A 144,179-nucleotide genomic window follows, 5' to 3' on the forward strand; every position below is an offset into this window, starting at 1 on the left:
TGCCCCTTTAGTCTTGACTTGTTCAATCTTAACCCCTTCAGCTCCGGAACTGTCAGGAGCCAGGGAGCGTCTCCGCTCGCCGGGCTCCGGTGCGCATGCGCACGGGACGAGCGCTTCGCCGCACACCCGTCCGCGGCCTGATGGTGCGGCGCGCACGGGTGCACGGCGGTCCCCGTGTGCGCGCCGTAGCCCGTGCGGGTGCCCGGTAGCGCGTCACACTGACGCGCTCGCCGGGCAGGGGGGCTATATCTGACGGCTCCAGCACCCAGTCGGGTTGCTGGTTTGTCGTCAGCTCTCCCTGTTCTCTGAGCCTGTGTTACCTTGTACTTCTGCCTGATCTGTGTACCGAACCTCTGCTGGCCTGTTAACCACTACTCTCCCGGATTGTCCCTTGTACCTTTGCCTGATCTGTGTACCGAACCTCTGCTGGCCTGTTTAACCACTACTCTCCCGGATTGTCCCTTGTACTTTTGCCTGATCTGTGTACCGAACCTCTGCTGGACTGTTAACCACTACTCTCCCGGATTGTCCCTTGTACTTCTGCCTGATCTGTGTACTGAACCCTGGCCTGTTTAACCACTGCTCTGCTGGACAATCCTATCTATAACCTGCCTGATCTGTGTACCAAACCCCTGGCCTGTTTAACTACTACTCTGCTGGACTATCTTGATTATACCTGTCAGATCTGTGCACTGAATCCTGGCCTGCTTAACCACCGCGCTGCTGGATCTTGTGATACCCTGATTATTACCTGCCTGTTCCCTAACCTCTGCTTGTGTTTTCAGCCCGGCTCCCTGCGGATCCCAGGACACCCGCTTCCAGCTTCTGAACCTTCTATCCTTCTGGAAGCCCGTGCCTCCGCATGCCCTCAGCCTCCTGTACCCATTTCGGGGGTCTGGGTGCGCGTGGTCGTAAGGGCGAGCCGCTCTCGGCATCTCGGCCTCGGTGAGTATTTGTCCGTGACAGTACAAACCAGCCAGATGTCTGAGGCCGACAGAGCGCGCTCTCCTCTGGAGATCCTGTGCCAACAAGTATCTACCCTCGCGGACTCCGTACAGAAGTTACAAGAAGGTTATACACAAATTGATAACCGTCTGCAGCAGATCACCGGGTTACTACCCTCCGCAGCCGCAGCTCCTGCACCCAGCAGTGGGGGTCCACTTCCCCAAGCTCCGGCCAACCCCACTGTGGTCATGGCTCTTCCTGAGCCCAGGGTCCCTACACCTGAACGGTTCTCGGGAGACCGCAAGAAGTTTAGGGCTTTTAAAAACGCATGTTCCCTCTACTTCGCCCTACAGCCGAGAACCTTCTCCTCAGAAATCGTCAAGGTGGGGTTTGTGATCTCCCTGCTATCCGAAGAACCCCAGGCTTGGACCCATAGCCTGATGGAACAGAGCAGTCCTGCCCTGAACACTATCGAGGCCTTCTTTGAGAGCATGACCCAGCTCTACGATGATCCGCAACGCATGGCCACGGCCGAAACTATCTTGCACCATTTGTCCCAAGGAAGAAGACCTATTGAGGACTATACAGTGGAGTTCTGTAAGTGGGCGGCCGATACCAACTGGAATGAGCCGGCCCTGCGTTATCAATACCGTCAAGGCTTGTCTGAATTACTCAAAGATGAGTTAGCTAGGATGGAGACCCCTGCTTCCCTAGAGGAACTCATTCAAGCAGCTACAAAGCTCGATCGGCGTCTTCGGGAGCGGCGCTCAGAACGGTTTCAGCTGCCTCGCCCTGCCTGGGCCTCGCCAAGACCTCACTCTACGGTACCCTCAACTTCATCCTCACCCGCCGGAGCGGGTATCTTTTTCGTTGGGAAGAAAGATGGTACCCTAAGACCCTGCGTAGACTATCGACAACTTAACAACATCACAATTAAGAACCGGTACCCGTTGCCGCTCATTCCTGAGTTATTCCAGAGTTTCCGATCAGCCAAGGTGTTCTCTAAACTCGACCTCCGAGGGGCCTACAATCTCGTCAGGATCAGGGCTGGAGACGAATGGAAGACGGCCTTTAGATCCAGATTCGGTCACTTCGAGTATTTAGTGATGCCATTCGGTCTCTGCAACGCTCCAGCTACCTTCCAACATCTAGTGAATGACATATTTCGACAATATCTAGATGACTTCCTTGTGGTATATCTGGACGATATCCTTATCTTCTCTCCTACGCTAGAGATGCACAGGAGGCACGTTAAAACGGTTCTTGCTATTCTTCTACAACACAAGCTATACCTGAAAGCCGAAAAGTGTGAGTTTGAGAGATCAACCATACAATTCTTGGGATTCATACTCTCTACCAATGGGGTTGCAATGGATCCCCAGAAGATTCAGGCAATTCAGGAGTGGCCAGCTCCATCTAATAAAAAAGGAGTACAGAGGTTTATAGGATTCGCCAATTTCTATCGGAAATTTATCGTGGGATTCTCAGCCATTGTGGCACCTATTACCCAATTAACTCGGCAGCATCATTCTTTCCAGTGGTCCGCAGCTGCTCAAGAGGCCTTCCTTAAGTTAAAAGAACTATTCAGTTCCGCTCCAATCCTCTGCCATCCTGACCCGACTCAACCCTTCGTACTGGAGGTAGACGCATCGGAAATCGCAACCGGAGCAATTCTTTCCCAGAGACAGGGACCAAAGGCCATTCTACATCCAGTAGCTTTCGCTTCTCGGAAACTCAGCCCACCGGAACTCAATTACGACGTGGGTGACAGAGAGCTCTTGGCTATAAAGTTTGCTTTGGAGGAATGGAGGTATCTGCTGGAGGGGGCAGTTCATCCGGTGATGATCTTTACGGATCACAAAAATCTCGAGTACCTCAGAACAGCAAGACGGTTAAAACCCCGCCAAGCCCGTTGGGCCCTTTTCTTCTCTCGCTTTAACTTCCATATAGCATACAGACCTGGGGCAAAGAACGGGAAGGCTGATGCCCTTTCACGGATGTTTTCCGCAGATTCCCAAATACCAACACCCAGCACGATCCTCTCTCCTCAAAATTTCCTCGGACTAACTCAAGCAGACTTAATATCCTCCATCAAATCGTCATCAGGCGCATGTACGGAACCAGCTGTGCATTCCCTGAAAAGATACGAAGATCTTTTCTGGATTAAAGGAAAAATATTTGTACCACAAGTGACTCGGCCCTTAGCCCTTCAGATGTGTCATGATCACAAGATGGCAGGACATTTTGGGAATAAGAAGACGGCTGAACTCCTTTCTCGTTCTTTTTGGTGGCCAGGATGGAGAAGGGATTGTAAGGAATATGTGGCGTCCTGTTCCCTGTGCCAGAGAAACAAGGGCCAAAACACCAAATCCTGGGGTCTGCTCAGACCTTTGCCCATTCCGGAACGACCATGGGCTGATGTGTCCATGGACTTCATCGTTGACCTACCCAGCTCAGAGAGTTTCTCCACCATCCTTGTTGTTGTCGACCGCCTTTCCAAAATGGCCCACTTTCTGCCCATGAGGGGTACTCCCTCTGCCGTAGACACGGCCAACATCTTTCTAAAGGAGGTTGTTAGGCTCCATGGGATACCAAGGAGCATCGTGTCGGACAGAGGCGTCCAGTTCACGTCCAAATTCTGGAGGGAACTATGCAAGGCTTTGGGTATCAACATTTGTCTTTCTTCAGCTTATCATCCCCAAAGCAATGGCCAGACAGAGAGGACCAATCAGACGCTAGAGCAATACCTCCGCTGCTTCTGCTCGGGTTCTCAGGATGATTGGGCGAGCCTCCTCTCCTACGCTGAATTTGCGTACAATAACTCTATCCATGCCTCCACCAACCAGACTCCTTTCTGGACCAATTGCGGGTTCCATCCCACATCCTTCGCTAACAACATTCCCGAAACGGCAGTTCCTGCAGTCCAGGATAGGATAATTTCGTTACAATCCAACTTTCAAAAAATTCAAGACACACTACGCAAAACCCAGGAGGACTACAAGAAACAGTACGACCGGGGCAGAAAGGCAAACCCAAAATTTGATGTAGGAGATGAGGTCTGGCTGTCCACCGTTAATCTGAGATTACCGCTGCCATCTCGAAAGCTCGGGCCTAAATTCATTGGGCCTTTTCAAGTCAGGAGGATTATCAACCCTGTGGCTGTGGAGTTGACACTTCCCAAGACATATCGGATTCACCCCGTTTTCCATGTGTCACTATTGAAGCCTGTGGTGCCCAGCCCTTTTCCAGGAAGAAGAGAACCTCCTCCTCCGCCAGTCAGAATCGATGGCAAGAATGAATTCGAAGTGGAATCCATTCTTGGTTGCAGGAAGAGGGGCAGACAGTTACAGTACCTGATTCAATGGAAGGGGTACCCCCCCGAAGATAATTCCTGGGAGCCCGCCAGGAATCTGCACGCTCCACAGTTAATTCGAGCGTTTCATCAAGATCGTCCGGAACTAATGGCCAGCCTTGGCGTCCAGTGTCCGCCCTTAGGAGGGGGGCACTGTCAGGAGCCAGGGAGCGTCTCCGCTCGCCGGGCTCCGGTGCGCATGCGCACGGGACGAGCGCTTCGCCGCACACCCGTCCACGGCCTGATGGTGCGGCGCGCGCGGGTGCACGGCGGTCCCCGTGTGCGCGCCGTAGCCCGTGCGGGTGCCCGGTAGCGCGTCACACTGACGCGCTCACCGGGCAGGGGGGCTATATCTGACGGCTCCAGCACCCAGTCGGGTTGCTGGTTTGTCGTCAGCTCTCCCTGTTCTCTGAGCCTGTGTTACCTTGTACTTCTGCCTGATCTGTGTACCGAACCTCTGCTGGCCTGTTTAACCACTACTCTCCCGGATTGTCCCTTGTACCTTTGCCTGATCTGTGTACCGAACCTCTGCTGGCCTGTTTAACCACTACTCTCCCGGATTGTCCCTTGTACTTTTGCCTGATCTGTGTACCGAACCTCTGCTGGACTGTTAACCACTACTCTTCCGGATTGTCCCTTGTACTTCTGCCTGATCTGTGTACTGAACCCTGGCCTGTATAACCACTGCTCTGCTGGACAATCCTATCTATAACCTGCCTGATCTGTGTACCAAACCCCTGGCCTGTTTAACTACTACTCTGCTGGACTATCTTGATTATACCTGTCAGATCTGTGCACCGAATCCTGGCCTGCTTAACCACCGCGCTGCTGGATCTTGTGATACCCTGATTATTACCTGCCTGTTCCCTAACCTCTGCTTGTGTTTTCAGCCCGGCTCCCTGCGGATCCCAGGACACCCGCTTCCAGCTTCTGAACCTTCTATCCTTCTGGAAGCCCGTGCCTCCGCGTGCCCTCAGCCTCCTGTACCCATTTCAGGGGTCTGGGTGCGCGTGGTCGTAAGGGCGAGCCGCTCTCGGCATCTCGGCCTCGGTGAGTATTTGTCCGTGACAGGAACCTTTTACCCCCCCTTATGACCAGGCCATTTTTTGCGATACTGCGCTGCATTGCTTTAACTGACTGACAATTGCGCGGTCGTGCGACATTGTAACCCAAGTAAAATTGACGTCCCTTTTTTCCCACTCACGTACTACACACACACACACAATTTATCTTGCACTTTGTTCAATGAGCTATTTTGCTATATTCTTGCAATTGATTTGTTATGATTGCAACCTTACAAGGTATTTGTTTGTTTTTCAATATGTTTTCCAGGTAAATAAGTGTTTTATTCTCATTCTGACCAAGACATTTGTGCATTGCAATAAACACATGATCACTTTGAACTTTTTTAATCATTATTTATTTATTGGAAAAAAGTTTTTCAAGCTTCAATCAGTGATCATATAAATAGATTATTACGTTTTTTTAACATGTAACACTGTCTACGGTACCAATCAACATTTTGTTCTATTTAAAGTAATGTATAGAAGGTAGGGCCCGAAAGTGACTCAAGCCCAGGGACCCCCACCACCCTAAGTCCTGCCCTGCCCCCTAGCATTTCTGGCCGTGGCCATCTTGCAAAAGGGTAGATGATTCATGTAGTATATATTTCCTGGAATCCATCTGTATAACGCATATAGTGAGGAGCCTGTGCTTAGCTAAGAAAACTCCTCCTCCTTCCTGAAGACTCCTGGGATGTATGACATCATTTGCATAGGTTTGGAAACCAGAACCATAAAAGTAACTAAAGAACCATCAAAAAAAAGTTTAAAAACAAGTAAATATAATATATGGTCCTATCTATTTAGTAGCAAAAGGATTAAAAATAATCAATGTTGATTGAGAGAGTGAAGTTCGGCTTTAAAGTTTTTCTGTGACTTCGTCATATAGGGCAAAACATGTCCACTTAGGCCCCTTTCACACTGGGGCGGTTTGCCGGTGCTATTGCACTAAAAATAGCGCCTGCAAACTGACCCGAAGCAGCCGCTGCTGTCTCTCCAGGGCTTTCACACTGGAGCAGTGCGCTAGCAGGACGGGAAGAAAAGTCCTGCTAGCAGCATCTTCGGAGCGGTGTACAGTTCACAGAACAAACCCATACATAAAATCCTCCAGCATACTTAACAGATAGCCAGCAAAATAAGAAAAAAGTCTAAACTGCCGCACTGCCACGTCAAGGCTCCTCTGCAAAGTGCGGTCCCTAACTCTACTCTAACATTGTTTCTAAATTGTAACATAGCAAGAAATAAACTGAAAGTCAAAACTATTTTTTAAAATTTGTTAAAAAACAGAGGTTTTGGTTGCATATATTTGCAATCACATGTAAAGCCACACAGAGCTCCCAACTTGGAACAATATTTCAGCCAGTGTTTTTTTTGCTGGTTCAACACACATCTAGTGCCAGATAGCAAAAAGAAGAATAAAATTGGCCTCCAACCTCTCCTTACGGCCAGTCCAACACACACCTAAAAAAGAGTACCAGCCTCCAACCACCCCTCATAGCCGGTCCAGCGCACACCTGCAGTAAAAAAGGTCTACCGGCCTCCAACCTCCCCTCATAGCCGGTCCAACACATGCCTGCGGGAAAAAAGGACTACCAGCCTCCAACCTCCCCTTATAGCTGGTCCAACACATACCTACGGTAAAAAAGGTCTACCGGCCTCCAACCTCCCCTCATAGCTGGTCCAACACACGCCTGCGGCAAAAAAGGTCTACCGGCCTCCAACCTCCCCTAATAGCCGGTCCAACACAAGCCTGCGGGAAAAAAAGGTCTTCCGACCTCCAACCTCCCCTCATAGCCGGTCCTACACACGCCTGTGGCAAAAAAGGACTACCAGCCTCCAACCTCCCCTTATAGCTGGCCCAACACACACCTATGGTAAAAAAGGACTACCGGCCTCCAACCTCCCCTCATAGCCGGTCAAGCGCACAGCTGCGGTAAAAAAGGACTACTGGCCTCCAACCTCCCCTTATAGCCGGTCCAACACACACCTGCAGTAAAAAAGGTCTACCAGCCTCCAACCTCCCCTCATAGCCGGTCCAACACATGCCTGAGGCAAAAAAGGGCTACCAGCCTCCAACCTTCCCTCATAGCTGGTCCAACACACACCTGCGGTAAAAAAAGGTCTACCGGCCTCCAACCTCCCCTCATAGCCGGTCCAACACACGCCTGCGGGAAAAAAGGACTACCAGCCTCCAACCTCCCCTTATAGCTGGTCCAACATGCACCTACGGTAAAAAAGGTCTACCGGCCTCCAACCTCCCCTCATAGCCGGTCAAACACACGCCTGCGGCAAAAAAGGTCTACCGGCCTCCAACCTCCCCTTATAGCTGGCCCAACACACACCTATGGTAAAAAAGGACTACCGGCCTCCAACCTCCCCTCATAGCCGGTCAAGCGCACAGCTGCGGTAAAAAAGGACTACCGGCCTCCAACCTCCCCTTATAGCCGGTCCAACACACATCTGCAGTAAAAAAGGTCTACCGGCCTCCAACCTCCCTTCATAGCTGGTCCAACACACGCCTGTGGGAAAAAAAGGTCTACCGGCCTCCAACCTCCCCTCATAGCCGGTCCAACACACGCCTGCGGCAAAAAAGGGCTACCAGCCTCCAACCTTTCCTCATAGCTGGTCCAACACACACCTGCGGCAAAAAAGGTCTACCGGCCTCCAACCTCCCCTCATAGCCGGTCCAGCGCACGCCTGCGGAAAAAAAAACTGTGGCAATCCTGTTAGAAGAGCACTGGTGGCATTGCTCTCTTGGAGACAGGTGCTGATGAGACTCCTTCAGTAAAGTGAAGATGTAGAAGATGCTCCAGTGATGATTTGATTTTGAGATCCTCTGATGCAGATCTGTTAAAGAGAAGAGGCAAAGGTAGAGATGTTTACAAATCCGGCCATTTAGAAATCTATGTGGGTGTTGAAAAACTCTAACATTATATTACGGTAATCTGGTACACTGTTTCCAAAATCTGGTTCTATGAAGAGATAAAAGTCGGCTCCTAGAGACATATTATCCTACTGCACTATGGGAACAGATGAAGGTGCAGATTCTTCTAGAAACATATGTATATGAATCAGGTGTACAAAATTCAGTCCTAAATCAGTAAGCTAAAAACCTACCTCAATTGTCTTTTGATTGTTGGCTTTTGATGATCGGGAGTTCTTCTGCAGGGGGAGCTGATGACATTGGTCTTTGTACTTCTCCCCACTTGCTGTTGGTGAAAGAGAACCCGCAATAAAGCTCCTGGTCATCTTCTGTAAATTCAGTCTCCCATCGATCTTCGGGAGGAGGTATGATTTCATCTAATTTGATCTCTGTCGTCAGGTCAATTGGTGGGCACTGTAAAGAGAAGAAACATTACTATTGGAATATGTACAATGATGGCCTTTCTATTTGAAATGGTTATGCACACTCTTTCTGGGAGAAAATAGAATGCAGAACATTGGACAATGCACTGCCAAGGACCCATGTGTGGTTCCTATACTTAGCGTCTTCATAGTAAATGGCGGGCTTACTTCTCCAGCCTCCATTTCCTTTCAGTCTACGCCCATAAAGAATGGGTGGCTTCGCAGATTTTCACAAAGCATCGCTCTCATATCTTGCCATTCGCATAGGAGCTGTAACAACAGACAAAAAAAATAGGTTATCAATGGTAATAGGCAATAACTCTGCAATTCTACTTTTCAAATATTAATAGAATAGCCATTTTTATACTGGCTACAGATGGTGTTTACTTACTATGTCACCTATGAGGTTCTTGAGATCCATATTGAAATCCTCTGGGAAATGTGGACGTTCGTTGAGGATGGAGCATGCAAGCACATTAGAGTCTAAGCCCATGAGTGGGTAATTTCCAGTTGCCATTGTATAGACTATAACTCCCAGTTAGAAATAGTCAGCGGCATATCCATATGGCAGCTCCAAATAGATCTGTGGAAATATCAAAAAGATTAGAGTGGTCGGTAATGAGCATTTTACTGACAAGAAGACAGAAAAAACAAAATGATCCAATACTTACCTCTGGTGCCCTGTACAATGGAGTGCCGACCGAGTCATCCAGGGACTTGTCAGAATCTACACCTATTGCTGATAAGCCAAAGTCGGCGATTCTTACATGTCCAACGCTGTCCAGCAGAATGTTGTCTGGTTTGACATCCCGGTGTACAATCCCCTGGTTATGAAGGAACTGCAGGCCGCAAAGGATCTCTGCGGTGAGGAATCTGATGGAGACACAGAAAAGATTGATGGTATGCATTATGTATGGTAATCTAAGCCAAAAAATAACAAAAAATTTATCCTAATGCTAAAATTATCAGGTATAGTCGTGCATGCTTGCTATAACTAAATCATGTTAAAATATTTTATATATATATATATATATATATATATATATATATATATATATATATATATATACAGTGGGGACGGAAAAAATTAAGACCCCCTTAAATTTTTCACTCTTTGTTATATTGCAGCCATTTGCTAAAATCATTTAAGTTCATTTTCTTTCCTCATTAATGTACACACAGCACCCCATATTGACAGAAAAACACAGAATTGTTGACATTTTTGCAGATTTATTAAAAAAGAAAAACTGAAATATCACATGTTCCTAAGTATTCAGACCCTTTGCAGTGACAGTCATATATTTAACTCAGGTGCTGTCCGTTTCTTCTGATCATCCTTGAGATGGTTCTACGCCTTCATTTGAGTCCAGCTGTGTTTGATTTTACTAATTGGACTTGATTAGGAAAGCCACACACCTGTCTATATAAGACCTTACAGCTCACAGTGCATGTCAGGGCAAATGAGAATCATGAGGTCAAAGGAACTGCCTGAAGAGCTCAGAGACAGAATTGTGGCAAGGCACAGATCTGGCCAAGGTTACAAAAAAATTTCTGCTGCACTTAAGGTTCCTAAGAGCACAGTGGCCTCGATAATCTTTAAATGGAAGACGTTTGGGATGACCAGAACCCTTCCTAGAGCTGTCAGGGGAGAAGAGCCTTGGTGAGAGAGGTAAAGAAGAACCCAAAGATCACTATGGCTGAGCTCCAGACATGCAATCGGGAGATGGGAGAAAGTTGTATAAAGTCAACCATCACTGCAGCCCTCCACCAGTAGTGGCTTTACGGCAGAGTGGCCCGACGGAAGCCTCTCCTCGGTGCAAGACACATGAAAGCCTGCACGGAGTTTGCTAAAAAAACACCTGAAGGACTCCATGATGGTGAGAAATAAGATTCTCTGGTCTGATGAGACCAAGATAGAACTTCTTGGCCTTAATTCTAAGTGGTATGTGTGGAGAAAACCAGGCACTGCTCATCACCTATCCAATACAGTCCCAACAGTGAAGCATGGGGGTGACAGCATCATGCTGTGGAGGTGTTTTTCAGCTTCAGGGACAGGACGACTGGTTGCAATCGAGGGAAAGATGAATGCGGCCAAGTACAGGGATATCCTGGACAAAAACCTTCTCCAGAGTGCTCAGGACCTCAGACTGGGCCGAAGTTTTACCTTCGAACAAGACAATGACCTTAGGCACACAGCTAAAATAACGAAGGAGTGGTTTCACAACAACTCCGTGACTGTTCTTGAATGGCCCAGCCAGAGCCCTGACTTAAACCCAATCGAGCATCTCTGGAGAGACCTAAAAATGGCTGTCCACCAACATTTACCATCCAACCTGACAGAACTGGAGAGGATCTGCAAGGAGGAATGGCAGAGGATCCCCAAATCCAGGTGTGAAAAACTTGTTGCATCTTTCCCAAAAAGACTCATGGCTGTATTAGATCAAAAGGGTGCTTCTACTAAATACTGAGCAAAGGGTCTGAATACTTAGGACCATGTGATATTTCAGTTTTTCTTTTTTAATAAATCTGCAAAAATGTCAACAATTCTGTGTTTTTCTGTCAATATGGGGTGCTGTGTGTACATTAATGAGGAAAAAAATGAACTTAAATTATTTTAGCAAATGGCTGCAATATAACAAAGAGTGAAAAATTTAAGGGGGTCTGAATACTTTCTGTCTCCACTATATATATATATATATATATATATATATATATATATATATATATATATATATTTTATCAGTAACGGTAGAATTTAGCACAGTACGCAGAAGTGTTTTATATGGATATTTGAAATTGCTGATGAATTTGTAGCACATGCACTTTACAAATTCTCACAAATTCTTTTTTTGTGATAGTAAAATGTCCAAATATGATTGAATGTGATTGTACAGCCAGACATACATCAAGCAATTTTGCAGGAAAGGGAATTGCTCAATTCCCCCATAAACACAGTCAATGTTGATGAACCCCTCCTTCGGAGCTTTTGTATTTTGACAGTGGGAGGTTTCCTAGCAATCAGAATACAATGATCACTGCTGGCGACTTTAGCAAGAAATAAAAAATGACAGGCTGGTTGTACAGAAGTCAGTTAACTTTGGTACAACCAGCATGCCTAAAAATGGATCGAAATATACCTGGTCCCTGCAGAACCGACTGAATTTTGATCCATCTATGGCTGGCTTATGTAAGGCCAAAACAGGAAGCAATAAAAAAAGCTTTCCTGCTCCATCCAAAACTACAAAAAATGTTTAACATTTAAACTAACTTTAGCAAAAATGATGTTATAAAAGGACCTGTTAGGTAGAAATCAAATACATGTTTTGGTTGCCCCCCCCCCCCCCATACAATATAATTGCTTGTAAATATGAAAGGATATAAGTTAAAGATTGCCCAATCAGATGGAAGGTTGAAGGCTTCCATTGGATGAACTGGCCAATAACGGTTAGAGTGGAATGTAGTAGTATGTATATGGACACACTGCGAAATCTGTAGACACACCGTGGCAGATCATTCTCAGGGTAAAATAGATTGTCCAAAATGAGTCTCAGTAGAGGTTTGCTAAGATATGTCCGGTGCCTGGGATGTCTGCTCAATGTGTGATTGTACATATATAGGGAGAGCTTTGGTAGGACACATTTACTGAAAGTCCGACCTTCCCATAGCAATCGCATATCTTGGACAATCTTACACTTTGATGTAATCTATGTACAGTACTATGTTCTACCCCCATCCCTATTACCATGGTACCCTGTTGTCTTACCTTTTTCATATCTAGGACAAGCCTACACTTTAATGTGATCTTTCCATAGTACTATGTTCTACCTCCATCCCTGTTATTATGGTACCCAATTATCTTACCCATTTCATATCTAGGAAAAGACTACACTTTTATGTGATCTTACCAGAGTACTATGTTCTACCTTCATCCCTGTTATTATGGTACCCTGTTGTCTTACCCATTTCATATCTAAGACAAGCCAACACTTTAATGTGATCTTACTAGAGTACTATGTTCTACCTCTATGCCTGTTATTATGGTAGCCAATTGTCTTACCTTATTGTCTCAATATCTAGTGGTGCTCTTTCTTTTAAGAAGTCCATCAGGTCTCCACCACTCAGGTATTCCATGACGAAGATTAATTTGTCCTGTACAGAGGAAAGAAAGATCAAGGTTATGGAAATGATTCGCTATGTGAAGTCCTATGCAATCTTGGGTAGGTTGTGAGAAAGGTAGGTGTCCCTTATAGCAGTATTTTGAAAGGATAACCATTTAACTCCAACCTCACCCACAAAATAAGTAAAAGGTATAGTCACTTACCTCTGTCTTGAAGGCACCATATGCATGGGTGCAGAATGGGCTGATACGAACTTCCTGAAGTATTCGGCTCTCGTTGAGGATCTCATTGACGTAATGGTTGTCCTTGGTTATGATTTTGAGAGCCAGCAGTTCATCAGTGGAAGTGTGTGATGCCAAAACCACCTGGAGGGGACAAAAGGACAGAGAATTATAGCTGACAATTACAGAAGTTCATTCACATTAATACTTCATTTATGGGCGCAGAGTAATGTCTGGAATCAACATAATAGCTCCTGGTTGCAGCCTCACTCATCCTGGTGCACTGAGATATGTCAATGAAAAATCCACCATAAAAGGTGAGACCCCCCCATTCCACTACAACTCATCCCTTTATGAAGAAGTTGTTATGCTAAGTTTCAACACCCTGATTCCTTCTCTGTTTTATATAGTTAGAAGCTCAGTTGAACTCTCAGTTGATATCATGAATGCATTGCAGATGCATGAAAGCAAAATATGTGCAATATAAATTTAACAATTTATTATCATTAAAAAGCAGCCACAACCCGAATTAAAAAGCCCATCCCCTGCCAGCATGCTTCAGAATGGAATTTTTTGCTCTCTTTAGGGAAGTAGTGGGCTCTCTACCAAGGTTCAGCACACCCCTTTCTGGATCAGAGCCCAGAGCTCCCCAGTAGCATGTAACTGAGCAAATACCCCACTCTGCAGCATGTTAGCAGGGGACAGGCTTCTCTACTTTGTCTTTAACTGCTTTATAAAAAAGTAACTGTAAAGCCTTTAATTTTGATGCACCTGGAATGCATTTAGATGAGTTAAACAGAGAGATAAATTGGGCTTTAAAGTTATTTCCCCCTCTACAACAGTCACATACACAGAAATAAAAAAGTCTTCTTTAGTAGAGTAGGGGGAGGAGATTTCTGTCTGTGCGCTTGTTGCAGATTTTCCACTACTTCCTAACTGGTGAAAACATCATCAGCAGGACAGAAAGTGAGGGGAAATCTTTCTAACGGAGCCCCAGACAGTGATAAAACCCTAAAGTGGTTCTAATAACACCCCCCGCCACACACACACACACTATCTGAACATTTTTAATAAAGGAAAAGATCTGGCCACTTACATTTCCGAAACTTCTGGCTCAGAGGAAACGATGGAATCTGAAGTTATCCAATGTGACTGGGACAATATCACTAGTACTGGAGAATTTCTCAATGTCACATTTGGATGGTGTCCCAATGTGAACCTCACTTTTTGGTGGAGTCTCAATCTCAATGTCAGTTTTTGGTGGAGTCTCAATCTCAATGTCACTTATTGGTTGTGATTCAATGTGAACATCACAGTTTGTTGGCGTCTCAATGCGGAGTTCACATTCGGTCTCGCTCACTGGGGCAAGCCTGCCGTGTGAGCTGCATCTGCGGTAAATACCGTGCACATCTGCAATAAAAAAAGAAAAATTGGATTTAGCACCTTCACCTACATTTGAACTATTTTTCTTTATACAACATCAAATTATAGAGAGAAAAGCAAAAAGCTCCATTGCCAGAGCCAAGAAATAAAGTTGACATGACAGGGACAGAGGGAAGACTATTGTTGGCCCCTGATATAAAAATATTAGTTGCCTGGCACTTATCCTGACCCACTGGCTGTGATACTTCCTCAAAGTCAGTGAGTCAAGAAGCCAGCAACAAGTATTTTCAGTGGTGTGATGACCTTTTATAGTTAAATGAGGGGGCTGGTCACAAAGAAATTGTGAAGCTGCAACAGGAAGTAGTGGTGTCACCTCCCTGGCTGTGCATTGTGGAAGAGGTTTGTGAATCATGTCTTGCTACCATAAACTATGTGATTTACACTGCTTTTTACAATGCATGTCTATCCAGGACCATGTGTGCTCTGGGGGTTCTTGATCCCACCCCCTGACAGTCACTATCCCTTGTACATAGACATACTTATACATACTGTATTTACATATGGAAATTTGACTTGTCATATAGGGGAACAATGTTTAAAATTAAAGTCTTTCAGCCTCCGTGTATCTATCAATGTCCTAGTTGCCAACATTTCAAAAACATTTCCAGGGGCACCTCTTTTTTTGCTATCCATTGTAGGTGGAGAATATACTTTAATTGGGGGTGGGCCATTAATTTAAAATGGGCGTGGTTTTACAAGAGGCATATTGTTAACCTAGGTGTACCTAGCATAGTTGACACTGGGGTAGATTATTTTTGAACACATCCCCCATACTCCTCTATAAGTCATGGTGGTAATCACAAACTTAAATGGGTTCTAGCAATGGGCAGAACAAAACTAGATGCAGAGAAGATTCCCTTTAGCTGACTAGTGTGCCCATTGTAGAGCCGGTGTTCTATTGATTTGTGCCCTCCGTCAAAATGTGCCCACGCATGTGCAGAACAGAAGGGCACTCCAGCTGATTTGCCAATCAGCTGGAGTGACATCACCATAACGCATGCGCACATCGTAGGAGGGTTTTTTTCAACGGGAGAAACTATTTCATGGGCACAATTTAAAGCTATGCAAAAAGCAGCGGCGCAACAGCGAGGCACAATATGACAAATACGGTGTCCCTCCGCTGTAGTAGTATGTACAGGTGAGGGGCATGACAGTGGGCTGTATGTACAGGTGAGGGGTATGAAATGGGCAGTATGTACAGGTGAGTGGTATGACAGTGGGCTGTATGTACAGGTGAGGGGTATTGTAATGGGCAGTATGTACAGGTGAGTGGTATGACTGTGGGCTGTATGTACAGGTGAGGGGTATGACAGTGGGCTGTATGTACAAATGAAGGGTATGACTGTGGGCTGTATGTACAGGTGAGGGGTATGAAAGTGGGTAGTATGTACAGGTGAGGGGTATGACAGTGGGCAGTATGTACAGGTGAGGGGTATGACAGTGGGCAGTATGTACAGGTGAGGGGTATGACAGTGGGCAGTATGTACAGGTGAGGGGCATGACAGTGGGCAGTATGTACAGGTGAGGGGCATGACTGTGGGCAGTATGTACAGGTGAGGGGTATGACAGTGGGCTGTATGTACAGGTGATGGGTATGACAGTGGGTTGTATGTACAGGTGAGGGGTATGACAGTGGGCTGTATGTACAGGTGAGGGGTAAGTCGGTGGGCTGTATGTACAAATGAAGGGTATGACTGTGGGCTGTATGTACAGGTGAGGGGTATGAAAGTTGGTAGTATGTACAGGTGAGGGGTATGACAGTGGGCAGTATGTACAGGTGAGGGGCATGACTGTGGGCAGTATGTACAGGTGAGGGGTATGACAGTGGGCTGTATGTACAGGTGATGGGTATGACAGTGGGTTGTATGTACAGGTGAGGGTATGACAGTGGGCTGTATGTACAGGTGAGGGGTAAGTCGGTGGGCAGTATGTACAGGTGAGGGGTATGACAGTGGGTTGAATGTACAGGTGAGGGGTATGACAGTGGCAGTATGTACAGGTGAGGGATACGACAGTGGCAGTATGTACAGGTGAGGGGTATGACAGTGGGCTGTATGTACAGGTGAGGGGTATGATAGTGGGCTGTATGTACAGGTGAGGACTATGACAGTGGCAGTATGTACAGGTGAGTGGTATAACAGTGGGCAGTATGTACACGTGAGGGGTATGACAGTGGCAGTATGTACAGGTGAGGGATATGACAGGGGCAGTATGTACAGCTGAGTGGTATGACAGTGGGCTGTATGTACAGGTGAGGGGTATGACAGTGGGCTGTATGTACAAATGAAGGGTATGACTGTGGGCTGTATGTACAGGTGAGGGGTATGAAAGTGGGTAGTATGTACAGGTGAGGGGTATGACAGTGGGCAGTATGTACAGGTGAGGGGTATGACAGTGGGCAGTATGTACAGGTGAGGGGTATGACAGTGGGCAGTATGTACAGGTGAGGGGCATGACTGTGGGCAGTATGTACAGGTGAGGGGTATGACAGTGGGCTGTATGTACAGGTGATGGGTATGACAGTGGGTTGTATGTACAGGTGAGGGGTATGACAGTGGGCTGTATGTACAGGTGAGGGGTAAGTCGGTGGGCTGTATGTACAAATGAAGGGTATGACTGTGGGCTGTATGTACAGGTGAGGGGTATGAAAGTGGGTAGTATGTACAGGTGAGGGGTATGACAGTGGGCAGTATGTACAGGTGAGGGGCATGACTGTGGGCAGTATGTACAGGTGAGGGGTATGACAGTGGGCTGTATGTACTGGTGAGGGGTATGACAGTGGGTTGTATGTACAGGTGAGGCGTATGAGAGAGGGCAGTATGTACAGGTGAGGGGTATGAGAGTGGGCTGTATGTACAGGTGAGGGGTATGACAGTGGGTTGTATGTACAGGTGAGGGGTATGACAGTGGGCTGTATGTACAGGTGAGGGGTAAGATCGTGGGCAGAATGTACAGGTGAGGGGTACGACAGTGGGTTGTATGTACAGGTGAGGGGTATGACAGTGGGTTGTATGTACAGGTGAGGGGTATGACAGTGGCAGTATGTACAGGTGAGGTGTATGACCAGGGCAGTATGTACAGGTGAGGGGTATGACAGTGGCAGTATGTACAGGTGAGGGGTATGACAGTGGGTTGTATGTACATGTGAGGGGTATGACAGTGGACTGTATGTACAGGTGAGTGGTATGACAGTGGGCAGTATGTACAGGTGAGGGGTATGATAGTGGTAATATGTACAGGTGAGGGCTATGACAGGGGCAGTATGTACAGGTGAGGGGTACGACAGTGGGTTGAATGTTTAGGTGAGGGGTATGACAGTGGCAGTATGTATAGGTGAGGGATATGACAGTGGCAGTGTGTACAGGTGAGGGGTATGACAGTGGACTGTATGTACAGGTGAGGGGTATGATAGTGGGCTATATGTACAGGTGAGTGGTATGACAGTGGGCAGTATGTACAGGTGAGGGGTATGACAGTGGCAGTATGTACAGGTGAGGGCTATGACAGGGGCAGTATGTACAGGTGAGTGGTATGACAGTGGGCTGTAACTACAAATGAAGGGTATGACAGTGGGCTGTATATACAGGTGAGGTGTATGACAGTGGGCAGTATGTACAGATGAGTGGTATGACAGTGGGCAGTATGTACAGGTGAGTGGTATGACAGTGGGCAGTATGTACAGGTGAGGGGTATGACAGTGGGCAGTATGTACTGGTGAGGGGTATGACAGTGGGTTGTATGTACAGGTGAGGGGTATGACAGTGGGCAGTATGTACAGGTGAGGGGTATGAGAGTGGGCTATATGTACAGGTGAGGGGTATGACAGTGGGTTGTATGTACAGGTGAGGGGTATGACAGTGGGCTGTATGTACAGGTGAGGTGTATGACAGTGGGCAGTATGTACAGGTGAGGGGTATGACAGTGGGCAGTATGTACTGGTGAGGGGTATGACAGTGGGTTGCATGTACAGGTGAGGGGTATGACAGTGGGCAGTATGTACAGGTGAGGGGTATGAGAGTGGGCTATATGTACAGGTGAGGGGTATGACAGTGGGTTGTATGTACAGGTGAGGGGTATGACAGTGGGCTGTATGTACAGGTGAGGGGTAAGACCGTGGGCAGAATGTACAGGTGAGGGGTACGACAGTGGGTTGTATGTACAGGTGAGGGGTTTGACAGAGGCAGTATGTACAGGTGAGGGGTATGACAGTGGCAGTATGTACAGGTGAGGGGTATGACAGTGGCAGTATGTACAGATGAGTGGTATGCCAGTGGGCCGTATGTACAGGTGAGTGCTATGACAGTGAGCAGTATGTACAGGTCAGGGGTATGACAGTGGTAGTATGTACAGGTGAGGGCTATGACAGGGGCAGTATGTACAGGTGAGTGGTATGACAGTGGGCTGTATGTACAGGTGAGGGGTATGACAGTGGGCTGTAACTACAAATGAAGGGTATGACAGTGGGCTGTATGTACAGGTGAGGGGTATGACAGTGGGCTGTATGTACAGGTGAGTGGTATGACAGTGGGCAGTATGTACAGGTGAGGGGTATGACAGTGGTAGTATGTACAGGTGAGGGCTATGACAGGGGCAGTATGTACAGGTGAGGTGTATGACAGTGGGCAGTATGTACAGGTGAGGTGTATGACAGTGGGCAGTATGTACAGGTGAGTGGTATGACAGTGGGCAGTATGTACAGGTGAGGAGTATGACAGTGGGCAGTATGTACTGGTGAGGGGTATGACAGTGGGTTGTATGTACAGGTGAGGGGTATGAGAGTGGGCTATATGTACAGGTGAGGGGTATGACAGTGGGCAGTATGTACAGGTGAGGGGTATGACAGTGGGCTATATGTACAGGTGAGGGGTATGAAAATGGGTTGTATGTACAGGTGAGGGGTATGACAGTGGGCAGTATATATAGGTGAGGCGTATGACAGTGGGCTGTATGTACATGTAAGGGGCATGACAGTGGGCAGTATATATAGGAGAGGGGTATAACAGTGGGCTGTATGTACCGGTGAGGGGTATGAGGGGTATGTACAGGTGAGGGGTTTGACAGTGGGCTGTATGTACAGATGAGTGGTAAGACCGTGGGCAGAATGTACAGGTGAGGGGTACGACAGTGGGTTGTATGTACAGGTGAGGGGTATGACAGTGGCAGTATGTACAGATGAGGGGTATGACAGTGGCAGTATGTACAGGTGAGGGGTATGACCGAGGGCAGTATGTACAGGTGAGGGGTACGACAGTGGGTTGAATGTGGGCTGTATGTACAGGTGAAGGGTATGACAGTGGGCTGTATGTACAGGTGAGTGGTATAACAGTGGGCAGTATGTACAGGTGAGGTGTATGACAGTGGGCTGTAACTACAAATGAAGGGTATGACAGTGGGCTGTATGTACAGGTGAGGTGTATGACAGTGGGCTGTAACTACAAATGAAGGGTATGACAGTGGGCTGTATGTACAGGTGAGTGGTATGACAGTGGGCAGTATGTACAGGTGAGTGGTATAACAGTGGGCAGTATGTACAGGTGAGGGGTAAAACAGTGGGTAGTGGGTAAAGAAGAGGATTTAGTGGGGTATGGTAGTGGGCAGCATGTGCAGGAGAGGTATGTGGAGGGTATGACATTGAGCAGTAGGTAAATGAGAGCAATGCTTAGGGTATGATGCTGAGCAGTATGTATTAGAGAGGAGTGAGGAGGGTATAATAGTGGGCAGTAGATGCAGGAAAGGAATGCAGAGTGTATGACGGGCGGTGGAGGGGGAGGGGTAGTATGGGTAAGAGAGGAGAGTGGAAAATATGACAGCAGAAAGTACATGCGGGAGTTAAAAACCACAACTGCGATTGGATTGTTAGGATTTAGGTGGGTAGCCAGTGTGCGGTAAAACCACAGCTTAGCCACCCCCCTGGACACTCAAGTGAAAGAGCCCTAAGAGGTGGAGGATGGAGTATAGAAATGGCTGGGCAGAGATATCTGTCATCTGGAGGGAGAGGTGTATATACTGGCCCTGGAGTACAAGCCAGGGCTGTGTTTTGGCCTAGGCCGACAAGGCCTAGGCCTAGGGCGGCACTTTGCGGGGGGGCGGCAAAATAGGCCGCCCCCCCGCATGAGAGAAAGCCCCCCCACCCGTCTGACTGATTCCCGGCTCCCGCTGCCGCCTCCCGCACACTTGCAGCCCACGGCGGCCGGCTTTCTGTAGCGGCGCCGCTGTGTATGGGCGTGCTTGGCAGGGGGTGAGATACACGCCCCCTACTCTCTGACAAGCACGCCCATACACCGCGGAGCCGCTACAGAAAGCCGGCCGCCGTGGGCTGCAAGTGTGCGGGAGGCGGCAGCGGGAGCCGGGAATCAGTCAGACGGGTGGGGGGGCTTTCTCTCATGCGGGGGGGCGGGGGGGCGGCGTGTGTCACTCGTGCCCCCCATATGCAACAGGTGACAGGTGGAGCCTTAAGCTCCACCTACCCTCCCCTGCACTGCTTTCCTGCAGTGAATCTTCTCCTCGGCCCTGGGGCTGTGACGTCAGGAGGAGAGAGAGGAGCAGGAGGGAAACCCCCAGGACAGCAGGTACAGTGATTTAATAAAGTATATCAGTATTATGGGCACTGGCAGAATTTGATGGGCACAGTGGCAGCATTCGATGGGCACAGTGGCTGCGTTTGAGGGCACAGTGGCAGCGTTCGATGGGCACAGTGGCTGCGTTTGATGGGCACAGTGGCTGCGTTTGATGGCACAGTGGCTACATTTGATGGCACAGTGGCTACGTTTGATGGGCACAGTGGCTGCGCTTGATGGGCACAGTGGCTGCGTTTGATGGCACAGTGGCTACGTTTGATGGCACAGTGGCTGCATTTGATGGGGCACAATGGCTGCATTTGATGGGGCACAGTGGCTGCATTTGATGGGGCACAGTGGCTGCATTTGATGGCACAGTGGCTGCGTTTGATGGGCACAGTGACTGCATTTGATGGGCACAGTGACTGCGTTTGATGGGGCACAGTGAGACCCCCCCCCCCCCCCATGATAGCATTAAAACTCAGCAGCTAAAAATACTGTAGCTGCTGACTTTTAATATTAGGACACTTACCTGTCCAGGGATTCAGCGATGTCGACACCTCAGCCGATTTTCAGATTGGCTCTCGGGTTTTGCCACTATCATTCATGGTAAGGGAAACCGACCGGTTCCCTACTGCACATGTGCGAAGCGCATTGCACTTTCTGAATGGCCCAGCGGAGGAAGGAGGAGGGGGGCAAACTTCAGAGGGGACAGCACAGTCTCCCGGAAGTGGGGAAGGGTACCTGTCAGAAACAGGTACCCGTTCCCCCCTGAAAGGTGCCAAATGAGCCTAAAGAGGAAGGGGTGTTGTTTACAGATGATAGGGTGGGTCTTAAACAGGAAGGGGTGTGGCCTCGGCAGGATGGGGTGGGTCGTATTTAAATTAGGGGGGTGCATGTGTTTAGTCAGGCCTAGGGCAGCACAAAACCTAAATACACCACTGGTACAAGCAATGCAGCAGCATACACAGAGGGAACACCTGAAGCCGGCCTCTGCAGCTGCACACCATCATTCTGTTAGTGTGATAAATATGGTGCCAACAATAAGGAATAAAGGGGTTTATTTAATAAAGGCAGACAGTGCACTTTGCTCAGAGCAGCACGAGCAGTGTAATAGGTTGTAGGTCGGGTTTCCATAGCAACAGCAGTGTCAGAGGAAGTTTTCGCCCCTTAGCTACGGAAACCTCTCCTCCCCCTCCAGGAACCAGGAAGTTTATCTACATTTACAAATACTATAAATCTAGTTATATAAAAATCTCCTGCAAAAGGTAATTACTTTTTAAAAGATGCTAATTGTAAATGATATCTCTTATTTCTGTGCAGATTATATATATATAAAATCTCTTGTAATGTATATATATATATATATATATATATATATATATATACACTAGGAGAATTTTTTTAAAATTATTATTAAAGTGACATTTTTTTATTACGACAATATACGGAATCAGGGCCGTTGTCTTGCCGAATAAGTTCCCTCTTCGGATAAGTTCCCCCCCTGTACTGCGCAGATGCAGCGCCGGCGCAGTACGAACTATTAACAGCTGCCGGAGATAGCCGAAGCTCAAGATCGACAATCAGCTGTACACGGCGCCTGCGCCCTGGGTCCAGGTTCCTTCCCTACTATCCAAGTGGACCTAGAGGGGGAATCGAAGCGAGGCCGTGCCCGAAGCGTGGCGAGCGAAGCGAGCCCACGAGGGGCCCTCTTACAGGCGCCGTGTACAGCTGATTTTCAGCTATTCCGCTTCGGCTATTTCCGCCGGATCCTACTGCGCAGGCGGGGGGGAACTTATCAGCCGAGCGGAACTTTCTCGGCAGAACACCGTATAAATTCCCATGACAGGAACTAGTGACAGGTTAGTGCAGTGAGGAGTACAGACTGTCATTTGTTTCTCCAATTTTCCAGGAACTGATCGCAATTAAAAAGAGAAAACAAATCCACCGCCGGACATTGTGCACGTTTTCTTTTATTTATAAATATCAGCTGGTGTCTTTTTTTATTTTTTCCATAAATCACACAGCACGGAAAGGGATTGCAATTTTTTCTTTCCATCACTAAATATGGCCGACGCCGCTTAGGCTGTATATCCAATAGTTTTGCACAACAGGAAGTGAACGGAGGAGTGGCGGAAAAGGAGACCAATGGGAGCTTTCGCTTCAGAAAGCAGCCTGCCAATGGTGTGTGAGGCCGCAGAACGGTGTGCGGGTTGTTGCGATGAGAGGAGGAGACATGTCCGGGGACTCTGACACCGCGGATGAGGCTGTGAGGGGCACCTGTGATGACGCCTCTATATGTAAGAGGTGAGGAGGGACCCCAAGAGGAGATCACATGAGGGGGACACCTGTACGGGATTGGACACTTGTGCCCAGGGCCTCGGGAGGTACGAGGGGGGAGGAACATACAAACCCCGCACTGTGTATATACATATCCCCCCCCCCCCCCGGACCCCGCACTGTGTATATACATATCCCCCCCCGAACCCCGCACTGTGTATATACATATCCCCCCCCGAACCCCGCACTGTGTATATACATATCCCCCCCCGAACCCCGCACTGTGTATATACATATCCCCCCCCTGAACCCCGCACTGTGTATATACATATCCCCCCCCTGAACCCCGCACTGTGTATATACATATCCCCCCCCTGAACCCCGCACTGTGTATATACATATCCCCCCCCCTGAACCCCGCACTGTGTATATACATATCCCCCCCCTGAACCCCGCACTGTGTATATACATATCCCCCCCCGAACCCCGCACTGTGTATATACATATCCCCCCCCGAACCCCGCACTGTGTATATACATATCCCCCCCCTGAACCCCGCACTGTGTATATACATATCCCCCCCCTGAACCCCGCACTGTGTATATACATATCCCCCCCCTGAACCCCGCACTGTGTATATACATATCCCCCCCCTGAACCCCGCACTGTGTATATACATATCCCCCCCCTGAACCCCGCACTGTGTATATACATATCCCCCCCCTGAACCCCGCACTGTGTATATACATATCCCCCCCCGAACCCCGCACTGTGTATATACATATCCCCCCCCTGAACCCCGCACTGTGTATATACATATCCCCCCCCCTGAACCCCGCACTGTGTATATACATATCCCCCCCTGAACCCCGCACTGTGTATATACATATCCCCCCCCTGAACCCCGCACTGTGTGTATACATATCCCCCCCCTGAACCCCGCACTGTGTATATACATATCCCCCCCCCGAACCCCGCACTGTGTATATACATATCCCCCCCCCGAACCCCGCACTGTGTGTATACATATCCCCCCCCCGAACCCCGCACTGTGTGTATACATATCCCCCCCCCGAACCCCGCACTGTGTATATACATATCCCCCCCCCCCCCGAACCCCGCACTGTGTGTATACATATCCCCCCTAGGGTTGCCACCTTTTCTTCGAGCCAAACCCGAACACTTCAGCAGGGCTGGGCATTTTTTTGTAGCATACGTTATGAGTTTGTAAAATACCCGGGACACCTCTGTGTGCCCTAGGGGGGTAGTAATGCGGCACGCGCAGCAGTGAACAGTGGGTGTAGACAATTGCATATAGTGCAGGCATGCGTAATGTACAATATAATGTATATGTAGTGTGTAATGTTTGGTGGGAAGCCTCCCAGTGTAATATTGGGGGGTGGTCTCCTGGTGTGTGTGTGTGTGTATGGTAGATAGATAGATAGATAGATATGGTGGGGAGGGGGAGTGGTAAGGACTGTATGTATGGGGGAACTCTGATGTAAGGGGGGCTCTGGTGACGAGATCACCTTATATCAGAGTTCCCGTTTATGTAATTGTCCACAGAGTCCCAACTTGCATTTAAAATGAAACTCTAATGTGGGGGGGGGGGACGGGACTCTGGTCACCATAGAGCACCTTCCACAGAGTGAATGCACTAAGGTAAGGTGGGGGGGTTACTGATATAAGGGGTAACCTTTATATCAGTGCCCCTTTACCTGACTGCATTCACTGCCCCCTACATTAGTGATCCCCCCTCAGACTGGCCTTGCTACGCTGTCACTGACCACCACTCAGGTGCACTGTGCAGGGCTCAGTCAGATGGTCCTCTCTGGGCTCCAGCTTGGTGGCTCTCGTTTCAGCCTATATTACACTACGAGACTGTGCGGCCATAATACAAGAGATGATTAGAGGCTACAGACATGATACAAAGGATGGTCAGAGACTGCAAACATACTACAGGAGATGGTCAGAGACTGCAGACAAAGTACAGGAGATGTTAAGAAACTGCATACATGATACAGGAGATGGTCAGAGAGTGTGCAGACATCGTACAAAAGATGGCCAGAGACTGCAGATATAGTACAGGAGATGGTCAGAGACTGCAGACATAGTACAGGAGATGGTCAGAGACTGCAGACATAGTACAGGAGATGATCAGAGACTGCAGACATGGTACAGGAGATGGTCAGAAACTGCGTACATGATACAGGAGATGGTCAGAGACTGCAGACATAGTACAGGAGATGGTCAGAGACTGCAGACATAGTACAGGAGATGGTCAGAGACTGCAGACATAGTACAGGAGATGGTCAGAGACTGCAGACATAGTACAGGAGACGGTCAGAGACTGCAGACATAGTACAGGAGACGGTCAGAGACTGCAGACATGATACAGGAGATGGTCAGAGACTGAAGACATAGTACAGGAGATGGTCAGAGACTGAAGACATAGTACAGGAGATGGTCAGAGACTGAAGACATAGTACAGGAGATGGTCAGAGACTGAAGACATAGTACAGGAGATGATCAGAGACTGCAGACATAATACAGGAGATGGTCAGAGATGGCAGACATAGTACAGGAGATGATCAGAGACTGCAGACATAGTACAGGAGATGATCAGAGACTGCAGACATAGTACAGGAGATGATCAGAGACTGCAGACATAGTACAGGAGATGATCAGAGACTGCAGACATAGTACAGGAGATGATCAGAGACTGCAGACATAGTACAGGAGATGATCAGAGACTGCAGACATAGTACAGGAGATGATCAGAGACTGCAGACATAGTACAGGAGATGATCAGAGACTGCAGACATAGTACAGGAGATGATCAGAGACTGCAGACATAGTACAGGAGATGATCAGAGACTGCAGACATAGTACAGGAGATGATCAGAGACTGCAGACATAGTACAGGAGATGATCAGAGACTGCAGACATAGTACAGGAGATGATCAGAGACTGCAGACATAGTACAGGAGATGATCAGAGACTGCAGACATAGTACAGGAGATGATCAGAGACTGCAGACATAGTACAGGAGATGATCAGAGACTGCAGACATAGTACAGGAGATGATCAGAGACTGCAGACATAGTACAGGAGATGATCAGAGACTGCAGACATAGTACAGGAGATGATCAGAGACTGCAGACATAGTACAGGAGATGATCAGAGACTGCAGACATAGTACAGGAGATGATCAGAGACTGCAGACATAGTACAGGAGATGATCAGAGACTGCAGACATAGTACAGGAGATGATCAGAGACTGCAGACATAGTACAGGAGATGATCAGAGACTGCAGACATAGTACAGGAGATGATCAGAGACTGCAGACATAGTACAGGAGATGATCAGAGACTGCAGACATAGTACAGGAGATGATCAGAGACTGCAGACATAGTACAGGAGATGATCAGAGACTGCAGACATAGTACAGGAGATGATCAGAGACTGCAGACATAGTACAGGAGATGATCAGAGACTGCAGACATAGTACAGGAGATGATCAGAGACTGCAGACATAGTACAGGAGATGGTCAGAGACTGCAGACATAGTACAGGAGATGGTCAGAGACTGCAGACATAGTACAGGAGATGGTCAGAGAGTGTGTGGACATGATACAGGAGATGGTCAGAGACTGCAGACATGATACAGGAGATGATCAGAGACTGCAGACATGATACAGGAGATGATCAGAGACTGCAGACATGATACAGGAGATGGTCAGAGACTGAAGACATGATACATGAGATGGTCATAGAGTGTGCGGACATAGTACAGGAGATGGTCAGAGACTGCAGACATAGTACAGGAGATGATCAGAGACTGCAGACATAGTACAGGAGATGATCAGAGACTGCAGACATAGTACAGGAGATGATCAGAGACTGCAGACATAATTGGGCTGAAATTGCACCCAGGTCACATATGAATCGCACAGAATGCACAGCGCGTTCCTGTGTTTTCATAGTGTGAACCTGCCCTGTGACCTGGAACCCACATTTTGCTCCACTAACTTGCTTGGAAGGGGGGCACTAGTATGGGCACCTGGAGCAATTTTCCACATCTCTTGTGGGGTGCCAAGGGCCACCCCCTCTGTGGCAGACATCATCTCTTTAATATTGGGGGGAGAGGATATGTGCTAAGGGGCCTGGATTTCATATCCAAGCCCCCTTATAGCACAGGTACTAAAGTGCCCCCTAGAAGATATCCCCCCCTCCCCAAATTACTCATAGTGAACTGTAGGCTAGTTCCCCCCTCACCCACTTGTTCATGCCCCCCATCCTCTGGAAGACTCACTGTGGATTAGTTGATAGATGATCTCTGTCCAGCAGCGTTGTCGGCAGCATGGAGAGCTTTCCCCTCCCCTCCTCCTCCTCTGTGTACACAGGAAAACAACACAGCAGGAGGAGGAGGGGCGGGTTCACTCCACAGCATTCTCTCTGCACTGTGTCTGTGTCCTGCAGCTGGGGACAGCGGGGAGAGATGTCGGGTCTGCGCTGTCATAAAAAGTGGATCTCACAGGCGGTGTGCCATGCTGGCACAAAGATACCCCGCACAAGCTGCGGGAATTCCATTACTATGATTCGCCGGGGAAGTTAATTAGAGGGCCGCCTGTGTTGGCAAGGCGCGCCGCACAGGGAGCCACAGATGGGTCTGAATAATGTGCCCGGGTCTCAGGCGGCCAGAGACCCGGACACATGTTTCAAAACCCATACTGTCCGGGTGAATCCCGGACAGGTGGCAACCCTAATCCCCCCCCGAACTGTGTGTATACATATCCCCCCCGAACCCCGCACTGTGTGTATACATATCCCCCCCGAACCCCGCACTGTGTGTATACATATCCCCCCCGAACCCCGCACTGTGTGTATACATATCCCCACCGAACCCCGCACTGCGTGTATACATATCCCCACCGAACCCCGCACTGCGTGTATACATATCCCCACCGAACCCCGCACTGCGTGTATACATATCCCCACCGAACCCCGCACTGCGTGTATACATATCCCCCCCGAACCCCGCACTGCGTGTATACATATCCCCCCCGAACCCCGCACTGCGTGTATACATATCCCCCCCGAACCCCGCACTGCGTGTATACATATCCCCCCCGAACCCCGCACTGCGTGTATACATATCCCCCCCGAACCCCGCACTGCGTGTATACATATCCCCCCCGAACCCCGCACTGCGTGTATACATATCCCCCCCGAACCCCGCACTGCGTGTATACATATCCCCCCCGAACCCCGCACTGCGTGTATACATATCCCCCCCGAACCCCGCACTGCGTGTATACATATCCCCCCCGAACCCCGCACTGCGTGTATACATATCCCCCCCGAACCCCGCACTGCGTGTATACATATCCCCCCCGAACCCCGCACTGTGTGTATACATATCCCCCCCGAACCCCGCACTGTGTGTATACATATCCCCCCCGAACCCCGCACTGTGTGTATACATATCCCCCCCGAACCCCGCACTGTGTGTATACATATCCCCCCCGAACTGTGTGTATACATATCCCCCCCGAACCCCGCACTGTGTATATACCTATCCCCCCGCACTGTGTATATACATATCCCCCCCCGAACCCCCGCACTGTGTATATACATATCCCCCCCGAACCCCCGCACTGTGTATATACATATCCCCCCTGAACCCCGCGCTCTGTGTATACATCCCCCCCTGAACCCCGCGCTCTGTATATACATCCCCCCAATAAAGTGTTTCGGTTCGGCTTGAAGAAAAGGTGGCAACCTGGACACACCTCATATAAATATATACATTTTTAAAAATTTTAATTGCCCCAACTTTATTGATAAGCAAGGCTTTATACACACAGGCCCCACAAAGGGTGCACTTTTACATATAAATTTGAATTGATTAAACCTGATTGGTTTTCAGGCCACCACCTGACACATCCATAGACATACTGCCATTTAGTGGGCACCACTTTTCTCTGGGCCGTTCATTTCAATGGCAGGAAGGGACAGCAGTGTGGGACAACGAAGGATGAAATAACTATGGTGCCGGTGGAAAAAAGACTTTGCAGATGCTGATTGGGATCTATTGAAGGTTTAATTCCTGAAGAGCCACGTAGATGAACGAACCCTTTACGTTTGCTTTATTTCATCCATGCAGGTTTGCGGTGAGCGTTGGTTATTGGAAAGATCCCTACATTCAGTATTTCGTCAGGCAGGCCAAAGAGCGCAAGGCGCCTGAGATCAACAGAGGCAAGTCAATGGGAACAGAATAAAAAGAAGCCGATTTTGTGTTTGATGTTGTATCTGGTTTATCATGTACAGGGGGAGGTTTACTAAAACTGGCGTACACAGAATCTGATGCAGCTCTGCATAGTAACCAATCAGCCTTTAGTTTATTTTGTTAAACTTCAATTAACCACTTGCCTACCAGGCACTTGCACCCCCTTCCTGCCCAGTCCATTTTTCAGCTTTCAGCGCTGTTACATTTTGAATGACACGAATGTCATGCTACACTGTACTCAAAACATTTTTATCATTTTCTTCACACAAATAGAGCTTTCTTTTGGTGGTATTTAATCACTGCTGGGATTTTTATTTGTTTAACAAAAAAAAAAGACCCAAAATTTTGAAAAAAAAAAAAAAAGTTTTTTTACTTTTTTTCTGTCAATAAATTTTGTAGCTAAGTAATTTTTCGCCTTCACTGATGTGCGCTGATAGGCTGAACTGGTGGGCATTGATGAGGTGGCACTGAAGAGGCACTAATATGCCGCATTTATGGGCACTGATATGTGGCACTTATGGGCACTGATATACTGCATTGATGGGTGGCACTGATGGGCATTGACAGCAGTGATGGGCATTGATAGGCAGCGCTGATAGGCGGCGCTGATTGCCAGCACTGACTGGCATCGCTAATGGGCACTGATTAGTGGCAGTTGTGGGCACTGATTGCTGCCACTGGTGGGCACTGATAGCTGGCATTGGTGGGCACTAATTTGTGACACTGTATTACAATATTGTAATCAGGGCACTGATGATCAGTGCCCTGATTACATTCCTAACTGTGTGCCCTGTGAGGAGATGCCGCTGATCGGCTCTCCTCTCCTCACACTCTGTCAGTGTGAGGCGAGGAGCGCTGATTACCATCACTTCCTTGTTTACATGTGACCGGCTGTGATTGGACACAGCCGATCACATGGTTAAAGAGCCGCAGACAGAGATTGGGGTTGCGCCGCGTCCTAGCAAAACGGCGCAGCCGAGCGGCCGTTCTGGGACGCCGTCATATGATGGCGTCCCAGAACAAGAGCCGCACCGCCCCGCCATCATGTGACGGGGCGGGATGCAAGCAGTTAAAGAAGTTAGAATCTGATTGGCTATCAAGCTTAGCTTCACCAGATTCTGTGTGCACCATTTTTAGTACATCCACCCCCCCACCCCCCCTTGTCTTGAAGCTGAACTCCAGCTTTTAGTGAAGTTTTGTTTGGACTAAGCTGGTCCACAGGAACTAATACCTTTGCTAACCAAGTCAGTGTCTATGAATATTGTATGAATACTCACAGGGAGCTCTGTGTTTTCTGAATGAATACAAAGCTTCCCCTGGCTGTGGCAGAGAGGTAGGCAGATGATGTCTCAATCTCCAACTCAGCCAATCAGAATACAAAGCTGCTTTTAAATGGCTTAGCAGCCTTCAGCCTGACTCAGTTTTGTTCTGAAAGTGGGGCATGAAGTTCTCATCCCACTGCTGGAGCACAGCACTATATACTGTATATAGATGAAGCCACATGCAGTTTATACAGTGCACACAGCCACTGCATCTGTTAGTGAAGTGAATCGTTTGTTTGGACAAGTTTAGTCCAAATGAGCTATTTAAATGTCATCAGAAGCTGGAGATCAAACACGTTTTTGCTATTTTTGTCCCCCTGGACGAAGTAGATGTAGTATTGTGTTGCTAGGTGCTTCCTAAGTGTAGCCAGCCCCATTCCCTGTGCCTGGTCTGATAATATAGCTTGTACTGACTCTAAAGACTTTTGGGAGAGGAAGGTAGAGGGACTTATGACTGGCAAACACTGCAGCTGTGCTGAAGTTAGCAATGTCACTTATTTACCTTCATCTCCATTCTCTGTATGCACGATGTCCAGAAGGCCAAGACCACCTCACTAAGTTGCTAGCCTGTACTGCACAGATTCCTCTCTTGCAACATTCTGTATGACCAATCCCATTAAGGCTTTCATATCGGGCTTTAATCTGAATGGTAGTTATTAGTTCTTATGTTTCTCTTACGTAAGGCACAGCAAGGAGAATGTTTTGGGTTTGTTTTGGAATATTTCTCCTGCAGGGATACCCATGTCTCCGGATTATTGTCAAAATGACTACGGTGACCTGATGTGCTACAGCTGTGGCTGGATGGAAAATTCACCACTTACAGCCCAAGGACATCATATGACATCTTTGACTTTGAGTGGGGATATCTGAATGAAGCTTCGGGCATCTGCAGGCATCATTCAGATATCATCTTTTACAGCCAGGGATTCTGTGCACCGTAAGAACAACTTAAGCGGTAGTTCAGCCACTTAATCGTTCTTGTAGGCGGTGGGAGGCGGCTTCTCCCTGCTCGCCGTGCGATCGGCGAGCCGGGGAAGGAATCCGCTGCCGGACGTTGATCATAGAAATTTCCGGTGACCAGATGTTTCCCAGTCATCTCTATGACCTTCGGAGGCCCGAGCGCGATGTTATGAGGTCATGTCCGGCCTGCGGAAATAAACAACGAAGAGGGCTCGGCTGGAAAGAAAGATTGTTCATTTTATTTTTTTTTAATTTTTTTTGTTCTCTGTCTTTCCAGCCTGGAGGAGAGATCTGGGGTCTTGTAGACCCCAGATCTCTCTATAAAGAGGACCTGTCGCACACCATTCCTATTACAAGGGATGTTTACATTCCTTGTAATAGGAATAAAAGTGATCAGAATTGTTTGTTTTTACACTTTCTTTTTAAAAAAAAAAATTGAAAATGTAAGTAAAAAATAAACAATAATAAAGAAAAAAAAATGAAACCGTCCCTGTCACCGCTTGTGCACAGAAGCGAACGCATACGTAAGTCGCGCCCATATATGTAAACTGCGTTCAAATCACACATGAGGTATCGCCACGTGCGTTAGAGTGAGAGCAACAATTCTAGCACTAGACCTCTGTAACGCTAAACAGGTAACCTGTAAATTTTTAAGTACCAAAGTTTGGCGCCATTCCACAAGTGTACGCCATTTTAAAGCGGGACGTGTTATGTATCTATTTACTCGGCGTAACATCATCTTCCACATTATCCAAAAAAATTGGGCTAACTTTACTGTTTTGTTATTTTTTAATTCATGAAACAGTTTTTTTTTTTTTTTTTTAAAAAAAAGCATTTGAAAAATTGTTGCGCAAACACCGCGTGACAGTTTCAACGACTGCCATTTTATTCCCTATTGTCTCTGCTAAAGAAAACATATTATGTTTGGGGGTTTTGAGTAATTTTCTAGCAAAAATACTAATTTAAACTTGTAAACAAGTTCCAGAAAAGGCCCGGTATGGAAGTGGTTGAAGGACTGAGCAGGGAGAGAATCCATGGAAAAAGAAAGAACTGGTCAGTGCTCCCTGTACCCATCTCTGGGTTTAACCTTCCATTTTTACTTTTGTTTATCCTAATCAAGAGAAGTATATCGTAGTAACAGGTAGTACTGCAGGTTTTCACATAAATACCCAGATTTATCACTAGATGGCACTGCAGTTCCTGTTTTGTAGTTCTCAGAATGTTTGTGAAGGTGAACTGTGTAAGTGTCTGAATGAATCTTTATTGATTTAATTTCTGTTGCTTTTTTTTTTAGGATACTATGCCCGAGTACAGGGGGTCTTTCAACTACTCGCTGCCTTTCTGGGGAGGACCGAATGCAATTGCCAAGTCATTAACCTTGGGGCCGGGCTGGACACAACGTTCTGGAGGTTAAAGGTAAGTTCTCACATGTATCCGACCTATAAAAGACTAGCTGCACCAATCAGAGATCATCCAATGCTTCACTAGAGTCTGACGAATTAAAAGTCTTTCTAAAGTTTCCCAATTTTGCCAAGTCAAAGTAAAACCAGGGCTGCTAATCTGCATACTTATTGCAGGTCACTGACGAAGAAAGTACTTAAAGTGGTTGTAAACCCTTTACAACCACTTTATACTACAGGCAAGCCTATAATAAGGCTTACATGTAGCTACACTGGATATCTCCTAAACCTGCACAGTTTAGGAGATATCCCCTGTATTTGCCAACATCATCAGCACATGCGCACTTAAGCAAACCGAAGTAACGGCACGTCGGTGCCGTTACCGGTGGATCCCGCGCGCATGCACGGGAGTGACATCATTGCGGCTCCGGCCGATCACAGCGCCGGAGCCACGTTACCTGGAAGTTACCCCCCCCGGTGAGGACCGCTGTGGGGGCTTCGATCTCAGGTAAGTAATTCACAATGAGCTAGTATGCTCTGCATACTAGCTCATTATGCTTTTGTCTTGCAGGTTTGTTTTTTGGGGGTTTTTTTTTTTTTTTTTTTTACAGGGTTTACAACCTCTTTAAGGCTGGGTTCACACTGATGGGAATTTGATGCGGGTTTCCACCGCATTCAATTCGCATGGCAGGAGGGTGTGACAATGGAGTCGGTTCACACACCTCTGGGGTGGCCACTGTCAAGGTTGCAGAAGGGTCCTGTGCGTCTTCTGGTCCATTTCAATTGCAAATTCAGCCAAAAATTCAGACATGAAACAGTGAACAGTTGGGACTTTTTGTGACACTATTTCACATTGCACTTATCATTTTAGTTGTTATTACATTGTTGATTTGATTTGTATTGGGTACCGTATTTATCGGCGTATAACACGCACTTTTTTTCCCCTTAAAATCAGGGGAAAATCGCTGGTGCGTGTTATACGCCGATCCCCTGCGATCCTGAGCTGACAGATCCAAAAAATCGCCGACCGCGATTTGAAAATGGCGCCGCCGGCGCCGAAATACACAGTGCCGGTCCTCGGCTCTTCTTGGCCACTTTCGGCTTCACTCGAGCGCCGCCCGAACCTAGCCCGAGTGTACTCGGCTAGGTTCGGATAGCTCCGCTCACAGTCACGCCCATCCCGGGCGGGACTACGAGTGGAGCCGAAAGTAAACGAGAGCCGCCGAGAAGAGCCGGGGACCGGCTCTGTGTATTTCGGCGCCGGCGGCGCCATTTTCAAATCGCGGTCGGCGATTTTGAAGCTCGGCAGGCTGCTGGGGCAAGGCTGCACTGGGATAAGGCTGCAATGGACACTGGGGAAGGCTGCACTGAGAAGACTGCAATGATGGGCATTTAAATGTAAGTTTTTTTTTTTTCCCTTCAACTTCCCTCCTAAAAGTTTTTTTTTTTTTCCTTAAAATTCCCTCCTAAATTGGGGTACGTGTTATACGCCGATAAATACGGTATTTATTTTTTCAAATATAAGTTTTATTAAAGCACCGGGAGGGCAAAGCCCAAAAATAACATTGGTACCATACAGACATGAGCATTTCCATATCACGGACATGTGAGATATCTAACAGGAGAAGTGACTAAGGTGTAAGGAGTTCACATGGATAAAAAATAACTGACATTTCTAATACGCTTTGTCTGCTGAAACAGGAAACTGGTGACTATATATAATACTGTCATGATTATACAGTAGGCTGCCCAAACCCGCAGCTATTTTTCTCTAGTCATCTTCCAGGATGGCACACCTGAGAGATGACTGGTCCACCTGACAGGAAACACAATCAACAGGTTAAAAGGCCCCTCCCTTCCCCCTGCACCTCAGTTCTTGATTGTGTTTCCCGGCAGCGAAACGTTTATTTTTGTAAGACCTGAAGCTGGTAGCGGACGGTCCCCCCTCCCGGGAGCTGGACGCCAAAGCCGGGGAGGGCTGCGGGTCCAGCCAGGGTTCAGTCCCTTCTCATGGGGGACCTCCAATGACCGGTGGTACTCCCCGGTAAAGAGCTTCCCGGTCACAGACGCGTATCCTGGAACTCTTGTGGGTACATGCCTCCTCCCTTACCTTCCAGCCAATCCGGGTATTTGGGGGTGAAGGAACCAGAGGGTCAGCGAGGGTCCAGGCCGCTGGAGGGGGGTGTCGCTTTTCCGGCAGTGCAGCGCCATTGAGAACGTCGGAAACACTCCTAGGCAGGAGTGAGTGTTCTGGACGGGTGGAGCAAGATGGCGCCGTCACCATTTCCGTTTCTGATCGGCATCACTTCTGATTCCGGTCCACGCCAAAATGGCGGATCCGGAGAGGCCAAGAGGCACTACGTCCGGCGGCGGGACTTCAGCAAGATGGCGCCGAGCGGCGTCATGGCCTTTAAAGTCCGGTGGAGCAAGGCGGAGGTCCCACAGGCCACTCTCACCTCCTGGATCCTCATAGCGGAGCTCCTTGGAAGACGGAACCAGCTGGGATCAGGATGGAAGGTGAGGAGGACACAGCGGTGGCTGCAACCCAGGAGGGGACCACGAGTGGTGAGTCTTCCCGTATTTGGCAAGGGGTGGGTAAAGTGTGGGGTCTTGCCCACACCCCTTGGGAGAGGGTGGGGACAGGAGGAAGAGTACAGCCTGCTAAAGTATGAGTACTGCCTTGTCTTTTGTCTCCTTAGAACCCAGTGGATCTGCTCAAGGGGCCCACAAAGCCAAAGGCAAAAATCCCCCTCCCCCTAGAGCAAAAAGGTGTGGGAATTGTAATGAAAGGCTCCCACTGGATCACGCAAAACCTTTTTGTTACAGGTGCATAGTTAAATTGTGGGGTAAGGAAACCTCACAGGTTATAAGGGACTTCCTTGCAGTTCAGACAGATGCTGACTACACTACAATCCCTGAAGACAGTTATTGCATCTAAAGACAAGCCTAGCACTAGTGGCAGTGAAGCTCTGTCTTCCAGGGAAGGTACTTCATCTCTAGGAGACATGTCTGACAGAGGTCAGATATCTCTGCAGAGGCCTTCCTATTCTATCACTTCGGGAGTAGATGAGTTTGAGGACCCGGAAGAATCAGAGGAAAACTCTTTAGAGGAAGGGGAAAACTCAGACTCTGAAAGCCAGGACAGTGACAGTCCTAGACTTGGACATCTCTTTCCTCTAAAGGACCTGGGACAGTTACTCAGGGCAATCTATACGTCCGAGGATATCCCGGAGCCTCCCGTACAGGTATGGGCCCGGGATAAAATGTATAAGGGATTAGGGCAACCTCAGTCCAGGGTATTCCCAGTATATCAGACCCTTAAGGAAGTAATTCTGATGGAGTCGAAGGAGCCGGAGAGGAAGTTCCTTAAACTTAAAACCTGGAAGAGAAGGTTTCCATTTCGGGAGGCAGAAGAAAAGTTTTTCAAGACCTCCAAGTTAGATGCAGCCCTTTCCCAGGTCTCTAAAAAATCAGATCTGTCCTTTGAGGATTCGGGTAGTATTAAAGACCAAATGGACAGAAGGGCCAAGACGTTTCTGTGCAGAACATGCGATGCCAATGCGGCAGCCATGGCACCTGCTTTGGCGTCTACTTGCGTAGCTAGAAATGGTAACACATGGCTAGGCAGGATCTCTGGCCATGTCTCTAGAGGAAATAATTCCAAGGAAGTTATAGACTTTGTAGAAGTAATAAACAGGGTTGTAGCATATTTAGTTGATGCGGCAGTGGAAGTGGTTAGGACCACGGCTAAGTCAGCAGCCCTCCTGAACTCCGCTAGGAGGGCTATCTGGGTCAAATCATGGCAGGTGGACCATATGTCTAGGTCACGACTCTGCGGGTTACCTTTTGAAGGCTCCCAGCTTTTTGGTCCCGGACTGGATCAGGTCCTGTCGCGATCTGCAGAAAAAGGGAAGAAGTTCCCGGTTAAAGCCAAACAGAAAGGCAGAACGTTTTTTCGTGCCCCTCCTAACCAGGGCCAATTTAGTGCCAAGAAGGACACAAAGGGTGGGGGAAGGGAAAGAGCGGACAGAAGGGGGGCCTGCTCTTTTCTGGATCCAAGGACACCAACAAACAGTCAAAGTGACGCCAGCGTCAGGGTAGGGGGGAGACTTTCTCGATTTGTCCCTCAGTGGAGAAAGATCTCTGAAAGCCACTATCCTACAGATTCTGACAGAGGGATATCGTCTGGAACTTCTTTCCCCTCCCTCTCAAAATTTTACCCTAACACATCTCCCCAAAGATCCACTGAGAGCAGCAGGGTTGTTAGACAACTTGCAGGGATTGGCGGACCAGGAGGTGATTGTCCCCGTTCCACCGGACAAGCTCTACCAGGGGTTTTACTCCCATGTATTTGCGGTCCAGAAACCTTCAGGAAAATTTCGCCTGATATTAAATCTCAGAAAGCTGAACAGGTTTCTGCGACAGTAGAACTTTCAGATGGAGAGCATTTATACTGTCTAAAAACATCTATTGAAGGATACCTTTATGGCCACAGTAGATCTGAGGGACGCGTATCTCCACGTGCCGATTGCCCGGGAGCACCAATCCCTGCTGAGGTTCGTAGTCCTTACAAGCAAGGGGATACAACACTGGCAATACCGGGCACTCCCTTTTGGGTTATCTGCTAGTCAAAGAGTGTCCACAAAAATCTTGGCAGAGGTTGTAGCTTACCTCCTGCATTTACAGGGGGTATCTCTGATACCCTACCTAGATGACCTCCTGATCTATGGACAGTCTTCAGAGCAAGTGAGAGCAGACATAGACAAAGTAATCTGCACTTTAGAGAGCTTGGGCTGGATAGTGAACAGGAAAAAATCATCCCTAGTACTATCCCAAATAAAGACTTTCCTAGGATACTTGGTGAACGCAGGGGCTAAGAAACTTTTTCTCCCAGAAGAAAAAAGGTCAAAGGAAGTAACAGCGGTTTCCTCCCTAATGGAACCCAGGGACTGCTCTGGCAGACAGGTCATGAGGGTCCTAGGCCTAATGACCTCCTGTATTCCGGCGGTTCCCTGAGCTCAGCTCCATTCCAGGGAGCTGCAGTTTTTTTCTTTCTATCCTCCTGGGTCAAAAATGAGTCACTGGAAGGGAAGATTGCCATTCTAACAAGGGTAAGGGCCTCCCTAAATTGGTGGCTGGGTCAAGACAGACTCGCGTTGGGTCGTCCCTGGGCCCAGTGGAACCCTGTAAAAATTACCACAGACGTTGGGGGGGGCTCACTTGGGGGACCTCCAAGCGCAAGGATCCTGGACCTCGATCCAGGCAAGGGCCTCCTCCAATTACAGGGAGCTTCTTGCGGTGGGTCAGGCTCTGAAGGCCTTCGGAAGCAGGATTCAGGGACTAGACGTCCAAGACCTCTCGGACAATGTGACAGTCATTGAACCGTCAGGGGGGCACAAGGTCCAGAACACTACTAACTCTGGCCTTGGAAATTCTGAGTTGGGCCGAAGGGGTCCTTCAGTCCATATCGGCAGTCCACATAAAGGGGACCGCCAATGTGGTGGCAGATTTCCTGAGCCGTCAACCCATCCACCAGGGGGAATGGAAACTAAACCAGAACGTATTCCTCCAGATAGGTTACAGGTTTGTGTTTCCTGAGATAGACCTTTTTGCCCACAGAGGGAACAGGAAGGTGGAGCGGTTTTTCTCTCTCACCAGAGAGGGAGGATCAGAGGGAATAGATGCTCTAGCGCAGACCCGGGATTGTCACCTAGCATATGCCTTCCATCCACTAGCTTTGATTTCTCGGGTGCTACAAAGACTAGCCTACTCAAGGTGCAAACTGATTCTGATAGCCCCTTGGTGGCCCAAGAGGACTTAGTTTGCTCCCCTAGAAAATGGTCGGTTGATCCTCCTTTTCCTCTCCCAACCAGGCAAGATCTCCTTCTTCAGGGACCAGTCGTTCACCCCGATCCGGGGTTCTACAAATTGACGGCGTTGCTCTTGAGAGGGAGATTCTCAGAGGCAAAAGATGTTCCAACGGCGTGATTGAGACCCTCCTGAGTAGTCGGAAACCAGTCACTAGGAAGATTTATTCAAAGGTTTGGAATATTTTTTCTCACTGGTGTCGGAATAGAGATGTATCTAGACCTTCTATACCAGTGATACTTGAATTTCTAGAAGCAGGGGTGGACAAGGGAATTGCCACAAACACCCTGAAGGTACAGATAGCTGCCCTATCTGTATTCTTGGACCAGAGGCTCACACAGGAGCCCCTGATTAGGAGATTTCTAGTAGCTAGGGGAAGGTTAACTCCCATAAAGGTTATGAGATTCCCCCCATGGAATCTAATGCTGGTCCTGGAGGCGTTGACGAAAGCGCCTTTCGAGCCAGCTCAGGAGATTTCCATAAAATTTTTGACACTTAAGTTAGCCTTTTTACTGTCCATCACAACAGCCAGAAGCGTAAGTGACCTGCTGGCCTTGTCAAGTAAAGAGCCCTTTCTGTTAATATTGGAAGATAGAGTGGTGCTGAGGCGAGACCCACTTTTTCTTCCCAAGGTCGCATCACAATTTCATAGGTCTCAGGAGATCATTTTGCCCTCCTTTTGTGATAACCCAAAGAACAAGGGAGAGGAAAATTTTAAGTTGTCAGGAGCTGTTTGCTGACATACTTGGAGAGAGTGAAGGATTTTAGGAAATCTTCTCAACTTTTAGTTCTATTTAGCGGCCTACAGTGGCTAGGTGGATTAGGCAGACCATAGGTACGGCTTATGAGCAGTCAGGTTCCCCAGTACCAGTAAACCTTAAAGCCCATTCAACCAGGTCTTTGGCGGCCTCTTGGGCGGAGAAAGCAGGAGCCTCAATAGAACAGATCTGCTGAGCAGCTACATGGGCGAAGCAGGACACCTTCTTAAAGCACTATAGAGTGGAACTGCTATCGCTTCAGGATCTGACGTTCAGAAGGAAGGTCATACAGGCTGTGGTCCCACCCTAAGGTAGGCCTTGAACTTCTTGTCCATCCTCTCAGGTGTGCCGTCCTGGGAGATGACTAGAGAAAATTGACAGTTACCGGTAACTGCTTTTCTAGGATATCTTCCAGGACGGCAGGCATACTTCCCACCCCTGGTTTACTGTAAGTACTACGGGAAGAGTTTCTCTCTGGCACGGATAGCCTATTACTTTAGTAGAACTGAGGTGCAGGGGGGAGGGAGGGGCCTTTTAACCTCATGTGTTGATTGTGTTTCCTGTCAGGTGGACCAGTCATTTCTCAGGTGTGCCGTCCTGGAAGATATCCTAGAAAAGAAGTTACCGGTAAGTAACTGTCAATTTTCTTGTAATTAAAACTAGAAGGAAAATAGAGAAGAGTAGACTTGAAATTAGGATAAGAATAGAAGAGACGGGGTAGGGGGTGGAGAAGAAGGGGGCAATGAGGGTTGGGGAAGGAGAGGATCTCAGAGGTTCTTGGCAAGTAAGGCTCCCTACAGAAGACTGGGCGAATACAACGGACCGAAGGGGGTGTTTTATGATCCTAGTAAGGTAAGCCCCTGATCTGTTTGCTTGTAATTAGTGTGTGTGTGTATAAAATGTCCATGAGTTTCTGGACTCCTGACAGACCCTTGCATCTTTCATCCAGTGCTGCACTGACGTTTCTGGATTCTTAGTCATGGGGAAAGCAAAATAATTGTTAAAGGATCTGTGGGAAAGGGTAGTTGAACTGAATAAAACAGGAAAGGGGATATCAAAAATTATCCAAGGAATTGAGAATGCCAATCGGCAGTGTTCAAACTCTAATCAAGAAGTGGAAAATGAGGGGTTATGTTTAAACCAAACCACGGTCAGGTAGACCAACTAGAGTTTTAGCCACAACTGCCAGGAAAATTGTTCGGGATGCAAAGAAAAACCCACAAATAATTTCAGGTGAAATACAGCACTCTCTGAAAACATATGGTGTGGCTGTTTTGTTTCAAGATGCACAACAAAGAGGCACTTGAAGAAAGATGGGCTGCATGGTCGAGTCGCCAGAAGAAAGCCATTACTACGCAAATGCCAGTATCCCGCTTGCAATACGCCAAACAGCAGAGAGACAAGCCTCAAACCTTCTGGCACAAAGTCATTTGGAGTGATGAGACCAAAATTGAGCTTTTTGGCCACAACCATAAACGCTATATTTGTAGAGGAGTCAACAAGGCCTATGATGAAAGGTGCACCATTCCTACTGTGAAACACGGAGGTGGATCGCTGATGTTTTGGGGATGTGTAAGCTACAAAGGCACAGGAAATTTGGTCAAAATCGATGGCAAGATGAATTCAGTATGTTATCAAAAAATACTGCAGGAACATTTGCATTCATCAGCCAGGAAGCTGCGCATGGGATGTACTTGGACATTCCAACATGACAATGATCCAAAAAACAAGGCCATATCGTCCTGTCATTGGCTACAGCAGAATAAAGTGAAGATTCTGGAGTGGCCATCTCAGTTTCCTGACCTCAATATCATTGAGCCACTCTGGGGAGATCTCAAACGTGCAGTTCATGCAAGACGGCCCAAGAATTTACAGGAACTGGAGGCTTTTTGCCAAGAGGAATGGGCAGCTTTACCATCCGAGAAGATAGAGGCTCATTCACAAAAGACTTCAAGCTGTCATTGATGTTAAAGGGGGCAATACACGGTATTAAGAACTAGGGTATGTAAACTTTTGATCAGGGTAATTTTGATTGATAATGTATGGAATATGAGTGTGTGTGTGTATATTTATATATAGTTTAGACTAGTAATGGCGGCGATCAGCGACTTATAGTGGGACTGCGATATTGCGGCAGACATTCTGGCACTTTTGACACGTTTTAGGAACTAGTGACACTAATACAGGGATCGGTGCAAAATATGCACCGTCACTGTACTAATGTCACTGGATGGGAATGGGTTAAACATCTAGGGTGATCAAACGGTTAAATGTGTGCCTAGCCAGTGTTGTGTACACAGTAAGGTGCTTTTACTAGGGGAAGTAATCTATTTCATTCCCTGATTTGCGGGGAGAGTAAATCCATTACTTCCTCACTGACAGGACAGTGCTCTATCTTGTTTACATAGGCACAACCCTGTCCTGTGTGTACTCTTATACCATATCTTTTATTCTAGACAAGACACGTGCTTGATCCTGATGAGTGGCACCTCAGCCACGAAACGCGTAGAGCTACCAAATGTCGTGTTCTTCATAAATTCCACCCAAGTTTCTACAATTGTTATGCAATTTTTACCTTACAGGATATTGAGGCTACTTGTCACGCAGGCACTACCTCATATCTTATGGTTTTATACTAACTAATTTGGTTTACTGTGGAATATTGTATTCATATTATCATGTATCTTTATTGTTATCATGTTAATTTGCTAGTATTTCGATTTACTTGTACCGATATTACCATTATATGCATGTTGTTATATATTTTTTATGAATCAATTACATTTTCCCAATTGTTCACCAAATTTTATCTCATTACATTCACGCACTTCATGTAAAGTCCCACCCTTGTTGCTCTTCCCACTTTGTCCTGTGTGTGTGTGTTCTGGACGATCTCTGGGTGCCGGCGGTAATCTATTGGCCGACACATGCTGATCGGCATCTGCTGTGTAAAATCACTGCAGAGCCAGGTCACCGGCGACGTGAACAAGCCCCCTACCCAGGAGTGGCACCTATTGGACCCCAGATTTCTCCTCTGGCCTACAAAGCTGCCAATCAGACACAGATCGGTTTGATCGGCTGCTTTACTGGCTGACACCTAAAAACTGAAACCAGAAGTGACAAAATACTTGTCGTTTCCAGTTTTCGCAGACCATAGAGATCATCGGAAACGGAAGATCCTATGGTCAGCCGGCGGAACAAACAGCTGCAATCCCGGGTTCTTCCGATGGGACGGGCGAGACTGGGAAGGCAGCATGGGGAGGTTGACCCCCTTCTGCTGCCTGTAAAAGCAATCCAGCGGCTAATTGGCCTGTGGAATTGCTTGTACAAAAAAAAGAGAACCGCCATCCAAAATAATAAATACCAGGATGATCCCTGTAGCTGCAGGCATCTTCCCAGTATAACCACTGCAACTGAAGGATTTACAAGGATGTCCTTGGGTGGCAATATTGGTGACAGAAAAGGCCTGATGATATTTGCATTAACCACTTGCCGACCGTATAACTTTGATCTACGGCGGCAAAGTGGCACAGCTGCACCAGATCACGTACCTGGTATGTGATCTGACATTTCCAGGTCTGGCCCGCTCCCACTGTGATTATACACATCAGGAGCTGATTGACGGATACCGTGGACTCCATGTCCACCGGCAACTGCCGATCCTTCGGTACAGAGGGAGAATGCCGGTCTTCCTATGTAAACAAGGCGGATCTCAGTTCTGTCAGTACAGAAGGCATGGATCCTGTATTCCTGCAAAGCAGTGGCAACGATCCGTGCCTTCCCCTAGTACAAGAACTCCCCCGCACAGTAAGAACACCAGCTAGGCACACAGTTAACCCTTTGATCGCCCTTGCTGTTAGCCCCTTCCCAGCCAGTATCGTTAGTACAGCGACAGTGCATATTTTTTTTAGCACTGATCACTATATTAGTGTCACTGGTCCCCAAAAAGTGCCAGTGCCCGATTTGTCCACCGCAATATCGCAGTCGCTGATCGCTGCCATTACTAGTAAAAAAAAAAATATATAGATATATATATATATTATGATAATAGTTTGTAGACGCTATACCTTTTGCACAAACCAATCAATATGCACTTATTGGGATTTTTTGTTTTTTTTACCAAAAATATGTAGCAGAACACATATTTGACTAAGTTGATGAAGAATTTTGATTTTTTTATTTATTTTTTCAATTTTATTATTGGATGTTTTATAGCAAAAAAGAAAAAACCTTTTTTTTTTTTTTTTTTTTTGTTTATAGCACAAATACCACCAAACGGAAGCTCTATTTGTGGGGGGGAAAAAGACATTCATTTTATTTGGGTACTGCATCGCACGACCCTGCAATTGTCAGTTAAAGTAACAGTGCCATATCGCAAAAAATGGGCCTGGTCGTGAAGGGGGGTAAATCTTGCGGGGGGCAAGTGGTTAACCATCTTTTTACAAACTGCACAGTGTGTTTTAAACTACAAAGACCCAATGCCTGCATTGGCAAAGGTGAAATTTAGCCTTAAAGTGGATGTAAACCCGATTCATGGAATTTGAGCTGGGCACACATATCTGCAGTATTTTCTTATCTCTCTTCAAAGCACTCTCAGTCCAGTGACTTTCTCCTGCTCAGTTCTTCTGTTATCAGCCTGATAACATTTGACAAGTTCTCTGACACGTGATAAAACCAGCCTGAATTTTGTGTCAGGGATGCTATAGATGGATTAGCAGAAAGCTGCTCTACTCACAGGACAGCTCTGAAAGTCTCTGCCTATCTGGAGGGGGGGGGGGGGGTGCCTTTCCTTAAATCAGCTCCCAGTGTAATCCAAGACTTCTCTCACAGTGCAGAATGAGGAAGTGAAAATTATAACACGATGTGCACTTTCTAAACAGTATATAAAGCTGAAGACGGCAGATATACATGTAGAACTTATGTAGGGAGCTTTGTTTTGTCTCTGTGTATCATTTGAGGATGTTCACTTCTCTGGGTATATGTGGGGGTTTACATCCGCTTTAACTTTATCGATAAGCCCCCAATATGATAGCATAGTGTAGGTGACAAGTTTTCTTCGAGGAGACATCAGAGGTTTATTACACCCCTAATGTCACCCCTGCACTCTATTGAAGACAATCACGCATAGACCGTGCACAGCTGGCCAAACCAATGAGTAACAGTTGCTCTGAACCCTAAAGTGCTTAGAGCTAATGGCTTCTGGGTTCATTCTTTACAGGAGAGATTGGTGAACTGATGTGTGCTGATCTCCTGTTGCTCTTCTCCATTCTGACATCTGCCACGATCATCTTGGGCACCCAAAAGGGACATGTGGTGGGTAGGAAGGTTGCAGCTACCTGAATCACTTCTACTAGAAAGCCAGCAACCAGGAGCAAAGATATAAACAATCTCCTGTCCGCTGTAGCAGCTGGGAGTTTGTTTACATGCTAGCATTACTCCCAATGTACATTGCTGGCAGCTAAAGTGTTTTGCTCTGCTCTTTAGAAAAGGTCTGTAAGCAGTGTGAAAAATGATAATTCTGCTTGCCCTGATACAATGAAATCTTTTTCTGCACTCCAGTTGTGCAGTAAACCTTTTGTCTCATTCAAGTTTGCTTAGGTAGACTTGATAGGCAGAGAAATAATTGTCAGACTGTCCCATATTCTTTAAAGCAGAGTTCCACCCATAAAATTAACTTTTCATTATTCAGCAGCATTAAACCTAATAAACAACATTTGAATTTTTTTTTTTTCTCACGTTTTCATGTCTGTTGCTAAGGGGTGCCTTGGAATCTGCCACTTCCTTTCCCTGGCGCCATTTCCCTCAGCGCCCGTGCTCGCTAGTGCTCCTGGGAGATGTGTGTCATTTCCTAGGAGTCAGTGGGCAGCGCCGAGGGCTTCGTTGCCATCACAACGGGGCGGGCACTTCCGACGCCCGTTGTGATGGCAGCGTCAGAAGTGTACGCCGCTGCGAGCCGAACATACTGCGCATGCGCAAGAATGGGCGGTGCATGCTGGTCGCTCAGCTGCACCAGATCCCGGAAGATAGTGCTCGTGGGCTTCACATGCCCACAAGCAAGATGGAAATTGCCAAGAACGAAGAATAAAACATATCTTCCTCTATCAAATCTGCAATCGAGTGATTGAAAAGAGAAATGTGAGTGCTATTAATAAGATTTTAAAAATAAAGATATTCATCCCAAAAAATTTTTTTTTTAACAGTTGGAACTCCGCTTTAAACTGCTTTGGGGTGTTCAGTGACAGAAATTTTATTTAAAAAATGACTTTCTATCTGGAGTAAACGGCTGATTGTTTTACTATCATTCTAGGATGAAAATCTCTTGCCCAAGAAATATTTTGAAGTGGATTTTCCCACAATAGTTGCGCGAAAGCTCCACAACATAAAGTAAGTGGGTTTTACTGTTTTCCTCCTATAATGGAACTGAGAGCTGTTGTGATACTTTGTTTACTAAAGGAATATATGTACGGAAGGATTCATTTATATTATATAATAATATAATCACATATTGGGTATAATGCAATCTGCTATCAGCTGGGCTTCCACTTCCTTCACCCCTAGGCTAGCTGTCTTGTGCCACTTTTCTCCCCTATTCCTGTCAGCTTGCTACTCTTTGGGGGTTGTTTACTAAAGGAAAATCCACTTTGCACTGCAAGTGCACTTGAAAATGCACTTGGACGTAAAGTCGCTGTAGATTCGAGGGGGACATGCAAGGGAAATAAAAAAACAGCATTTTCGCTTGCACATGATTGGATGATAAAATCAGCAGAGCTTCCACTCATTTCAGATCTACCCCTTAGATTTAGAGCACAGCGGGCGGAGAGTGACAGTCGTTATCCATTGGTGCGCAGTTCCTGTCTCAACAGTCGCCCATCGGTGCGCTCTTGCCCCTTTGGTCATCCATTTGGTGCGCAGCACTTATATCCTGTTAATGAACCATGGAAGTCACTCCTGACTGATGCCAGCTGGTCACCTGGGAATCCCTAACAGTGTTCCTGCATTCTCTACTAAGCCTGTTTTGACCCCCCTGAGAAGGGCGGTTGCAGGCTTTCCGGTAAGCCTCCATTGTTTATTGTAGGGTGACGGGCAGCACAAGCGGAGAACATAGATCCTGGTTCCTGTATTGAAGTTTTTCCATTGGGACACCTTCACTTTATGAACTTTGTTTGGCACATTAATACACATCATTTCCTTAACACATATATTTATGTATGGACTCTTCCTCTTCCCTTTTTTTTAATTTTTTTTAATTTTTTTTTTTTTTTTTTTTTTTATTTTCACCTGATTTTTCAACTTGGTTTATTTCACTTGATATTTTTGATTATGATACATATGTCACTTTAATGTAAATTTATATATTATGCTCATTTGGTAAAACCATTGGTTTATTATCCCGCGCTGCACTTTTCTATATACTTAGATTTAGAGCGACTGCACTTTCAAGTGCACTTGCAGTGCAAAGTGGAGTTGCCTTTTGTAAATAACCCCCTCTGTATCAGATTGACAATGATCTCAATGTAAGGTTTGGTGAGGCTGGGGATCGACTGTAAAAGACAACCTGGGTAGTTCATAAAGCGTTTCTGTGACAGGCTCCAGAATTCTGTCATGCCTCCACACGACAAACATTGGTGCTGGGTCAAATCCATTTACCTTTTGGAAATGGGTCCATGAATTTAGGGCAACTACGATATTTGTCACGCGGAGGTGCACTGAGGCTTGAGTGTCCATATAGACAGCAACTGCTGCAGCTGTTGCACAGGAAGCGCAGCTCCTATGAGTTTTGTAGCTGGGTAGATGCCTGATGGGGATTCAGGGTAAATTGGTTCTTCATCGTGTGATTGGCAGAGGGTGAATTGCTGTTTGGCTGCTATTGGCTATGGAATCTGCCCACTACCTGCTTTTAGTCATGAGGGATGTATCAAACAAGCATTCTCCTGCGCACACAATGATTAACCCAGAGGTGTACTGTATAAATATCCATCTTTACGCTATGGTCTTGCTGCCCTCTCTGGACAATGGGTATCCTCATACTGAAAAACATCAGTGAAAAGAGAAGGGGGCACTGACCTAGCGCATTACCTCAATAAAGTTTCATATGGGAGACCACAATAAATATACTCACAAACGCATATAGCATAAACGCATAACATAGCAAGTGGAACCAACTGCCTAGAGGTCTATTCGAGTCCTTCTGTACTGCAGGAAGACCAGGTAGTGTTCAAAATGGATGACACGTTTCAAGGCAAACCCTCTACATCACAGCCAGGGTAGTAAATGACCCACTGACATCTTCAGTGTTCGTTTATATACACATCCAGCCACAATGTCCCCGCCCCCCCACAAAAGGAGCAGTTCTGATGGAGAAATAGTTCCTCAACTTGCCCTGTACTACACAGTGTACAATAGTGCAGGGCTCAAAATTTCAAGTCCTGAGCTACTAGCCAGGCCTCAAGGGTTACTCGCCACCAGTTGCTCCACCCAACCCCACCCCTAAACACGCCCTTATAAATTATCTCATTAAATGACACTTAAATGTTTTATGCAGAATTAAGTTATAAAAATAAATATTAATAACAACTTTATCCGTGGCCACCAATGCAGCCTGTGCCCACCTTGCAACCTTTGCCCACCCTCCACCATGCAGCCTGTGCCTATCATGCAGTCTGTGTCCACCATGCAGCCTACCTGTGCAGGAACAGGAGAGCCGCCCGAATGTTTAGAGCGCAGGGAACACAGCGATAACGGTTTTCATTTCAATTGCCGTGTTCCCGCCGCTCAACGTCATATACAGCCCCGCCCCCTGGCCGGGGAACTTTGATTGACAGATCACCTGTCCCGGGATTGGACGTGTGATCTGTCCATCAAAGTCCCGGGACCAGGGGGCGGGGCTGTATTTGTATTAGCAAGCAGTGGGGAACACGGCAATGTTAAATGAAAGCTGTTATTGTTGTGTTTCCCCCTGCGCTGCGCTCTGAACATCCGGGCAGCTCTCTCTCTTCCCATCCACGAGAAGGACTCCCAGGCTGTCGGCGGTGCTTGCCCCCCCACCCCCCCTCCGCTCCAGGCAGCCCTTCCTCGACAGCCCTCTAAATGCACTCGCAAAATGTGAGCAGGCGAGTGCAATTTTTTCAGGGCTGCAATAGTGGATTGGATGTTTTAGGCTACCACACCCAAAACCTCAAAGTAAACACGTTTAGCCTCAACCTAACCCTAAGGCAAGCCATGGATGGATCAATTTCCTTTCCTTCCACCATGAGTAGAGGGAAAGAAAATGGCTGGTTTCCTCCATCAACCGTGTGTGTTGGGGAAATATCTCCTATTGTGTTCTGCCGGTGGAGGGGCACGCAGAATACAATGATTACTGCTAGTGGTTATAGCCGCTGGCAGTAATCACATGTAGAAAGATCCGACAGGCTGGTTGTACCCAAGTCAATTGATGGATCGACTTGGGTACAATCAGCCTGTCCATACATGGATTAAAATTCAGCCAGTTCCTGCTGTGCAGGGCTTTATAGGACGCTGATGTCAAGACAAATTTAAACAAGAAAAATTTACTCTGATACCCCTACACCTGACCTTTTAAACCTAAGCTAAATCTTTACTTGAACATCACCGTTATCAGCTGTATATGAGAATACTAGTGATCCTTAAAGGCCTTCCTCCAATGTACCACAGAGCAATGTGTATTCCTTCTTGATTATATAGACATGTGTACGTTGCCAGAACCTTCACTTGAAGTTGAAGTAATTCTTTGCCGCATACTGGCCTGTATGATTTACACCCTCAACCATGCAAATAGAATTCAACAAAGACCTGTGTTATTTCAATATCCTTTTTCTCTGCTAACCCAAATGTCCAATCGGAGCCGCATCAACTGGCAATTCCTACTGCTTTTCATTTTGTCTTTGTTTTAACAGGTCAAAACCACCTCTCTCCAAGCCAATAATGGAAACCCACAGTGGAGACTCTCTGCTGATAGGTGAGTACATTATTATGTGTGTGTGTGTGTGTGTGTGTATATATATGTGTGTGTATGTTATATATATATATATATATATATATATATATATATATATATATATATATATATATATATATAGCGATACCGAGCATTTGTGCGAGTACTTGCAAAAATGCTCCCGATGCCTTATCCGATACCTGGTCAGCGGTGTAACAAGATTGTCTGCTGCTGCTTACTGCGGCAGGGTGTACCAAGATGGGCGTCACAGCATTTAAAAAATAAATCCTTTCCTCATGTCATTTATTGCTGCATTTCAGTGCCAGCCACTTGTCGGTGCCACCTATCAGTGCCAGCCACCTGTAAGTGCCCCTAAGTGCCGTCTGTCTGTGCCACCTGTCAGTGACCATAAGTGTCACCTATTAGTCCCCATCAGTCAGTGCCACCTATCAATACCCATCAGTCAAACTGTCACATGACATTTAAAAAAAGTATCGGTATTGGCGAGTACTTGAAAAAAGTATCGGTACTTGTACTCGGTCTTAAAAAAGTGGTGTCGGGACAACATGTATATCTATCTATCGATATATATCATCAAGGGATCAAATACTTTCTTTCCTCACTGTGTTTGTGTGATATATATATATATATATATATATATATATATATATATATATATATATATATATATATATATATATATATATATATATATTTACACACAAGCACAGTGAGGAAAGAAAGTATTTGATCCCTTGATGATTTTGTACATTTGCCCACTGACAAAGAAATGATCCTGTCTATAATTTTAATGGTAGGTTTATTTTAACAGTGAGAGACAAAACAACAGCAAAAATATCCAGAAAAACATATTTCAAAAAAGTTATAAATTGATTTGCATTTTAATGAGTGAAATAAGAATTTGACCCCTTCGAAAAACATGACTTAGTACTTGGTGGCAAAACCCTTGTTGGCAATCAGAGGTCAGACGTTTCTTGTAGTTGGCCACCAATTTTGCACACATCTCAGGAGGGAATTTTTCACACTCCTCTTTACAGATCCTCTCCAAGTCATTAAGGTTTCGAGGCTGACGTTTGGTAACTGGAACCTTCAGCTCCATCTACACTTTTTCTATGGGCTTAAGGTCTGGAGACTGGCTAGGCCACTCCAGGACCTTAAGGTACTACTTCTTGTGCCACTCCTTTGTTGCCTTGGCTGTGTGTTTTGGGTCATTGTCATGCTGGAATACCCATCCACGATCCATTTTCAATGCCCTGGCTGGGGGAAGGAGGTTCTCGCCCGAAAATTAAGTGGTACATGTCCCCATCTAGCGTCCCTTTGATGCAGTGAAGTTGTCCTGTCCCCTTAGCAGAAAAACGCCCCCAAAGCATAATGCTTCCACCTCCATATTTGATGGTGTTCTTGGGGTCATAGGCAGCATTCCTCCTCCTCCAAACACGGCAAGTTGAGTTCATGTCCAAGAGCTCGATCTTGGTCTCATCTGACCACAACACTTTCACCCAGTTCTCCTCTGAATCATTCAGATGTTCATTAGCAAACTTCAGACGGGCCTGTACATGTGCTTTCTTGAGCAGGGGGACCTTGCGGGCACTGCAGGATTTCAGTCCTTCACGGCATAGTGTGTTACCAATTTTTTTCTTGGTGACTATGGTCCCAGCTGCCTTGAGATCATTGGCGAGTTTCTCCCGTGTAGTTCGGGGCTGATTCCTCACCATTCTCATCATTGAAACCGCACAAGGGGAGATCCTGCATGGAGCCCCAGACCGAGGGAGATTGACAGTTATTTTGTGTTTCTTCCATTTGTTAATAATCGCACCAACTGTTCACCCTCTCACCAAGCTGCTTGGCGATGGTCTTGTTGTCCATTCCAGCCTTATGTAAGTCTACAATCTTGTCCCTGACATCCTTGGACAGCTCTTTGGTCTTGGCCATGGTGGAGAGATTGGAATCTGATTGCCTCTGTGGATAGATGTCTTTTATACAGGTAACAAGCTAAGATTAGGAGCACTCCCTTTGAGAGAGTGCTCCTAATCTCAGCTCTTTACCTGTATAGAAGACACCTGGGAGCCAGAAAACTTGCTAATTGATAGGGGATCAAATACTTATTTCACTAATTAAAATGACAAATCAAGGTATAACTATTTTAAAATGCGTTTTTTCTGGATATTTTTGTTGTTATTCTGTCTCTCGCTGTAAAATAAACCTACCATTAAACTGATCATTTCAGCAAGTCTGTCAGGGCACAGTGAGTGCAATATTTACACTGATAATCACTGTCCTGATTACTAGTGCAGCTTATCAGGTGAGCCTCGTCCGTGCCGCCTCATCAGTCCCCATTAGTGCCGCCTCATCAGTGCCCATCAGTGAAGAAGAAATATAATATATGCCATATTTTATAACCATAACCAATAAAACTGATATTGGTAATTAGTATTGGCAAGTACTTGCCAATAACTGCGGAAAAGTTACCGTACTCATACTCTCTGAAAATAAAGTGGTATCAGTGCATCCCTGATGTCTGCATTTAAAGTGGAACTCCAGGAGAACATTTATTTGCTATAACCACAAATGAAATAATTTACTTTAATGTTCACTATCTCTTGGCTGACTGACTGCTGATTACTGTACAGATTTTTACCGTTCTGCGACAGTCAAGGCTCTTGCTCTGGTGCTGCAACTGACCGATTCATGATGTGGTACAGTGTGGGTGTCGATCACTTCCCCCTTCCTCTCTTCTCATCCATTCACAAAAAGTATTTTATTATTTTCACAGAATGCACAAGTGGAGATCCTGTCATGTATGTGCCCCTCCCCATCTTCTATTCATTGAATGCCTTGTGTACTGTAAATGCAAAGCTTTTCGTGAATGGACAAGGGAAGAGTGAATGATTGATAGAATTCTTCACTTTACCAGACCTGCTGCTCCAAAAGAGGAATGCTGACCTGTAGTAACTAGGATTAATGAACATGAGATGTGTGTGTGTGTGTGTGTGTGTGTGTGTATATATATATATATATATATATATATATATATATATATATATATATATATATATATATATATATATATATATATATATATATATATATATATATATATATATATATATATTTTTTTTTTTTTTTTTGGCCTAATGCACACTGGGCATTTAGCCCTAGCACATGAGGTAGCAGGTGAGCATTTAGCTGAGGCTGAGGGGATAGGCACACCATGCAGCCTGCTGCAGACAGCCTGTCAAACTCAGAGTCTGACAGCTTCTGGGGCTGGATGGTGCACCTAGAGGTATGTGTGTTTCAGGCAGTATGTTCCCAGAGACTGATGCCCGGAAATTTAAGGAATCTGCATTCTGTGCATTTGTCCCTGGGTGGATATTGCCTAAATGGAAGTCCCGCTAAGTGCACCTTCCAGCGGCTGTCAAACTCTCATACAGTTTCATAGGCTGCAGGCAATGGGGCTGGATTGTGCACCAGCTGCAGCAAAACACCACAGCTTCCTGCACCAGATCTAATCACCCAGTGTGCATGAGGCCTTAGAGGTAACTTATTTCACTTGTCACTTTTTGTGGCAAAAAAAAAATTGCCTGGATTTTAGAGCCAGGATTTTAGAATTGGATCTGGTGATTGGACCATTTTAACTTGTATTAAAAACTTCCATATTCAATGAACCAAGATGCAGTGTCGCTTTCACACAACTCTTCCTACCTTTTTATAGATGGCCAACAATGTATAACACTGTATAACCGATTATGATTATAACCGCTAATAAACCATAAACTTCACCACTTATTTTATCTACCTAAATTGGCCCATTGTAAAGCCTCATATCAAGGGGAAAGGTGTAAATTGCGCCAGGGACCATGCACTTTGCTCAACACTCTTATTTTTCTTCTCGTTCTATCCTAAGATTGTAGGTTCAAAAAGCCACATTGTATTTCAGTGTACTGCATGCACCTGTTTGTTGTCTGTATGTGTAGGAATATGTTTTTCCTGGTTTTAAAAGTATATTGCGCCATTATTAGTATACTTAAGTGTAATAACACACATAACTTGTGTATATATAGTAAGTAAATAGTGTAGTAAAGGACAATAAAATGAAACCTTCTGAAGGATAATTGCACTTGGTACTGTGTTCACTTCTTGGTAGTTTAAAGGATAAGTTCACCATTTAAAAAAAATAATAAATGCTCATATTTTTTATGCATGTAAAAAAAAAAAAAATGTGCATTTACTTTATTTTTTAGGAGTCTGGAATGCATTGCACCCGCGATCAGATTGCTTGGTTCCATGCAAGATTCCAGGAGACTGACAGTGTAAGCTGTCTGCCCATACATCATACAGGCATGCAGTTACACACTGACAGGAAGAATCAATGAACTACCTAGAGCGCTCAACAGTGTCGGGGTAGTTCATTGAGCACTACAAGCCAACAGCCGCAAAGGATGTTGGTACTTGTAGTTCATCTGTTCACAGAAATCTGTGAATGAATGATGCAGCCATGTATGGGTGGAGCCCTGCACGACCAAGCTTTTTGCAAAAAGTGACAGCTGGTATGGGTACTTCTCCCTGTACTGCTGTCACACAGAGGCAGCAGATTGCAGAGCGGCTGCAGGAGCGGGAACATGTGACATTTTCCACACTAAAAATGGGTGGAACACATAGCATATTCCCCAAGGTGAACTTATCCTTTATGTGACCCTAAACCTATGCAAGAAATAAAAATATATAATTTGCATTTCCTTAAAGTGGAACAAAAGGCGTTTTACAGCAGATCCTGAAGAGGCAGGCTATTATCACAGAAGAGACATGCAATTATGCTGGTGAGGAACCCAAACCATTAGCGAGGAGGTAAATATAGTGCCTTGCATAGGTATATATATAAGTGAGGTCATCTTTGGGAGTTCCTAGTTGATGAATTTCTTCCATCAAAGTATGGGTCTAGCACTTCATTTCTGAGTGCCTGCATTACTCCTCGGTGCCCTCCCAGTAAGACTAGTCCTTCCTCTCGGTACATTCATATGCTGCACTCCAATGCTACGCAGTGATACTATCAGCACCAGTACTTCAAATCTGCTCCAATTTAGCCAGCAAGCTGCTTTCATTACAGCCCCGCCAACAGCATTGAAGGAGGTACCAGCAACATAACGAAGAATGTGGGGGCTCATGTGTGCATTGCTGAATGTCTACACAATGCATGATGGGAGATGTAGTCTGAGGCTTGCAGTGCACATGACCATAATGGTATGTGCTGCTTGATCTTCAGACCAGAGTTGTCTGCTCGTACATCGTTTGGGCAGGCCGTTACACAATAACAGGAAGGCTCAGTAAACTACCAAAAGTGTTCACTAGCTCCCCCCCAAATTGTGACAACTGGTGCGGGGAGAAGATCCCCAGCCTGCTGTCACAGTGAGGAGGGGGATCGCCGAGAGTGGAAACATGTTCCACCCTAAAAATGGGTGGAAAGTGTAACATGTTCCCAAAGGTGAAATGATCCTTCAAGTCAGTGAGGATGCTCACTATAAATGAGATTTATTGAAACTGCTCATGGGAGCCTAATTCTTCCTTTTGCACTACACTGCTGGAGTCTTAATTTATATTTTTGACTTATCTGGAGACTCTCAGAACCGGAACATTACAGGATTGTCCTGAGCATGTTGTAGTGTTTGTGTGTGTGTGTGTGTATATATAATTTGAGATCACCTTTGACAGCAAGACACCAGGAGATAATTTTATTATACAGTGCATCCGGAAAGTATTCACATCGCTTTTTCCCACATTCTGTTATGTTACAGCCTTATTCCAAAAGGATTAAATTCATTATTCACCTCAAAATTCTACAAACAATACCCCATAATGACAACGCAAAAGAAGTTTGTTTGAAATCTTTGAAAATTTAAAATGAAAAAAAAAAAAATGAAAAACGAAAAAAATCACACAATGTACATAAGTATTCACTGCCTTTGCCATGACTCAAAATTGAGCTCAGGTGCATCCTGTTTCCACTGATCATCCTTGAGATATTTCTACAACTTGATTGGAGTCCACCTGTGGTAAATTCAGTTGATTGGACATGATTTGGAAAGGCACACACCTGTCTATATAAGGTCCCACGGCTAACAGTGCATGTCAGAGCACAAACCAAGCCATGAAGTCCAAAGAATTGTCTGTAGACCTCCGAGACAGGATTGTATTGAAGCACAGATCTGGGGAAGGGTACAGAAACATTTCTGCAGCATTGAAGGTCCCAATGAGCACAGTGGCCTCCATCATCCGAAAATGGAAGAAGTTTGATACCACCAGGACTCTTCCTAGAACGGGCCGGCCAAACTGAGCAGTCGGGGAGGTGGCCAAGAACCCGATGGTCGTTCTGACAGAGCTCCAGCGTTTTTCTGAGTAGATAGAAGAACCTTCCAGAAGAACAACCATCTCTGCAGCATTCCACCAATCAGGTCTGTATGGTAGAGTGGCCAGACGGAAACCACTCCTCAGTAAAAGGCATATGACAGCCCTCCTGGAGTTTGCCGAAAGGCACCTGAAGGAGTCTCGGACCATGAGAAACAAAATTCTCTTGTCTGATGAAACAGAGATTGAACTCTTTGGCCTGAATGGCAAATGTCATGTCTGGAGGAAACCCAGGCACTGCTCATCACCTGGCCAATACCATCATTACAGTGAAACATGGTGGTGGTGACAAAGGTTGGATTTGATGAACTTGTTTTTAACCTCACCTACTATGTAACTATGCAGTGGGGGTGTTTTTCATCGCCAGGAACTGGGAGACTAGTCAGGATAGAAGGAAAGATGAATGCAGCAATGTACAGAGACATCATTGATAAAAACCTGCTCCTGAGTGCTCTGAACCTGACTGGGGCAAAGGTTCTTCCAACATGACAACGACCCTAAGCACACAGCCAAGATAGCAAAGGAATGGCTATGGGACAGCTCTGAGAATGTCCTTGAGTGGCCCAGCAAGAGCGCAGACTTGAACCCAATTGAACATCTCTGGAGAGATCTGAAAATGGCTGTGCACCGATGCTCGCCATCCAACCTGATGGAGCTTGAGAGGTCCTGCAAAGGGAGAAACTGCTCAAAAATAGGTGTGCCAAGCTTGTAGCATCATACTCAAAAAGACTTGAGGATGTAATTGGTGCCAAAGGTGCTTCAACAAAGTATTGAGCAAAGGCTGTGAATACTTATCTACATGTGATATTTTTCGTGTTTTATTTTTTATATAAATTCACAAAGATTTCAAACAAACTTCTTTCGCGTTTTCATTATGGGGTATTGTTTGTAGAATTTTGATGAAAATAATGAATTGAATCCATTTTGGAATAAGGCTGTAACATAACAAAATGTGGAAAAAGTAAAGCGCTGTGAATACTTTCTGGATGCACCGTATGTAGATTGTCTCCCATAGTTTATACATAATAATGTGTGCACTAAATTTTGCACTTTGTGCGATGAGCAGTTTTTGATATATGTATTGTGATATGGAGCTGCTTGTAAAAGAGTGGTCTGTTAAATCTGTGAATCAGGTGATGTTTGTGTTCATTTTACTACTGAAGTTTGCAGTGGACAACAGAGAATGGTATAATAATGCTGCATTTGCACATACGTTTTGCCATGGTGCGATCCCCAGTGGCAGGAATCTACTGAGTCCTGCTGCTAGGTTTGAGAGCTACGAGTGGATATTTGCAGCCGTTGAGCCCATTACACCTCAATGACAGATTGTTGGTGACCTCAACTATTCAAGCCTGTTCACACATGCAGTGAACACTGCTGGATGCGCTCAGAGTGTTATATCTTGTTATGCCACACATTACATTATTATGGTTCGGTCTATAACCTTTAATCTTAAAGCCATTTGGAAAAAAATATATATAAATACCCATACTGAAAAAAAATTTAATAGGAGGGAGTTTGGGACTTTAAATGAAGCACACCGTGTGTGCCTCCATCCCTGGTTCAGGTATGAAAAAAAGGGGGTATAAAAAGGGGGTAAATGAGGCTATTGATTTGTGGGGGTGAGATAATTAGAAAATATATTTAATTGGCACACACATACATGGTGTTGACCTCATGAATACATTACATATCAAAGGGATGGCAAAATTGACGAGATTTAATATGAATAAAATGAATTAATGCAAATTCATATATGTACACATCATCTAAATGGCACTATGTAATGTAATCAATGGTAAGACACACAGTATAATCATTTGGTTATAGATAATGAGTCTCTAAGTAGGTTCCTATCAGTAGGCATGAGAATGCATCCTAAAAGGCTGACGCGTTTTGTGGATAATACCACTGTTCAGGGACAGATGCAAGCAACTCTATATAAAAGACAACAAAACATGAGTAGACAGTATGATCAAACATTATACCCCTCATTGGGGAGGATGTGTACAAGATCAGAGATGAAAAAGAATAAAGGAGAAAAAAAGGGGGGGGGGGATTGTACAGACAGTTGGGACAGCCTTTGATTCCTCGTCCCCTATTTTCCAGACTTATCATGATGAAAGTACTGAGGGGGATGAGTAACTCTCTCCCTTTTCTCTTGTACACATCCTCCCCGTTGAGGGGTATAACGTTTGATCATACTGGTCTACTCATGTTTTGTTGTCTTTTATAGAGTTGCATGCATCTGCCCCTGAAGAGTGGTGTTATCTACGAAACGCGTCAGCCTTTTAGGATGCTTTCTCATGCCTACTGATGGGAACCTACTTGGACTCATTATCTATAACCAAATGATTATACTGTGTTTCTTACCATTGATTACACTGCATTGTGCAATTTAGATGACATGTACATATATGAATTTGCATTAATTAATTTTATCCATATTAAATATCTTGTCAATTTTATATGCCGTCCCTTTGATATGTATATGTAATGTATTCATGAGGTCAACACCATGTATATGTGTATACATATTAAACCTTTTCTACTATGTGCATCATTGTTATGTATTGTATGTATTGTACTGAAAAAATGTGCATTTTTTGCATTGGAGCCTGCAGAGCATTTAAACTGTGACAAGTGGATTGTGGGTGCAAATGGTTCTGCAAACTATTCCATCAGTTAAAGGACTTGAGTGACGCCACCGCTCATGTTCAGACTGACCATGTTTCGGGTTATATCCTAAATATTGGTGTAACATTAAAACATGGTCAGAAAGGTGGACTTTTATAAAAAAAAAAAAAAAAGTGTAAGTTCACTTTTTACAGAAAATCTGTATGGTGACCTTTCACTGGACCCCCCCCCCCCCTCCCCCTGGGTCCCGCTGTAATGTATTCCCGCGATCCTGCTCTGTCAAGGACCGGAACGCCGCTACACTGGTCCAAGGATTTGAAATCCTCCTGGCTTTCTCTCCTCGCATCGCTAACATGACGGGCTAGATGGATTCTGATTGGTCGGCACCATCCATGTGATGGTGCTGACCAACTAGAATGCCTCTTGTCTGTACACGCTGAGAGAAACAGGAGATTTAAGCCACTGGGATGTTAACCCCGGACCAGTGAAGCGGCGTTCCAGTCCCTGACAGAGCAGGATCGCGGGACTACAGTACAGCTATGTGGTGTGGGTCCAGTGTTAGGTCATCTTACAGATTTTCTGTAAAGGTGAATTTACACTTTAAAGGATAACTAAGCGCAAAAACACAGTGGCTGCATTCGTTTTTGCTTTTCAGGCTAAACATAGCAAGTACAGATAATACTTGCTGATCCTGCCAAAAATGGCGTGCCATTGTCACATCCTGTGAGTTGCATTGAAAGCAAATACATCTTTGTTCTGTCGACTTGTGTCCCAGAGCCGGTCCAGACTGGAAGAATCCCAACAACAATGTCGGGATCCACCTAGATGCCAGCCTCTCAGCATGCAGCTCCCACCCTTTCTCCAGAGGAGCAGAGCAGTGAAGAAGAATAGATCATAAATCTAATGAGAGAAAATCATTCACCATTCTCCAATACAAAAAGTGTTTACTGAAACATTTGGTAGTATGGTTACACCCTCTTCCATAGTCTGTCAATCGAGGCACTGAAAGAGCTTGTGAGTCATAGATTTCTGATCTCTGCCAGCTGCCTAAGATTAATGCCAGTCTGTGGCCATTCTTCAGACTCTTGTACAGATATTTACTTCTGTTTAATTTTTCCATAGATGCTCACAGCCTTGACTCCTCTCGATACTCCATTATTGGGGCAGATCTGAGAAAACTGAAGGACATGGAGGAGAAGCTAAAGAAAGTTGGCATGGACCCACAGTAAGGTGTCTATTTAAAAAGGAAAGCCCAGAATTTAACACACACCATATACCTTAATGATGCCCTAATGTGAACCTGTGCTTATAGGGAAGGAAGCTAGATGCACACTGCTCCAGGTAGACTTCAGTCTTTAAAGTGTTACTAAAATGCTCCTTCTCCCCCCACGGTAGAATCCTGGGAGAAATCCATAAATGCTATGCTTCCACTTTAAAGTTAACATACCTAAACAGGAATTGCCCCAAGAAGTTCAATAAAATATGGCAGCCATGGACAGCTTAGGTAGGAGTAGATATTTGACTGAAGGATCCTCCTACGTAGGGATGTAATGCTTGCCCCGGCTCTCTTGACCCTCGAGAACAGAGGAAATCTCGCGCTATGGTTGTGTACTGTTTTATAATTATTGTACTGTTTATCTTCTGTACAAAACTCACCTATACTATATATTTTTGATTTGGTCCATTTTGGACAAATGTTGTATCATGCTTGGATTATATGTCTCAATAAAGGAACATTTTGAAGTTAAAAAAAAGTGTTACTAAACCCAGGACCTTGCATTCACTAGATCTGGTCTCCCACAGTACACACAACATGGAAATACAATAGATTTTAGTAAATATAAACTGCTAAATACCCATTCTCAACAGCAGTATAGAGCAGCCTTGTGACTTCACTCAGTGTTTGGTTAAGGGTTGTAGGAGTAGTTTTTATTAGGGTTGTCCCGATACCGAGCATTTGCTCAAGTACTTGTACTCGGGCAAATGCTTCCGCCGATACCTGTACAGTCAGCGGTGATCGGCGCCTGGGGGAGATACAAGCTTCTCCCCCAGCGGCTTTCAGCGCCTTTAGTGACATACAGCGGTGATCGGTGCTTGTAACTCCCCCACACGCGATCATCGCTGACTGTCGCCGCATCCTCCTCCATGCCCCTTCCGTTCCTCTGTCCCCCTCCCCTTCTCTGTCCCCTCCGTTCTGCTGTGCCTCTCCGCTGTCCCCTCCATTCTGCTGTGCCTCTCAGCTGTCCCCTCCATTGTGCTGTCCTCCTTCTCCTTCCTTTGTGAATGGACAGAGTCAGCTGACTCTGTCCATTCACATAACTGAAACTGTAATCTCCTGTGATTACGATGTCTCAGTTTATGAATGGAGAGGAGCCGCTGTCTTCTCTCCATTCATTCTCAGTGCAGCTGAGGCTGCAGAGAAAGGGACTGGGAATCTCTATCCTCCTATGTCTCTTTCTCGGTCTCAAGGGGGAGATATCAGAGGTCTGTTAAGACCCCTGATATCTCACCAAAGCCCCCAACAGGGCTGATTAAAAAAAAAACACACATATTGCAATAAAGAATAAAAAAAATATTATTGTAAATAAAAAAAACAAACACACAGACACGTTCAATCCCATTCCTCCTCCCCCCCCCCCCCCCCGGAAAAAAGAGAAAGCATTGTTATTAAAAAAAAAAAAAAAAAATTGTCACGTGACATTAAAAAAAAAAAGAATCGGTATCGGCGAGTACTTGAAAAAAAGTATTGGTACTTGTACTCAGTCCTAAAAAAGTGGTATCGGGACAACCCTAGTTTTTATTGTACCCCGATTGTCCTATGAGACTGCATGACCCCTGATCCTCTGCCTGGACAGTGCTGATTGGCCCTGTGCTGATCACATGCACCCTTCTAAGGAAAAAAAAAATTCTCTAGCAATACAAACCAAACTGAGCATGGGCAGAGTGCCTCCTAGGGCTCTGTACTATCAGGAGATGGTTTTGGGGCAGCAAACAATGGGGAGAATTAGAGAGGACAGGATCAAATGGCCTTTTTACATAATGCAGAGGATTAACCCCTTAGGATCCACAGCGAGTATAACAAGCATGCTTTACGGCATAAACAGACTGGTTTCACTGTTGTGAATTTAGTAACACTTTAACGATAGCATACTGCTGAAATCCCGGGTACTAGCTTAGTCCCCATCCGCAAATGTCACAGAGATGGAAGAGAAGAGGAGACACTCCCATTCAGCAATAAAAAAAGTGTATATTTTATTGGGTGTAGTAACAGAGACACTAACACAGCTCTACCAGGGAAGTTGATGCGTTTCATGCTCTTAGCCCTTAGTCATTACTTTCACTAAAAGCATGAAACGCGTCAACTGCTTCCCTTCTAGAGCTGCTAGTGTCTTTCTTACTACATCCAATAAAACATACAAGATTTTTTTGCTGAACGGGAGTGTCACGTCTTCTCTTCTATCCCTGTGAATCTATGCTTAGTCTATCCAAGTCAACAGGTTCACTTAAAGTGGAAGTCCATGCAAAAACTAAAATGCCTGCATCTTTAGACCCTAACCCATCGAACACTAACGTACCTAGCCCTGTAAAGAAAAAAATGAGTATACATGCCTTTTTTTTTTTTTTTTTTTTTTTTTTACCTGATCTCCAGCACTGGAAACTCTGCAGAGGACACGGCCAACAACAGCTGGGAAATGAATGGGAAGTGACATCACCCATAGACTTACTATGGGGCTTCCGTTGTCTGTGTCCTCTGCAACCACATCCACAGTGAAGCCACGGCTGACAGCTCAGCGTGGGATCCAATTGGATTGGAGCGGCTTCAAAAAAATGCTGGTGGCTATAGATGCAGGGATTTTAGTTTTTACATGGACTTCCACCTTAAATGCTCCTTTCATTAGCTGTACATTTCCTTCTTTTGGTTCCCCGTCACTCATTTTCATGTTCGTTTTCAACTGTCTTCTTGAAGAATATCCTCACCCAGGAACAAAAATGTAATAAGTTGCAGCTAGGATGTGGTCGCAGAGTTTATTTTCTAGTTTAAAGCTAGGTACATATTCTGCAAGAATAGAAAAATACCTGTTGAGCGGGTCTGGAATTCAGCATCCTTAGAACTTCCTGTGGACTGAACTGACGTTTTAAACAATGTTATCAACTTTCCCAGCTTCCTTCTGTGAGCTAAAAAGCAACACCCCTCTATTCAATAAAGATGAGGTGGGGGGGGGGGGTGTTTATCTCTAGTCCAAATCAGAAGAGCAACCTTAAGATTTGGTACACTGCAGTACTATATATATATATATATATATATATATATATATATATATATATATATATATATATATATATATATATATATATATATATATACATAATTGGTGTTGCGCTCTAGGTAGTAACTAAAATTACAGTGATGTATAGAAAGTGTTGTAAAAACCAAAGTAGATAAAAGGTGGACGCATCTAACATGTTCTAAATTCTAATCAAACAATAGTGTAAACAACCTAGATACATTCTAATATATAAAGTGCAAGTGACAAAAGTGATGTATAATCTTCAGACTGAGTAGATAAAGTGCACGTAATTAAAACTGTCCAAATATAGAACTCTTCAAGTGAATATAAAAGTGCTTCAAGAGAATAGTGTCCATATAGACAAGTAAACTGAAGCTGTGAAGTGCTGTTCCAGTTGGCACTCTGTGTGGAGAATATAAACAGTAAATCAGTGGTTGGTTTCTTCAGTGCAATTGCACCTTTGTGTGAATTAGCCCCTTACCTTACCGCTGTAAGGTAACAGCGTGAAAGATTAAAATGGCCTCCAACGAAATCCAGCCTCCTGTAGTAGATAGCTGGTGGTTTCTCGTCTGTGCGGCTCAGAAAAGCATGGAAAAAAGGGGGAAGGTTTCCAGGTCTAGTGCCGATGTATAAAAGGAAAGAAAGGGGGGCCCAGATCGTGAAGTATGTTAAAACTTGAATTTATTAAATTAAAATAAGAGCCCGTTTGTTTGTACATGTTTTATTGTGAATACCAAACGGGCTGTTATTTTAATTTAATAAATTCAAGTTTTAACATACTTCAGAATTTAGGACTTGATGCTAGATGCGTCCACCTTTTATCTACTTTCGTTTTTACAACACTTTCTATATATCACTTTTATTTTAGGTACTACTTAGAGCGTAACACCAATTAGTGATTTTTTTTATTCCATTTCTTGTGTTGGTATTGGGTGTATAGTATCCTCATCTCTATAGCCACAGGTAGCACGGGAATATATATATATATATATATATATATATATATATATATATATATATATATATATATATATATATATATATATATATATATATATATATATATATATATATATTGGTTTAGGTACAGAGTTGCCTTGAAGTCAGCAGTCTTGCTGGGATTGATAAATAAAAAGTATAACGTAAAATGCTGCTGGTGGATTTGCCTTTACTGGAAGTTGAAATAGTGTTAATATTATTATACAGGTATTATGTAGTGCCAACATTTTGAACAGTGCTGTAGGCTAGGTTCATACCTATGCGTTTTTCAGTTTTGCAGAAACGCATTACAGCCTATTAATATGATTTCCTATGGGTCATGTTCACATCTGTGGATTTTCAACAGGTGCATTTCTTGGGGTCAGAGGGAGTACTTTTTGATGCATTTCCGCAGTGTTTTTGCTGATTTCTCCCTCATGACAAAAGAACCATCCCAAAAAACACAAACCGCATCAAAAACACAGGAAAAAGCACCAAAAATGCATGTGAAATACAAAAAGCACAAAGGCAAATGCATCAACCACAACCTGCACAGGTGTGAACCTAGCCTTATAATGTGTAGGAATATAATACAGTTTCAATACTATTCAAGACAAGAGGGACCTCTTTTGAAAGCTTGCAAACTAAAAGCTATGGTCAAGTGATACAAATGTTAAGTATGTGGGGATGAGTTGATTGAGAAAGTTTTTAGGTAGATGCAGATTAAGCTTCCTTAAGGCTCAGTTCACATATGAGACACATGCGGCTCCCAACAGAGGTAGTGTGCGTCCTAATTCAGCGTTTCAGGTCTGATTTTCAGCCCGAATTTTAGGCTGAATTCCCACCTGAAACAGACCAAAAGACGCACAGCGTTTTTCTGCAAAACGCCCCGGACCCGCTGCGGAGATATGTGAACCGGCTCCATAGAGAGCCGGTCAAAATCTCCTGCTATTGCGAATTCAGTTCGGGGATCCTGCATCCATTTCGCAATGTTGTGAACCCAGCCTAAGAGATGACTTTTCAGGGATCGCCTGAAGGCAGAGAAAGTAGGAGACGGTTGGAGAGATTGGTGTACAGAGTTCCAGAGGAAGGGAAAGGCTCTGGAAAAGTCCTGCAGTTACACAAGGGAGGAGCTGAGGAAGAGAGATTTAGCAGATAGTAGGCTCGATTCACACAGGGGCAACACGACTTTAATGCGACTTTGCACGGCGGCTTCAACGCGGCTTCAACGCGACTTCGGCGCGACTTCAGCGCGACTTTAGCAAATTACAACGCGACTTCAAGTCGCCTCCAGGACAGGCGACTTCGGCTGTGGCCAATCACAGGACAATCAGCTCTCTGGGAGGGAGGGGTTTTCCCTGCAAAGTCGCTTGACTTTGAGAGAGAGATCCGACTTGGAGGCGACTTCCATTGATTTCTATGGTACAGGTCGCCTACCAAGTCGGATCCAAGTAGTACAGGGAGTACGCTCTGAAGTCGGAGCGACTTCAGTAGTGTCTATTAAGACGCTCCCATTCACTTAAATGTGAATCTCTTTCTGGGGCGACTTGGGGCGACTTGAGGGCGTACAAGTCGGATCCCAAGTCGTCCCAGTGTGAACCGACCGTCATTAGGGTGTTTTAGTAGGGAGGTTCATTTGTTATCGTTAAAAGTAATCATACAGTGGATGGTATCTGTGTACATAGCTTATATTTTTTTTTTTTAAGTTTTTTTTTTTTTTTTTTTTTTTTTTTTTTTTTGTGATAAAAATATTAAAATTAGTTTTCATGAAAACAAACTTGTAATTATAATGTTCTGTCAACTCACATCTGTTTTTAGAACCACTTCGTTGGAAGTGTTGGTGGATCTAAATGTAGTTCAGATATATTGATGGTGTGAAAAGAGAGGTTTGTTTTTTTTTAGCAACTAAAAATCTTAAAGAGTATCTCCATTTTCGTGAGAAAAAAAAATGATTAAATAAAAAACAAATAATATAGCTTGTACTATTGAGACTTAGGCTTAGTTCACACTGCAGCAATGCGGGAACCCTGGGAATCCACTGCGGGTTCCCACATCACATGTCTCCTGGCGGCAGTTCACACTGCCCTATGCGAACTGCTGGGAGTGTCAATTGAAAGTTAATGACCCCCTCCCCAAGTCGGTTCACATATCGCAGTGCGAACTGCTAATTCAGACAGTTATCTGATCGTATGGGTGGTCCGAATGCAATGCAAATTCAGCCATACTATCTGCATGTATTGGGCATCCACTGCAACAAAATTGTCATTTTTAGTGAAATACTCCCAAATGGAAATCATGTCTAAAGTGATGCAGACCCTGTCACTTTTCTCATTGGAGCCCTGCGGATGCAGCAGCTAATTTATAATTCTAAAACCACTCCCATACAGATTCACTCAGCATATGAACAAAAACAATCTGCTGCTTGACCACAGTTAGACCCCCATACACGCTACTAGATTTTCTGCAGATTTTTGTATTAAGATTTACCAAAACCATATACTATGACGTCAAACCTTAAGAGTTCCACTTTGTATGCTATCTGGCAGGCCCTTGCACTACATGGTTTTGGTAAATCTGAAATCAAAATCTGCGGAAAATCTAAGTGTGTATGGGGTCTTACCCTTTATGTATTGAGAGACCTTGGATGAACGTGTAGAAAGAAGTGGAGCCCCAAATGGATGAATTGTTAAATCAGTCAGGTTCCAAGAATTAGATTTATTAAAAGTTGGTAGCCAACGACTTTTCGGCCTTGCTGATGCATCTTAAGTTATTTTCACAGAGACTAGCCACATATAAACTATGACACACATGGAGAAGAGTTCTGCAGAAGCTATCACAAGCCCTGAAGGTAGAGGAATTGCCTAAACCCTCAACCCTGTTGGTTACCAACTTTTTTTTTTTTTTTCTGCTTATTCACCAATTCCTCGTCCAAATATTTTATTGACAAAGGGAAAGAAATACTGACTCAAACATTCATCCTTTTCACACTCCCTTTCAACTGGAAGTTCTTTTTTGCCATGTTGTGTTGGTTTTGCTTGAAATCTTCTTTATCTGTCTTTTCTGTCTTTATTTCCAGGCTTCCAACACTGCTTGTGGCAGAGTGTGTGCTGGTTTACATGTCCCCTGAGTATTCCGCCAACCTCCTGAGATGGGCAGCTGACACCTTTCCCACAGCCATGTTTGTAAACTATGAACAGGTATAGGATTATATGTTCTTAAAGCAGAGTTCCGCTCCCCCCTAACAAGAAATTAAAAGTCAGCAGCTACACTTACCCGTCCTGGAATCCAGCAATGTTGGCACCCCAGCTGATGTTTCCATCAGCTCTCTGGTGCTGTCACCGCCATTGCCTGTAAGGGAAACCGGCAGTGAAGCTACTGTGCATGCGCGAAGTGCGCTATGCTTTTTGAATGGCACGGTGGCAGGGGAAGAAGGAGTTGGGCCGAACTTCCAAGTGATCTCGCCACGGCAAGAACTCTCGGAAGTGGGGACCCCATGAATGAAATTCACCCTCTCTATTTGTCCTGTTTACCTTTATCACTGAAAATGGAAGTAAAAGAAAATCCCACATTTTGGGTTGTCCCCAGAAAACGAATAGAGGGGAAAGTCTTCCAATGGGGACACTAATTCTGGTGACCTGGAGGTCCCCAAGGGATTCCCTTAATTTGCAGGGATTTCCTCTCACTTCCTGTTTGGCCTTAGGACAGGAAGTGAAGGGAAATCTCCACAATGGGGCACAGATGGCGAAAAAAATCTGACAGGGGTTATAACCCTCCCCTTACTCTATCCAAAATGAAAACTAAACTTTTGCCTATAGTTCTACTTAAAGCTGGGTACACACACTCAGTTTTTTTTTTTTGTTTTTTACACTCAACCCAGCAGACTGAATGGAAAAAAACTGACAGACCAACCAACACAAACGATGTTGGTGCGGCGATCTCCCCCACTGTTCTATTGTATTCTGACATTGAGACTGGCTTCTGTGGAATAGACAGCTGTACACATGGGCCGAAAGTCGGCCGGTTCAGGAGGGTTTTCGGCCATGTGTACAAGGCTTTACTCACCTGTTTAAGAAAAAATTAACCTTGTTTTACTATTTGTAACTGTGACTGTCTCATGTCTACGGCAGTAGCAAACCCCTCAAATCCCCTTCTAGATGACTACTCTTGGGGTGTAGCCATATAGAATTACCCCCCCCCCCCAACTCCACCGCTCCAAGATAATCCAGCTCACTCTTCCCTTATACATTTGTGCACTTGTGTGACCTAAGCATTCGTGTTTCTGGCATTGCCAGCTGATAGATATACTTCCAGTGGTCCAGTTGTGCCTACACGACCATCCACCATTATATGTTTATTGTCTCTCTCTCTCAGAGAAGCTAGAAATTCATTTGTTTTTCTTTGCAGTTGTGGGCAGTTGCTGGACTAATATGTCAGAACCATTTTTCATAGAGTGGGTGAAGGGTAATAACCTGTTGTGTCACATCCTCTTTATTGCCGTCACTTCCTGTCCTGAGGACAGACGGTCACTGGAGACTATTACTATTATAGCCACTAGTAGTAATCACTGTGTTCTCCTTGGGGGGGGGGGGGGGTAGAACACAATCACTGCAGACTAAACATGGCTGAAGATCTCCCTGGTCAAGTTATGTTTCGCTCATTTTCCCATTGAGGATGCACTATCTCAGACTCTCCCCGTGATCAGACTGTGGCACTGTAATTTTCAAGCAAGACACAAGTTGAGTGTGTCGGAACCATCCAGCACCCAGCTTGGGTGTTTCCATCAAGATATATAGCTTCCTCCAGTCTGGACCCAGGAACCAGGTATTATAGCTGAGCACCCAAGAATATAGCTGACACTAGCTTAAGTGCTCTGGAACTGGAACTCGCTTTATTGAAATCTCACACAGAATTTATACAGCACACAGCACCAGGTAGGGACTGATCACATTACCCTAACCTTACAAGTGGTACAGTGGTCACAATTTTAATCTCATCTCCAAGAGATGATCAGACAGACAAACAATCAGTGACTCAATTAACAATGGTAATGCACACCTAGGAGGCACACAAGGTGACAGACACTTCACACCTTAAACAGATTATACTGTGTCAGGAGACCTCCGAATCGGGTTGCTTTGTGCTGATGATATTAACATCTGCTCGGAGTATCAGAATCTTAAGCAGTAATTGCTGGTTTGTGCATAGAGGCCCCAAATATGTATATGGGTCTTCCAGTTTCCAGAGTCTGTGTGTTTTGGGGAAACGTGGACTTAAATCGCAAGCAATTGCATAGCAAGGGTCCCCTAGGCACACAACTCTCAAACAGTAGTGTTCCCTTAAAAGCCAGGGCCCATAATCAGTAGGCAAGAGGCCACCTTGCAGTTCCCTCCAAAAGCTCCTGTCTTAGTTGAGTCTGTCACATTGAGAGCCTAATTTGTGTCAGTCAATTGTGAAGACAACCAAGAACTGCACAGCCAATAGGCTTTTCTTGACTGTGTCATTTCTGAGCCACCATCTCATTCCAGGAGGTTAATGTTGACCCTGGGTGATGTAAGATCGCTTTGTCCTTCTTGAGAGAAAAGCAGATGAAGGCATTGTCAGGAGGAGTATTATGATCTCTGTATAAGGGATTAAAATACCTGGAATTATTACACTTATTATAAATAACAGCCTTCACAGTCTATAGGTGACAAATGCACTTTGAACTTACACAACCATTGCAGAACTATTTTAATTTGTTAGAGCTCAAGATAAACGTGGACTGAGCTGACAGAATGAGAAATATTCAGGAGTTCTGGAATATTGTATATCCCTGCTCCTCCTATAAAATCAATTCTTGCTGGACCAGATTCAGCTGGCAGGATGGTTTATGGGATGTCAAACATTTGATGGGAACAGTCTGATTTTTTTATTTGATTATTTTACGAGCCAGCCAGTGATAAGAAATGTCTGTTAACCTCTGTTCTTTTACTGACCAGGTCAACATGGCAGACCGCTTTGGACAGATCATGATAGAGAATTTGCAGAGGAGACAATGCAACCTGGCGGGAGTTGAGGCCTGCCAGTCACTCCAGTCTCAGGTAAGAAGCCCACTGCTCGCCTTCTCTCTGTTGCACAATGTTTAGAGGGACATAGTCCACCCAGACTTGATGTTTGCGTTTTGATTGAAGCTGGCTGGTTGAATTTTCCACCACCTTTGCTATTATCTCAGAGTTCTCGGCACTAGTATTAAACTACTCTATATTAAGGTGCTTGTCTTCCTATCTATTACTTGTGCCAAAAATCTCTATCAATAAACATACATGAATACAATCATCTGTGCATAACCAGTTCAAGTGGTTCTTTGTGCAGTGATGCAAAAAGAGAAAAAAATTATTATGTAAACTTCACACTTTTTGCTCATATGCAATCAGCTTAAAGTAAAACTATAGGCAACACTTTTTTTTTTTTCTTTTTCATCTTGGATAGAGTAAGGGATGGTTACAACCCCTGTAAGGATTATTTTTGCTCACTTTGTCCCATTGAGCGGGATTTATTTTCTCATAGACAAAACCAGAAGTGAGAGGAAATCCCTGCAAATTGCAGGAATTCCTTGGGTACCCCCAGGTCAACAGAACTATTATCCCCATTGGAAGATTTCCCCTCTATTACCACACATACAGTAAAGAAATATCTTTGGAGAGGCTTACACCTTACAAAAGATTATTTCAAAAGTTGAAACAAAATGGATATACAGGATGGTAGTTCTGCATGCTATGTATAACACAAAATAAAAAAAATGTATTTGTCATACATCATGGGGCACAGAGTTAGGCTAATATTCATTACCTGCTGGGTTATACTTCATCTCCAGGTGAATGGACACTGGTAGACCAAAGGTCTTTAGACAGGAAGTGATCCCCTATATAAACCCTCCCATACTGGAAGTACTTCAGTTTTTTACCAGTGTCTGCAAGGTGGATGACACAGTTGTTTTAGCTCTCTGAGCTCCAGGTCTCTAGTCCCACAAACAGTTCTTAAATGAATCAAGGGATTGACCGATCGGATCCATTTGACACAGGCTTTATATGCTTAGATAAATGGTACCTGAGCCTCGCAAAGAAGACTTAAGAAAGACACTTGTACACAGGGCAATCGGTCAGATTCCTGTCTCTCTCCACCATGGCCAAGACCAAAGAGCTGTCCAAGGATGTCGGGGACAAGATTGTACATGTAAGATTCTTGACATTCAGCATAAGGATTGGATGTGGACACTGCAAAGTTGTTAACGTGCATCGGTAGCTTTTGCTTCTCAAGCCAGCATCGGAAACCAGATTTGACAGTTGTCAAAATCTGCCAATGCCCAGCTTCCTACAGCACTATCCACAGTCTTGTGGCAAGCTCTGCGTGATCTGAAAAGTGACAGTGCGGCGCTTATAAAAATTTGAAATAACACGTGCATGAAATAAGTGATACTCAAAATTTAAACTAAAAAAAAAGCATACATTTATAATAAATACATATATTGATGGGTCATTATAATTAAATGACCTCAAAACTTATAAAATGTTTATTAGTGCAAAAAAAGTCCCAACATTTAGTGCAAAGATGAAGATCAATCTTCCTCCTTAGTAAATGCATACAAGCAGACCCAAGGTGCAAAAAAGTTTCACTTTCTCACCAGCATTGCACCAGACCACCACCTGGAATGCACTCACCAGATAGATGAGATGTGAAGGTAGATACACAGCCAATCATATATCAGCCAGTATTCCTAAGAATCTTAACAGCTCGGATTTACTAAGGAGGAAGATTGATTTTCATCTTTGCACTAAATTTTAGGACTTTTTTTTGCACTAATATCTTTCATAAGGATTGATGTCATTTTAATTATAATGACCCATCAATATAAGAATTGTTTATATGTTTTTTCGTATGTTGTTTTTTTTTTTTTTTTGTTTTTTTTTTTTTAGCTTAATTTTGATGATCGCTTATTTCAGCACTTTATTCATACACGATAATGTGTTTAATTAGAATTGTAAAAGCGCTGCACTGTCACTATCTGTTGTGCAGCAGTTAATAGACATTGAAGGTATTGATTGCATTGATCCATGGCGACACATTTTGCAAATTTCTGCAAACGTGTGCATTCCTGTAAATTACTAGTGATAGTATATTCACTACCCACAAAGGTCTCATTTGCACTAGGTTGAGTTGACAATAATTTTTGCCCCATTTTCCAGCACACGTGCAATGTCTGGACTATACATTATTTCCAATGAGACCTCTTGGTACCAATGCATTGTGCTGCAGTGTTGAAAGGATCCCATTTAGTTTATGTTAAATTAAAAAAAACACCCAACTAAAATGACGTGTGGTTGCCTAAAGCACTGTATAAAATCGTTTTTTTAAGCTGAGCTCCAGCATTACCTTTTTCTCCATACTTGTAGCGAGTCATTTACTCTGTTGAAACTGATTACTCTTAATGTCCTGCAAACTTGCATCTCGACGATAAAACCCCTTGAAGCTGCAGCAGCTTTCTTGAACCCACCTACATTCCCTATCTGACCTCAATCATCAATCAATTCTGCCTCCACCTGATCCCTACGGTCTTTGCCCACATGTTCCAGCTATCTCTATCCATCTTGCTCGTTGTCATTTACAGGCATGATCTTTTGGACTGGTATCAGTTAGTGTACCGCTATTCATGGAAGAGCACAGCCCTAAGATCCCTTTAAACAAGTGTGCTCCTAAATACATCTGCTGATCACTTGCTTAATTACACTATATTAGGGTGATCAAGCAAGTGATCAGCTGATTACACAGCTAAAGTTTGCAGCACACAGTTGCCAGCAGGGAAGAGAATGCACATCCTAAAGGGAAATCGGGATGTGTTCTTTCATAGAACAGTGCTGTGATATTTAGCAGACCTTTCAAGCCCCTCTTGCCAAATTCAATCTGATAATACAGCAGAGACAAGCAGAAAATGGTGATTTAATTGAAACATTTTTACTTCATGTTGATCCGGAGGAAAAGGGAAACGGTAACAAGTTTGCTTTAATACCTGCAGCCCATTGCACCCCCACCCCACCCTATTCTCTGTTGGCACATATTTGTCTTTTATTTGCTCTTTTACCTTTCACTCTCTTTACTTGTGTTCTACTTGTACTGTTTTAATTGGTTAGTTCACCTGTAACCTAATGATGACACATTAGAGAAGTATATAGGTGATTGTGGTGACTAGTTCCAATAGATAATGACTAAGCGCTAACATTTGGGCGAAACGCGTCTACCTCTTTGTCCACTGCTCCATACGTCAACCACTTGTCATATGAAGCTTCAATAAAAGGATTTTAGGAAATGCAGCCATCCGGAATTTATTCCCTTATAAAGATCCAAAATATACTTTATTTCTACTTAAAGAAGGCGAATAAATTTCCTCCCCTAATCTGGTATCCACCTGTTCAATGATGTACAATCAAGAAAAAAAGAGAGGAGGAAATAATCATGTACATATGGCTCCTAATAACAGAGACTCAACCCATTTGAAGTTTTAGTTTTGCAAGGTATACATTTCTATGCTCATGACACCCAAATCTATCTCTTTACACCCTCGGCTCATTCCATCAGTCTCAGCATGCATCACTTATTTACTAACAGACATCAGTCTGGATGTCACTCCACTTCCTCAGGCTAGGTCATCATCTATGCAATTGATGCGGTTTTACGGTGCGTTTTGTGTTTTAGAACATGCGCATTTGATGCATTTTTGCATACAGTTTTCATGGGCTCGTTAGCAAACTGTGAATGGCTGGTTGTAAAGGAGCAGGCTTGGTAGCCAGCCGTCCCTAACAACTGATGAGTCATTGGCTGTCAGCGGGGTTCCCCACTGACAGCTCAATGTAAAAACAAGAATTGCTGGCAATAAAAAAAATCGGGAAGGGAAAAAAACAGTGTGGGGTCATGGGAGTTCTCATGCATAGGGGGACATCTGATGTTATTGGGAGATGGATGGGTTCTCTGTCATTGGGTAGCTTGATGTCATGGGGGGGGGGTTTTCTCATGCATAGGGGGACATCCAGTGTCATTGGGGACATCCAGTGTCATTGGGGAGCTTTGATGTGATGGATGAGTTCTCTGACATAAAGACTCTCACATAAGGGAGGACTCTCATCAAGTTAATTTCGTCAAGGCAGTTGTGTGCATTGTCCCAGGCTAGGTTCCCCATGATTGAGTACCATTTAAATTTTTCACATTTTAGACTGTAGACTTTGCATACTTTTAAAGGCTGCGGAAACTGAAAAAAAAAGTATACAAATGCAAGGTGTTCGTTTTCTCGACAAACAATGTTTATTGAAAAACTAAAAAAATATTCAACTTAATTGACCCTCATTAGGCAAAGTACAGCTTCTCTTTAATTCAGTCAATTGGGATGTCTTCTGATGCCCAGTGCTTAGCAGTAAAAGGGTCTGTATTGACTTGCCAGATTCTACACAGGTATGTACCACGAGTGTGCTCTCATCATGACCTCGGATACCTGACTTTGTTTCTCTTATTAATCTTTCACTATACTAATTGCAGACTCGTCGCTGTCTATACAGGTGACCTCAGTTCATCCTGGAGTTCATTTTGCCATGTACATAGACAATCTATTAGCAGATGGAAAGCCTCTTTGACTACCCACTTTTTGCAGAGATAAGATATCAGCAGCTTTGTGAAATCGAGCATGAATATTCATGAACAGAGGATCTATAGAACATGTGACTACTACTGTAGGATCTTGTTTGACATGCAAACCCAATAATCATGTTACACTTTTTTTTTTTTTAAGGAGAAACCCCACTTAGTACATATGATGTTGGAATTGGTATGAAATCAGTAACTTGTTTATTTTAACCACTTGCCACCTGGGGTATAGCAAACCTCTGCCCCAGTTTCAAGTCTTTTGCACTGTATTTGGCTCCATTCATCTTTCCATCAACTCTGACCAGCTCCCCTGTCCCTGCTGAAGAAAAGCCTCCCCACAACACGATGCTGCCACCACCATGTTTCACAATGGGGATGGTGTGTTCAGGGTGATGTGAAGTGTTAGTTTTCCGCCACACATAGCGTTTTGCTTTTAGGCCAAAAAGTTAAATTTTGGTCTCATCTGACCAGAGCACCTTCTTCCACATGTTTGCTGTGTCCCCCACATGGCTTCTCGCAAACTGCAAACAGGACTTCTTATGGCTTTCTTTCACCAATGGCTTTCTTCTTGCCGTTCTTCCATAAAAGCCAGATTTGTGGAGTGCACAACTAATAGTTGTCCTGTGGACAGATTCTCCCACCTGAGCTGCGGATCTCTGCGGCTCCTCCAGAGTTACCATGGGCCTCTTGACTGCTTCTCTGATTAATGCTCTTCTTGCCCGGCCTGTCACTTTAGGTGGACGGCCATGTCTTGGTAGGTTTGCAGTTGTGCCATACTCTTTCCATTTTCGGATGATGGATTGAACAGTGCTTTGTGAGATGTTCAAAGCTTGGGATATTTTATTTTATAACCTAATTCTGCTTTAAACTTCACAACTTTATCCCTGACCTGTCTGGTGTGTTCCTTGGCCTTCATGATGCTGTTTGTTCACTAAAGTTCTTTAAAAAAACCTCTCAGGGCTTCACAGAACAGCTGTATTTATACTGAGATTAAATTACACACAGGTGGACTCTATTTACTAATTAGGTGACTTCTGAAGGCAATTGGTTCCACTAGATTTTTGTTAGGGGTATCAGAGTAAAGGGGGCTGAATACAAATGCACACCACACTTTTCAGATATTTGTTTTAAAAAAAAAAAATTGAAATCAATTTGTTTTCCTACCACTTAACAATTATGTGCCACTTTGTGTTGGTCTATCACATAAAATCCCAAAAAAATACATTTACATTTTTGGTTGTAACATGACAAAATGTGGAAAAGTTCAAGGGGTATGAATACTTTTTCAAGGCACTGTACATGAGTTTTTGTCACAAGTGGCACCACTTGTTGCACTACCGCGAGGCAGATTTAGAAAGACTATCTATGGCACTGCTTAAGGCTTTTACAAAATAGGCTCCAAGCTGTCAGGTGCTAGACTGGATATAAGTTGCTTTTTTATTGCAAGAAAAGGAGGTCACACAATTAACTGTAGCTGGTGATTTAATCAGCTTTTCCATTTATAATAATGCTTTTCTATCAGGTGTCTTTTACAAATTACTGTATCATTTCCCATTGGGTACACAGGATACTCAAAAGCCAGTATATGCTGTATATGTGTTACCGTTCTTTAGCGTCAATAAAAGCACATTACTATTACTATACTACTGGGTTGGTTTCCTTGCTTTAATGCAGGGGTCTCCAGACTTTCTAAACAAAGGGCAGGTTTACTGTCCTTCGGACTATAGGCGGGTGGGGGGTGGTCTGTGGCAAGTGGGAGTAGAAAATGTCTTGGTGGTCAGTGAGAGTATACAAAATTAGATAGCACCTCTGGTCAGCTGAAGGAGGAATAGTGCCCTATCATTGGTATTAGTGGAGGTTATAATGCCTCATCAGTAGTGTCAGTGGGAGGAGTACCCCATCAGTGGTGTCAGTTGGAGAAGACCCCATCGCTGGTGTCAGTGGGAAGAATAGTGCCCCATTGTTGTTGTCAGTTGGAGGAGCAGTGCCCCATCGTTAGTGTCAGTGGGAGGAATAGTGCCCTGTCCTTTTGTATCAGTTGGAGGAGCAGTGCTCCATCGTTGGTTTCAGTGGAAGGAGCAGTGTCCCTTCGGTGGGGTCATTGGGTGAAAAGTGCCCCATCATTGGTGTCAGTGGGAGGAGCAATGCCCCATCATTGTCAGTGGGAGGAATATTGCCCCATCTTTTGGTATTGATAGGAGAAGCAGTGCCCCATCATTGGTGTCAGTGGGAGGAGTAGTGCCCCATCATTGGTGTCAGTGGGAGGAGTAGTGCCCCATTGTTTGTGTCAGTGGATGTAAGAATACATCATATTAGTAGAAGGAAAAATGACTCATATCAGTGGGTAAAACAGTGCCCCAAGGGCCAGATAAGAGCATTCAAAGGGCAGCATTCAGCCCACGGACCACAGTTTAGAAACCACTGCGTTAATGCAAAGAATTAAGACAAAAATGTAAAAATCAAAATCACATAAAGTAACAATATGGGTTATAAATAATATATAAGACATCATTAAGTTAAACTTTTTGGTTTCCACATTTGTAGGTATCAACCTTTTTATATGTAGAAATTCTGTTTAATTCTTTTATAAAGTAGGGTTTTTACATGGTGTGAATGCATTTGTTGCAGATTGATCGATTCTTGTCTAATGGGTGGGAAGCAGCAGATGCCTTGGACATGATCCGAGTATATGGCAGTCTACCTCAGAATGATCTAGCACGGTATGTAACCTCACACATCTAACCTGTGTCATGTCTGAATATGCATGCAGTTATTCAATAGGGGAGATTTACTAAAGCTGGTGCACTCAGAATCTGGTGCAGCTGTGCATGGTAGCCAATCAACTTCTAACTTCAGCTTGTTTAAGCTTTAGCAATAAAACCTGGAAGCTGATTGGTTTTTATGCAAAGCTGCCCCAGATTTTGCACTCTTCCGTTTTAGTAAATAAGCCCCAATGCCTCTCTTCCTATAAGACTATATGTGCACGGGCAACTGGCATGAATGTTATCGGCAGGAATCTGATTCCTGCAGCTGTTTCTGCCACCTGTGAGCAGCCTGCTGCAGCCGCCGGGCCCTGTACACTTCAATGACAGGTCGTTGGCTAACGCAGCTAGCCGTGGCTAGCCGCGCCGCCAGTAGTTACCTGCAGTGATTGTTTCTGTATGCACCTTGTGTGAGCATGTGTAGCTGGAGGACAGTATTCACAAATCCTGTGCTATAAAGATGTCAGATTTTGTGGCTTTGCCCCCCTATTTTGGTTTATGTCCCTCCTATATCACTGCCATCCTTGGTTTGATCAGTTGATCATGGTGCAGGGAATGATGGGTATTAGGAAAGAAATCAATGTTTGTCCTTCCTTCAAGACTCATAAAATGGCAGGAAGCTTATTCTTATGAGCTATGAGAAATCCTTTCACACTTGATGAATGGAAGAACCAGAATAACAATACACTTTGCTTGGAAAAACATATCTCTAGTCATAGAGGTGTACCTGAGAGATTTGACAAGCTATTGTGCCCATGGCTAACAACCCCTGGCATGCCTACCCTGGACTTAAAATGGTTGTACAGCCTCATACCTTCTGTGCTGCAGCTCCCCCCCCCCCCCCCCCTTTTCTTACTTGAGCCTGATCCCTTCCAGTGATGTGCGCAACTGCTTGGGCCGCTGTCTCTCCCCATTACAGATTGATAGTAGCAGGAGCCAATGGCAATCAAATCCAGTGATGCGGGGGCCGAGTCCCGCTGTCTGTGTCAATGGATGGAGCAGCGGCAATCGGGAGTGCGCCCTCATTGGTGCCCCCAGGGAAAGTGGCTTTGCGTGCAGGCACCCGATTAAAGAGGGGCTTGGCGTGCCGATGGGGCACCCCAGGAGAAGCGCATCGGGGCTGCTTTGTGCAAAACCATTGCACAGAGCAGGTAGGTATAACATGTTTGTTATTTTTATTTAAAAAAAAAAAGTGTTTATAACCCCTTTTAAGGAACATATTGATAGTGGGGAACTTTCTCCCTGTTTGGGGTGCATGAGAACAGTGAACTAGAGTACCGCACTGTGGGCATGGAAGATCCTTTATTAGATGGAGGTATAGAAAAATGCTGACAGCTGGGCACCGGGGTGCCATTAACTAAGACTGGCAGAATGGAACACATACACCGATCAGCCATAACATGATGACCACAGACAGGTAAAGCAAATAACATCAATTATATCAAGACAATGGTACCTTAAGGTTGGTGGGATGCATTAGGCAGCAAGTGAACATGTTGTCCTTGAAGTTGATTTGTTGAAAGCAGAAAAATGGGCAAGCATCAATGAATTTGAGCAACTTTGACAAGGCTAAATTGTAATGGCTAGAGGACTGGGTCAAAGTGTCTCCAAAACTGCAGCTCTTGTGGGATGTTCCCGGTCTGCAGTGGTCAGGACTGACCAAAAGTGGTCCAAGGAATGAAAACCGGCAACATGGTCATTGGCAGCCAGGGCTCATCGATGCACCGTGGGGAGTGAAGGCTGGCCGGTGTAGTCCAATCTAATAGAAGAGCCACTGTAACTCAAAAAAACTTTTGTGAGATACTGTTTGTGTATACTTGTGCTGGGGAAATGTGACTGTAATCAGCGGCAGGGATTGATGTCCGTATGCTCTGTAAAGCTGTACAAAGCTTGTTGACACTATATAAATGAATGCAATAAATTAGAAAAATTTCATTTGGTTTCCCTTCCCCCAGGATTGAGAAGCTGGAATTTTTAGATGAGAAGGAATTACTGGAACAGCTGCTACTCCATTACTGTATCAGCTGGGGTACAAAAGACTCATTACACTTGGGTAAGGACATTTTGTCTCAGCATATTTAAAAAAGAACTGCTGTGTACACCGTGGACCACTTTACATTTGTTTTAATATCTCTCTAAGTTCATTTCTTCTGAGATGGAGACTCTGAGAATTCAGCAGGTAGATGGTCTTAAAGCAGAACTTCACCCACCCAAAAGTTCTGCTCCTTCATCCCTCCTCCTCCTTCATATTTGGCATTTGGGGGTTAGCGAATACCTGATATTGACACTCCCACTTCTGGTTGGATCACCAAAGTGATCTGAGCAGAAGTTCGCCCCGCATTCCCCCGCAGCCTTCAGGGGCACTTTACAGATCCCAGAATACTGCTGGACCATTCCAATAATTTTTCCACAGGTCACTGAAGAAGTTTATTTATTTATTTTTTTTGTACCACTTTGTACACAACAAACTTATAAACCTTTATAGAGATTCAATTACAAGAGCATTAGCCAGAGCAGTGGGCAGAGCTGGGAACATAGGTGCAAAGATCTGAGACAGATGAAAAGCTAGTAGGTGATTCAAAATAGAAAAACAAAGAATCCAGCGCAAACGATCATAGTGTAGTAAATAAAAACACTTCCATTTCTTCAGAAACAAAAGAAGGGAGGACATATAATCCTCTGATAGAAGGGTCACTGAGCTGTGCATGGCAGATCGAAAAAAAGCCTGACCAGGCTGCAGAATGCACTGTGCTGCCATAGCAGTGATGCACTTGGAGAAGGAAAACGGCCGCTGTCTGTGGGGAGGTCACCCACCTGAACGACGTCCTACCGGCGTGTGATGAGGGGAGGAATGTGTTCTGGGGGAAGGCACAGGAGTACTGTTCCACTCCCGCTGCCAGCACCTTGTAAGACTCTATAAGAGCCTGAAAGGCTTTATTTATCCACTTGTTTACTTAGTTTAATTGGTTTAGCGCTGCTATTTGGTTTCACTATTGGTAGGGGCTAGTTTCGCGGTGAATCAAATTTTTGTTTATATATTCACATTTATTAAAGTGGCTGCTCAATTGAGGCTTCATTTCCATTAGCGCAGCGTTTGGAGTATAGGAGTGGCAGATTTCCTATATACCATATTTTTGACAAAGACTCTATAAGAGCCTGAAAGCTGCTGCGGCTGGACACCGAGTACAGCTGCAGCTTTTCCCCTTTGTTGGCCTAATATGCCTTGTTCTGCGCTTTATCAAGATGGCTGCCTTCTTACAGAGAAAATGGGGTCGATTTACTAAAGGCAAATAGACTGTGCACTTTGCAAAGTGCAATTGCACTCTAGAAGAGCAGTTGCTCCAGAGATTAGTAAATGAGGGAGAGCTCTGCTGACTTCCATCCTCCAATCATGTGCAAGCAAAAAATTTTTTTTATTTTCCTTGAATTTGATTGGGTACTCTTTGCAAAGTGAGGCTTTGATTAATTTACTAAGCTGTGGAGTAACTGCACTTACAGAGTGCAACTGCACTTTGCAATGTGCACAGTCTATTTGCCTTTAGTAAATAAACCCCAAAGTGCATTGTAAGTCAGTGAAGGGGAAAAGGCATTGTAAGTCAGTGAAGGGGAAAAGATCAGCTGCTTGCTTTTTTGGGCACATCTTCCAGAGTTCAGTTTCTCTTTAACATATTTAAACATTTTTAAAGGTTAATTCCCAAGGACGAATTCTCAGAATACCGACTGTTTGCGTTCTGAGCATTCATCCCTGGGGGTCATATGGCCTTAAAAGTTGGTAGCACTGTGTGCACTGTCCATCCACAGCAGCTTTCCACCTCTTATGGAGTTTTACAGGGTGCTGGCAGTGGGGGTTGGGTAATGTGCCTGTGCCTTCTGCCTGCTAATAAATGCCAGAGTCTCATCCCTGCTTTTATCAAGATGGTTGCCTTCCTACAGAGACAAAGGCAGGGTTTTGCTTCCTCTTGTCAGAGCCTCCAGCAATGCATCACAGTAGTCCAATATCACCAAATCTCCTGAGTCTAACCGTCAGAGACAGCAGTGCCTTAAAGGATAAGTTAACCTTTGAGAGCATGTTACATGTTACACCCGTATTTAGTAATGTGTGACATGCTCTAGCAGTCACAACTGCATCATACATACAGAGTTCAGTGAATAAATGAACTACAACTACCATCTCCCATTGCAGCAGACAGCTTGTAGTTCTCAATGAACTACAAGGGTGCTGGTGAGAGCTCTCATAGTTCATTGATCTTCCTACTCTTCAGTAACTGTCTGCCCATATGGGAGGTATACTGAGAGTCTGCAGGAGCCTGGCATTGCACCTGTGATATACTGATAAAGGGTGCAGTGCTTTCCAGGTTCCCTAAAAATAATAAATGCACATTTTTTTTCTGCAGAAATGGTGCATGTGCGTTTATTATTTTTTTCCCCAAAGGTGAACTTAAGCTCGTCATACATTATATACATTTTTTTTTTTTTTTAATTTCCCTTCCACTATGTAGTGCAAGGGCCTGCCTGATTGCATACAAATTGAAAGGGTTGTTTAGGTTTGACCTCGTATTATATGGTTTTTGGTAAAAACTAAAGGAAAAATTGTACAAGAAAATTGTATAATGTATGGCCAGCCTAAGCCTTTAAAGCGGTAGTAAACCACCAAAAAAATTGGGCCCCTGCAGTATAATGTGCTAGTATGCACCGCATACTAGCACATTATGACTTGATTTGAAACGAAAACGGCACTGCTGCTAGGGCTTCCATCTTCACCCGGTCTTCCTTTCGGGTTTGCAGGTTTCAGCCGTTTGAATGGCCGAGCCACTATGACATCACTCCCACACATGCGCATGGGAGTCACAGCTGCAACACAGTGTTCTGAATGGATGACACCATCTATTCAGAGCGCAGTGCGCATTCATCTTTGGCAACACCAGCTGCTACTAAAGTAAATATCTCCTACATGATGCAGGTTTAGGAGATAGTTACTGTACCTATAGGTAAGTCTTATTATAGACCTACCTGTAGGTATAAATCAAAAAGCAGACTTTACTACTGTTTTAAATCTTACAATGTAAGTAGGTATACAACTGTGGGGCTTTAGGCACAGGAGTGCTTGGGTGCACTCGCATATCAGGAGGGTGCACTATTGTTCTTCAGTGGAAATTACAGACAAAAGGTAGATTTGTAAGGGAACTGTTTAGGTGCAATTAACACTTTTAGGTATAATCTACCACAAATCCAATCTTCCCTTTTTGAGTTCAGATTCTATTTAGGGAGAAACCTTTAAAGTGGTTCCAAAGGCAGAAGTTTTTTTTACCTTCATGCATTCTATTCTTATACCTGAGCCCCATCTCTATCCAAAGATGTGCATGAGAGCAGCAGCTTCTTCCTGGTTTCTCTCTCCTCATTGGCTCAAACAGCAGTGGGAGCCATTGGCTCCTGCTGCTGCCAGTCAAAGCCAGTAAGCCAATGAGGAGTGAGTGGGGGGGGGGGCAGGTCCGCGCAGTGCTCTGTGTTTGAATGGACAATGGCCATTCACAGGACTGTGGTTCGGGAGCAAACCTGCTTGAGTGCCCCCCTAGCAAGAGGCTTGCTAGTGGGGGCACTTGACTGGGGAGGAGCCAGGACCGCCAATGGAGGACGCAAAAAGAGGAGGATTGGGGCTGCTCTGTGCAAAACTATTACACAGAGCAGATACGTATAACATGTTTTCTAAAGATTGTTAATTTAAAAAACAAAAAAACAATCACTCTAACTTACATAGCCATCCTTGCTCCTATATTAGGACCTGGGATTTGTTCTTGTCCTGCCAAATGAAAAAATATTCATGCCTGTTCCTGATATCTGTCATCCCTCTTTCTTGTTTTTCTAGGTCTGTCGAAAATCATGTTTTGACATACAGAAAAGTGGACCCGGCCATGATATTCCTATCACACAGACTTCAAATTGGCAAACTCAAGACATTTTGGCTTTCTATCTTCCTAGCTACACCTAGCAGAATATGTTATTCCTGATGCCAAGTGCTTCGTGAGCTGTTTGTGTTTTCACAGTTTGAAACAAATCTCCCATGTCTGTGGAAGTCTGGCTGTAAGCATTGAATGGAGTTATTGTGCAGTTTGCATGCCCTCAGCCTCCAAAGTGCAAACTTCATGGACAGTGTGCTTGTTTGTGTTACTTTTTATTATGATGAGCAAATATTACTCAGTACAAGGTTTGGCACTACTGACTTCCTGGTCCTTTTTCTTTTCTCTTTGGAGATTGCAGCTGATGTGACGGCAAGATTAAAATTCCGTTATATGAAATGTGGTTGTAAGTATTGTGAGGCCCATAGGTGACATATAAGGGGGACCATTCTCATTTTCAGTACAACAAACCGTGAATTCACAGACCTTGAGGCTGGATTCACACATGTGCGGTGCAATTTCCAGCTCCGTTATCTCTGCAAAGAGAAAAAGCAGCTGTCCACCTATTCCTATCCGTTGTATCGGCGGATCAGCTGAGCAGGGAGAGAGGGGAGGTGTAGTGAGGAGGGGAAGAGAATTTTTGTTCACAGCGACACGCATGTGCGAATCAGATTAGTTCCCATAGAAGATTATATGCCTGCAATTCGCATGGTAATGCCAAGAAAACGCACACGTTTTTTGCACAATGTGGAGTGTGAATGCAACGCACATATGTGATCCAGCCTCATTCAAATGAATAGTTTTGAAAATGTCCTGCGAATTTGCATAGGTGTGAACCCAGCCTTACTCTGGTCCCGTTGATGCTGTGCCTGTTTGTGGATGTCCTCTCAAACACCAGTAGATTTAAAGTGGTATTAAACCCAAAAGCTGTCACTGCAGTGTGAGCTAGAATTCAGCTTCAATTTGTTAGTGTATCGAAATCTGCATATAAAGCTGGCAATAGTTGGAGCGGGTTTCTTTCCTGCAACTACGCTCGATTCCCCCATCAACACAGTCCGTGATGATGGGGAATCCCTTCCACTGAGAAATTGTGTTCTCCCAGCAGGTGGTTGTCGTGGTCAGCCATCCCCACCAGGAGAAGCCGCTAGCAATAATCGCATGCAAAATCCAACAGGCTGGTTGTACCCAAGTTGAATGAGTAATCAACTTGAAAGCAATTGCGGGGGAAAGGGGGCAGTAGGATTTTTCCTTCCTTTTTACTGTCAAACGCGTTACAGCCAAGTTAAAATAAAAAATCTTTATTACATATTTATAGAGAATATACAAAAAGACCAAAGATTTAAAAACAACCGTTTCATTGGCTTAACTGTAGATTTGATGTTTAACCCATAGTCATGAATAGCAATATATACAGATGTACAGTTAAGCCAGTATTTGACATGTTTCACAGTTGATTGAACAACTTGGGTACATTCAGCCTGCCCATACATGGTTCGAATTTTAGCAGGTCCCTGTTGAACTGGCCGAGATTCAAACTGTCTATGGCCGGCTTAACACTCCCCTCCCCACAAAGCTGCTGTCCAAAGGTGTCGCTGTGCTCATTGATCCAGAGTGGGGGCGCTCTAATGCAGGAGGTGCGTTACTGGCCAGATCACCAGGTGAAAATAGAGGGGGAAAAGACCAAATGAGAAAAATAATGCAGCCACTGCATCTAATGATTGGTAAGCTGCAATATGTTACATTTTTGGTTTTGGGTTTAATACTGCTTTGAAGTGTATTTAAACCATACCATTGATCTCTTAACCCCTAACTGTCAGCTTCCATTGGCCCTTTAAAGGTTCCTTAACACCAGAAGCCAAGAGGCAGGTTCTCCATCATGTGATTGCTGTGATTGGCTTTAATTGGTCACATAATTAGAAGATTGTCCTACTGGCTCCTAATTGTGAACAATGACAGCTCAGTCACAGTGCTGGGGCAATGAATGAGCATGCCTATTCAGTGGAAAAAAGGATTGTTCTGTAGGCGCATTAGGAGATTAAACACAAGGCTGTAGACTTCTAGTATATGTATCAATCATGAAAAGTAAAAGATAAAGATAGTCCTTATAAAAGCCCAAATACAAATTCCATTCACTTAGGGTAAGCTTATCCAAAGAGGAAGTCAACTCTGTAGAATGACATGCAAAGACAAAAAAGGAGCAAGCGCCTTTAAGTGTTTAAACTAATTTATTAAGAACTACAAAGGAGCCTCTTACATTTGGTTAACCTAAAAAGCTCCTTAATCCGGTGGGCATCCGCTGAATATCGCTGGAAGATCCTCAACAGGCTTGGCATAAACCACAGTGCTGGGAAGGGACGCCAGCCACTCTTTCAGGTCGCAGGCTGCCAGAAAGTCAGAACGCAGCGCCGACGTGAGCGTGATGACGTCCCTAGAAGGGGGATGCTCTGAAACGTGTTTCACATCCACCTTCTGGTGATGCCATCACGCTCATATCGGTGCTGCGTTTCAACTTTCTGGCAGCCCACGACCTGGAAGAGCGTGGCCGGCGTCCCTTCCCATCATTGTGGTTTATGCTAAGTCTGTCGAGGATCTTCTAGCAATATCCAGCGTATGCCCACCGACTTGATTAGCTTTTTAAGGTTGCCCAAATGTAAGTGGCTCCTTTGTAGCTTTTATTAAAGGAGTTTTAACCTATTTCACTTCGCCTTTTTTGTCTTTGTATGCTTACTCAGCGGCACCAGCTATGCACATATATGTGGCAGTATGCCGATATGCTCCCCCACTGTGCTGCCACATATATGCGTCCATCTGGCTCATACCCATAGATTCTTCCAGAAATCCAGTGAGCTCTTCACTTCCTGTGCTGCTCTTAAATCCAAAGCAGTGTTATCAGCTCTGCCCAGTTCTCTGTAGACTGCATAACACCTCTGCATGGTATGGGGTGGATGCTCTATGGTCCTAAAACTTCCTGTTCTTGGCTGATAAAATTACACCTCTACAAATGCAGTACAGTGAGCGAGTGTTGTCTCTAGGACACTGTCACCAGGAAAATAAATTGGGGGGAAAAGCCTAAAAAAAAAAAAAAAAAAAAAAAAAAAAAACTAATGTAGCCATCACTACTAATGGACTGATGAGCTGTACTTACTAACACCTTTGTTCTTGACATGCACACCCATGGTGTGTTCACAGATGGGCAGTTCTCTCACAAAGACTGATTGGTGGTGAGGGGTCCAAATCGCACAACCACGAGGATTAGTCATGGACTTCCTCCTGATCTGCCAGGAGAGATTTCCTAATATGTCAGAAAGTCTATTCATGCCGTAACTTGCAGGTACAATAATCGGAAATGATAGCAGGTGTCGCCGATGTCTACAAATTGAAAGCATCACAAGCAAAGATGGAACCCGTTACACAGCCAATAAAAATAATGCAACTCCATTCTTAGTAATCTGTCTTATTAAAGGTGATTATTCAAATCAAATCATTGTAAATTATTGTTTTAAGAGAATTTGTCATTTTTGGCCTATCACCTTAATCTGGTCTATGAAATGTATCACTTGTTAATTTTAATATAATAATATATATGGTACTTAACTGTCAATGGCTATCTTTTATAGAGTTTTGTGTGTGGTGGAATTGTGTGCATGTATGAAGAGTGTGTATACAGTGGATATAAAAAGTCTACACACCCCTGTTAAAATGTCAGGTTTCTGTAATGTAGAAAACCGAGAGAAAGCTAAATCATTTCAAAGCTTTTTGCAACTTTAATGTGACCTATAAACTATACAACTCAGTTGAACAAAAAACGGTAATCTTTTAGGTGGAGGGAAGTAAAAATAAAACAAAATTGTTGCATAAGTGTGCACACCCTTAGGCTTAATGTACACGGGATGTTTTTACAAGCTCTCCTGAACGATTTAACTTCACAGATAGTAACCCACGTTTAAAATGTCCGTTTTGCTGCGTTTACATGTTGCATTTAACAGCGTTTGCGTTTAGAAGCGTTTGAAAAAAAAAATATATATTTTTTTTCAAAATAACCAGAAATGAAAAACGCCCGTAAACAAAACGCCGCTAAACGCAAGTTACCACGTTTAGCCGCATTTGAAATGCCTCTAAACACAGTTTTTGAACGCATTTTTTTGGGTTCCAAAAAAAGCCTCTAAACGCAACTGCCTAGAAACGACTATAAACGACCCTGTGTACATGTACTGATAAGATAACAGAGGAGAGTTCAGGGGCTGCTGAAAAAAATGCCCAACTGCTCCTAAACGTCCATTTACCAGCAGCAGTGTACATGAGGCAAATGACTACTTTTGTTAGAGCACCTTTTGATTTTATTACAGTACTCAGTCTTTTTGGATATGAGTCTATCAGCATGGCACATCTTGACTTGGCAATATTTGCCCACTCTTCTTTGCAAAAACACTCAATTGTCAGATTGCACGAGCATCTCCTGTGCACAGTCCTCTTCAGATTACTCCACAGAATTTTAATCAGATTCAGGTTTGGGTTTTAGCTGGGCCATTCCAAAACTTGAATCTTCTTCTGGTGAAGCCATTCCTTTGTTGATTTGGGTCGTTGTCATGCTGAAAGATGAAGTTCCTCTTCATGTTCAGCTTTCTAGCAGAAGCCTGAAGGTTTCGTGCCAATATTGACTGGTATTTGGAACTGTTCATAATTCCCTCTACCTTGACTAAGGCCCCTGTTCCAGCTGAAGAAATACAGCCCCAAAACATGATGCTGCCACCACCATGCTTCACTGTGGGTATGGTGTTCTTTTGGTGATGTGCAGTGTTGTTTTTGAGCCACACATATCTTTTAGAATTATTGTCAAAAAGTTCAACCTTGGTTTCATCAGACCATAACACATTTTCCCACATGCTTTTGGGAGACTTCAGATGTGATTTTGCAAAATTTAGCCAGGCTTGGATGTTTTTCTTTGTAAGAAAAGGCTTCCATCTTGCCACTCTACCCCATAGCCTAGACATATGAAGAATATGGGAGATTGTTGTCACATGTACCACACAGCCAGTACTTGCCAGAAATTCCTGCAGCTCCTTTAATGTTGCTGTAGGCCTCTTGGCAGCCTCCCTGACTAGTTTTCTCTTTGTCTTTTCATCAATTTTTGAGGGACATCCAGTTCTAGGTAATGTCACTATTGTGCCATATTTTCTTCACTTGATGAGGACTGTCTTCACTGTGTCCACTGGTATATCTAATACCTTGGAAATTATTTTGTATCCTTCTCCTGACTGATACCTTTTAACAATGAAGTCCCTCTGATGCTTTGGAAGCTCTCTGGGGACAATGGCGTTTGCTGTAGGATGCGACTAAGAAAATGTCAAGAAAGACCTACTAGAACAGTTTAACATTATTTGTGTTTAACCAGAGGCACTTTAAATGATGGCAGGTCTGTACTGACTCCTATGTAACATGAGTTTGAATGTGATTGCTTAATTATGTACAGAACTACATCCCCAGTTATAAGAGAACACTTATGCAAGCATATTACTTTATTTTTTACTGACCCCCCCCCCAAAAAAAGTTTTCAGTTTCTTTTTTCAATTGAGTTGTATAGTTTATAGGTCACATTAAAGGTGGAAAAAGTTCTGAAATAATTTATCTTTGTCTCATTTTTTGTCTCATAACAGAAACCTGACATTTTGACATAGGTGTATAGACTTTTTATATCCACTGTACAGTACTGTGCGAAGAAATGCTGTAAAGTGAGAATGCTTTCAAAAATATGTATTTTAATTGTTTATATCAATTTACAAAATGCAAAGTGATCAACCAGAAGAAAAATCTATGGTAAATCAAATAAATAGTTGGTGTGACTACCCTTTGGCTTCAAACCAGCACCAATTCTTACACTTGCACACAGTCTGGGATTTCGTAGCATTAGAGTCAGGTGTATGATTACCAGTTATACCAAGCAGGTGCTAATGCTCATCCATTTCATATGTAGGTCGAAATGTGGTCATTAACAAACAGAAAAAGCTGTGTAGAGGGCTTAAAACTGTATGAGGAACAAGCCATACTCTGCTACGAAGGTGGGTGTGAAAGACCGTTTCATGTCACAGGTCATACACTATGGCAAGACAATACACAACGTAGTTATACTGCATCAGCAGAGTCTCTCCCAGGCAAGATTTCAAAGCAGACGGGTGTTTCTAGATGGTGCTGTTCAAGCTCTTTTCAAAAAGCAAAAGAAATGGGCAACGCTGAGGACTGTAGATGCAGTGATCGGCCAAGGAAACTTAATGCAACAGTTCAAAGACACATCATGATTACTTCCCTTCGACACTGGAAGACCTCCATCAGTACAGAACTGGGGGAAACCAGTGGGACCCAGGTACAACCATCTACTGTCTGGAGAAGTCTTTCTAGAAGGGGTCTTCATGGAAGAATTGTGGCCAAAAAACAATACCTCCGACATGGAAACAAGGCTAAGCAGTTCTATGCACAATAACATAGGAAGTGGGGTGCAGAAAAATGGCAGCAGGTCCTCTGGACTGATGAGTCAAAATGTGAAATATTTGGCTGTAGCAGGAGGCAGTTTGGCGAAGGGCTGGACAATACTGGTCCAATAATGGTATAATAGTGGTACCATAATGAGTGTCTGCAGGCAATGGTATGGTGGAGGTTCCTTGCAAGTTTGGGGCTGCATTTCTGCAAATAGTGTTGGACATTTGGTCAGGATCAATGGTGTCCTCAATGCTGAGAAATACAGGCAGATACTTAACCATCACGCTGTACCAACAGGGAAGCGTCTGATTGGCCCCAAATTTGTTCTGCAGCAGGACAATGACCCCAAACATACAGCCCTGATCTCAACATCATCAAGTCTGTCTGGGATTACATGAAGAGACAGAAGGATTTGAGGCAGCCTACATCCACAGAAGATCTGTGGTTAGTTCTCCAAGATGTTTGGAACAACCTACCTTCCGAGTTCCTTCAAAAACTGTGCACAAGTACTGTGTGTGCCTAGAAGAATTGATGCTGGGTGGTCAAATATTGGTTTTGTTTTAACTTTTTTTCTTCTGTTTGCTTTTTTAATTGATAAAAAATAAACTAAGACTTCTTAGACTACTTCTGAAGACATTCTTAATCCACACCTAAAAAATATATATATATATATATATATATATATATATATATATATATATATATATAGTTATCTTTTTTTTTTTTTTCTTCATGAAGCCAAGCTTGGGCTGTCATATTATTTATTTTAAAATTAAACTACAGCTAGATCTTAAAATACCATTTAACGCGACTAATGCAATTAATCAAGTTATATATCCACTATGAATAAACATATTTTTAAATTCAACTAGTGTAAGTTCCTGACTCTGTCTTGGTATCCCCTACACTTGAGTTCTCAGAATGGGATAGAAAACATTCCAGCCAGTAGGGCTCTGTTGCAGTGGACATGTGCAACAAACAGAGTACAGCTTATATCCAGGGCCGGCCCTACCATGGGACCTGATGGAGCTATGGTTCCAGGCGACACATTCAGGGGGGCGGCAAATTGCCCCCCACCAGCCAGCCTGTTCCGCCCGCTCCGCTGCGGATCCCACTGTGAGGATCCGCTGAGAAAGGTCCCCCATCAGATACTGTCCACCCTGTACTGCGCAGCGACAAAGGAGACGCCGAAAGTCTCCGAACATGAACAGCTGTTCATGAGCTCTACACGGCGCCTGCGCTTCAGAGTACATTGTGCCACACGCTCCCGCTGTTGATGTTCGGAGACTTTCGGCGTCTCCTTTGTCCTCCGTACTGCGCAAGCGCAGTACAGGGCAGACACTATCCGATGGGGGACCTTTTTCAGCAGAACACTGGGCTCCTCACAGTGGGATCAGCAGCAGTGGCAAGTGACAATGTGTGCTCAGGTGACGTGGCAAGCGACGTGGCACTTCAATCATTTTTTTTGCGATACGGCACTGCATCGCTTTAACTGACAATTGTGCGGTCGTGCAACGTTGCACCCAAACAAAATTTACGTCCTTTTTTTTTCCCACAAATAGAACTTTTGATGGTATTTGATCACCTCCGCGGTTTGTATTTTTACAGGTCCTGTTTATACTCCTTTACATGTATAGAGCCATGACAGGTCCACTTTTGTTACCATGATATAAAATAATGGATGTGGGGGGCATTTTGGTGGGTGTGATTTTTTTTTGGGGGGGGGGGGGGGGGGGCAGCATTTCATTCTTGGTACCAGGCAGCACAATGTCTTGGGCCGGCACTGCTTATATCCATCACTGTTCTGCTGCTTCACTGTCAATCAGGTAAAGGCATGTCTTTGACCAAACTGTATTACTTAACTGGAGCTGAGAAAAGTGAGTTCACCTTGGCTATGCTATCTACGAAGGGTATATAGATCACGAGTGGTTAAGAAGAATAATAAATCACTTGGCGGGTAACTGTTAACCTACTGTATATACATTTGAACTTTGTATTTAGCTGTTTAATGGAATTTAGATTTAAATGCTATTAATAGTAAAGATGTTTTAAGTATTGCATTTTAGATTTCAGTGCAATTTAACATCAGGCTTACAGTAGGAATGGCTCCTGAAAAATGAGAGAGAAAACGAAGAGCAAAGTTGACTGACATTTAAATCTGCCATCTTTGTCTTTCCTGAAAGGCCAGTACTTCCTCTGTAAAACCTGTAAAGTAGTTAAACATTCAAAATTACTTCAGCAAAAGCGCACCATAATGCCCTGTACACACGGTCGGATTTTCCGACAGAAAATGTGTGATAGGACCTTGTTGGAAATTCTGACCGTGTGTAGGCTCCATCACACATTGGATTTTCCGGCACACAAAGTTTGAGAGCAGGATATAAAATTTTCCGACAACAAAATCCGTTGTCGGAAATTCCGATCGTGTGTACACAAATCCGACGGACAAAGTGCCACGCATGCTCAGAATAAATAAAGAGATGAAAGCTATTGGCCACTGCCCCATTTATAGTCCCGACGTATGTGTTTTACGTCACCGCGTTTAGAACGATCGGATTTTCCGACAACTTTGTGTGACCTTGTGTATGCAAGACAAGTTTGAGCCAACATCCGTCGGAAAAATCCTAGGATTTTGTTGTCGGAATGTCCGAACAAAGTCCGACCGTGTGTACGGGGCATTAGATTCCAGGACTTACTTTTTCTCTTGTTTGCCGAGAGTCCGTGACCACTAAATTGCTCATTTAAATACTCACTTTCTTGAAGTCACAGCCAACTTTCTCCCATGTAGCAATGTCCAAGGCCCTGGTTTAGTCTGAACAGCTGAGTTTTGGTAGGTTTGAAAACATAGGGTCACCCTTTCAGGCGTAGCTGTATTTTATGATGACAGATGAAACTTGGATACATGTTACTGAGGTGCCAAATGAAACTGATCAGTGGATCATGATTGGAGAAGAACAAACTCATATGAATCACAATGGCTCTGGTGAGGCTACCTTTAACCGCCTAACGACTTCAGCTTCGGAAGGATTTGCCCCCTTCCTGAGCAGGCCATTTTTTGTGATACGGTACTGCGTCGCTTTAACTGACATTTGCGTGGTCGTGTGATGTTGTACCCAAACAAAATGTATGTCCCTTTTCCCCCACAAATAGAGCTTTCTTTTGGTGGTATTTAATCACCTCTGCGGTTTTTATTTTGAATTTTGAAAAAAACACTATTTTGTCGTTTTTGCTATAATAAATATCCCCAATTTTTTTTTTAATTTTTCCTCAGTTTAGGCCGATATATATTCTTCTACATATTTTTGGTAAACAAAATCACAATAAGCGTATATTGATTGGTTTTTGCAAAAGTTATAGCGTCTACAAAAAAGGGGATAGATTTGTCAGGACTGCGACATTGCGGCGGACAGATGGAACACTTTTGACACTATTTTGGGCTCATTGACATTTATGCAGCGATCAGAGCTAAAAATAGCCATTGATTACTGTAAAAATGTCACTGACAGGGAAGGGGTTAACACTAGGGGGTGATCAAGGGTTAACTGTGTTCCCTAGGTGTGTTATACCTGTAGGGGGGTGGGACTGACTAGGGGAGGAGAGATCGGTGTTCATACTTGGTATGAACACACAATCTGTCTCCTCTCCCCTGAGAGAACCGTGATTTGTGTGTTTACACACACAGATCCCAGTTGTCGCTCTGTCACAAAAGTTCCCAGGTGCCCGGCGGTCATCGAACCTGCCGGGCACACGCATCGGCTCGGGTGACAAGCAGCGACGTTTAAAAGAAGCGACGTACAGCTATGGCAATTTGCGCAGCTGTGCCAACCTGCCGCAGTATAACTGGCGGCTGGTTGGTTAGCGGTACAAACAAATGGCCACTGCCCTCACCTATAACTGGCCTTTGTAGCAAGGAGCACATGGATGAGCAAGGCATGTTGCTATGTGCTGGGTGTCCAGTCCACCCCTGTGCCTTTTAAGGAGGGGTGTGCTCCCTCCAGGCTCACCTGCCTTTTGCCTATCCATTATAATACATGTGCTTCCATTGTAGAGGCTCTCAAAATTTAGAGTTAGGACTACAGAAAATACCGGGGTGTCTTGACGAGGCTCTGTAGCTCAAGCACGTATTTGCAAATGTGTGCGGACTAAACCCCTGTTTTTAACATATACTGTTAGACAGGATAATTTGGTTGTATTGCAGGCTGGTCAGTAAGCTGAGCAGGGAATTTCTCTCGTTTTTGTTTTGCATACCCTTAACCTCTTGCCTCTCGGCCACAGTACATTTACTGCGGCAGGGTGTCATGGGCAGGCTGGATTTTGTACATATACATCATCCCAATGAGGGCTGGATGTGTCCACCAGACACAGTGGATGGCGACTTCCAGTACATAGCTTGATCATAGTTGATACATCAACTTGATTACAATGTCTACAAAGCTGTTATGAATGAATTTCATTCAGAACAGCTGTGATTCCTATAGTGATCCTGTGATTGGCCCACAGCTATCTTATGGTACATGGGCCAATCACAGCACCCTGTACCATGTGATAGCGGTGGGCCAATCACAGTACACAATAGTAAAATCACAGCTGCCATGAATGTAACCACCCAGTTCATGACCGTTCAAAACATTGCTGTTACAGTGATCACACCCCCCAGATTAGTACAGTGTCACTATGGCGACACTGAACTACTCTGATGAAAGTATTTGTACTGTCCTGGTATTTTAAGGGCCTCAAGAAATGAGATAGTCCGTCAGTGCATCAGGATAGATCAATTTTCAAATATACGGCGGGTAAAATAAGTATACACCTCACCAATTTTCTAGGTAAATATATTTCTAAAGGTGTTATTGACATGAACTGTTCACCACATGTCGGTAACAACCCATGCAACCCATACATACAAAGAAACCAAAACAAATAAGTTCAGAAATGTAAGTTATGTATAAAAAAAATGGAATGACACAAGGAAAAAGTATTGAACACACTATCTGTTATGTATTTAACACTTCATACAAAATTCTTTGTTGGTTATGAGAGCTTGAAGATACCTTCTTTATGGAAAAGCTAGTCCCATGCATTGCTCAGTTGTGATTTTGGCCCATTCTTCCACACAAACAGTCTTCAAATCTTGGAGGTTCCGTGGGCCTCTTCTATGAACTCTGATCTTTAGTTCCTTCCATAGATTTTCTATTGGACTCAAGTCAGGTGATTGGCTGAGCCATTCTAGCAACTTTATTTCCTTTCTTGGAAACCAATTGAGAGTTTCCTTGGCTTTGTGTTTGGGATCATTGTCTTTCTGAAATGTCCACCCTTGTTTCATCTTCATCATCCTGGTAAATGGCAGCAGATTTTTTATCAAGAATGTCTTGGTACATTTTTCCATTCCTCCTTCCAACGATATGAAGTTTGCCACTGTTGGTATTGGGGTGTTTTTGGGGTGATGTGCAGTGCCATTTGACCTCCAAACATGGTGTGTATTATGGCATCCAAAGAGTTGAATTGTGGTCTGACCAGACTGTATTCTCCCAGTATTTCACAGGCTTGTCTAAATGTTGTGCAGCAAACTTCAAACGAGCTTCAAAATGCTTCAAAATGCTTTTTCTTCAGCAATGGAGTCTTATGGCCATGGACGTTGAGTGCATTACTTATTGTTTTCTTTGAAACAATTGTACCTGCTAATTCCAGGACTGTCAAAGCTTGGCTCTTGGACAACTCTTCTAATAATTCTTTTCACTGCTCTGTCAGAAATCTTGCGAGGAGCACCTGGTCATGGCCGATTTATAGTGAAATTATGTTCTTTCCACTTCCTGATTATGGCCTTTGCTTACAGTGTTGCATGACCGTGCAATTGCCAGTTAAAGTAGCACAGTGCTGAATGGCAAAAAATGGCCTGGTCATGAAGGGGGTAAAACCTTCCAGAGGTCAAGTGTTTAAACAGCTGCCTCTTATAAAAACGTAATATTGGTATTTGTTCAGCAAGACAAAATAAGAATTAAAGTATAAATATATTATGTCTTGCTGAACAGTCAACACGATTAAGGCTGGGTTCACACCTCCGACGGATGTGACTCGCAGCAGGGGTCCGGTGCGTCCCTGTTCTCCATTTCAGGGACAAATCAGGGCTGAATTTTTGCCAAAGATGCACAGCGTTCCTGTGCAAGCCGCTCTGCAACCGCAACAGAGATATGTGAACCGGTTCCATAGGGACCCGGTCACAATCTCCTGTCATGCGAATTGGATGCAGAGAAACCCAGCCTAAACATTTTTGCACGCTCAGCTTTTTTCTTTTTTTTTTTTTCTTTTTTAATATGTATACACAAAACTGGACCAGCTGCTTGAAAAAAAAGAAGAAAGAATCTACCACTTTTTTGTTGATTATAGAAGCTGTAGGAAAATCGAGCAGCCTAACTGAAAATTCTCCCCAGTACACACTGCTCCTTCGCTACATTCTGAAAATTTCTCCATTTACCTTCATTTGAGTTTAATAAAATCTAAAGGATTAATGGGCTTCCATTTTCCTTGAAAATTGTTCCTAATTGTTGAAGTTAACCAAACAATGATCAACATTCTTAAGTTTTTTGAAAGGTAACTTTTTATTTTCGATTGGTAGCTGATCTTGGTAAAACTGCTTTACTTGTGTGTAAATTGTGACCATTTTCAGAAAATTATAGCTGCAATAAGATTGAACTTGAAAGTAGTGGTTCAACTTGAATGTGGTTTTACTTTATTCATACTTTATAATCATTTTTGACAAAAGTGAGGTTACTCTTTAGGGTTAAAGGATAAGTTTACCTTTCAGGGAAAAATAATAAAAGTACACATTTTTTGGAGAAAAAAAAAAATGAGCATTTATTACAGAGCATTTCACCCCAGTGTAGTGTCAGTCTCCTGCAGACACTGCCTCCAACTTTCTTGCCCATGCCTCTATACAGGCTGCCAGTTTGAAAACTGGAGGAAGCGTCAATGAACCATGAGGGCTCATCAGTGCCCTTACAGTTCATTGAGAACTACAAACCGTCTGCAGTGGTGGAAGATGGGTCTTGAAGTTTATCCATTCTCAGATAATTGTGAATCAATGGCGTTTCTGTGCGGACGGAGCCCTACACAGCTATGCCGATTTAAAAATGTGACAGTGGCTGAGGGGAGAGGAACCCCTGCCTGCTATCATGGAGCGGTAGAAGCTGGAGCACGTTACATGTTAGACCTTAAAGATGTAATGTGTAACATGCTACAACAGGTGAGCTCATCTTTTTTTAAAGCCAAGAATAAAAATAAAATATATTGCAGTTTACGAGTCCTTAGATGTAGTGACTGAATTTTGTTTTTTCTTTTATTTCTTTTTTTTTTTTTTAAGGCTAATTATTTTCACCTGGTAATCCTGCCACTAAAACTCTTTCTGTCCTAGCGGGCGCACACGCGGCAGCCTGAGGGGACAGTAATCCCTTCTTAGAGCTCCGCGGGGATTAACACTGGAGGACTACAGGTCCCAGTGGCGCCGGAAACGGCATAAAACAGAAGCGGATTCATCACAGAGACACCTACCACATATATAATGGTTCTGAGGGGTCCAAAATCCAAGTTTAAATCGCGTACACTGAAGGAAACTGTACACAGGCCGATGGTCAAGATGGTTCTTCATCCTCCTCCTCACAGCGCAGCACACCTCTCTCAGTGAAATCCCAGCCTCTCAGTCACAAAGCCCAGCCCATTCTTGGTGAGTCTGAATTTGACACCAGTGACACACAGTCTGCAGGCCAGAATGACATGTTTAAGAGCTTTCTGCAACATTAGTTCAACAGACTTCAGACCACATAACAGATAAACTGACTAAAGAAATAAGAGAGCTGGGACAGAGAACAGCAGAGTTGGAACAGAGAGTTGATGAAATTGATAACTATACACAGCATTGCAGCTCTGAACTTATGTCTATTAAAGAGGAGAATCTCACATTGCAGTCACGCTTAGAAGACCAGGAAAACAGGGACCGCAGATCAAATTTGCGGATCAGGGGAATCCCTGAAACAGTCCTCAATTTACAGGCTACTATGACTGCGCATTTTCAGGAATTTAATACCTGGTATTCCTGTGGACAGACTTGAAATGGACAGAGTGCATAGAGCTTTGGCACCACGCAAACCCAACGGTCCTCCTAGGGACATAATCGCTAAATTGCACTTCTACAGAACCAAAGAACAGCTGCTTGCAGCTGCTGGAGGAAAAGACCCTCTCAGCTTTCAGGGCTATACTTATCAGCTTTTACTGATTTGTCCTCACTTACAGTGACTAAGAGGCGAGCACCCAAACCTCAACTGCAGGTGCTCCAATGTAATCAAATCACTTACCACTGGGGGTTTCCTTTTTGTCTCCGATTCACCCATCTGGAAACCAGATATGTCTGTCACTCTTCAGAGGACTTACAGTTGGCCCTCATTGAAATGGGCATAGTACATGCAACCATACCTAATGACCAGTCTCGCAGACGTTCAACCTTTCAATCTCCACAGCAAAATACAGAGGCAGGCCATAGCTCATCCTCCTCCCCACATCAAAATCTTCATAAGTGTGGACGCTTTGAAAATTCATCACCCCAAAACGAGCACTCTATGGACTGACCTATAATTCTGACTTGCTACATTCTCTCATTACAGGTTTCCAGCTTCTGAAGCTGGCCTAGTTACCTAATTATCCATATCCATGGTAGTAATAGACATCGGCGTAATGACTCTGTTAATGTTTAAGTTATGAAAAAAAGGGGAAAAAAATTTTCTTTTTTTTTCTCTTTTCAGCAATATATTTCAATGACAGCTTTTAGAAGGTTCCTGTGGTTCTCTGGTGGTGTTCTTCCCGTTGGTACTTCTTGTTGCCTTTTACACCACCTGTAGACACCTGCTTTTGCTATGCGGGACTCTGCCGGTGGGCCCGGATCCTCTCAGAGAGCTTTGATCACTCTTCTGAGATGATCCCACACCCTGTTATCTTGCTTCAATATACTGATACATTTTTTTCTATAATGGGATTTTTCTATTTTTTTTCTCCTTTCTCCCTCTTTTTTGTTTCCCCAGTCGGCGGTTCTGGCTCTCGGTAAGTACTATGTTTGCTATGATATAATGTTCATCCTAATTGGTTTATGGCTCCTATAAATATCCTGTCTTTAAATGTACAAGGGTTTAATATCCCACATAAACGAACCAAGGCTCTACGCTCTTTCACAGCTAAGAAAGCTCATATTATCTGTCTACAGGAAACCCATTTCACTGATAAAGTTCATCCTAAATTTCTTTCAACTTCTTATCCACAATTGTATACAGCCTCTACCACAGTCAAACAGCGTGGAACTCTCATTGGTATTCATGGTTCCACTCCGTTTAATCTTGTATCACAAATAAAAGATCCTGAGGGACAATATATACTTCTTACAGGCTTTATTTCTGATAATCCTATCACAACTGTATCTTATTATGCCCCCAATAAACGCCCAACGGCTTTTTTTTTTTTTTGTTTCAATTTTTTTATTGAAGTTTTTGACATAACAAAGAAAGTACAATACAGCATGGAGAAGTTACATGAATAACACAGTTTGGATGTTTACAGAACAATTTCAGTACAGTAGTAGAAGTACATTAATCAATAAACAACATGTCTATCAGTAAAAACCAAACCAGATAAAGGAACATATGCAGAAGTCATTGCGTATGGTAAGAAGACGTCTCCACTGGTGGCTATAGGGGCAAGGAATGAGTTCTAGTCTAGTGTGTGTGTTTTGGCGAGCGTTAAAGCCAGGTAAACTTACGTTTGCTCCCCTGGCATCCAGACACCCCTGTCGGGCTCCCAACAGCCTTTTTATCTCATCTTTTTCAAGTTGTAGAAGCTCATAAGTTTGGTACTGTCATTTTATGTGGTGATTCTAATGCAACTGTTTTCCTTTTTTGGATAAATCTCCATCAGGTCCCACTAAAGGAACATCAAAACTTACCCTCCAACATTTGCCTACTACATCACCAGTGTATTCAAGATATCCCCAACTCTCCAATACACCCCTCTTTACCCCCATCAAAACCCACTTTTACACATCCCCTTATCTTACCCCATTTACCAATAATAGACCACACAGGAGTTGGAGTATAACTGGCCATAGCAGCCTTTTTATTAACCAAATATTAAATCCAATATTAAATAACTTTAATTAACTAACTTTCAATTAACATATCTACAACATTTGTAACGACAGTTTTAACTCCCAGTCTGTTGGTCTTTGATGGCACCCCAAACTTTAACACTTTCCACCAGTAATGAAAGGCCGAGTGTAAGGGATTATTACGGTGCCAAAAATACAATATTATAAAAATGGTAAGTTTATTACAATAGATTAAAATTACAATTCATAAGGGGTACAAAAATGGAGCATAGGCAGATCATTACAACCAATAGATGGAAGTAGTTAAGGTATCCCTACTAGTTTCGCCAAAACATTGGCTTCCTCAGGGATAAGGTAGGTTGTAGTTCTACAGAAAGAAAAGATCTTTTATTAATATGACAAAATGTGGATAACAGATAACACTGTGTATATCACTGAGCAACTGTACAAAAAGATTAGACAAGTACGGTCTCCCCCATACAATTTACCCCACCCAAAAGGTGGAAAGCTGTCCCAAGGACATCACATCATTTAAGCATCATCACAACGTACCCACGGAGCCCAGCAGGGCAAGATGGACAACATCCAATGTGAGGAGAATGGTCGTCCTTCACTGCCTATAGTGTGGCTGCAGGGGGCTTGATAAAATAAACCTTGGTATATAGCTGTAAAAATATATAAGTGTAAGGCTATAAACATCTCAACTAGCTATAATAAGAAAAGGACAATTCCTAAATACTCACCAAATACAAGGTATACTAATAAATAACCAGGACACTGAAAAGATCGTTAATGACTGATCGTATCGAACAATTGAACTGGTGTGTAGACCAGCTTCACTGAATGAAAAAATGGAAAAAGAATTATAAATTACCAAAAATTGAAATTAATTTTTGTTATGCAACAGGAATTATCCAATAAACTTGGTTAAAATCTTACCTCCATGAGGGAAGTTGGAGACAAACCCATCAGTTTGATAATGACCAGAAGCAATATAGTAACTGCAAATTCAAACAGAAACTGGGGTAGATGCACAGAGTATCCACACCAGTTACAATGCATGAGCCTGTTGATTAACACAGACAAAAGCCCCCAGTGAATAGGCATAACAATAGATGTCCCAATAGGTCAATTTTATCTGCATATAATGGTGGTGTGGTCGCCAAAAAAATCAAAAATCAGATTTACCTGTAACAACAAATCCAACACAACAGTGTCCCGGTGAGTCCGCAAGAACAGACTGCTGGCTTTCCTATCTTTCTGTCTGCTCCTGATTGGCAAATTGTAGCTGCCAATCAGGTGGGGGGTTTTTGAGGGTGACACTTACCATACCCTTTTATCGCTTGCTTCACCCAAAAGTGCTTGGTAAAATCCGTCAGGCCCTGAAGCTTAAACAAAAAGGCCAAGCCCCAGCTTCCGCACAGTGGCGGACACTGACCCCCCTCCCTCCATATGCCTAGAAACAAAATACACTGTAAGTAACCTCATCTCGGACCCACCCAGCTCAGCTCCCACCAGCCGTACCAAAGCAAGCCACTCTTTCCATACCTTCGTGTAGGCCGCCCACGTCGACCCACTTACCGACCTCCTGATCAACCTCCCAAAGCCAACCCGGGCAAGGAATCCCTTCCTTCTCCGCCGTTTTTGCCAGTTCCCTGAACCTGTCCCACTGAAACCGAGACAGGGAATCAACCAGAGTGTTGTCAATGCCCGGGATATGCACAGCATACAGAAAAACGTTCAACTGTAAGCCCCACAACACGAGGTGGCGCAGCAATCGAATCACCGGCTGTGACGACGCGGAGACCCGATTGAGGACTTGCACCACCCCCATGTTGTCACAGTTCAACCTAATCTTCAGATTCTGACAGGTCACCCCCCCACAACTCCATAGCCAGGACCACTGGAAACAATTCCAACAGTACCAGGTTACAAAGCAACCCCGTCTCCACTCATGACTCGGGCCAAGTCTCTGTGCTCCATTGCCCCTGAAAGAAAGCCCCATATCCTATGGACCCTGTAGCCAACTCCAAGTAAAAATTGCTCACCGGGCCCCCCATCCAAACCGATCGCCCATTGTTCGTCTCCAGAAACGTGTGCCAAACTTTCAAATCCTCCCTATTTTCCCTGGTAAGTCTTATGAAATGGGTCAGGGCCCGTACCCCAGCGGTAGCAGCTGACAGCCGTCGGCAAAAAACCCTGCCCATCAGAATGATGCGACACGCAAAATTCAACCTTCCGCTGCCCCATCATCTCCCTAATCTTCCCCCTGAGCGCTTCAACCGTATCCCCAGGCAACCGACACGCCATGGCTTCGGAGTCTATCACAATGTCCAAAAAGCTCATTTCCGTCGCTGGGCCCTCAGTTTTATATTCAGCTAACGGGACACCAAACCTACCCACAATGTGCTGCAAAGTGGCCAATAGAATCGCACACACATTGGAGGAAGGAGGTCCTACAAACAGAAAATCGTCAAGATAATGGATCACTGAATCCAGACCCGACACGTCCCGCACCACCCATTCCAAAAACGAGCTAAACTTTTAGAGCATAGAGCAGGAAATGGAGCAACCCCTGGGCAGGCATTGATCCACATAAAACGCCCGCCGCCAGCAGCACCCCAACAGCCAAAAACTGTCCGGATGTCGGCAGCAAGCGGAATGCTGACTCAATATCCAATTTTGCCATGAGCGCCCCCTGAACATAGCGCCTCACCCACCCAACTGCAGCATCAAATGACGTATAAGACACCGTGCGCGCCTCTGGATCCATAGAATTGTTAACAGATCCCTTTTTTGGAAACGAGAGGTGGTGAATAAGGCAAAACTTTTTCGGTTCCTTCTTAGGCACCACCCCCAGTGGAGACACCACCAAATCCTGCAGTGGCTTAACCGTAAATGGCCCACACATGCGCCCCAACGCCACCTCCTTTGCCAATTTTTCAGAAACCACCCCTGGATTCTGCTGTGCAGACCACAAGTTCCGTGCCAGAGGCGGTACGACCTCTAGGGAGCACAGTATCTTAAAACCCTCAGAGAACCCCGCAGTCAACAGCCCCACAGCCTCCCTATCCGGGTACCTATTTAGAAAAAGCTGCACCCTTTCCACCCTCCCTGGCGTCATCCCTCTTATGAGCAAAATCCCTGGCACGTTTTTCTTTTTTTGAAACAGCGGGATAAGGGGTGGTTCCCCCCGCATCCGGAGCACTCGTGCTTTAAACGACAGGACCCCCGAACTTACAAGAGCCCTCGTTAAATTGCCAGCACACCCCCCATTTCTTTCCGGCCGGTGGTCCAGAGGCAGGTGTCCCCCCAACCCCCCCTGAAGAAACTGGTTCGAGGCCCGTGCCGACGACATCAAGGGCATCCAAAGGCTGATGTCCTTATGATCCCACTGGAGAGCCGGACGAACTGCCCTACGCTGCCTAAACTGCTCGTCATACCGCAGCCAAGCGTTCCCCCCCATACACTCTGTGAGCCTCACCTATGGCGTCCATATAGCAGAACAACGCTGAGCAATGTTCCGGGTTTTTCTTACCTATTACGCTGGCCATAATAGCGAACGCCTGCAGCCAGCTCACAAATGTCCTAGGGATCAGACGATACCTCCTCTTCTCATCCTCCTTCTTGGAATCGTCAGGTTTGACCCTATCCAAATTGAACTTTTCTAGGGGCAACAAGGAGAAAATCTCAAGATACTCACCCTTGCAGATTTTGTCCCTGACCTCCTGCTTCAAATGCGCCCCCAAAGGCCCCTCGAAGCAAACATAAACCTCACATTTTGCGGCATCTGCAATACGAACTACATCAGCCCTGACTGCAGCCACCGGTTCCACAGCTTTTTCCCCAACCGCCGTACTCACAGCCACACCTCCTGCTGAACCAAATTCCTCAGCCCCCCCAATAGCTGAGCCATAGGCCACACTGTCCCAGGGGTGGCAGGCAGACTGCCCACTGCCAGCGATACAGGCGCCACCACCATCTTGGCCCCTTGCATGAGCCCACCCCAACCCCCATACCCAACAACCTACACAAAACATCATTTACTTCAACAGGAGCTATAACCCTGGATTTCCCGGACTGACCGGGTATGTCCCCCACAGCCGCTGCTCTTGCATCCCCTGGTGGCTCGACCTCCGGGCGATCGTCCTCTTCTGAGCCCCATAGTTCACCCTCTGACCTCCCTCCCTGGGCTGATAGCATAGGTGTGAGGAGACCCCCAGGCAAAGCCTGCCTGGAGGCCGTGGATCCCGTCCATGTTGCAGCGTGTTCCCCCTCCATGGATCCGCCTGCCGTCTCCCTGCTGCGACTGCCGACACGTGTGGAGCCCTGGATAGGCCGCGCCTGAGTGCCTCTGCTGTCCCTCTTGTCCCTCCGCCCAACTGCATCCACCACACCGCCAGCCTCTTGGTAGAGGCCCTGTGGACGTGACTCTGCTCCTCCGTCACTGAATCTCCCCTCTAGCTGAGCCTTGTGAAGTGAAGGGGATCGCTCTCACAAAGGTCCTCTGTCGCGTGGACAAGGAATGGGTGCCATGACAGCCCGTAGCCCCACCCCCGAGCTCCACCGTCGGCGAGGCCGACGGGCCTGTTAAAGGGCTCCTAGGGTGCCGCTGAGCTCTGGTGGAGGGGCCTTGCAAGAAATGCTCTGGGGGCCGGGATCTCCGAGCGTGCTGCATCACCTCACCTCCAGCGGCCGACCCCTCCGCCTGGTCCTGTATAAGGCAGCCACCTGGGATTGTAGCCATTCGGACCCCCTTGTCGCCGCTGCCATCCGCAACCGCGCCAGGATCAGGTCAATGTCAGCCATAGTGAGAGAGAAGCCTGTAAAAACTTCACCTCTCTGTTCTAAAGCTTCCCCAACTGCTCCCGGAAGACCCCGCCTACCCCCTTTATACTGCTCCTCCCCTCCAGTTCATTTTACCTTCCTGCCTCCTCCCTTTTAGCCTTCCCCCATATTTTAACCCTTTAGTTGCCTCTCCTCTCCACCTCGTCATGCCTGACCCTTCATTACTTTATTTTGTTGTCTCTCCATTCCGGGCCTCACTCATGGTTTGGTAGATACTGGGCAAGAAACTAATCCCACTAGTAGACGCTTCACTCATTATTCCTATCCTCATAACTCTTTCTCACGTATAGATCATATCTTAGCCCCATCTAGTATCCTGCCAGAAATTATTGCTTCCAAAATCATTCCTTTCCCATGGACCGACCATTGTGCTGTATTCACTACTATATTCTCTACAGTTCACAGATCACACGACACCACTTGGTGTATTAATGACTCTATTTTAACTCATCCAACCCACCACATTGATATTGAGAAAACGCTCACTGATTACCTTTTATCTCACGATACAGAAGACATTTCTGCCCTCACGCTATGGGAGGCTCATAAAACTGTCATTAGGGGTAGATTGATACAACAAGCTACAATACTTAAGAGAGAACGCAAACATTTGTTTGTAAAGCTGGAGAATGCCTTTAATACATGTCACTTAGCTTTTCAATCTTCCCCGACTGCCATTAACAACTCTAAATTGGAAAAGGCCTGTCTTGATCTTGATCTTTTTTTGACTGGAGACTCATATGCAAAAGGCAACATATCCAATATCTTAAGGCCAATAAACTTGATACCCCCATGGCTATAAGTTTAAAGTTCAAACAACATACACAGACACCCATCAGAGTGATAATATTTCGCAAAGCGTATACTAGTAACCCAGTAAAGATACTAGAGATTTTTCGTTATAACTTGACCAAATTATACTCCTCTGATCATAATTTCGATGAGACAAAAGCAGATACTCTGTTTTCAAATATCACGCTTCCTACTTTAGATCAAGAACAGGGAGATGTTTTTGAATGTCCTATTACAGATACAGAAGTTTTAAATGCTATAAATTCCTAAAACTCCACAAGAGACCAGGTCTGGTTGTGTTCTCAGCAGCTTATTATAAACAGTTTGCACACATTTTAACGCCAGTCTTGGCCAGAGCCTTTAATTCGATCCTGACTGGACATTCATTTGGAAAAGAGACACAGACCTCTATCATTGCTATGATCTCTAAAGCACACTCAGACTCTATTTCTTGGGCTAACTATCCTCCTATATCACTCCTCAATCTGGATATTAAATGAATAGCTAAGATTCTGGCCACTAGATTGAATAATATCATTGGCTGTCTAATTCATAGGGACAAAACAGGTTTTATGCCAAAACGTCAGGCAGGCGATAATATTAGGCGTGCTCTCTTACTCATTCATGCAGCTAAAACTAGGCGCATCCCGGCTTGCCTTGCGTCTCTAGACATAAGAAAGGCATTCGGCTCTGACACTTGGCCATATATGCAATATACCCTTCAAAAATGGGGTTTTGGAAATCATTTTCTGACTTGAATCTCCTCTTTGTATAATAACCCAAGAGCATATATTAAATATGCTGGCTATAAGTCAACAATGCTAGAAATCAGATGAGGTACTAGACAAGGTTGTCCCCTTTCCCCGTTACTATTTGCCCTACTAATAGAACCCCTGGCACAACTAATTAGATTTAATTCCGATATTAAAGGTATAGAATTAGGTGTACAGCAGCATAAATTATGTTTCTTTGCAGATGATATCCCTATTTTTTTGTCACATCCTCATATATCTGCCCAAATTTACTTACTTTTTTAGATAAATTCACCCAAATCTCAGGACTTTATCTTAACCCCGCTAAATCAAACGAGTTAAACATCTCTTTATCCCAATCAGATCTGCAACTCGCTCAAACTTCCTTACCTTTCAATTGGGTTCAAAAATTTTCATACTTAGGAGTTCAACTCACAATTTCCCTTAAAGATCTATTTGCAGCTAACTATCCTGAATCAAACTTCTGGTTTAATGAAGCTATGGACTCCTCTCCCATTGTCATGGGTGGGAAGGATCAACGCCATAAAGATGTCTACATTTTTTTATTTATTTAGGGTACTTCCCATTTCATTGCCATTTTATTTTTAAGACTTACTCAACGTAGAGTTATGTCCTTTATTTGGGGTACCACTAAGCCTTGCATACCCAAATCTACACTCTACCTTCATAAAATGGGAGGTGGACTAGGACTACCCAACTTCTCCTCTTATTTCAACGCTGTACAAATCGCAATTCTCCCCAAGTATCATGCTACGGTTGAAATGCCCTTATGGGTTGCTATTGAATCGGTGGATAGTGACCCCATTTCTATGGCCAATGTGTTACGGCTCAGACCCGCTGATAGATCTCATCTCTCTAACCCCATAACGAAACAAACTTTAGCTATTTGGGAAAAATTTTAAATCTCTCATAATCTACAATCCCCACATAATCCCCTGCTTTCATTCCTTAGTAATCCTGCCTTCTATCCTGCCTGGAAATATCCAAAATCATTTTCTGCATGGTCTTCTACAAATTTGATTTGCTTATATAAACTAACATCTGCTACCAATATTCACGCCTTTACTTCCTGTACTATGTCAATCTTTTGGGCTTCCTAGAACTGAAATTTTCCGCTATTTACAAATGAAAATTTTTTTCTACATACAGGTCCATCACCTAATCAAATGTCTCAATTTGAGCGCATATGTATAAGCGACCCACATCTTAGAGGACTAATTTCAATCTTATACCAACTACTTAATGTGAATCCAGATGAAACATTACCCTCATACACAACTAAATGGGCACAAGACATGAATCGAGTATTTGATAACAAAGATTGGTCTAGTATATGGTTAGCCACAAAAAAATCCTCTCCAAATTGTTTTGCTGTAGAGACAAATTATAAGGTTCTAGCACGTTGGTACCTAGTACCAGCCAGAATAGCAAAATTTGTTCCCACATATTCACCAAATTGTTTTAGAGGTTGCGACACACCAGGCACACATTTCCACATATGGTGGCAATGTCCGGTGGTCCAAGAATTCTGGAAAAATATATTTTTAATGGCATCTAAAGCTTTAGAAACCTCCATTCTTCCAGATCCTGCCTTGGCACTTCTAAACCTTAAGCCTACTACACTTACCCACACTCAGTTTTAATTACTTATTCATCTTAATACTGCAGTCAAACAAATTATTGCTAAAGCTTGGAAATCACAATCTCTAATCTTAGCGGAAGCTAAACATAGAATGAATAGAGCACTTATATATGCAAAGATGACGGCTATTGAAGATAAAAAAATGAATACATTTCATAAAATTTGGCAACCTTGGGTGAAACACTACTTTCCCACAGACTTTGACCAGTCTCTGTTGTTACCATACTAGGATGTATAGATTACTTATCAAATTAAATGTATATGTTTGTCACGACGAGCCAGACCACCACCCCGGGTGATTATTATTTTTCTTTATTTTTCCCTTTCCCTTTCTTTATTAATTTTTAGTCTTGTTTATTAAATTCCTTTCCCTGTAATTTTGTACGTCAAGTTGCGACGTACCATTTATTTATCCTTATTTTTTCTCTATTAAATCTATAGTCTAGGGCAGTGTTTCTCAACTCCAGTCCTCAAGGCGCCCCAACAGGTCATGTTTTCAGGATTTCCCTCTGATGAAATGGCTGTGATAATTACTAAGGCAGTGAAACTGATCAAATCACCTGTGCAAAATAATGTATGCCTGAAAACACGACCTGTTGGGGCGCCTTGAGGACTGGAGTTGAGAAACACTGGTCTAGGGCAGTGATGGCGAACCTCGGCACCCCAGATGTTTTGGAACTACATTTCCCATGATGCTCAGCTATACTGCAGAGTGCATGAGCATCATGGGAAATGTAGTTCCAAAACATCTGGGGTGCCAAGGTTCGCCATCACTGGTCTAGGGTTACTCATTTCTCTTTCTGTCCGTGCTACATATCTCATTACTAAAAAATGATATTTAGACTGATCATTTGATCTACACCTTTTTCTTTCTTCTTCAGTATACAGTGTGCAAAGATCAAATACAGCAAGAAGTTAATTCTATATTTACTGTTAGAATACAAAGTACTTAACATGTATTCCATGTATCTATGTTTATACGCTTTTGTATACTTCTATACTTTTTTACTTGGGGTTATAGAACAACTAACCTTTTCCATAACATAAAGGGGAAGTGTTCCCAAGTTAGCAGCTCTCGACCACCTTCTCCTTGGGGAACAGGGTAGGAGCCAGGGCCGGCCCTACCATGGGTTCTGCTGGGTCCATTGGACCCAGGCGGAACTTTGAGAGGGGTGGTAGAGGCAGCTCTTTAAAGTGTTTGTAACCTTTAAAAAAATATTCACTGCCAGTCTATCTCTTTTATGCAGCCATAACACACTGTATAAGTGTTGAAAACGAAGCCTGTAAAGACATTTTTTCAGATCTCTTTAGGCCGGTCATGTGACTTCCGGCCGCTCTCCTACTCCATCTATGAGCTACGGTAAGAGGGAGCGAGATCTCCCTCTGACATCAGCCAGAGAGGTCAAGTGACTGCTGTGCTGGCTGCTCAGCCCCCCCCCCCCCCGCTATAGCCCTTAGATGGGGGAGGAGAACAGCCGGGAGTCATGTGATCGGCCTGAAGAGATCTGAAAAAGGTACTTACAGGCTTCGTTTTCAACAAACACTTACATTGTGTTATGGCTGAATAAAAGAGAGAGGGGCTGGCCAAGGTAATCAGGGTTCAGCAGCCATGATTATTGCAGTCAGTACACAGGGGGGGACACAGGAACTGTTTTTAGGGTTACAAATACTTTAATTAGGGCTCGCACTCACAGGGGCCTCACAGCTGCCTAATTGAAGAGCCCCCTCTGGGCTCCAGAGATTGACCACCTCGCTCACCCACCTGGCTGGCACCTCTCCCTCCTCCCAGCCAGGCGAGTGACCGCATCGCTCAGCTGGGATTGCCGCCCTCACGGGCTGGCTACAGACAGGCTCCAGGGAGGGCATGTGGGGAGGGAGGCAGAGCCACAGCACTGTGACCAGAACTTAGCCATTACCTCACCCGCCGCCCGCTGAGCACACTGCTGGAGTGGACTGACAACAAGGACACCTGTGCTGCCACCACGTTATTAGAGCCAGCCAGAGAGCGATCACCCTGGCCGGACTGTCTGCAGATCACAGGTGAGTCCCGGTCTGGACACCCTGTCCTATCCTCCTTGCTGGGGGAAGACTAGCCATGAAGATCGCTGGGGTGTATGGGGTACTGATTGTAAATTGGACTGTAAAAGTCATGTATGGGAGTCTGGGGGGGCTCCCTATTATACCTAGTTGAGTGCCAGTTTACACCAGAACACAGTCGGTGCACTGTGCTTGCATTTCCCATGCAGCAGGTGAACACATTACCCTTGCGATCTGCTGCATGTGGATGCCAGTGTAGTGTTAATGGCACCCCAAACACAGATCGCAAATGCAGTGTGTTTACAAGCCCAAAATAGCATGGTACCACAGTACTTTATGGTTTGGTTCAATGTGTTTTTAACCGGTTCCCGACCAGCGCACGCTGATGTACATCGGCAGAATGGCACGGCTGGGCAAATGGGCGTACCCGTACGTCCCTTTGAATTTGCAGCCGTGCCATTGCGTGCGCAAGCCGGCCGGGAGCTCCGTGAGTTGGGTCTCGGGGGCCTGTGGACTCGATCGCCGCGGGGATACCCGCGATCGCCTCACGGAGAGGACGAACGGGGAGATGCTAAGGTAAACAAGCATCTCCCCGTTCTGCCTAGTGACAGTGTCACTGATCTCTGCTCCCTGTGACTGGTAGCAGAGATCAGTGACATGTCACATGTAGCCACGCCCCCCCCACAGTTAGTAACACATCCCTAGGACATACTTAACCCCTCCCTAGCCCCCTAGTGGTTAACCCCTTCATTGCCAGTGTCATTTACACAGGAATCTGTGCATTTGGTCCCAAAAATGTGTCAAAAATGTCTGATGTGTCCGCCATAATGTCGCAGTCACGATAAAAATCTCTGATCGCCGCTATTACTAGTAAAAAAAATAATAATAATAAAAATGTCATAAAACTATCCGCTATTTTGTAAACGCTATAACTTTTGCGCAAACCAATAAAAAAAATGCTTATTGCGTTTTTTTTTTGTACCAAAAATATGTAGAAGAATACGTATCGGCCTAAACTGAGGAAAGAAAATGTTTTTAAAATATTTTTTGGGGATATTTATTATAGCAAAAAGTTTTAAAAAATGTGTTTTTTCAATATTGTCGCTATTTGTTTGTTTATAGCGCAAAAATTAAAACCACAGAGGTGATCAAATACTACCAAAAGAAAGCTCTATTTGTGGGAAAAAAAGGATGTCAATTTTGTTTGGGAGCCACGTCGCACGACCGCGCAATTGTCAGTTAAAGCGATGCAGTGCCGAATCGCAAAAAACGCACTATAGTGCTTCGCAAATGCATACTAAACACCTTAGGAGCATTTACCACATTTTTGGGCACACCTCTACTTGAATTGGGGCATTTACTGTAGCAACCTTTGCATGTTGTGATGCCTGTCAACCTTTTGACAAAATCGTCATGAAGTGATGTATTATTTATTTATCACAGTTACTTATATAGAGCTGTCAATTTATGCAGCGCTTTACATATACATTGTACATTCACATCAGTCCCTACCCTCAAGGAGCTTGCAATCTAAGGTCGATCTATCTAATCTAATCTATCTAGTCTAATCTGTCTAATTTATCTCACTGTCATACATACACATACTAGGGCCAATTTAGACAGGAACCAATTAACCTACCAGCATGTCTTTGGAGTGTGGAAGTAAACCGGATTACCCGAAGGAAACCCACGAAGGCACAGGGAAAACATGCAAACTCAGGTAGTGGAAATCAAACCAGTTGGTTGGGACTAGAATGTTTGCTATTCATGTAAAGAATAGGAAAAATGTTTATAAAGCTTTATTAACAATAAGAAAATGCCTGTTCTTTGCACCTGTAAATAAGACGTAACAACACTGTTTGAGATAAGATGGCAAAGTACACAGGAAAGCACTGGATTACTGGCAGGATCAACTGTATTTTTTTCTAGAACCTTGGGGAAGCCTCCAGAAGAATGGGTGGGATGTTAGGAGGAGCTGCCTGGAGTGTTGAGCGCCCCAGCCAATCCCCAGTAAGTGGTCTGGTAGGGGATGGGCACCTCTCAAATACTCTGGGTCATGCCAGCAGGGGGTAGTTGGGTGGAAGCTGAAGATGGAGTGCTGAGGGGGCTGTTGGTGGCCCTTAAGTGTGTGCCCCCTAGTCTGGGGGGGGTGACCTTGGACCTGAGGGTGCCCCTCAAGTCTGGGGGGTGACTTCGGGCCTGGGGCTTGAGTGCTGGAGGGAATCCTCTAGCAACACACGGAAGAGTCCTGTCCTGGATGCACAAGAGCAGGTGTAAGGACAGCCGGAAAGAGTCAGCACATCTAGGAGATCTCCAGGGAGAAATCAGAAGTCAGCCGGGTGACTGATGAGAGGACCGTGGAGAACTAGTTAGGAGGGCTAGTGAAAGGGGCAGCTGCAGGCTGGCAGTGCCTGAAGAGGTGGTGCTGGGATCAGTAGCCACAGGGATATAAGCTGGACACTGTATTTTCCTACACAACCCAAGGGGCCCGGGGTCCCTGTCTGTAAAGGTATTTTATTACAAAATCTGACTGTTGCCCTTTTCCCCAGATCAATTAACAGTGTAAATATTTTTGGAGCTGCGCTGCTAACACAAATAAAATAACTACTATATGCAAATTTAAGTGCCTAGAAATACAATTCAATATACATAAAACAAACATAAATAATATAAGATATATTTATATCCTTAAACGTTGACATAAAAAGTCCATCAACCACAGGTGAATGTGAATGGATCCTATTCATTATGGTGACTTGCAAACATGAATCCTGTGCACCACGACAATAAAGTGCACCACCACCACATAGATCGTGTGCTTACCAGATGACTGGGCTCTGCCCTTCCTTCTCAGAGCAGGCTGCTCAGCTGTCGGTTAATTGCCAGCTCCAATCTTTTCCATCGTGACTCACCTGATGATGATATCCTGCTTGTCAGTCCTGTTGGTTACTTAAGCTGTTCAATTCAGATCTTCTCTACCTTCGCCTTAGTCAACATATCAGAGACTCTCTCCTGTGTACCCTTTAAAGACTTGCTTGGCTGATGTCCCTTCTGGTTCCTGATCCTGCTTGCTGGCTTGTCCAGAAGTACGCTGATCCCTGGCTCCCTGACGTCCTGGCTTGTCTGACTATTCGTTTTTTTAAAAAGTTATTGTTGGATTTTACACTATGGTGAGCTTTTCTCTTTTTGGGTCACTCTAGTTGGTTAATATCCACGACCATTGAGTACAGAGTTCGTTTTTATCCATACAAACATATTGTGAGTGGTGCTCTGCCTCTGTGTTGGAAGAAGTCTGAAGTTACCTCATTTACTCCCTAGATAAGGACTTGGCTGCGCTATAGCCGCAAGCTCTCCTTAGCTTGCCATCTGTTAAGCACAGAATCTATGTGGTGGTGGTGCACTTTATTGTCGTGGTGCACAAGATTCATGTTTGCAAGTCACCATAATGATTAAGGTTCATTCACATTCACCTGTGGTTGATGGACTTTTTATGGCATACGTTTAAGGATATAAGTATATCTTATATTATTTATGTTTATTTTATGTATATTGAATTGTGTTTCTAGGCACTTAAATTTGCATTAAGTTATTTTATTTGTGTTAGCAGCGCAGCTCTAAAAAAAATTTGCTGTCTGGTTCTGTGTGTATCTCACGGTAGAGCTGCTGCTTGAGGGTGCATTTTTTATATGTATTTCATTCATTTCTAACGCGGTATTTTTCCAATTTTTCAATTAACAGTGTGCCAGCTAGGATTTCTGCAAGCAAGTATGCTGGAGCAAGCAGAGAAGTGTATATAGACTATATATAGGAGAGTTGTCCCTGAAGAGTTCTTTAACCACTTCAGCCCTGGAAGGATTTGCCCCCTTAATGACCAGGCCATTGTTCAGTCGCGGGACGCTGTACCCAAACAAAATTGAAGCCCTTTTTTTCCCACAAATAGAGCTTTCTTTTGGTGGTATTTGATCCCCTCTGCGGAGCAACAAATAATTTTTTTTTTTACTTTTTGCTATAATACATATCCAAAAAAAATTTAAAAAACACATTTATTCATCAGTTTAGGCCGATATATATTCTACATATTTTTGGTAAAAAAAAATCACAATATGCGTATATTGATTGGTTTGCACAAAGGTTATCGCGTCTACAAACTATGGGATAGATTTAGGGACTTTGATTTTTTGTAATTGTTTTTACTAGTAATGGCGGCAATCTGCGTTTTTTAGCAGGACTGCGACATTGTGGAGGACAAATCTGATCCCAAATGACACTTTTTTGGGGACTAGTGACATTATTACATTGATCAGTGCTATAAAAATGTACTGATCAATGTAAAAATGACACTGGCAGGAAAGGGGTTAACACTAGGGGGCGATCAAGGGGTTAAGTGTGCTCCCTGGGTGTGTTCTAACTGTAGGGGGGATGGGCTCACTGGGACATGACAGAGATCCCTGTTCTTGATGACTGGGAACAGTAGATCTCTGACATGTCCCCTGTCAGAATGGGCATGCGCTTGTTTACAAAGGCAGATCCCCGTTCTGTCTCTGTACTAGGCGATTGCAGGTCGCAGGCAGACATCAAGTCCGCCCCACCTGCAGGCACGCTCCCGCAGCAGGAGCGAGAGCAAACCCGCAACTGCAACTGCGCCAGCTGCCGTACAGGTACGGTGATTCGCGCAGCGCTGCCAACCTGCTGCAGTATATCTGCGTGAGCTGGTCAGCAAGTGGTTAAAGTCAAGTGGGCATCCCATGATAACCTTATTCTCTATCCAAGTTTAATCCCCTCAATAAAAACACAACGGCAACCACTGGACTGTTTTCTGACTCTAGGAGCCGGTGTGCCTGGCTGTGCAGGGTAGAGGCTTCCTGTTCACCAGCAACTCCTACGTGGGGTGCGCTACATTTAGAAGACCAATAGGGAGCATATAAGAAAAGTTTGAGGTTTATAAAGTGGAAGATTAAAAAATAAATGTAGTAGTAATATATGAATAGAAAGGATTTCACAAAGCTTCCTAGTGGCACAATAGACTCTTGCTCAATATTCATGCCCTGTGCAACTTACCTCTCATGCCTAAATGACTGGATAAGGTTACATTATGAAAGAGCACATGAAGCCGTAAACTCACTGGCTCCCAGTTTTCGAAAAGGGCCATTCAGATAGTGAGGATACTGTGACCAGGGATTTAGCTAGCATGGCATCAAGGTGTTCAAGATTGAATGCCAGAATCAAATATAAAGCCGGTTTTCCATTTACATGAATGCCCCGTACACACGATCGGACTTTCCGCCAACAAAACCGTGGATTTTTGTTCGAAGGTTGTTGTCTCAAACTTGTCTTGCATACACACGGTCACACAAATGTTGGCCAACAATTGCGAACGTGGGAACGCGGTGACGTACAAGACGTATGACGAGCCAAGAAAAAGAAAGTTCAATAGCCAGTGCGGCTCCTTCTGCTTGATTCCGAGCATGCGTGAACTTTTGTGCGACGGACTTGTGTACACACGATCGGACTTTCCGACAACAAAGTTTTGTTGGCGGAAAATTTGAGAACCTGCTAGCCAACATTTGTTGGTGGAAAGTCCGACAGCAAATGTTCGATGGAGCATACACACGGTCGGATTTTCCGACAACGAGCTCACATCCAACATTTCCTGTTGGAAAATCCGACCGTGTGTACGCGGCATAAGTCAGTTATAAGTGCAAAATTGCCTTATTTGATTAGACTATAGCTCTCAGATGTTGTACATTTTCATATTTGCTCCTTGTATATGACGCCTGCCTGTGGAGAACGCGACTGCATCTGCTAATCACACAGAAGCTATTGGGAGTGAAATATGTTCCTGAGTCAATATTAGATGTTGTAATGCTCCTTTTCCCCTGAAAGACAAATTCTGACCACACACTTAAGCTGTGTTTAATGTTCTCACAGCATGTCTTCCCACTGCAGGTCCTCTTTATTTCAGCAGTGACCTTGGAAGGAAGAAGCTGGCATCATACATCCCGCAACCATCTAAAGTGCCCCTCTTTCCAAACACAACACGTTGATGACAAATTGCAGGCCAGTGGCACATACCGTAATTGCTTTACAGCATTTTGGCAGCACTTACCCAAGCAGAAAAGGGGTAGCGTTTGAAGCGGCTTGAATGAGTTAGCTTCTAAATGGGAACCTTTACTTCTCCATGAAGGCACTCAGCCCACATGTGAGATTGAAGTCAATTTGTGTATTTTTCCTACCGACTGCTGATGTGATGCAAAAGCTTGACCTACTGACTGCCATTTTGTCACCAGTCCGTGTGTAACATTGCTACGGAGCTCCACCAGCTTCTTGTTTTTTACTGCAGGTGCAGCTCCTCTCCTTCTGATTGACATGTCATTTGCTAAAGCATGAGCTGAGCGATCTGTTACCATAATGAGTGCACAGCCTTTGGTTCTAATGTATATTTGAAAGGAATGAATTGTCTCCAATTTATTTTTTGAAAGATATCCCTTGTTGTGAATAATCTCATCATTTGTTGATATTTTAAAAACCTTCTTTCCATTTATAGTTTGCAATTACACAATTAAATGGCGAGAGCTATTTTTTGGCAATTGCCTATGCAGTCTATGCTTCTTGCTTTGCACTGCTTCACATTGATTTATGGCTTTTCATACAATACAAGGCAATAGGTTGGCCTTCTCATTGAAAGCACTCTATGTGTGGCTGATATTCTATCTCAACAATTATTAAGACAACCATGTAAAGTGATTGCTATGAAATGTAGCATTTTCTCAAGTACCCACTCTACAGATCTCTGTATTCCAGTTACAAAAAATTGGAGCAGCAAAGAGGTAAACTGTGCAAGTAATTACAAAATTTCTTTAAGGTAAATGCTGCAATTATAACTTGAAATGTGTGAGCTGTGCACTGCCCCCTGCACTTCAGTGTGTGCTTGGTGGTGTGGAAAGCTGTACCTTCATGTAACACACATGGCATATGAACTGTTCTGGCCAAGATAGGACTTTGTGCACCCAATCTGTGCCTTTTGCCAATGTTCACTTGCTTGCATCCTCTGACCTCAAATCCAAAATCTGATCCTACTGCCCTCTCCTCCCCCCGGTTTGCCTGTAATTTGCTCTCTAGTTTTTTTTTTTTTTTTTCCCTGTTTCTGTTCATGATCCTTTGCCACACATTGCACTCTTGCCTCATTCTCCATCTACAGTGCTTTCCATTCGAGGGTCTGTCACCCACCTCCATTACAAAAAACAATTCTTCTCCATTCTGTCATGTGCCACTGTACTTTCCTGATCGCCCAGTTGTCTCTCATCTGCTTTCCAAAATTCAAGTCCACTAGTTTGCTATTCAGCCCCTGTCCTGCTCATTTTCCTCTTCCCTTCTACATCTCCTGTTAAAAATCATAATTTATCTACCTTTCATAAACCTTCAGCCGCTGGTTACAACACACGTCTCAACTGTCCTGCGTCTTCCAGGGTAATATCCCAATGCAATATCTCACTCCCCTATCAGCTCTTGAGACTCCCCATTATCAGCTACAATTCTCTTCCCTACCATGTACAAGCTTCTTTTACCATTACCCTCACTTCACCATCAGCTTCCATTGCCCTCACTACCATGTACAACCTCCCTCTTTCACCATTGCCCACCACTTCTCCACCATCAGGTCTTATTCTTCACCCTGCTATCTAAAGCCCCATCTCACCATTACTCTCCACACGCTTCTTCTATTCTTCTCCCTTCCAACAAACAACCTTCCACCATCAGCCCCATTGACCTCCCTACTAAAGTTTAGCCTAATGCCGCGTACACACGATTGCACGTTCCGACAAAATCCACGTTTTTTTTCCGATGGATGTTGGCTCAGACTTGTCTTGCATACACACGGTCACACAAATCTCGTCGGAAATTCTGATCGCCAAGAACGCGGTGACGTACAACACGTACGGCAAGCCGAGAAAAAATGAAGTTCAATAGCCAGTGCGGCTCTTCTACTTGATTCCGAGCATGCGTGGAACTTTGTGCATCGGAATTGTGTACACATGATCGGAATTTACGACAACGGATTTTGTTGTCGGAAAATTTGAAATCCGGATCTCAAATTTTGTTTGTCGGAAAGTCCGACGGAAAATGTCCAATGGAGCCTACACACGGTCGGAATTTCCGACACCAAGCTCCCATCGAACATTTCCTGTCGGAAAATCCGATCGTGTGTATGCGGCATTAGAGTAAGCATAAGAGATGGTGGCACCTTTGATGCTTCAGAAAGAGGAGAGCACAAAAAGGTCAGGACCTACAACCTATACTGTTAAAGCAGTTCACAGCTCAAGCGAGGTGCACTTTGACATTAAATGGCCTTGTCCTAGCACTTCCTCCCATGTCCACTTCTTTAATATCATCTCTTATTTCTCAGACTATTATCTATAACCCCCTTTCTACAATCACCCATGACTTCTCCTATCCCCTCCATACCATGTGCAACCTTTGTCTTTAACTATCACCCCTCCATTCTACCATCAGCTATCATTCTCCACCCAACCATCTACAGTGTCTTGAAAAAGTATAAAAGTATTCACACCCCTTGAAATTTTCCACATTTTGTCATGTTACAACCAAAAATGTAAATATATTTTATTGGGATTTTATGTGATAGACCAACACAAAGTGGCACATAATTGTGAAGTGGAAGGAAAATGCTGAATGGTTTTCAAAATTTTTTACAATAAATATCTGAAATGTGTGGTGTGCATTTGTATTCAGCCCCACCCCCCACCCCCCCCCGAGTCAATACTTTGTAGAACCACCTTTCGCTGCAATTACAGCTGTAAGTCTTTTTGGAGATGTCTCTACCAGCTTTGCACATCTAGAGAGTGACATTTTTGCCCATTCTTTGCAAAATAGCTCAAGGTCTGTCAGATTAGATGGAGAACATCTGTGAACAACAATTTTTAAGTCTTGCCACAGATTCTCAATTGGATTTAGGTCTGGACTTTGATTGGGCCATTCTAACACATGAATATGCTTTGATCTAAACCATTCCATTGTAGCTTTGGCTGTATGTTTAGGATTTTGATGCAATGACACTAAATAAAAAATGTGTTGACGTGCAAAGTTTTTTTTACCATAGAGCGAACCTTATAATCCACATATGTGTTGAAATGTATAAAGTGCCTCTGTACTGGTAAAATAAATATATAAAGTATTTTCATGCAAACTCCAAGAAGTTAATACAAAATAAAATAAAACTTCATGTATCAAATATAGTGATCCGAATACATGCAGAAAAATATATTTTAAGCGATCCAGTGATCAAAAGTGCTAAGTGCACACACAATAAAGCCTCATACACACAATCGAATTTTCCGCAGACAAAACCTCTGACTTTTGTCCAAAGGCATGTGCCTAGATTTTTTCTTGCATACAAACGGCAAGGAATTCTCGCCCACCAACATGAATGTAGTCACGTACTACGTGATTTTTCAGCTCTTTAGAGCCACCCTTTGGGCTCCTTTTGCTAATTTTGTGTTAGTAGAAGTTTGGTGAGTGTTGATTCGCACTTTTCATTTTGCGCTTTTCATTTCGTGCTTTTCAGTTTGCCCTTTTTTATTTTGTGCTTTTCAGTTTGTTTCTGAATGGCCATTCGTCAACCAGACATGTTGCGGAATCGGAGGAGATAACGTGTTATTTGTTATTGGCCTTGGAGTTATTGCTTTGACCCAAGTCCAGTCCAGGAACAGGAGGAGTTCTTTGACCAAAAATTGGTTGCTTTATTAATCGTGATCAATTATGTCATATGCCTTTGCTGTGGGAGCTCCAGGAGAATAATCCAGATGTTTTTTGGAATAATCTCCGAATGACGGACCCCTGCTTTCACCAACTCTTGGCATTGTTGACTCCCTATATTAAGAAGCAGGACACATGCATGAGGCTTTTTTAATGCACAATAAAAAAATTGTGTAGAATAATACTTGGCTATGTGTTTTACTTCAAATGACATTTTGGGAGTAGGCAGTTACATTTAAAAAAATACAATGTAAAATTGACAAGGGACACCAACATAGTTGTATCTTTGATCTTATAAACTACGGGATAATGGTGTTGTGGTAACTTGCCCAAAAAGAAAAAAAAAAAGCATAATAATATTATTCTTAATATCACTAGAAAAAAAAATTCTTTGGAAATTCGTTTGCAATAACTCCATCAGTATCACCAGCAAATCAGCTTCATTATTATCCCATTAAAGAAGAAGAGAATTGTGCGCTGCATTTCGATATTTTATAATTTGCCACATCACGAATGTTAATTCTCCATTACGAACGCTAGTTTACAAGACTGACTGCTTCTGGCTCGTCCTTGCTTCCGAGCATGTGTGTTTGTACTTTGGACTTTTGTCCGACGGACTTGTGTACACGCGCTTGGAAAATCCGACAACAGACATTCGTCCACCGAAAATTTTAAAAACCTGCCATCTAGCATTTGTCGGCGGAAAATCCGACAACCATTGTCCGATGGAGCGTACAAACGGTCGGATTTTCCAACAACAGTCTGTCATCACACATTTCCCGTCGGAAAATCCAATCATGTGTACGTGGCTTAAGTGTCAAAATTTCATATAAATAGTAACATCATAAAATATTGCAGTCCATTCCAAAATTAATCACAGCTTGTACTGGTGATAAAACTTGTGTTCTTGTGTTCACTCAAGTGCTCCCCCCTTATGTGTGTACGCTCACCTTAGAGCGTGTGACCTCACAATTAAGTTCATCACAGGTGGACTCTATTTACTAATTAGGTGACTTCTGAAGGCAATTGGTTCCACTAGATTTTCGTTAGGGATATCAGAGTAAAGGGGTCTGAATACAAATGCACGCCACACTTTTCAGATATTTATTTGTAAAACAAAATTTGATAACTATTTATTATTTTCCCTCCACTTTTACAATTATGTGCCACTTTTTGTTGGTCTATCACATAAAATCCCAATAAAATACATTTACTTTTTTGGTTGTAACATGACAAAATGTGGAAAATTTCACGGGATATGAATACTTTTTTAGGGCACTGTAAACCCCCTTTTCCCAGCCAGCTTCAAACCCCTTCACCATCAGTTTCCATTTACCTTTCTACTATCTAAAACCACCCAACTTTCACCAATACTCTCACCCATCAACCATCATCTCCCATTCCCCACCTTACCATCTACAACCCCCCAACATTTACCATTACTCCAAACTTCATCATCAGTTCCAATTCTACTCCCTACCATCTATAACCCACCTCCCTTTTTATCATCATCCCCCTCACCCCCATCATTTCCGTATCTGTCATCTACAACTCTTCCTTTTGACTATCACACCCACCGTCCACCCACAGACACACTCTACCACCACAACTCCGTCAACTCCTATTCTCCACCCTAGCATTTCTATATTGGGACCATTTCACAGCTCTGTGTTATTGTGATGCAGTGTGATGTGGTAAATGCTTGCTGCATCTTTTTTTGTGATTTCCAACACAGTGGAGGTTATTTACTACAGCTGGAGAATGCAAAATCTGGTTCAGCTATCCAAAGAAACCAATCAGCTTCTAGATTTTAAGCCAAAGTTGAAGCTGATTGGCTACTATGCACACCTGCACCATATTCTGAGAGCAACATTTTTAGTAAATCCCCCACACAGTCCCCTTGGGGATGAATGATGTCACATATCAAACACATTTTCATTTCTAAATGCATCAAAAACAGTCACACAGCACCTAAAATGAGAAGTGTAAAATGGCCCTCAATCTTTCACATGGCTTTAGACAATTTCTCGCCCACTTCTCCGTGCAGAACCACTTTCACGAAGAAGCATTTGTGGGCTCTTGAACATGCACTGCTGTTTTCAGGTCATGCCACGGCATCTCTATTGGGTTTAGTTCTGGACTTTGACTAGGAAATCCAAAAGCTAATTTTGTTTGTTATTAGCCAGTTAGCCAAACAGGGTAGTTATGTTGCATGGGCCAAGAGGTCTTAAATTTCCACAGTTGCATGGCCAATTTTTGTATCTGCATGTCCAGTAGATCAAAAAGATGCAGTAACTCAAAACAATCAATTCAAATTCTTCTTTCACAGATCTGACGTTGGTATGGTAGAATGATTGGGTACTATGAGTTCTGTATTTTGCTGATTATGGCTGCACTTGAATTTTTCACGTTAATCCATTATGGTTTAAAAAAAAAACTGAGCAATGTTTAGATACCTTGAATGCTGCACATCATTCGAACAACCTAAGTATCTCACTTGACACTGAGCTGAACTGTCTAGTTAATTACAGTGTGGAGGATTATCTTCAAATGAGCTTGGGATCTCACAATACTTGGGCTGCATCTTTACGCACTTACAGAACCCTCAGTGTGCTTAGAGAGCACAGTACAAAACCGTAGCCCCATATATGATCAAGTGAAAGTGATGCGTGTCTTTTATGGCGTTATAGAGAATTCTATCATGCAAGAGCAGAACCTTTGTACAGGTAGGCCTTGAACCTCTTCATAACTAAAATAACTGTACAACTTCCTGCAGGATAAATCTTTTCATGGTATCACCAACTGTAACTGAGCATCTCCCCATGTTTTTTTTTCTGGACATCGATGGGCAAGACAGTTCGAGTATGTCATTGTTTCTTCTTCATTCCTGTGAGTGTAGCCTCAGAAACATATTGCTGATCACAATGTTCTTTCACACACCAGCGGTTAATGTAGTTGTAGACCAATTTAAGGCTGTACATAACAGTGTCTAATGTGTTCTCTGTGTGAAGTTTCCTTACAGCTTAATTTGTTTGATAACATACACGTTATAAATCATTCGTTTTGATATGTTTGAAAACAGAATTCAATTAAAAACGTTGTAAGGACTGTTGAATATAGATGTAGTCATCATGTTTTGTACGTTCTTGCTTTGTAGATCTTTCAATTTTGGTGCAGATGTTGCCGCAGGTGTTAATAATCTGGCTCCAAAGTGTTCCTACATTACATGTTATGTGTTAACATTTGCATTGTTCAATTTATTGCCATAGTAATAAAAATGTTATATAATTTATAGTATACAGCAGCAATTCTCTCAGATTTCCGTGCAACCCTACGGTTCTTCCAGAGTTTCCTAGGGGTTCCTAAAGCTGTGGCTGATTGACCTCCCATTTAACCACTTGTGCTCCAGGACTTTTTCTGATACTTTTGGTTACATGTAGAAATCAGTATTTTTTTGCTAGAAAATTAGTTAGAACCCCTAAACGTTGTTTATTTTTTTAAAGCGGGTTTCGGCCTAAAAAATAAAAATAAATAAAAGTCAGCAGCTACAAATACTGCAGCTGCTGACTTTTAAAATAAGGACACTTACCTGTCTAGGGCGCCGAAGCCGACCCGTCCCTCAGCTCCGGGTGGAGGCGCCGGCATTGCTAGTAAAGGAATCAGGAAGTGAAGCCTTGCGGCTTCACAGCCCGATTCCCTACTGCACATGCACGAGTCGCGCTGCGCATTCTAATTGGTCCCTGCTGTCTTCTGGGGCCTGTGTGTTCCCCAGGAGACAGCGGGGGGGGAGCGAGGAGGGGCCGGACATGGCGTAGATGGCCGCGGATACTGCAGCGATCTTTCGCTGGAAGTGGGCGCAAATACCTGTATTAGGCTGGATTCACACCTATGCATTTTTAGTGCTTTTTGCATTTTGCAGATTTGCAATACAAAACATGTTCCATAGGAAACCATTTTAAATGGACTGTAGTGCAAATCTGCAAAATGAAAAAAGCACCAAAAATGCATAGGTGTGAATCCAGCCTTAGACAGGTATCTGCTCCCCCCCCCCCCGCCCCCTGAAAGGTGCCAAATGTGACAATGGAGAGGGGGAGGAATCCAGACAGCGGAAGTTCCATTTTTGGGTGGAACTCTGCTTTAAGCAAGGGGCCCTAGAGAATAAAATGCTGAGTTTTGCAATTTTTTATGTCACGCCGAGTAGGTAGATACCAAACATGTCACGCTTAAAAATGGTGACAAACAATGTAAATTTTACTATCCATAGCCAACGCTTTTAAGCCTGCAGGTTGCAGTTTGCATATTCCAGGTGCAGTTTGCATTTTTCAATACATGTTTTTGATCCATTGAAGTCTATGGAACCAAAAACCTGAAAAAAGTCCCTGGCCCTTTCTATAAAATGCACAAATGTGAACTACATCCACAGGAAACCATGTTAAATGGACTGTAGTGTGTTTCTGCAAAACTGAAAGTGCGCTAAAAAATGCATAGGTGTGAACCAGGCCCAAAAGCCTTTACAGGTTACCACTTTAGATGTACACAGGAGGTCTAGTGCTAGAATTACTGCCCATGATCTGACATTCTCAGTGATACCTCACAGGTATGGGATGATTACTGTTAGCGTGTGCGTGCGGGACTGACGTGTGCATTCGCCTTTCCAAGGGGGGGACAGGGGCACTTTAAAAAAAAAAAATAGTATCAGTTTTATTGCTGTCACAAGTATCACACCAAGATCGGTGGGTTTGAATGTGTTTGATTTTTGAAAATGGCACTGTTGACATCCAGGTAAACCAAAAGTGATGTAGGGAAAAATGGATGAATGACTTCTGCAATGATGATGAAAACACCTCTCAAGGTGTGAGTGCTGCAAATCTAGTGTAAATCAACAGGGAAAAAATGGATGAATGGCTGCACACTCCCAAAGGATGCCAAAATCTTTATTGTAGTGGTCAACAAATAAAAGCATATACAGCACAGCAAGCGCCAGGAGATAAAAACGCATTTCACACAGATAACAGCACTTAATCGTAACACCTTTGTGTTATGATTAAGCGTTGTTATCTGTGTGAAACTCGTTAGCATTTTTATCTCCTGGCGCTCGCTGTGCTGAAATGCTTTTATTTGTTGACCACTACAATAAAGATTTTGGCATCCTTCGGGAGTGTGCAGCCATTCATCCATTTTTTCCCTGTTGATCTACACTAGTTTTGCCAAACAAAGCCGATTAAATCTGATCCATCTTTGTTCGACTCTCCAATCAGCCGTCGGAAAAGCCGGCTGGTCACTCGGGTCTTGTGGTGGGATGGGAGATCCCAGTAAAGCCTTGGGAGGGGGGACATCCCCTTCCGCTGCTTGTTAACAAGTGGTTAATGGTGCCTGCATTGTTCTGGAGCCAGCATTACTTGGCAAATCCAATAGCATGGCATGATTGATCTTCTTTGTTATCTGGAAGGGTGGCATTGTGACCACCACTGTAAGGGAGGCATTCCTCCCACAGGCCCCCAATCTATGAGGCATTCTTCCCACTGACCTTTCCATAAATTAATTTTAGCAGGGTTATCTGAGACCTGAAAATTATTTCAAGGGTTCAGTAGCACTGGTATACAATATACATTTTATATAAGCTTTGAGGTTAGTGTTTATGTTCAGGTTAAGAGTTTCATTTATGGATTGGTCTGGGGTTATGAATTTAGATTTATGGGTTATATTAAAGTGGAGGTCCGCCCAAAAAAAAAAAAACAATTAAAAGCCAGCAGCTACACATACTGCAGCTGCTGGCTTTTAATATTAGGACACTTACCTGTCCTGGAGTCCAGCAATGTCGGCACCGCAGCTGATGTTTCCATCTGCTGTTGGGTATTGCCGCCACCATTGCGGATAAGGGAACCTGACAGTGTAGCCTTACGGCTTCATGCCGGGAACCATACTGCGCATGCGCGAGGCCCCACTCTCTCCTACTGGCCCGGCGGCAGGAGGAGGCAGCCCCACGGTGACGTCATGGGCCAAGAAATGGGAACAGGATACCTGTCAAAGAGACTGAACAGTTAAACCATCTGACCATTTCCCATATGTCTCGGGGACTCTATTGATAGGATCTCTGCGCTACTGAGTCTACATACATGCTGTAGGCATAATGAAGGGTTTTTACTCTCTCTGTTGGATTTTGAATGGTATATTATGGAGACTTTAACAGTAGGAGCTAGAACACACAAAGGTGGGTGGCAACATACATAAACTTCTAGTCGCACAGGAACAGAGTTGAGAATTGTGCCTGGAAGATCTCCCTGTAGAAGTATTTAGGACATAGTCCACCAGGCACTAGTAAAATACAGAGCTCCCTCTTGTAGCTAATTCATGGATTTTTTTTATATGTATTATAAACATGTGGAACATCTGAGCACAAACCTGAAAATCACACTGATATTAACTATTGTAAGATATTGGCACAGCCCCCTCCATCCAGCAAAGTAAAATACATGTGATATTAACCAGCCTCATTAGCAAGCATAAAGGGTTTTGGAGGAAGCCATTAGGAAGTGCACATGTGCCAGAGAGCAGATGGAGGACTTTTGCCAGTAGCCGGTGCGCAGTCACATCTGTGTGCAGACGTGCCCACATCTATGCGCACGCTTATGCACATGCCCAAACATGGGCATGGCACGAAACTGCTTATAGTTTGTAAAGGCAGTAATGGTGTCTGGTAATCGTTGGATGTTCTTCAGCTCCCTCGTGATCTGTGTTCCTGCTCTTGCTGACTGATCTCCCGTTGCTGACGCAGCTTGTTCCTGAACGTGCTCTGTGAATTCAGATACTGACCTCAGCTTGTCTCTAACCATGTTTTGACTGCTTTCTTGGTACTGATGTTGACCAGCTACTTGACAATGCTTTCCCAACCCTGTATGGCCCTGGCTAGCTCTGACTATGACTCTGATCCCGACAATTACCTGCATCTGTCTCTGAGTGTACTCCCTGCTCAAGTCTTCATACCATGTTCCCAAGCTTCTTCTCCCGGGTACCATCCTGCAGACTACCAACTACGATCCTCTCCTGGGGGGGTCTCCACCTTCTACCCAGCTACCGGCACCCATGCTACTTTGAGCCTTGTATCTCTGTCACCATATTCAGGGGTGCTCGGACCAGAACCGCAAGGGAAGCCCACTCGTCTTCTCGGCCACCAACGAAGGTATGTAGCACAAGATGCCTGGAGAGGCAAATAATTTCAGTTTACTTAATGCTAGAACAACAGCCAAGACAAACCAAATGCTCCCTACTTAATTTCATCAAGTATTTTTAACAAAAACAATATAACAAAATACATACTCACCAATCAACACGCATTGTTGTGATATTTGGTGGCATCTGATTGGTCACTATGGAATACTGAATTTTCCATATAGGCGCTGTTTTGTTTACAATTCTAATGGAATCCTGTGCTGAGAGAAACATCAAGGATATGTTGCATTGCTTTCCAGAAAATGCTAGTTTAATGGCTAGCATGCCAATATCATGACTTCAGACATTCCTGGGTCACTGACCCAGAACAAGGATGTGCTTTACTGGACAATGCTTGTTGCACATTGGTGACTACAAAGCACTGAAGTAGAAAAACGGCATGGCTGCCAAACACTTAGCATGTTTCCTTTTACTTAAATTCTATTAAAGTTTTAACAAAAGGAACAGTACACCTATGGTGCAAATAGAGAGTACAATTCAGTAAAGAAGTACACAAAATCTTCATTCATGACAAAAAAATATGTAGTACAACATTTAAACAAAGGAGTATGACCTAGATGTTCCATTAGCCGAAGACCAGGTCACATAAGAGCAAATGTAATCAGATTATGTAGGTGTATGCGTGTTGGCGGACAGAAACATCAAACCCCCCCACAAGGACAATTAGAACAGTATCGTGGGCCTCAGCTGTACTGACCACACTAAAGCCAAGGGAAGCCCATCATATGAAGGCTGAACAAAGAGAAGAAAAAAGGGCAGTGGGGGTTAAGCAAGAAAAAGTTGTCCACAGTCCAAAATAGGGAACAGAGCGCATCGGAGGCATTCAAAAGTCCAGAAGAGAACAAAAAAGGAGGGAGGGGGAGATGATCCAATAGCAAAGGAAGGAAAGCAGGTAAGAGGAGGGAAAATTTGGAAGGAGTGGGATACCCCAGGGGCATGTTTTGGCTCACACTTACCCCTGTATTTTGTCCAAAAAAGGCTTCCTTTAATACAGGGTAGATACTTTTTTATTTTTTTACAAATTAATTATGCCTTCAGTAGAGAATTTGGAATTTTTAGATTTAGATTTTCAGACTGACTTGAAATGCATGTACAGTATATTATGTGTTTCACCAGGCAGTACGTTGGATTATCTAAGAGCATCACACAAGTGGTCTCCTCTCTTATAAGAACATCCTTCTCCAGCTCCCTGTACCTTAAACATATTATACTGAGTGCATTCTGCAGTGTAATAGAACCTGATTAGTTCCCAGTGCTTATCCTACCACTGTCAATGGTGTATCTGCAATTATGAGAATTGAAAGGTAATTTCAGCCATCAGTAAACTCTGGTGGTGCTATCTATGCACACAAGTGCCCAGCTTTAGTTCCCCATAGGTACCAATAAAGGGTTTCATGATCTGTATTAGAGTATTTATATTTTAAAAGCTCCTATTGCCTGGGAAAACCAACTTGGTGGGCTCTGATATTTCCAGTGGAGTAATTCCTTGCCTGAAAAATATGAGAGAACAGTGGATGATTCAGGACAGAGCCTCTTTAAAGCCCACCCTCGACCCACTTATAGGGTTACTGCAGTCCCCTGCTATTGCCCTCCTTCCTCATGTGACAGTGTTCAGGCCTCATGGGAGCAGGTCATGCTCTACCATAAATGGACGCACTGGGTATTTTGTGAGAGTTCCAAGAGAGCAAGGGAGCCACTTTAAATTGTTGCTTATTTCATGATTTCCTAATAGAAGCCCAGTTGGACATGTATCAATGAACACAGCACTTACAGAAACCACACTGGATGATGACGTCTCTGGAAACTTGGCAAAGTGGTATCATGCAGATAAACAATCAGCTCACTTTGCCTGAAGCCTTCCGGTGTTGGAGCTGTTGGTCATGTTTGTTAAACCCTTCTTGTATTGGTCTCTTGTTGGACGGAAGTCTGGAATTTTTACGTCAAGGTTATCTATAAATTATGACTTGTCATACGCTAAATTTGCAGGTCAATTCACCAATTACCAGTCTGTTCCAGTACAAAGAGCTCCCTTGAGACGTAAGCCTATAAATGTCAAGAAGGCCTGGGTGCAAGCATTTAATCTCTATTGATTAAACAAGTACACAAAATCTTCACCCTTGACAAAAAAATATGTAGTACAACATTTAAACAAATGAGTATGTCCTAGATGTTCCATTAGCCGAAGACCAGGTCACATAAGAGCAAATGTAATCAGATTATGTAGGTGTACGTGTGTTTACGGACAGAAACATCAACCCCCCCACAAGGACAATCACTTGACCCACTTATAGGGTTACTGCAGTCCCCTGCTATTTCCCTCCTTCCTCATGTGACAGTGTTCAGGCCTCATTGGAGCAGATCATGCTCTACCATACATGGAGGCACTGGGTATTTTGTGAGAGTTCCAAGAGAGCAACTTTAAATTGTTGCTTACGTTTCATGATTTCCTAATAGAAGCCCAGCTGGACATGTTTCAGCTGTTGGTCATGTTTGATAAACCCTCCTTGCGTTGGTCTCTTTTTGGACAGAAGTCTGGAATTTTTACGTCAAGGTTATCTATAAATTATGACTTGTCATACGCTAAATATGCAGGTCATTGCACCAACTACCAGTCTGTTCCAGTACAAAGAGAAGAAGGCCTTGGTACAAGCATTTAATCTCTATTGACCTTAAAATATCATCATTACCCTATGCCCTAGATTGATAAGTACCCGTTTTACTGTTGGTTTTTAGTGATTTGGGCACCACTTACCAATTTAGTTGGCTCTTTTTATTCAGATAGCTGGTAAAGCTGCCTCAATTACTGGAATGAGGACTAAACTTGAATGATGAAATTTACCATTTGTGCTGTGACCTCTAACTTGTTTATCTTTAATAAATCCACCTAATTTTTCGCTCTCGTTGTGTCTCATTCTGGTGTGTATAACATGGTGGTAACAGCATCACAGAATCTTGGACCAGTTTCTAAGGCATCCAAAAAATGTGCAAATTTTAAAGCAGTAAACCCAAAAACAAATATGTAATATATTGCAGGTTGCAAATCCTTATGCCGTATACACACGATCAGTTTTCTCGTCAGAAAAAGATATGATGGCTTTTCCGACGGGATTCCGCTCGAGTTTGCCTTGCATACACACGGTCACACAAAAGTTCGCTGAAATTACGACCGTCAAGAACGCGGTGACGTACAACACTGCGACGAGCCGAGAAAATAAAGTTCAATGCTTCCGAACATGCGTCGAGAGCATGCGTAGGGATTTTGCGCGTCAGAATTGCCGATCGCATTTTCGGATAGGAACTTTTCCCGACCGAAAAATTGAGAGCATGCTCTCAATATTTTGCTGGCTGGAATTCCGCCAGCAAAAGACCGATGGAGCATACACACGGTCGCATTTTCAGATGAAAAACTCTCATCGGTCTTTTGCGGGACGAAATTCTGATCGTGTGTACGTAGCATTAGATGTGCTTGCTGCATTCGTTTTCTTTTTAAAGGCTTTTTCCCCTGGTGATCTGGCCAGTAACGCACCTCACTCTGGATTAAGGAGCACACTGATCATCAGCTACAGCTGCTGATCATCAAAAGCTTTCCAACCAACCCATTTGACATTAGCTGAACATTAGAACAGGGATGGCTACACATGGATTGCAATTCAGCTGGTTCCTGCTGAACTGGCCGAATTCCAATCCATCTATGGCCATTTTATGATTATGATTCTGGTACAGAACATGGCAAAGTTATTTACATATGAAATAAAGGTTTTTTTTTCAATTATGTGCATTTTTTTTTGATGCAACACAAAAAAAGCAAATCTAAAATGTAAAAAAAAATTAATGGTTTAAAATATAGAAATAAAAAAAAATCAACAGATTATTAGAAGCTAAGGAGAGAAAGGGAAGGAGATAATAAAGGTTATAAAATGGCTAATAAGAAGTCAAATAGTAATATATTTTATTTAAAAAAATATTTAATTGTAAGGTTGCTTTTAGTAAAATCACATGCAGATCAAAGTTCATCACTTCGATCTGCAGATGAATGGAACAGAGAAAATACAAAGTAACATAATAACGTTACATATAATTCTGAATCACATTTCTAAGCAATGTTTACAAACATTGCTCTTTTTTTTCACAGCAGCGTCTGTAAATACTCACATTCCTGGTTGTCATTTTGAGTTGGGCTTTAATATGCTGTAAACTGCTGCCCATAGACTTCATCTGGCCACATAGGAATTAATGGGATTTCTTTTAAATGGATGTGTTTTACTGCAGGAGAGAGGACAAATTTGACCAGGCCATAGCTAGACTAAAATAACTCACTGGCATAGGCTGTATGTAGTTTAGAGTTCAAGTTTCACAATGTAAAAATTCTTGCATCACATTCTCTCAGGACTTCAGATAAAATTATATAAAGCAGATCAGATACAACGTCTCCTCGTAAATTACATTTTTACTAGAGAAAATCCAGTTCGGCTCACCTGAGCCTTTTCTTCGTGCCAGCAAAAGTGTGCTATTATAGAGGTCTCTGTCCTACTACCTAGAGCTGATTGATAGTGACTCAGGTGAAGAAAGACTTTGCAGCAATGCACCAAAAATACATTAATTCAAAGACCCTCTAGATCGGCGGTCCCCAACCTTTTTGGCAGTAGGGACCAGTTTCACAGCAGCCACTTTTCCCAGGGCCTGGGGGGGCGGCTGGAGTGTACGGGTCGGGAGTTGGGTATTCATAGAGCCTGTCCTCAGCCCCCTTTCACACCACAACCCCCCTTTACAGTACAGCCCCCTTTATATCAGTGTCCACAGTCCCCCTTTACATCACAGTTCCCCCTTTAAAGCAGTCCCACAGCATACTCAGTTCCCCTTCACATCACAGCCCCCCTTTACATTATAGTGCCCCTTTACAGTGCAGTCCCCTTTACAGTACAGTCCACTTTACGATAATGTAACAGGGACTGCTCTGTAAAGGGGGCACTGTGATGTAAAGGGGACTGTTCTGTAAAGGGGGCACTGTGATGTAAAGGAGACTGCTCTGTAAAGTGAAGTCCCCTTTATATCAGAGTCCCCCCTATACATTACAGTGCCCCTACCCCTAGCAATCATAGCCTCCTCCATCATTGTGCCCCTGCAGCCCCCCCCCCCCCCCCTTTGCTCTCTAACATCACTACCCCATTCCATTCTGTGCATCCCCTGCACAGGACTCATACATTTGTCATCCTATCAGCAAGGCAGGGGGCGGGAGGAGCTGCAGATCAAGTCGGAGGGCGGGAGCTGCCCAACCTGTCATGTTAAAGCGGTTGTAAAGCGGTTGTAAACCCATTACAACCACTGTAACCAAGATGTAAGCCTAGATTAAGGCTTACCTGTAGGTGCAAGAATTATCTCCCAAACCTAAAAGGTTTAGGAGATATTTGCAGAAATAGCAGCATCGATGTCTACGGCGCATGTGCCGTAGACATCGGGCGCAGGCGCACTGAGCGTGCCATTTCTAACGGCGATCATGCTGTTAGTGGCGGCATCAGCACGCATGCGCGGGAGTGACGTCATCGCTGCTCCGGCCAGTCACAGCGCCGGAGCAGCGATACACCGAGTCAACATGTCAGCGACAGAGGAGGTGAAAGAGGGTTGCTTCGGAGGCTTCGATCTCAGGTAAGTAATTCATAATGAGCTAGTATGCTATGCATACTAGCTTATTATGCCTTTGTCCTGCAGGGTGTTTTTCTTTTTTAAAGAGAGGGTTTACTTCCTCTTTAACAGGTGTGTGATTACCCACTTGTTAATAGGAAAATACTCCCGCTCTCTATTTCGATCTGCAGCGCCTCCCCGGCTCGCTGTCACAATTAGAAGGGGGTTTGGGGAGAGACTGCAGGTCTCAGACATGTTACAAGTTCCATCCTAAAAAAGAGGGGAGCATCTAACATGTTCCCAAAGGTGAACTTATCCTTAAGCCCTGGTTAGCACTTATGCAGGCTGTGCGGGCTGTGTGGCCCGTGTTTGTGTGGGCACGGCAGCTGATTCCTTTGAATGGGCTGCCATGCCTGTGTTTCCCGCAAAAAAGGTGCTTGCATCTTTTTAAAAATGCAGCTGCTGGGAAATCACATGGTGCTTTTGGCCATGCGCTTTCCCTGTGGTTCCTGCACCTGCAAACACGGTGCAGGTTGATACGCGTGGGGGTGCTATTAAAGTGGTTGTAAACTCTTACACACCACTTTTACCTACAGGTAAGCCTATAATAGGTTTACCTGTAGGTACTGGAAATATCTCCTAAACCTGCATTGTTTTCGGAGATATTTACCATATACACTTGCGCCGACATCATCCGCGAATGTGCACTGAAGAAAGGGCACGTGCTGTGACAAGTCACAGAGCCGGAGTCCACGGCCTCAGAAGGAAGAGAGGTGAAGATGGATGTGGCCACCTGTGGGGACCTCGGGGACATTGCAGGCTTCATTTGCAGGTAAGTGCAACATAATGGTCTAGTAAGCGATGCATACTAGCCCTTTATGCTTTTACTTTGCAGGGGAATAAAGAGGAAGTAAACCCTATCAGGGTTTACTTCCTCTTTAAGAATGAATGGCAGCTTCGCACAGCTCTGCAGAGCAGTGGCTTAGGGTGCCAGAACCCTTGCATGTGTTCCTGGAGTGGCTTGAAGCAAGTGGGTGCTGTAGCAATTTATCAGCTGGTAAGCTGGTATTTAGTTTTTAGAGAATCACCAAAATTACAGAACTATTAAAAAAATATGGATAAACCAGTAAAAGCAAAATAAATCCAGGGCCTCTAGCATTATGTACACTATATTACCAAAGGTTTTGGGGCGCCTGCCTTTACACGTACATGAACTTTAATGGCATCCCAGTCTTAGTCCGTAGGGTTCAATATTGAGTTGGCCCACCCTTTGCAGCTATAACAGCTTCAACTCTTCTGAGAAGGCTGTCCACAAGGCTTAGGAATGTGTCTATGGGAATATTTGACCATTCTTCCAGAAGTGCATTTGTGAGGTCAGGAACTGATGTGGACGAAAAAAAATGTCTCGCAGTCTCCACTCTAATTCATCCCAAAGGTGTTCTATGGGGTTGAGGTTGGGACTCTGTGCAGGCCAGTCAAGTTCCTCCACCCCAAACTCGCTCATCCATGTCTTTATGGACCTTGTTTTGTGCACTGTACCTCATGCAGTAACTTTGTTATTAATAAAATGTATACTTTTCTACTTATCATGGAATCCTAGTGCCTTTAAAGTCCAGTTAGGGGATTACTCTTCTTTTGGTTTTGCTTTGTGGACTGGTGTGCAGTCATGTTGGAACAAGAAGGGGCCATCCCCAAATTTTGGGGTCCAAAATGTCTTGGTATGCCTTCACTGGAACTAAGGGGCCAAACCCAACCCCTGAAAAATATCCCCCCTCCACCAAATGATTTGGACCAGTGCACAAAGCAAGGTCCATGAAGACATAGGTGAGCGAGTTTAGGGTGGGGAAACTTGACTGGCCTGCACAGAGTCCTGACCTCAACCCAATAGAACACCTTTAGGATAAATTATAGCGGAGACTGCGAGCCAGGCCTTCTCAACCACATCAGTGCCTGACCTCAGAAATGTGTTTCTGGAAGAATGGTCAAACATTCCCATAGACACACTCCTAAACCTTGTGGACAGCCTTCAAAGAAGAGTTGAAGCTGTTATAGCTGCAAAGGTTGGGCCAACTTAATATTGAACCCTACGGAGTCAGACTGGGATGCCATTAAAATATGCCATTAAAGGATGCCTAAGCCAAAAGAGTTGAAGCTGTTATAGCTGCAAAGGGTGGGCCAACTCAATATTGAACCATATGGACCAAGACTGGGATGCCATAAAATTTCATATGTGTGTAAAGGCAGATGTCCCAATACTTTTGGCAATATAGTGTATCTTCTTATATATACCACAAAGTTGTCAGGGCAAAATAACTATGAAAAGATAAGGTTCAGCACTATATAGATTAGTTTATCTAATAATACTTCTATCTAACATGATAATCACAACAGCAGTTCAAAGGGTATTTCACAAACAATTTATCAAACCAATACTTGTTTAGTACTACCCCTGCAGGAGCTACTGTAAACTAACAGGTTCTTTCCCAAGTTAGTGCAGAGGCAGCCAGTCACATAGCACCTGTCCACTGGCTCTGGCTCATTAAACAATCTAGGGCATGTCTTTTTTTGTATATATTGGTGGTAGAAACTTGAAACGGGAAGAAGCGTGGGGTATGGGATACTCCAATACGTTGAGCACAGTTAGCAGTGGACACTTTTCACTCAGTAACAGCAGCACAGTGTAATTCTCATAGATGGGGGCCGTGAGATCGTTCTTAGCATAAGTAGTGGCTCATTGGAACAGTCTGAATCCTTACATCTAGATATCACATGGTAGTTTGTAGCACAGGTAGTGGCAGACTGAAACAAGTCTGTATATTCACAGCTGGGGACCATGAATTAAATTGCAGCAAAAAATAGAGGCTCTAATCACCAAATTCTGGAACAGGATCATTCCATAGGTACAACCCCTAGGAGAGTAGTCCAACATCCAGCACAGAAGTGCCCCAGGGTCAAAAAGCCCCTTGAAGCTCAGCAATCCATTCCCTTACAGGGAAAGACAATCTCTACAGACTCTTTATCAGCTCCCTCAGCCACCATCTGGGCACATCTTCCCAGGGATTGGCTAGGTCCTGATCAATATTCAGGTTGGTCATTTGAATTTTTTTCCCCTAAGATCTCTTTCACACTGGGGCGGTGCGGGCTTTAGCGGTAAAGGGCCGCTAGTTTTAACGGCCCTTTACTGCTGTTATAGCGGTGCTTTTTGGCTGCTAGTGGGGCGCTTTTAACCTCCACTAGCGGCCGAAGAAGGGGTGGAAAGCGCCCGTGTTGCGGTGCTGCCAAAGTGCTTTGCAGGCGCTTCGGCAGCGCTGCCCATTCAATTAAATGGGCAGGGCGGTGCGGGAGCGGTGTATACACCACTCCCAAACCACCCTAAAGATGCTGTTAGCAGGACTTTTTTTCCCTGCAAGTGCACCGCCTCAGTGTGAAAGCACTCAGCTTTCACATTGGGGTGGCTTGAGAGGCTCTTTTCAGGCACTTTACAGGCGCTATTTTTTGCGCTAAAATGTCTAAAAAAATGTCCCAGTGTGAAAGGGGTCTAAGCTGCAGAAACTTCTTCTAGAGACAGAGGGAAGCAATCGAATGCCTGGTCTGTGAAACCATGAACAGACCCAAATAAACAATTTCTGCTACCTTGAGTACAGAAGGAGCATAAAAAAAAAAAAAAAAAAAAACACTTTCCTAGCAGCCTAACTAGGAGGGTGCTACATCCAGCCCACCCACTAAAAATAGCCCCTATCCTCATGGGCCAGAACAGACAAAAAATATGTATCTCTTGTCACCAAGAGCAGAGTATCCCATAATAACAGATGGGGAAAGGGGAAATAAAGTAACATAAGTATAATATAATTAATATTCTCATAGCCAAAGTGCAAAAGTTTTGTAGAACATATTGGGAGACTGCCTTCAAGCCAAATAAATAGCCATCCGGCAAAAGAACTCTTACAGCAAACATTACTTAGGAATATTTAGACATATTTAGACAACCTATCTAGCTAGAGCCCTACCACTATCTAACAGTGAATGATAGTGCATCTAATACATTGTACTGCAGTCGAAGTTCAAATCTTTGTCAGCTACAAAGAAACAAAGTTAGCATATGAGCATGAACATCACAGTGTGTGTTTGAAGCATTATATTAGAATGTAAGCTCTTATGAGCAGGGACCTCTTAACCCTCTTGTATTGTATTGTATTGTAACTGTACTATTTTCCTTTAGATTGTAAAGCGCTGTGCAAACTGTTGGCGCTATATGAATCCTAATGTCCAAAACACGTAGGATGTTTTTTACAGCATTGCAAAAAATGTCTTTTCAATAAAGGAATACTGTTTGGATGCCATCCTGAGTGCCAACCATCCCTTTCCATAATCCTAATATAATAACCAAAGTCCACATGCTATGCTATGGCTACTACCTTGCTACCCAGTGGCCTATTTACATATTGGCCATTGGCTCTGCAAGCCTAAAGTCCAAAAATGTCTTAGTAAACCAACAAAAAACACGTAACAACGCAAGAAAAAAAGATGGAAAAATGTACCCATAACAATCGTGTTATTTTTTTTTTTTTCAGCAGCAGCGTTCAGTTCCGTTCAGTCAACTGCAACTTCTTTGCAGACCAACAATTTGCAACAAACGGGTCCATAACATATAACTGATGTGAAAGAGGCAACACAGCATGTCATGTACCTTGGCTGGAGGCCAAGAGGGCTTCCCTTGTGGCTTTGGTCTGAGTACCCCTAAATGTGGTGACAGAGGTACAAGGCTCAAAGAAGCACTGGTTCTGGTAGCTTTATAGCAGGTGACCGCCATGGTCAGGGATGTAGCCAAGGTGAGCCAGGCTGAGACAGCAGAGTGGTCAGGAGGCGGGCCGGGTTTCGGAACACTGAGATATTCCCAAACTCCCTCCTCGCACCATTCTGCTCTCTTCTTTCACTCTTCTTTCATCCATAATAGCCTTGAGCATATAAGGGTATTCTGGCCCATACTCCATTGCTACTCTCTTTTGGATGAATCTTTGAAACTTTTCATGGCCCTCATTCTGTGTCATGATTTGGTTGAGTGCATAGAGAGAGAAAGTCTAGCCTGCGGTCCTTATAAGCAATAGGTCAAATAAAGGTTCTCCACAGTGTCCACAGCTGCTCCATGCCCTCATTACTGCAGTTGGTCTCCAGCAGTTATCACACACTATACACGGGTGCTCCATTCCCTGGAGGGTGCCCAAGGGCAAAGCAGTCCCAGTGCACCAGCCTCACACCCATGTCAGTGATGTACTCTTGCGCTTCGGCCCGCTAATTCAGTCACTCTGATGCAGCAGCAGGTTCTGGCGTAAGCATTACTTGGCATCCAAAGGTTAGGTAAACACAAGCACCCCCTATCGGAGTGCAATACCTCTAACGGGACTTTATGGCGGGGTCACCTCTGGTAAAGTAGAAAATAGTAGGAAATTTTTAAATTTTGTATAAAAGTATTAAAGTTTATTCATTAAACATTTCTTAAAAAACATTACCATGACCTAACCGTATATACAGTAAGAATGGATGCGTATAATGGGAAGATACAATTGTAAAGGAAAATTGACCAATTGCAATGATACAGGTAAATAACCAATAATCATAGAAACCCAACGTTTCGAGGTATGTAAAAAAGTTGACCTCTTCTTCAGGGGTAACGATAATTAGTCAGAGTGGGTGTTTCATCCCTTGAAAATTATGTAAAACTTCCTAAGGACATTTCCAGCATCCAGTGCGACTTAAACAAATTGCCGTCCGTCACGGCCACACAGAAATCGCAAGACCAAGGTTGAAGCAGATAGAGAAAAGACCAAGTAAACCGCAGGAGTGAAAGCCAGGGTGGGCTGAGGTTGCTTCACAAAGGATGTCCCCCAAAAGGCGGAACAGACACAGTCCTCCCCTTTTCCCCTATGAGGGCTGGAAAAACAGCCTGCTTGATGGAGTATGGAAGGTGGGGGGTAATAGCCCGCTAAAAAGATATAAAGGTGAGTGGAATCAGGTCACGGATTCCAGTATTGAGCCAAAAGGAGATATTTTGATAAACCTCAAATTAAAGTGGGCCGAGGTCCAGAGGGGTCTGCAGGTTCCCTGGTTAGGTATAGGCCCGCATAAGTCTGCTTGTCTTAGCTTCCTCCAGGCACGTCTGTGTGGTATAGGAAACAGCTGTTTCCTATACCACACAGACGTGCCTGGAGGAAGCTAAGACAAGCAGACTTATGCGGGCCTATACCTAACCAGGGAACCTGCAGACCCCTCTGGACCTCGGCCCACTTTAATTTGAGGTTTATCAAAATATCTCCTTTTGGCTCAATACTGGAATCCGTGACCTGATTCCACTCACCTTTATATCTTTTTAGCGGGCTATTACCCCCCACCTTCCATACTCCATCAAGCAGGCTGTTTTTCCAGCCCTCATAGGGGAAAAGGGGAGGACTGTGTCTGTTCCGCCTTTTGGGGGACATCCTTTGTGAAGCAACCTCAGCCCACCCTGGCTTTCACTCCTGCGGTTTACTTGGTCTTTTCTCTATCTGCTTCAACCTTGGTCTTGCGATTTCTGTGTGGCCGTGACGGACGGCAATTTGTTTAAGTCGCACTGGATGCTGGAAATGTCCTTAGGAAGTTTTACATAATTTTCAAGGGATGAAACACCCACTCTGACTAATTATCGTTACCCCTGAAGAAGAGGTCAACTTTTTTACATACCTCGAAACGTTGGGTTTCTATGATTATTGGTTATTTACCTGTATCATTGCAATTGGTCAATTTTCCTTTACAATTGTATCTTCCCATTATACGCATCCATTCTTACTGTATATACGGTTAGGTCATGGTAATGTTTTTTAAGAAATGTTTAATGAATAAACTTTAATACTTTTATACAAAATTTAAAAATTTCCTACTATTTTCTACTTTACCAGAGGTGACCCCGCCATAAAGTCCCGTTAGAGGTATTGCACTCCGATAGGGGGTGCTTGTGTTTGGCTAGAAATTGGGATGGGGGCCCACCTTTAGAAACTTACAGTGCCTACTGGGATGACACCTCCCTTTCTTTCCAAAGGTTAGGTAGTGCACCATATTGGTACTCCTTCCCACGTGCAGGGTGTACTCAGTCCTTGGAATACACGTAATAGCTCTGACTCCCTCCCCCAAGATTCTCTGGTGCCAACTTCTCTTCCTGTTGAGCAGAATCCTCCAACCCTGGGAGTTAACTCATCATTGCCCACCAGAAAATGTACCCGCACTGGCAGCTATTTCTCTGTGAGACAGGCCTTTTCACTGTAAGAAAGTACTGTAGCAATCCTCTCCTGTATATTTATGCTACAGAGAGTCCACAGAAAACCATAAATCTGCAGTCTATTGCAGTCTATTCAACCTATTGACTCAAATAGCAACTGCAGCATTCACTATATGAAAATCCTGGGCGTGCACCCACATTTAGCATTATCCCCGCAGGAGCCACTGTATTTTAACAGGTTCTTTCCCAACTTAGTGCAGAGGCAACCAGTCACACAGCAACTGTTCATTCACTCTCGCTCATTAAACAGTCTACGGAATGTCTTTTTGTATTTATTGCTGGTAGAAACTTAAACGGGAAGAGTACACCTATTATTATACTATACTATTATGACGTCACTATCCTTCCTCTCCACCTTATCCAATCACAGAATGTATTAATTTAAAAAAATAACAAGGCGCCCTACGAATGCCCGAGGTGCCAAGAAAGCAACCCTATGTGGTCAGTGTGCAGAAGGTAACCTGCTCTCACAGAACCAAAAAAAACATGGCTCTCACTGTATGCAGTGTGGACTACTACAGAGATTGTTTGCATCCCCAGTGCCCTTTCTGTTATCAGATATGGATACTGGCGCTGCTGAGTAGGAAAAGTTTAACTGACTTGAGTTAAGCAGCACTGCACTGTGGGAACTGTAGTCCAGAGTTGAGAGACTCTGCTGTAATCAAGAGTTTTTGAACTGCATTTCCCAGAGGGAGATTACCAGAAGGGGAAAGACTCGGACTGTACAGGACACAGCTCCTGAGGTACACTCTCCAGCTCTTGTCATCAGGGAGACTGGAGAGTGTACCTCACTGCCTAGTGTGCACCTCGATAGCTGCATATCAGTGGCCTGAGCTGGAACCCAGAGTGCTGAGTCCAGGTGTGCCAACAGCCAGAGTCATCTGGGTGCAGAGCAGAGAGTGGACTAATCACTGTGTGTGACTGGATAGTGAGCTACTGCTGTGGGAATTTACTATCTGCTGCTAGAGAAACAGTCCTTTAGGAACTGACCATACAGCCATCTTACTAGATTACTTATTGCTGCCTGCAAGCTTGACTGGGACTACTCTCACATGCACCAACAGTACAAATGGGCCCCAACATTAGCCAACTGAAAAACTAGGACTAAAAACTTTCCCCTTACAGCTGCTACATAGAGACTTTCACCTACTGCTTATGCTAAGAGGTGCATCTCAGCGTACCTTGCACCATATCCTAGCCATTATTTTACAGTGCACTGTAGACTAGTTATAGTATTATTATTAACATTGCAGTTAATGCTTATAAGCACTGTTTATTGTTGACTTTGCTGATTCATAAGTTAATTCCAGTCTGGTGGTACAGAACTGTCATACTGTCTAGAAGACTATGTCTGAACCTACCTTCTGTGTGCTCAGTTGTATGCAGAAACCAATATACTGAGTTGATTTACCACTAAATGGTCGTGTGTCTATTTTCTGATACTAATTCAAAGTTGAGTTAAAGTTTCCACTCTTATGTCCCTATAAGTGTATGCAGTAACTTTAACTTAAAGGGGTTGTAAAGTCAGAAGTTTTTTATCTTAATGCATTCTATGCATTAAGATAACAAGCCTTCTGTATGCAGCAGGTGCCCTCAGCCCCCCTAATATTTACCTGAGCCCCATCTCTGTCCAGCAATGTCCACGAGTGCCTTCCGGGACTCTCCCACCTGATTGGCTGAGACACAAGAGTGGTGCCATTGGCTCCCGCTGCTGTCAAAGTCAGTTAGCCAATCAGGAGAGAGAGGGGGTCTGAATGAATGCAGGGAGCTGCAGCTTGACTTGGGTGCCCCCATCAACAGAAGAGAGGGGCCAGGAGCATGGAAGAGGGACCTGAGAAGTGGAGGATCATCATGCTGTTGAAGTCCCAAAGCCAATGGGGGATTAATTCCATAGGCATTCACCAGACACAAATACCTGCTTTGGGAGGAAAGACTCTCCAATGTCCCATAATAAGAGAAAAGACATGATGGTCGCGTCCAGCAACCCCCTTATAGTAAATACATGCCTGCTAGTCCAAACCAGGGAATGATGAAAGGATGGATCAGTGGAAACATGCACATGAGATGCACTTTTACACAGCGGTGATAACAGCAGCAATAAATTGTTTCTTTATTATCTCCATATAAAACACTATTGCTTTACACTATGACAATAAAAACATTGTGATTGGGAAAGCTAATAAAAAGGACAGAGGATTAGTAGATTTTATCAAATTTCCCAGCCCATTGCCCTGGTGGACCGTCTTCAGCTGCACAACAGTGCAATGTACATGCTGAAATTAAAAATGAAGCCTTGATATGCATGCAGAGAATTCAGTCCACGGTACCTGTCCAATCAGAGGTGTAGGAACAGGATTACCAAAGGATAGAAGCACCCCTGATCCCAGGGTATCAACAGGGCCTACTAGAATGCCTTTTGCAACATCAACACCTTAAGCAAGAATATGGTTAAATCCCTTACCTTAAAGGAAAAGGGACATGCTGGGATGGGTTAAAACTATATTAAATTCTCAGTTTTTGGCATTTTCAGCAGATGATTTATTCTCTTTCTGAGTATGCAGCTTATTTTTTTAATACTTGCCTATGTTTCAGTTTAAGCTGGTGCCATGGCTGCTGATTTCTCTTGCAGCATTCTATAAAGTCACCCTGGCTTGCAGGGACTAGAGTTGTGTCTTCCTACACTGTGTGCATCAATAGAAACACTCAGCTATGTAGCCTAGAATGCAGTGGAGGCTGGTGGTAATTTTTTATGTCGGGTCAGTGTTGGTGGGTCGGTCGGCCGGTCAGTACACTTACCCCATACATTGCGGGCACTCACGGGTGGCTTCCCCTGCTCTCCTTCATGGGCATCACGAGCAGCTTCTCCTTTCCCAGCTCGGCGGCTTCCGTCTCCTCCCTCCTCGGCAGCCAATCAGAACGCTTCTCCTTTCGGCCAATCAGGAAGCGTGTCTCAGACCCGCACTTTCTGATTGGCGGAGAGGCGATTCAGTCTAAGAATAGGGAATATTCATTCGCTATTCTCACACACCTGGGTGGGCTCGTAGCGCAGTGCTCTGCGCCCAGAGCCCACCCTATTTTGAAGCCTCTTAGAGCCCCAGGCTTTAATTGGTGCTAAAAAAAACACCCCGCATTGAAATCTATGGTCTGGCATCCTGAAAGGGGCCAGACGCATGGATAGTGGGTGGAGGCGGTGATGGATAGGGGAGGCGGCGCCCGTGCGCCCTTAATGGACGGGCCGCCTCCACCTCCCTACTTTTGGAAACCCTTTAAGAGCTGGGAGGGGTCGGCGCGAAGAGGTTATTGTGTTGAACTAAAAAACAGCTGAGGGTTCAATACTTCTTTATAGAAGTATGTTTGAGTGAAGGGGAGTTAGAAGTGGGGTTATTAGGAGTGGGAGGTTTAAGCAGGGGGCTTATGAATGGTTGGGTTCATTGCTAGAGGTTGAGCATCCTATCTCAACCTCTTTACCCTGAAGGAACCTTTAAATAATTTCCAGGTCTCAGGGAACCTCTGCTTTAAGTTTTTAATCATTATCTACAGTTCATAGTACATTAGCACAATCAGTACTTTCAGTACTTTATAGATATAATAAGACATGAATGAGGCATGAGAACTAGAGTGGATCGTTTGTAAGACCTCTCTGCTGTATATGATAGAATTATTTTCAGCAAAAATCATCAAATTAACATGAAATAAATAATAATAACCTACTATAAGCGCAACAGGTGAAAAGAAAGAGCAGCAGAGAATTAAATAGGTGGGTACCAATTTGATAGATAAAAGAAACTGTAATTGTGCCTGCTAAAGTCTCAAGATTACCTGCTTGCCACCACGGCCACAGTACATTTACTGCGGACGGGTGGCACAGCTAGGCTAAGCAATGTACCCATTCATCGCAGCCTTTTTTCTGGGTTTGGGGCATGCAAGTGTGCTGCCCCTGCTGCCCCGTGCTGTGATTGGACAGCGCATGAGTTTGCCAGCAGATTTCAGCCAATCATTTTCGCTGAAACCTGCTGATTGGCTGTG

General features: G+C 44.2%; 1 protein-coding gene across 2 annotated transcripts; it reads left to right on the plus strand.

Annotated features, from left to right (window-relative positions):
• The first annotated feature begins 23,156 nt into the window (after positions 1-23,156).
• Positions 23,157-85,522, plus strand: LCMT1 (leucine carboxyl methyltransferase 1). 2 transcript variants are annotated; one of them, XM_073636504.1, is made up of 11 exons: positions 23,157-23,349; positions 29,493-29,584; positions 33,192-33,313; positions 46,231-46,307; positions 49,838-49,899; positions 60,058-60,160; positions 67,279-67,399; positions 70,181-70,282; positions 77,496-77,587; positions 79,585-79,682; positions 83,493-85,522. In XM_073636504.1, the coding sequence occupies exons 1-11, from the start codon at positions 23,264-23,266 to the stop codon at positions 83,513-83,515; spliced, it is 978 nt and encodes a 325-aa protein (XP_073492605.1). In that variant the 5' UTR covers positions 23,157-23,263; the 3' UTR covers positions 83,516-85,522. The 2 variants fall into 2 exon arrangements, with proteins under 2 accessions (XP_073492605.1, XP_073492606.1); XM_073636505.1 differs by having other exon boundaries at positions 23,195-23,342.
• The last annotated feature ends 58,657 nt before the right edge of the window (positions 85,523-144,179 follow it).

Source organism: Aquarana catesbeiana, linkage group LG06 (genome assembly GCF_042186555.1).
Source record: "Aquarana catesbeiana isolate 2022-GZ linkage group LG06, ASM4218655v1, whole genome shotgun sequence".
In the NCBI taxonomy this organism is placed as follows: domain Eukaryota; kingdom Metazoa; phylum Chordata; class Amphibia; order Anura; family Ranidae; genus Aquarana; species Aquarana catesbeiana.

Coding starts and splice junctions, on each gene's coding strand:
- LCMT1 (XM_073636504.1), top strand. CDS start 23,264: ATGAGAGGAGGAGACATGTCCGGGGACTCTGACACCGCGGATGAGGCT. Junction 23,350..29,492: donor GACGCCTCTATATGTAAGAG/GTGAGGAGGGAC, acceptor TCATCCATGCAG/GTTTGCGGTGAGCGTTGGTT. Junction 33,314..46,230: donor CAACGTTCTGGAGGTTAAAG/GTAAGTTCTCAC, acceptor CTATCATTCTAG/GATGAAAATCTCTTGCCCAA.